The sequence below is a fragment of the Homo sapiens genome, chromosome 7 (genome assembly GCF_000001405.40).
Source record: "Homo sapiens chromosome 7, GRCh38.p14 Primary Assembly".
NCBI lineage: Eukaryota > Metazoa > Chordata > Mammalia > Primates > Hominidae > Homo > Homo sapiens.
In genome coordinates, this window is record NC_000007.14 from 150496050 (window position 1) to 150640228 (window position 144179).

The 144179-nt window shown below is 40.5% G+C and overlaps 4 protein-coding genes and 4 pseudogenes across 7 annotated transcripts, besides 9 other annotated features; 2 read left to right on the top strand and 6 right to left on the bottom strand.

Annotated features, from left to right (window-relative positions):
- STRADBP1 (STE20-related kinase adaptor beta pseudogene 1) lies at positions 15927 to 17998 on the bottom strand (annotated as a pseudogene).
- Positions 18545 to 18704: an enhancer, noted in NCBI's record as "active region_26833". NCBI's record gives its function as "activates an Ori minimal core promoter by ATAC-STARR-seq in GM12878 lymphoblastoid cells {active_cell/tissue: GM12878}" and the evidence as "EXISTENCE:reporter gene assay evidence [ECO:0000049][PMID:35858748]".
- Positions 18715 to 18974: an enhancer, noted in NCBI's record as "active region_26834". NCBI's record gives its function as "activates an Ori minimal core promoter by ATAC-STARR-seq in GM12878 lymphoblastoid cells {active_cell/tissue: GM12878}" and the evidence as "EXISTENCE:reporter gene assay evidence [ECO:0000049][PMID:35858748]".
- GIMAP7 (GTPase, IMAP family member 7) lies at positions 18823 to 25024 on the top strand. Its single transcript, NM_153236.4, has 2 exons — positions 18823 to 18896; positions 23885 to 25024. The coding sequence occupies exon 2, from the start codon at positions 23926 to 23928 to the stop codon at positions 24826 to 24828; it is 903 nt and encodes a 300-aa protein (NP_694968.1). The 5' UTR covers positions 18823 to 18896; positions 23885 to 23925; the 3' UTR covers positions 24829 to 25024.
- Positions 45515 to 46077, bottom strand: ALDH7A1P3 (aldehyde dehydrogenase 7 family member A1 pseudogene 3; annotated as a pseudogene).
- Positions 53026 to 68053, bottom strand: LOC107986860 (endogenous retrovirus group K member 19 Env polyprotein-like). Its single transcript, XM_017012936.2, has 2 exons — positions 67164 to 68053; positions 53026 to 53528 (listed from the first exon to the last, which is right to left on the bottom strand). The coding sequence occupies exons 1-2, from the start codon at positions 67732 to 67734 to the stop codon at positions 53491 to 53493; spliced, it is 609 nt and encodes a 202-aa protein (XP_016868425.1). The 5' UTR covers positions 67735 to 68053; the 3' UTR covers positions 53026 to 53490.
- Positions 68054 to 71340: 3287 nt separating this feature from the next.
- GIMAP4 (GTPase, IMAP family member 4) lies at positions 71341 to 77904 on the top strand. Of its 2 annotated transcripts, none has more exons than NM_001363532.2 (3): positions 71341 to 71388; positions 73839 to 73952; positions 76080 to 77904. In NM_001363532.2, the coding sequence occupies exons 2-3, from the start codon at positions 73853 to 73855 to the stop codon at positions 77009 to 77011; spliced, it is 1032 nt and encodes a 343-aa protein (NP_001350461.1). In that variant the 5' UTR covers positions 71341 to 71388; positions 73839 to 73852; the 3' UTR covers positions 77012 to 77904. The 2 variants fall into 2 exon arrangements, with proteins under 2 accessions (NP_001350461.1, NP_060796.1); NM_018326.3 differs by having other exon boundaries at positions 73839 to 73910.
- Positions 90477 to 90656: an enhancer, noted in NCBI's record as "active region_26835". NCBI's record gives its function as "activates an Ori minimal core promoter by ATAC-STARR-seq in GM12878 lymphoblastoid cells {active_cell/tissue: GM12878}" and the evidence as "EXISTENCE:reporter gene assay evidence [ECO:0000049][PMID:35858748]".
- On the bottom strand, positions 107530 to 108599 carry EIF2AP2 (eukaryotic translation initiation factor 2A pseudogene 2; annotated as a pseudogene).
- Positions 117979 to 118771, bottom strand: TRPC6P3 (TRPC6 pseudogene 3; annotated as a pseudogene).
- Positions 125498 to 125577: a silencer, noted in NCBI's record as "silent region_18781". NCBI's record gives its function as "represses an Ori minimal core promoter by ATAC-STARR-seq in GM12878 lymphoblastoid cells {active_cell/tissue: GM12878}" and the evidence as "EXISTENCE:reporter gene assay evidence [ECO:0000049][PMID:35858748]".
- On the bottom strand, positions 129326 to 136336 carry GIMAP6 (GTPase, IMAP family member 6). 3 transcript variants are annotated; one of them, NM_001244071.2, is made up of 3 exons: positions 136120 to 136336; positions 134009 to 134093; positions 129326 to 132239 (listed from the first exon to the last, which is right to left on the bottom strand). In NM_001244071.2, the coding sequence occupies exons 2-3, from the start codon at positions 134091 to 134093 to the stop codon at positions 132136 to 132138; spliced, it is 189 nt and encodes a 62-aa protein (NP_001231000.1). In that variant the 5' UTR covers positions 136120 to 136336; the 3' UTR covers positions 129326 to 132135. The 3 variants fall into 3 exon arrangements, with proteins under 3 accessions (NP_001231000.1, NP_078987.3, NP_001231001.1); NM_024711.6 differs by having other exon boundaries at positions 129326 to 132463; NM_001244072.2 differs by having other exon boundaries at positions 129326 to 132673.
- Positions 133278 to 133478: a silencer, noted in NCBI's record as "peak6843 fragment used in MPRA reporter construct". NCBI's record gives its function as "represses an SCP1 promoter by STARR-seq MPRAs in K562 erythroleukemia cells {active_cell/tissue: K562}" and the evidence as "EXISTENCE:reporter gene assay evidence [ECO:0000049][PMID:32103011]".
- Positions 133498 to 133698: a silencer, noted in NCBI's record as "peak6844 fragment used in MPRA reporter construct". NCBI's record gives its function as "represses an SCP1 promoter by STARR-seq MPRAs in K562 erythroleukemia cells {active_cell/tissue: K562}" and the evidence as "EXISTENCE:reporter gene assay evidence [ECO:0000049][PMID:32103011]".
- Positions 135747 to 135826: an enhancer, noted in NCBI's record as "active region_26836". NCBI's record gives its function as "activates an Ori minimal core promoter by ATAC-STARR-seq in GM12878 lymphoblastoid cells {active_cell/tissue: GM12878}" and the evidence as "EXISTENCE:reporter gene assay evidence [ECO:0000049][PMID:35858748]".
- Positions 136097 to 136186: an enhancer, noted in NCBI's record as "active region_26837". NCBI's record gives its function as "activates an Ori minimal core promoter by ATAC-STARR-seq in GM12878 lymphoblastoid cells {active_cell/tissue: GM12878}" and the evidence as "EXISTENCE:reporter gene assay evidence [ECO:0000049][PMID:35858748]".
- Positions 136197 to 136286: an enhancer, noted in NCBI's record as "active region_26838". NCBI's record gives its function as "activates an Ori minimal core promoter by ATAC-STARR-seq in GM12878 lymphoblastoid cells {active_cell/tissue: GM12878}" and the evidence as "EXISTENCE:reporter gene assay evidence [ECO:0000049][PMID:35858748]".

The window sequence follows — 144179 nt, forward strand, 5'->3', positions numbered from 1 at the left end:
AATATAATTTATTTATATTATAAATATATATAAATATTTATATATATTTATATATAAAATAATATAAATATATTATATTAATATTATAATATACATAAATTATATTTATATTATATTTAGTGGAAGTCCTTGGTCTTCCACTAAATGCAAATGTGTTATGCTTGTAAAGGATAAGAGAACTGCTGAAGATCAGTTCCAAGATGGCCGAATAGGAACAGCTCCGGTCTGCAGCTCCCAGCGTGATCGATGCAGAAGATGGGTGATTTCTGCATTTCCAACTGAGGTACATGGTTCATCTCACTGGGACTGGTTGGACAGTGGGTGTAGCCCACAGAGAATGAGCTGAAGCAGGGCAGGGCCTTGCCTCACCCAGGAAGCATAGGGGTTGGGGGATTTCCCTTTCCTAGCCAAGGGACACCTTGAAAGACTGTACTGGGAAAATCAGGACACAGCCACCCCAATACTGCACTTTTTGAATGGTCTTAGCAAACGGCACACCAGAAGATTATATCCCATGCCTGGCTCAGTGGGTCCCAAGCCCATGGAGCCTTGCTCACTGCTAGCACAGCAGTCTGAGATCAAACTGCAAGGTGGCAGCCTCCTGAACAAAAGGCAGCAGAAACTCCTTTTCTGCAGGGACTTAAACGTCCCTGTCTGACAGCTCTGAAGAGAGCAGTGGTTCTCCCAGCATGGTGTTTGAGCTCTGAGAATGGACAGACTGCCTTCTCAACTGGGGCCCTGACCCTGTGTAGCCTAACTGGGAGACACCTCCCAGTAGAGGCTGACTGACACCTCATAGAGCTGGGTGCCCCTCTGAGATGAAGCTTCCAGAGGAAGGATCAGGCAGCAATATTTGGTGTTCTGCAATATTTGCTGTTCTGCTGCCTCTGTTGGTGATACCCAGGCAAACAGGGTCTGGAGTGGACATCCAGCAAACTCCAACAGACCTGCAGCTGAGGGACTTGACTGTTAGAAGGAAAACTAACAAACAGAAAGGAATAGCATCAACATCAATAAAAAGGACATCCACACCAAAACCCCATCTGTAGGTCACCATCATCAAAGACCAAAGGTAGATAAAACCACAAAGATGGGGAGAAACCAGAGGAGAAAAGCCGAAAATTCTAAAAACCAGAGGGCCTCTTCTCCTCCAAAGAATCACAGCTCCTCGCCAGCAATGGAACAAAGCTGGACGGAGAATGACTTTAACGAGTTTACAGAAGTAGGCTTCAGAAGGTTGGTAATAACACACTTCTCCGAGCTAAAGGAGGATGTTCGAACCCATCACAAGGAAGCTAAAAACCTTGAAAAAAGAGTAGATGAATGGCCAACTAGAATCAACAGTGTAGAGAAGACCTTCAGTTACCTGACAGAGCTGAAAACCATGGCATGAGAACTACGTGATAAATGCACAAGCCTCAGTGGCTGATTCAATCAAGTGGAAGAAAGGCTATCAGTGATTGAAGATCAAATTGATGAAATGAAGTGAGAAGACAAGTTTAGACAAAAAAGAGTAAAAAGAAATAAAGCCTCCAAGAAATATGGGACTATGTGAAAAGACCAAATCTACGTTTGATTGGTGTACCTGAAAGTGACGGGGAGAATGGAACAAAGCTAGAAAACACTCTCCAGGATATTATCCAGGAGAACTTCCCCAACCTAGCAAGGCAGGCCAACATCCAAATTCAGGAAATACAGAGAACATCACAAAGATATTCCTTGAGAAGAGCAACCACAAGACACATAAATGTCAGATTCACTAAGGTTGAAATGAAGGAAAAAATGTTAAGGGCAGCCAGAGAGAAAGGTCGGGTTACCCACAAAGGGAAGCCCATCAGACTAACAGTGGATCTCTCAGCAGAAACCCTATGAGCCAGAAGAGAGTGGGGACCAATATTCAACATTCTTAAAGTAAAGAATTTTCAACCCAGAATTTGATATCCAGCCAAACTAAGCTTCATAAATGAAGGAGAAATAAAATGCTTTACAGACAAGCAAACATTGAGAGATTTTGTCACCACCAGGCCTGCCCTAAAAGAGCTCCTGAAGGAAGCATGAAACATGGAAAGGAACAACCGGTACCAGCCACTGCAAAAACATGCCAAATTGTAAAGACGATCTATGCTAGGAAGAAACTGCATCAACTAACTGGCAAAATAACCAGCTAACATCATAATGTCAGGATCAAATGCACACATAACAATATTAACCTTAAATGTAGATGGGCTAAATGCCCCAATTAAAAGACACAGACTGGCAAATTGGATAACGAGTCAAGACCCATCAGTGTGCTGTCTTCAGGAGACCCATCTCACATGCAGAGACACACATAGGCTCAAAATAAAGGGATGGAGGAAGTAATACCAAGCAAATGGAAAGCAAAAAAAGCAGGAGTTGCAATCTTAGTCTCTGATAAAAACAACTTTAAAACAACAAAGATCAAAAGAGACAAAGAAGGCCATTACATAATGGTAAAGGGATCAATTCAACAAGAAGAGCTAACTATCCTAAATATATATGCACCCAATACAGGAGCAACCAGATTCATAAAGCAAGTCCTTAGAGACTTACAAAAAGATTTAGACTCCCACACAATAATAATGGGAGACTTTAACATCCCACTGTCAATATTAGACAGATCAATGAGACAGAAAGTTAAGAAGAATATCCAGGACTTGAACTCAGCTCTGCACCAAGCAGACCTAATAGACATCTACAGAACTCTCCAACCCAAATCAACAGAATATACATTCTTCTCAGCACCACATCACACTTATTCCAAAATTGACCACGTAGTTGGAAGTAAAGCACTCATCAGCAAATGTAAAAGAACAGAAATTATAACAAACTGTCTCTCAGACCACAGTGCAATCAAATTAGAACTCAGGATTAAGAAGCTCACTCAAAACCACACAACTACATGGAAACTGAACAACCTGCTCCTTAATAACTGCTGGGTACATAACGAAATGAAGGCAGAAATAAAGATGTTCTTTGAAACCAATGAGAACAAAGACACAACGTACCAGAATCTCTGGGACACGTTTAAAGCAGTGTGTAGAGGGAAATTCATAGCACTAAATGCCCACAAGAGAAAGCAGGAAACACCTAAAATTGACACCCTAACATCACAATTGAAAGAACTAGAGAAGCAAGAGCAAACACATTCAAAAGCTAGCAGAAGGCAAGAAATAACTAAGATCGGAGCAGAAATGAAGGAGACAGAGACACAAAAAACCTTCAAAAAATCAATGAATGCAGGAGCTCGTTTTTTGAAAAGATCAACAAAATTGATAGACCACTAGCAAGACTAATAAAGAAGAAAAGAGAGAAGAATCAAATAGATGCAATAAAAAATGATAAAAGGGATATCACCACCCATCCCTCAGAAATACAAACTACCATCAGAGAATACTATAAACACCTCTATGCAAAACTAGAAAATCTGGAAGAAATGGATAAATTCCTCGACACATACACCCTCCCAAGACTAAACCAGGAAGAAGTTGAATCTCTGAATAGGCCAATAATAGGCTCTGAAATTGAGGAAATAATTAAGAGCCTACCAACCAAAAAATGTCCAGGACCAGATGGATTCCCAGCCAAATTCTACCAGAGGTAGAAAGAGGAGCTGGTACCATTCCTTCTGAAACTATTCCAATCAATAGAAATGGAGGAAATCCTCCCTAACTCATTTTATGAGGCCAGCATCATCCTGATACCAAAGCCTGGCAGAAACACAACAAAAAAAGAAAATTTTAGACCAATATCCCTGATGAACGTCGAGGCAAAAATCCTCAATAAAATACTGGCAAAATGAATCCAGCAGCACATGAAAAAGCTTATCCACCAAGATCAAGTCTGCTTCATCCCTGGGATGCAAGGCTGGTTCAACATACGCAAATCAATACATGTAATCCATCACATAAACAGAACCAAGGTAAAAAAACCACGATTATCTCAATAGATGCAGAAAAGGACTTTGACAAAATTCAACAGCCTTCATGCTAAAAGCTCTCAATAAACTAGGTATTGATGGAACATATCTCAAAATAATAAGAGCTATTTATATCAAACTCACAGCCAATATCATACTGAATGGGCAAAAACTGGAAGCATTCCCTTTGAAAATCAGCACAAGACAGGGATGCCCTCTCTCACCACTCCTATTCAACATAGTGTTGGAAGTTCTGGCCAGGGCAGTGAGGCAAGAGAAAGAAATAAAGGGTATTCAGTTAGGAGAAGAGGAAGTCAAAGTGTCCCTGTTTGCAGATGACATGATTGTATACTTAGAAAACCCCATCGTCTCAGCCCAAAATCTCCTCAAGCTGATAAGCAACTTCAGTGAAGTCTCAGGATACAAAATCAATGTGCAAAAATCGCAAGCATTCCTATACCCCAATAACAGACAGAAAGCCAAATCATGAGTGAACTCCCATTCACAATTGCTTCAAAGAGAATAAAATACCTGGGAATCCAACTTACAATGGATGTGAAGCACCCCTTCAAGGAGAACTACAAACCACTGCTCAATGAAATAAAAGAAGACACAAACAAATGGAAGAACATTCCATGCTTATGTGTAGGAAGAATTCATATCGTGAAAATGGCCATACTGCCCAAGGTAATTTATAGATTCAATGCCATCCCCATCAAGCTAGCAATGACTTTCTTCACAGAATTGAAAAAAACTATTTTAAAGTCCATATGGAACCAACAAAGAGCCTGCCTTGCCAAGACAATCCTAAGCCAAAAGAACAAAGCTGGAGACATCACGCTACCTGACTTCAAACTATACTACAAAGCTTCAGTAACTGAAACAGCATGGTAGTGGTACCAAAACAGAGTTATAGACCAATGGAACAGAACAGAGCCCTCGGAAATAACACCACACATCTACAACTATCTGATCTTTGACAAACCTGGCAAAAAGAAGAAATGGGGAAAGGATTCCCTATTTAATAAATGGTGCTGGGAAAACTGGCAAGACATATGTAGAAAGCTGAAACTGGATCCCTTCCTTATACCTTATACAAAAATTAATTCAAAATGGATTAAAGACTTAAATGTTAGATCTAAAACCATAAAAACCCTAGAAGAAAACCTAGGCAATACCATTCAGGACATAGGCATGGGCAAGGACTTCATGACTAAAACACCAAAAACAATGGCAACAAAAGCCAAAATTGACAAATGGGATCTAATTAAACTAAAGAACTTCTGCACAGCAAAAGAAACTACCATCAGAGTGAACAGGCAACCTATAGAATGGGAGAAAATTTTTGCAATCTACCCATCTGACAAAGGGCTAATATCCAGAATCTACAAAGAACTGAAACAAACTTACAAGAAAAAAATCAAACAGCCCCATACAAAAGTGGGCAAAGATATGAACAGACACTTCTCAAAAGAAGACATCTATGCAGCCAACAGACACATGAAAACAATGCTCATCATCACCGGTCATCAGAGAAATGAAAATCAAAACCACAATGAGATACCATCTCACACCATTTAGAATGGTGATCATTAAAATATGAGGAAACAACAGGTGTTGGAGAGGATGTGGAGAAATAGGAATGCTTTTACCCTGTTGGTGGGAGTATAAATTTGTTCAACCATTGTGGAAGACAGTGTGGTGATTCCTCAAGGATCTAGAACAAGAAATACCATTTGACCCAGCCATCCCATTACTGGGTATATACCCAAAGGATTATAAATCATGCTACTACAAAGACACATGCACATGTATGTTTATTGTGGCACTATTCACAATAGTAAATACTTGGAACCAACCCAAGTGTCCATCAATGATAGACTGGATTAAGAAAATGTGGCACATATATACCACAGAATACTATGCAGCCATAAAAAAGGATGAGTTCATGTCCTTTGTAGGGACATGGATGAAGCTGGAAACCATCATTCTGAGGAAACTATTTCAAGGACAGAAAACCAAATGCCACATGTTCTCACTCATAGGTGGAAATTGAATAATGAGAACACTTGGATACAGGGCGGTGAACATCACACACTGGGGCCTGTCGTGCAGTGGGGGATATGGGAGGGATAGCTTTAGGAGAAATACATAATGTAAATGACGAGTTGTTGGGTGCAGCATACCAACATGGCACATGTATACATACGTAACAAACCTGCACGTTGTGGGCATGTACCCTAGAACTTAAAGTATATTTAAAAAATAAGAATATATAACAATAAAAAAAGAGAACTGCTGATGCCTCTTTATATTTCCAGATAGTCATTTATAATATTTCACAGCTTAGAAATGTGTCATTTAAATACTATTTTCAAATTATCTTTCTTCATAACAAACAATTAAAAAACATTGAGCCTGCTCCACTGTTTATTAGCTATGTAAGTTTTCAGAACTTCATTGTTAGGACTTAGAAAAGTAGCAACACACATAAGCACCTGTTCCAATTGACAGCAATTTTTATTTTGTTTAGCTCACATCAGAGTCCAAAATGATAATGATTGCACCTCTGAGTAAGGCACTGGTGTGGGTTTGGAGACTCAGAGGAAAACTCTTCTGCCTCATCTCTGGGCCAGCACCAACTGGAAGAGGGACCAAAGGAGGAGACAGAGCACAGTTGAAAGCAATCTCCATGGTGATATTTCTTCTTGGCCCTGTCTGTCTCTTTCAAATTTCTTCTGAATACTTTAGCAGATGCAAAGATGGAGACATGGGCCTTGTAGCATAACCTTTCTAGCCTGTGATATGACCACAGCTTTAAGTGATGGGTAAAACAGAATGGGGAGGAGGTAAGGCAGGAAATGGCTGTGGCTGAGGCAGGATGCATTTGTTTCTTAAATGAATGAGTGAATTTACAATAAATCAACTTATAGCTCATTTCTTGAGGATGTAAGTGATTATGGGAAACAGAAAAAGAAAGGGAGTTAAATTGAAAACAAAATGAGGAAATTAAGATAATAGTGGAAATTGCACAAACCTAATTATAAATTCTAGAGAGAGGGTAAGATACTGAATGCTATCTGGTGGCTATGGCAACCTCTTAATTATTTTCCCAATTTCTGTTCTGCTAAGCATCTTTTGCTTCCACCATTAGTATTATGGAATGGTGAAGAATTCAGGAGCGTATAAGCAAATCCTGGGTTTTAGAGGGGTGGGGCTATAAAGACTGTGTAGGCAAGTATGGAAGGAATCTAGGATGTGGTGAGAGTAGCAGAAACCTATGGAAGACAAATACCTGCTTCCTTGCTTCATGCTTCCTTGGCTGTTCTGTGCCAAGTAACAAATAAAGCTGGTATCTGTAACTGTCTGCACATTACTCATATGACCACAGGGACTCGATAGCACTGGGAGAAGAGGGCTTGTGCTAATATTGCTCCCTCGTGTCGGACTCTTCAAGAGAAGTCCCAGGACTGTTCTGTCCCTTGTGGTCTCCCTTTGAGGATTATTGTTCTCTGCACCACTTTGTAGGTTTATAACTATATTCTGACCAACATACCACCTTATAGGTTTGTAACTACGTTCTGACCAACATCCGAGAAGTACTGTGGGTAGGTGGGCCAGGGCTCATGATTTGAGAGAGTCTGGGAATTTGTACTAATTTGGTAAGGCCTAAAGATACTGGGGCTTAGTAACATTATGTTTTCCCTTCAAAGCCGTAGATATTACTAGTGGCAGAATCAGACGCACACACTTTTCCGCTGACACTGCATTTTGTATAGTAATGGGAGACATCCAGTACTGATATGCTAACATGAGAATCTACTACTGAAGGTCATGGAACAAAACAGGTGTCATGGGGCTGACAGAAAGATACTGTTTACTCTTAAACAACTCAGATAAAGTTAGTAATCTTGTGCTGACAGTGTGCCCCAGGGAGAAGGCCCCTGTATATTCAATTGCATTAAAGCTTGTTTTGTTTTACTTTAAGGGATAAAACCCTCCTCTTTAGTGATAAAACAGTTGTTTTGATATAAATTGGGAATTCTGTAAGAGTAGGCAATTGGCTCCTGCTGGTGAGACTGGGACATGCTTTTAGGCAGAGGTGGCCTTATAACCTGCTCAGCTCTTCCTGTTTCAATTGTCTGCCTGCTCCTCATAGGATTCAAAGGTCTGTTTGCACACCTTAATTTCCTATGTCTGTCTTTAAAGGTAACACTTTTTTTGGTCTTGGTGTATATAAATTGATGACAAAAGTTAAATACTTCTGCAAAAGGATCTGAGTTTGGAAAGGGTAAAGTAAAAGGGAGTGGGTTGAAGGCACCTGCAGAGTCAGAGAGACCTGGCAAATGAAAAGTCCCCGAGGAACAGTCTCAGGTAGTGTCTAAAATGACCTTCGGAGAAAGCCACAGCTGCTTCTCTCATCAGTGAGACTTTCATGTTCCATCTGGGCCAGATGTGTGGGATGAGGAATGAGGAAGGATGTACAGGTGCACTTCACTTTATTGTACCTCATTTCATTGCACTTTGTGGATGATGCGCTTTTTACAAATTGAAGATTTGTGGCAACCCTGCATCAAACAAGTCTGTTGGTGCCATTTTCCCAACAGCAAGTGTTCACTTTTTTGTGTCTGTGTCACTTTTTGACAATTCTCACAGTATTTCAAACGTTTTCACTATTATCTGTCCTGATGATTTGGGATCAGTGATCTATGATGTCCCTATTGTAATTGTTTTGGGGTGCCACAATCTGCGCCTTACAAGATGATGAACTAGTTGATCATTGTGTGTTCTGACTGCTCCACCATGCAGCTGTTCCCTTGTCTCTCACCCTTGCCTCAGGCTTCCCTATTCCCTGACACAACAATATTGAAATCAAGTCAGTTAATAACATTACAGTGGCCTCTAAGTGTTCAAATGCAAGGCAGAGTTGCACATTTCTCACCTTCAACCAAAAGCTAGAAATGATGAAGCTTAGTGGGGCAGGTATGTGAAAAGCTGAGACAGGCCAAAAGCTAGACCTCTTGCACCAAACAATTAGCCAAGTTTGAATGCAAAGGAAAAGTAATTGAAGGAAATTAAAAGTGCTACTCCAGTGAATATATGAATGATAAGAAAGCTAAACAGCCTTACTGCTGATATGAAGAAAGTTTTATTGGTCTGGATAGAAGATTAAGCCAGCCGCAACATTCCCTTAAGCCACAGTCTAATTCAGAGCAAGGACCCCACAATTTTATAAAGTCTGACAGAGGTGAGGAAGCTGCAGGAAATAAGTTTGAAGCTAGCAGATGTTGGTTCATGAGGTTTAAGGAAATGACCTGTCCCCATTACATAAAAGTGGAAGGCGAAGCAGCAAGTGCTGATGGAGAAGCTGCAGCAAGTTATCCAGGGGATCTAATTTAGATCACTGATGAAGGTGGCTACAATAAACAACAGATTTTCAATGGAGACAAAGCAGACTTTTGTAGGAAGATTATACATCCAGGACTTTCATTGCTTGAGTGGAGAAGTCAATGCCTGGCTCCAAGGCTTCAAAGGGCAGGCTGACTCTCTCATTAGGGGCTGATGCAGCTGATGACTTTAAGTTGAAGTCAATGCTCACTTACCATTCCAAAAAACCTTAGAGCTTTTAAGAATTATGTTCAATCTATTCTTCCTGTGCTCTATAAATGGAACAACAAAGCCTGATGACAGCATATCTGTTTATAGCACGGCTTACTGAATTTTTTTTTTTTTTTTCTTTTTTTATTGATCATTCTTGGGTGTTTCTCGCAGAGGGGGATTTGGCAGGGTCATAGGACAATAGTGGAGGGAAGGTCAGCAGATAAACAAGTGAACAAAGGTCTCTGGTTTTCCTAAGCAGAGGACCCTGCGGCCTTCCGCAGTGTTTGTGTCCCTGGGTACTTGAGATTAGGGAGTGGTGATGACTCTTAAGGAGCCTGCTGCCTTCAAGCATCTGTTTAACAAACCACATCTGGCACCGCCCTTAATCCATTTAACCCTGAGTGGACACAGCACATGTTTCAGAGAGCACAGGGTTGGGGGTAAGGTCATAGATCAACAGGATCCCAAGGCAGAAGAATTTTTCTTAGTACAGAACAAAATGAAAAGTCTCCCATGTCTACCTCTTTCTACACAGACACAGCAACCATCCGATTTCTCAATCTTTTCCCCACCTTTCCCCCTTTTCTATTCCACAAAACCGCCATTGTTATCATGGCCTGTTCTCAATGAGCTGTTGGGTACACCCCAGACGGGGTGGTGGCCGGGCAGAAGGGCTCCTCACTTCCCAGTAGGGGTGGCCGGGCAGAGGTGCCCCTCACCTCCCGGACGGGGCGGCTGGCCGGGCGGGGGGCTGACCCCCCCACCTCCCTCCCGGACGGGGCGGCGGGCCGGGCGGGGGGCTGACCCCCCCACCGCTTACTGAATATTTTAAGCCCACTGTTGATACTTCTGTTTAGAAAAAAAGATTCAAAATATTACTGCTCATTGACAAAGCATTTGGTCACCCAAGATCTCTTATGGAGATATACAAGGAGATTTCATGCCTGCTAATACAACATCCCTTCTGCAGCTCATGGATCAAGGATAATTTTGACTTTTGAGCCTTATTATTTAAGAAATATATTTTATAAGGCTATAGTTGCCATAAATAGTGATTCTTCTGATAAACCTGGGCAAAGTAAATTGAAAACTTTCTGGGAAGGATTCACCATTCTAGATACCATTAACAACATTCATGATTCATGAGAGGAGATAAAAATATTAATGTTAACAACAGTTTGGAAGAAGTTGATTCCAACCCTCATAGATGACTTGGAGGGGTTCGAGACTTCATTGGAGGGAATCACTACAGATGTGGTGGAGGTAGCAAGAGAAGTAGAATTAGAAGTGGAGGCCAGGTGTGTTGGTTCATGCCTGTAATCCTAGCACTTTGGGAGGCCAAGGCAGGAGGATCACTTGAAACTAGGAGTTTGAGACCACACTGGGCAACACAGTGAGATCCTGTCTCAACAAAAAAAAAAATAATTAGTAAGACATGGTGGTGTGTGCCTGTAGTCCCAGCTGCTTGGGAGGCTGAGGTGTGAGCATCACTTGAGCCCAGGAGCTCAAGGCTGCAGTGAGCTATGATCACACTACTGTACTCAAGCCTGGGTGACAGAGTGAGACCCTGTCTCTAACAACAACAAAAGAAGAATGTAGGCTGAAGATGTGACTGAATTGCTGCAATCTCATGATAAAACTTGAATGGATGAGGAGCTGCTTCTTATGGATGAGAAAAGAAACTGATTTCTTGAGATGGAAATGACACTATGAGAATGAAAAGGCATAAGAATGATACAATGGACTTTGGGGACTTGGGGAAAGGGTGGGAGGGAGGTGAAGAATAAAAGCCTACACACTGGGCACAGTGTACACTGCTCAGGTGATGGCACCAAAATCTCAGAAATCACCACTACAGAACCTATCCCTGTAACCAAACACTACCCAACCCCCCAAAACCTATTGAAATAAAAAATAAATAAAATCTCCTTCTTCATCTCAAAAAAAAAAAAACTACTTTTGGCGAAGATGCTGTGAACATTATGAAATGACAACAAAGGATTTAGAATATTAAATAAACTTGATAAACAGCAGCAGGGTTTGAGAAGATTGACTTCAATTTTGAAACAAGTTCTACTATGCTTAAAATGCGATCAAACAGCATCACACATGCTACAGAGAAACATTTTGTGAGAGGAAGAGTCATTCTATGTGACAAACCTCATTGTTATCTTAGTTTAGGAAATTGCTACAGCCACCCCAGCCTTCAGCAATCACCATCTTGATCAATCAGCAGCTATCAATACTGAGGCAAGACCCTCCACCAGCAGAAAGATTATGACTCACTGAAGGCTCGGAGGATTGTTAGCATCTTTTAGCAATAAAGTATTTTTAAATTAAAGCGCATATATTGTTTTCTAGACATAATGCTATTGCACATGTAATAGATTACGGTGTAGTATAAACATAACTTTTATATGCCCTGAGAAACCAAAAAATTCATGTGGCTCTTTTTATAGTTACATTTGCTTTATTGCAGTTGCTGGCATTGAACTTGCAATATCTCTGAGGTGTGCCTGTAGTATCTATAAAGGGGTGAGAAGGGTACTCAGCATACAGTAAGTGATCAGCAAGTGTCAGCTAGTAGCAGTGGTGTCAGCAATAGTAATGGTAATGGTAATACTCTTGATGTCAGTCCCAGGATCGTGGTTTGGTCTCCTTAAGCTCACGTATTATACAATTTCACATCATAGGTGTCCAGATACATAAATAGAACTGAAGGCCCTAAAGGGAGAGACAGAGTTGGCGGGCTTGGAAAGCACTTACCTCATGTTACCTATGCACTGCAGACAGCCTCAGCCTCCAATTCCAAGAAAGGACTGTGCCTTATTAGCAGATATGAAAGTTCTCAGATGCTGTTGATTCATGGTTCAGCAGCTCCTCCTCTGCCTGTGTATCTGAAAACACTTCCCTCCTAAGTCTTCAAAAAAGGCAAAATCATAAGCCTTTGCTACAAAACATACCTTCCTTCAGGCAGGGATCAATGTGGGTACAGACATTGGGCCTGACCCAGTTTGTCTTCTATCTGGACCGTCGGATAGATGATGGGTGATGAAGGCACCCAGGGACACCGGCACTAGGGCCATATCTAGAGTGTGATGTCTGAGAGTGGTTTTCACTTAATCAGGTACAATAAGGCCACTACTGAGGAATAGTGATTAACATTCTATGTGAGGCTAATGCCTCCAAAACCCTTCAAAACCCTCCCAAGAAAATTAACATGGTAGCTGTCATCTAGGCTCCTCGTCTCACAGGCAGTAAGTCAGTCCACTACCTGTCACGCTGGGAACCTCTGCAAATTTTGGAGACCTCACAAAAAAGGAAAATTCACCTACATTTATAAGAACTGCATGAAAAATCTATTGGAAAAAGTGTCTTTGTCTTGGTTTTCTACATTTGTGATAGAAAAACAAATAATAGAACTTTTCAAGATTCATTTTGAAAATTTCCAAATAGAAGTTCATTCTTTGGCATTGGTAGTTATTTAATGCTGTTAGGCTCTGGATTTCCTGAGCAAGCTTAGGAAGGCCTATCTGGCTAATTAAAACTCTTGCTGTATATATGTAAATAACCAAGCTGTACATAATAATGGCATTGAGGGATCAAGAATAATTGTTGGAGATTATGTATGATCACAAGGTAGAAAATGACATTAAAATGATCCAACATGTGGAAATAAGCAAAAGGCATTATTGGGTATTCTTTCTGTGTGATGCGAGGCTTGACTACTGTCTAAGATACTCAACTCTGTTGAGAGGTAACTTGCAATTTTGCTTATAGACAAGTAAATAATTTTTTTGTCTGGCAGAACGTATACCCCAAAATTACATTTTATGGCTGATATGGTTTAGGTCTGTGTCCCCGCCCAAATCTCATGCCAGATTGTAATCCCCAATATTGGAGGTGGGGCCTGGTAGGAGGTGATTGGGTCATGGGGGTGGTCCTTCAGGAACAGTTTGGCACCATCCCTTGATGCTGTTCTTGCGATAGTGGGTAAGTTCTCATGAGATCTGGTTGTTTAAAAGTGTGTAGCACTGCCGCCTTCCACTCTTGCTCCTGCTCCAGCCTTGTAAGATGTGCATGCTTCCCCTTTTCCTTCCAACATATTGAAAGTTTCCTGAGGTCTCCCAAGAAGCCATCATGCTTCCTGCACAGCCTGTGGAACTGTGAGCCAATTACACCTCATTTCTTTATAAATTACCCAGTTGCAGGAATTTCTTTATAGGAGTGCAAGAACGGGCTAATACAATGACTATCTTAGGAACAGTCATTAAATGGGCACAAGGGAAATCTTATCCCCCTACAAATTACCCAAGATTCTCAAATGTCCTTTGAACTAATTATAATGTCTTACTGGTTTTCTCGTTAATCAATAAGTTAAGTAAAATCTTTTACATGCATGTATTTTAAATTTGCATGAAAGTCATGACCTTGCTTTTTTTTTTTTTTTCCTAATTTTACTTTAACAGGAAACACAGAGAAATACCACAAGCAAAGCCTCAGTAGTGGGACTATGAGACACAGAGAAGATTAAATGACTTGAGGAGGGATCTGCTGGGGTCTGAATGTTTGTGTATCCTCTTCCAAATTCATGTATTGAAACCTAATCCTGAAGTGATGGTATTAAGAGGTAGGGCCTTTGGGAGGTACTTAGGTCATCATGGTGGAGCCCTCGTGAATGGAGTTAGTGCCCTTATAACAGGTTAGAGAGAGGCTCCCCGCCCCTTCCACCATGTGGGGACACAGCAAGAAGGCACCATCTATGAATCAGGAAACACACCATCACCAGATAACAAACCTGTCAATACTTTGATCTTGGATTTCTCAGCCTCCAGAACTGTGAGAAACAAATTTCTGTTGCTTATAAATTACTCATTCTACAGTATTTTGTTATAGCAGTCCACACAGACTAAGACAGGATCATTAAAAGCATTTGCTGAGCACCTGTGCTATTTCAGAAACTGCCTTTATACCTCTGTCTCCTTCAGCTATGTAAAATAGGTATTAACAGGAACTGTGATTGGAATTTTAGGTAAGCAGAGCTGCACTGAAACATTAAGTTGCCTCTCAAGGAGAGGAATAGAGGAAGATTTGGCCCAGAAAGAAAGATTGAAACACTGTAACAATAGCTGAATTCCAGGCTAAGCAATAAGGATGCTAAACCTTATGCAGTAAGAACTTCCCAACTACCATGACATGGACTGTCCGCATGGGCTTCACCAATTCATTGCAACTGGGACTGCAAAGGAAGAGATCTAGGGTGTTTCACTCTCAAAATGCATACACTGTCCTTTCTTATTTAACCACCAATTTTCTATCACAATTTAGAATTGTATCCACTAAAAGAAATGTTCAAGATCTAACCCCTAGGACTTGAGAATGTGACCTTATTTGGGAATAGTCTTTGTGATGTAATCAAATTAAGATGAGGCTGTGGGGCAAGCTCTTCTAATCCAATGACTTTTTTCCTTAGAAAATGAGTGAAATTTGAATAAGCACACAGGGGAGAAAACCGTGTAACTCTGGAGGCAGAGATTGGAAGGATGCATCTACAAGTCAAAGAGTAGCAAGGATTGCCAGAAACCACTAGAAGCCAGAAAGAGGCAAGGAAGGATCCTCCCCTAGAGTCTTCAGAGAGAGTGTGGCCCTGTTGACACCTTGTGGCCTCAAGAACTGTGAGATGATAATTTTTTCTTGTTTTAAGCTACCCAGTTTGTGGTAATTTGTTACAGCAGCCCCGGAAACTAATACAGACTTGATATTGGGAGGAACAAGTGACTGTTGCTTTATATAGCAGAGCAGTCTTTGCAGATGTGATTAAATTAAGGCTTTCACAGTGAGGAGATTATCCTGGATTATCTAGGTGGGTTTAAATGTAAACACAAAGATCTTTCTAAGGGGGAAACAAGAAAGTCAAAGAAGGAAGACAATGTGAAGATGGCAGGAGAGATTGGTGCGACGTGGCCACAAGCCAAAGAACACTAGTAGCATAGAGATGCTGGAAGAGGCCAGGAACAGATTCTCTCGTGGAGCCTCTAGAAGGTACCCTGCTAATTAGCCTGATTTTATCCCCATAACACTCATTTTGGACTTCTGACTTCCAGAACTGTAAGAGGAAAATTTTATGTTGTTTTAGGCCACTACATTTTTGGTAATTTGTCATGATAGCAATAGGAAGCTGATACTCCAAGGTTACATAATCTGTGTAAGAGCTAGGACAGTACTATACCTTTCATCTCCTGTTATTATTTGTGCACTATCTTAATAAGTTAAGCTTTGCATTGATTTAGCATCATGGCGGCAGAAGAAAAGCCCCGAGTTTTGTGCACACACACACATACACATACACACAAAATCAAAAACATAATGTTCTTTTTTTATTTTTATTTTTAAACACAGTATTCTTTTTTAATACATTTCAAGCGAATCACTTAATGTGAGTGAGGCTGAGTTAGATGTTACCATAAGTATTAACAGAAGAAAAAGGGAAAGTAAAGACATTTTCCCTCTACCATAAAAGGGTCTGATGCAAGATAAACTAGCCTGTTGGTTTAACAATAGCTCATTAAAAAGGCCAGACAATCTGGGAGAAGAAGATGTACTTAGAAGCACTATCCTTTGAAGGACCATTCCCAAGAGGACAGCAAAATATTGAAAAAATTAACTGGCTCAAAAATTATATTGAGAGATCAAGACAGTTAGCCACAGCTTAGAAAAATTTCCTGAATAAATAACACTAACTAGCTAGGTTAGTAGTTCTGATGTTTCCTTGGAGTTGTCATAGCACTCTGTGTGAACCAAAGGGACTACAAACTGATGCCCCTTTGAACAGAGTGATTTGAATAGATTCTCCAGTGCACCAACTGTATTTTCAAGTATAATTCTGGTATTTGTACCTAGCAATACAGAAGAAAAAGCAGCAAGGAGAAAGTGTCAAGTATATAGGACATAAGATGATTTGCCAGCCCTAGCTAGAATTCCCAATATGAATCTTTTTCATCAGGAAAACCACATTCTGGCTCAGTCCAAGGTAACACCGGAGGCAGTGATATTGATGGCTTGTTATAAGCAGGAGGCAACAGTGAAAGTACCGAATCCTGGCTTTCTTCTTTCATCTGTTTGAAGAAAACATGGGACAATAAACTGCTTGCTGATGGCCTTTTCTCCGGATCTTGTTGCAAACACAGCTGTACCCAGCTAAAGAAGGCAGGAGAGAAGGTTTTTGAGGATGGTGTGTGTAATCGGTCACTATTTACTGTGTGAGTTCCACTGGAGACAAGCACACTTGCTCCAATCCCAGAGTCTACACCTGACCGGGAATTTTTCATTTTGGATTCTGATTGAGGGAAAATACTGATATCCAATGGGCTATAAGGGGGACCTTTCAGTTTCTGTTAACAGCATCTGAGTTCTATGCACGTCCTGGAAAGGCACCTGCCCACTGGCTAATTCACATGTTGTAATCCCAACACTGTAAATATCTGACTTCACATTATACCCATGTAAATCCTGTCTCAGTAGTTCTGGACTCAGCCATGGCTGCACTAATGTGCTGAACTGTGGGAAATCATACACAGCCCTATGCCTCTGTCCATGCTTAACCAAACTATGCAGATGGGACAGGCCAGAGAGGGTCACTAGGCCATCACCAGAAATGAGGATATGGCTGGCTTTAATTCTCCTGTGAATACAGCCATATTGGTAGAGATAGTTCAATCCTCTCACTGCTCCAAAGAGAATGTTTCTTATTAAAGTTTTACTCATTCCTTCAGGAAAATAGGTCCTCAAGAGTTGTCTTGCTGAACCATAGGCCATAAATGGAGAAATAACCCAAAGCCAGCTGCCAACAGTGAAAACTGTCCAATAAGTTGTAATATTGGGATGCCGGAAAAAGTGGGATAGAATCATGGCTTTCTGTAAAACTTTCAGGCGTTCTTTATTGCCGTTTTCCAGATTTGTAATTTTTGTAGTTACCAGCGTTCCCGTAGGAGTATGCCGTGCTAGATGGACAGAAGTCAACTTGTCAAATCCTCTTCCTATTTCTACTTGGAGCTCGTAGTGAGAAACGTTGGCGGAACATACTACTTCACTGGCTCTAGTGGATGGAGGCGACCAGGAAAGGGTTGGCTCTTCGACCAAGTATTGATGGATACTGGTTTCAGACTTGTTTTTCATGTTTGAGTGATTCAACTTGTGTTCTTGAACTAAAGCTCACAGAAAGTGACAAAAATCCAAATATTCCAAAGAAGGCTTTTGTTTTATCTTCCTTTGAAGATGCAGATATATCCTACTTAGCGGCGACGACGGCCAGCGACTCCCTACAGGCTGCCAGTGGTGCGGACCTGGGCGGGTGCCGGAGCCCGGATCACAGAGGGGCAAGGCGAGCGCTCTAGGCCCACTCCTGGCGTGGGGCGCTGGAGGGTGGCAAGGCCGCGACAGGGGCTGTGGGCTTGGAACTCTAAACATAGTATTCTTACGTAGCCAACTGGAATATCTGGTCAACCGTGAGAGCTTTGGGAACCTGCCTCTCACCTCAAGAAACCTCCAGAGCAGATTGGAACCATCCACTGGGTAAATTCTGGAAAATCTGTCTCTGCCTGAGACTGGGGTAGGAAGATGTGGGGTAGAGAGGAAGGTGGGGAAGGGATGTAGGATCTATTCCTTGGGTGCATCTTTACTTGTTAGGTCATGCATATTTTCAAACTTGGAAGAATTATACGAAAAGCAACTAGAGAAACTATGTGTTCATGGGCAGATTATTTTTCCAGGCGTCACCTTCCTTTTTTTCCCTTGGTTCCTAATGATTTAGACTCTGCCTTTGAGCCTCAGTGCTGTTAACTTTTGAATGAGTAACTTGAGGCCTTCCTGAAAGACTATAATAAAAAACCCATATTATACAATCACTAAGAACCCCCAGCTCTACGCTTGGAAATGGCAAGGTATATGCCTGTCTCTCTTCTTCCCCAAATCACCCCTCAGCCTCCCACTCCACCCTGGGAAGACAATCAGGTCCTGTGCCTTGTTTTCTAGGCAATATTTGGGTCATTTAATAAGGCTCTTTTGCATCCATCACTATAACCTGAAGCGAAAAATGTAGCTTTGGAAATGGTGTTTATAGCAGGCCCATGGGCAAAACGTTTCAACCGGGCAAAACTGAAGCAATCACCAGATTATGGAGCCGTATTTCTGTTTCTTTAAAGACAAACATTTTTGTGTGTGTGGCTCCACCCAGCCTGAGCTTCCTGACTGAGAGGTTTTGGTGGCGGTACAGACACTTTTAACTCACAGTAAAAGCAAAAGCAACAGCTCAAGCAGCCTCCTTGGAGAAAACCTGAAAATTCAACTTGTTCAAGAGAAGGTGAGCCTGGCTGAGAAGAGGGTCTGGTGCTATTGGGCTGCGAAGGGCAGTGGGGACAGGGTGTGTGGCTGGAGTGGACTCTGCCCTTAGGAGGGACAAGGCACTGTGCTAAGCAGCACTGCATAGAAGGTGCTGTGGGAGGGGTGAGTAGAAGGGGAGTGAGGAGATTTGTTTGCATGGAGCCCATGCATCTCATATGTAACAGGACACACATGGCTGCATAGTGCACCCTCCACTCACTGGCTGTTGTGATAGACACAGAGTGTTGCCTGATAACCTTCATAAGAAATTAAGGGCTCCTAAGACAGATTTGTAAAGGTGACAGGCAATTTAGAGTCCACCTGTCTAAGTCCCTCTTCTTACAGAAAAAGAATCAGAATCCCAATCCCAGAGATTTTGATGATTCTCCAAGGGGTACCCAGATCACTCATGGCGGAGGAACACTAGAATTCAGTCTGCTGACTTTTTCCAGCATTAAGCAGAGACAAGCTGTGTCCCTAACAGTGTAACATGTGGGGCTGCTGCGCCATTCAGTACAAAAAGAGTTGCCATAAAAGACCTTTATAGAAATCACTCTATGAAAGCCTAAGGACAACCCTGCAAGATTGGTTTTATTTTCCTTTTTTATAGCAGAGGGAACTGGATCTCAAGGAGCTACGAAATTTTCTAGAACCGGTGGGTCTGGCCACAGTTTAGAACTGTTCACCTCTGTTGTAAATGCTTTTGTCATTTCTCAGCCTTTCTCTTAGCTGGAGGTCCTCTGGATCTTCCAGGAACCACTTGAGAAAGTTTTAAAACTTGAGAAAGTTTTAAAGTGATATTTCTGACCATCTCTCTCACGTTTGGCTTCTCAATATGAGAGAGATGGAAAAGTCCACGAGAAATGCGGAGCCCTCCTCACGGTTCCCTTATAACAGGCTGGCTCCCAGCTCACCTTTTTGCAGAAAGCGTGGATCATCTCCTTTGCCCTCCACTGGTCTATCTCTGTGCCATGTCAATGAAAATTTAGAATCATGGCCTGAGAGTAGCCAAGAACAGGCAGTAGAGTGCACGGTTAAGAGTGAGCATGGTAGATTCAGACAGACTTTGAATCGAATGTCTTCTCTGCCCAATACCTCTTAGCACAGTGACCAGGGGCATGTTTCCCAGAATTTTTGAGCCACACCAGCTTCCTCATTTAAAAAATTAGAATAATAAAATTAGTTTCACTGTAGAGTATTTTTGAAGAATAAACGAGATATACAAAACATGTTTTATCAGGGTGTTCTGATATGCAGTCTCTGCTCGATAGTGGTTACACTATACATGGGTTAATTTTTTTATTTGTGAAAAATTTATACTTATTCAAAGGTAAAAACAATATAAGGAACTTCCATGTACCTATATTAAAATCTCACAGTTATCAATTTATGCCAGTCTTGTTCAAATATCTGCTCCTATTCTCAACTCTATCACAGATTATTTTGAAGCAAATGTCAGACATTACATCATTTTATCAGTAAATATTTGAGTATGTGTCTCTGAAAGATAAAGACCATTTAAAAACATTTCCACAATTTCATAAACAGCCTTCAAAAGGCAACTATAAATTTTAATACTACCAGTTGTATTCAGATTTCCCTGAAGATCTCATAATTTTTAAAATTGTTTGAGGTAGGATCTAAGTAAAATTCATACATTACAATTGTTTGACATCTCTTATGTTTCACTTAATGTGTAGGTTTTCACCTTCCTTGTTTCTTTGTGTTAAATTTCTTTGTTTAAGGAAGGGAAGGTCTTTTGTCCAACAGAACTGGGCAGTATTCATACTGCTGATTGCATCCTAACAATGTCATTTAACATTCGCTTCTAGCTCCAGTGTTTTGTGTGAATTTATATGAATGGGGAGGTTGGATCAGATTAAAGTTTGACTTTGTTTTTTTAGTGGGAATACTTCATAGATGCTATCCTAAACTTCTATTAGAAGGCACATATGTTTGAATGCCTCTCTTTTTGTGATGTTAGCAGATGTTAATGATTGTCTAGAATGAATTTGTTTCATTAAAAGTTACCAAAAGATGATATTCTATCATTCTTTATTTATTTATTAGATGGAATAGTCATACACAAAGGAACTTTCATTCAGTGATTCTTTCATTTTTGTGAGATATAGTTAAAAGATGAGATGTATGAAAGACAAAATAAATGCTTCTTTCCCTTTAGTTGTCAATGTTCAGAATGATGAGTCACTTTCTTAGCATACTCCAAAGGGAGCAATTAACTTCTTTCAGGAAGATGGTGTTGTTATCAACTACTGGATTTCAATATATTTGGTATATTTTAATCCATTGGAATAATCTTTATTAATGATGCTCAAATTATTCCATCTTTGTCCAGTTGGAACCTCTTTAAGGTAGCTTCCAAGCCCTTCTGATAAAACTAAGTAATTTTTTATAGCATCCCTACTTTCTAGTATGAAAGATGTTGTAGGCTAAACTTGTATGTTTACTGGCCCAGACCTGGAATCAGTACTTTTTCCTAGTAGTCCTAATTTCTTTTGTGGGAAATACCATTTGAAGATCACAATCTGGGCATTAAGTGCACTCACTGCTACTTGGCTGACCATGGTTTATGCCTTTTAGATGGACTTCAAAACAGTACACACACACACACATACACACACACACACAGTGAAATTATTAATACTACATTTTCAAGCCTTTCAGGACAAATCTTTGTGTGGTTCATCCTTGACACAAGATACAGTTAGGTTTATTTGTTCCGTTTCTTTTAACTTTTACTGGTGTTTTAAAATATAATTTTTATTGTATAATTATGTAAACTATTTAAATGTTCTCAAGATCAAATTTGCAAAAACAAAGGATATTCAAAGAAGTCTAATGACCATTTTCTGTTCCTGTCCCTTGTACCTTGTTTCTCTCATCTTCATATAAATAATTCTTTTGTTTAGTTTTCAAATGGTTCTGCCATTGCTTTTTCACATGCACATAAAAATTATTTATATATATAAAACTAATATTCCTTCTTCTTATATAAATGATAGTAAACTATACATTATTTTCTTCACTTGGCTTTTTTTCACTTAGCAGTATATCACAGAGATCTCTTCATACTGGTATATAGATATATTTCTCATTCCTTTTTGCAGTTGGATTGTACTTTTCTGTATGAATATTCCTTAGTTTATTCAACTGGTCCCCACTGATGGGCATCATTCCTTTCTGTATTTTTGTCAGTGCAGCTCTGGGATAAATCCTAAAATCGGGATTGATAATCAAAGAGTAAATGCATGTGTAATTTTTCAAGGTATTGCCACCTTCTCCTCTATAGGTGTTAGGTTGTTTTCCCCTTCACACTAGTCATGCAAGAAATTATCTGTTTTCCCCATACCTTTACCACCAGATTATGCTGGGAAATGGATTTTTGCCATACCTATAGTAGAGAAATAGTGATCTCTGAGAATTTTTTATTTTTTCTATGTTTTTAATTATTTTTCTCTATTGTGAATGAACTTGGATATCTTTTTATGTATTCAAGGATAATTTATATATTTTTTTCTTTGGCCGTGGGTTCATATCTTGCCCGATTTTCTATCAAGTCATTGGTCTTTTGTTTCTTTACTTTTAGCTATTCTTCATACAGTAGGAAAAGTAGCCCTCTTTGAGATAAATCGGAAAAAATGTTTTCCTAGTTTGATATTTGTGTTTTAATTTGCCTATGGTGTTGTATGCCTTACATAATTTTTTGGATTTTTGTGTAATCAAACTTATCAGTCTTTTCCTTATACTATTTTAAATCTTAGTTATTAACATCCTCCCCACTCCCAGGTTACAAAAAATTTACCCGTGTTTCTCTTATTATTTATATGGGATAGTTTTTGCATTCAAATTTCTGATCTATTTGGAATTTGTATGATATGAGGAATTGGAGGCAATTTTATCTTTAAAATTGCATCCAATTATATGGTGGTATAGTTATTTCAGTGTTGCTAATAAAAGTGTCCATCATCTTTCCCATTGGTATGAGGTGTTGCTTCACAGAATGTAAGTTAATGTAATTGAATGGAATATAAATGAACATAAAATGAGCAATGGCCTATTTGTGAATTCTCTGTTTCTGTTTCATGGCCTGTCTCTATTCACTCACCAATATCACACTGCTTTAATTATAGAGATTATAATATTTAATTGTCTGGTAGAGCTAGTCTTCCCCTGTTCTTCTTTTCCTTGATTGTCTAGGCTAACTTGCATTTTCCTTCATCTGAATGAACTTTATAATCAACTATTTTAGTTCCAGAAAAAAAGATGACAAAATTGAAAAAATTATATTTGTATAAAATCATGTTAAAGAAATAGATATTTTTTCTGTTCTACAAACTACCGTAAACATGAATCAGTGTTAAATTTGGCCAAATATCTTTCCTGCATCTAGCTAATTTTCTTCTTAACCTATTAACGGGATGTGTTGTAACAATCAACATTCTCATATTGACCCACCATAGTATTTCTGAAATAAATCACACTTAATCACAGTCTATTATTTATTAGTGTCTAATAATTTATTTAGGATTTGTATATTAGTATTCACAAATGAGACACATCTTTAGTTTTCTTTATTGATGAAATATTTGTCAGCCTTTGGAATCAATATACTTGCTTCATAGAAAAAAAAAGTAACTTTTTCCTTCTTTTTATATGGCCAGGAGCAGTTTTAGGTAGCTTTGAGATCATCAGATCTTAAAAGGTTTAATAGAATTCACCTGTGAAACCATCTATACCTGGTACTACTTTGTGGGGAAACTCTTTAACTGCTTTCTCTATTATTTCTTCCATATTAATCGGACTATTTCATTTCTGTCTTTACTGTGATTAATATGGATAATAGGATATTACAAATTTTCAGGAAGAAAGAGAAAGCAGAAAAGAAGGTTGGGAATGGATCTCACTTACTAAAACTGGCTTTTTTTCCCCTATCTTCCCCTCCTTAAGGTCTTGTACGTGCCTAAGTTCTAGAGCCTCCTGACGTGAGCATGGCTGAGAGTGAGGACCGCTCCCTGAGGATCGTTCTGGTAGGGAAAACTGGAAGTGGGAAAAGTGCAACAGCGAACACCATCCTTGGAGAGGAAATCTTTGATTCTAGAATTGCTGCCCAAGCTGTTACCAAGAACTGTCAAAAAGCATCCCGGGAATGGCAGGGGAGAGACCTTCTTGTTGTAGACACTCCAGGGCTCTTTGACACCAAGGAGAGCCTGGACACCACCTGCAAGGAAATCAGCCGCTGCATCATCTCCTCCTGCCCAGGGCCCCATGCTATTGTCCTAGTTCTGCTGCTGGGCCGCTACACAGAGGAGGAGCAGAAAACCGTTGCATTGATCAAGGCTGTCTTTGGGAAGTCAGCCATGAAGCACATGGTCATCTTGTTCACTCGCAAAGAAGAGTTGGAGGGCCAGAGCTTCCATGACTTCATAGCAGATGCGGATGTGGGCCTAAAAAGCATCGTCAAGGAGTGCGGGAACCGCTGCTGTGCCTTTAGCAACAGCAAGAAAACCAGTAAGGCAGAGAAGGAAAGTCAAGTGCAGGAGTTGGTGGAGCTGATAGAGAAAATGGTGCAGTGCAACGAAGGGGCTTACTTTTCTGATGACATATACAAGGACACAGAGGAAAGGCTGAAACAACGGGAAGAGGTTTTGAGGAAAATCTACACTGACCAATTAAATGAAGAAATTAAACTAGTAGAAGAGGATAAGCATAAATCAGAGGAAGAAAAGGAGAAAGAAATTAAATTACTAAAATTAAAATATGATGAAAAAATAAAAAATATAAGGGAAGAAGCTGAGAGAAATATATTTAAAGATGTTTTTAATAGGATTTGGAAGATGCTTTCAGAAATATGGCATAGGTTTTTGTCGAAATGTAAGTTTTATTCTTCCTAATTTACTGTGATTTGTTAATGGATGAATTGTATTTTGCAAAGATAGTTAGAGAAATACCTCCTTCCCCTTAGCTTTATTAAGGTATCATTGATAAATAAAAATAAAATATGTTTAATGTATATAATGTGATTTTTAAATATATATATATATATACACACATTGTGAAATAATGAAATAAAGGTAATTAACACATCTAGCACCTCTCGGTTACTATTTTCTTTGGTGTGGTGAGAACATTTAAGGTCTACTCTCTTAGCAAATTGCAAAAATGCAATACAGTATTATTAAGTATAGTCATCATGCTGTATGTTAGATCTCCAGAGGAGGTTATTCATCCTGCATAACTAAAGTTTTGTACCCTTTGACCAACATTTCCCCATTTCCCCCAACACCCAGTCCCTGGCAATCAACATTCTATTCTTTGCTTCTGTGCATTCTACTTTATCAAATTCCACATGTAAGTGAGATCAAGCAGTGCCTGTCTTTCTGTGCTTAGCTTACTTTACTTAGCATACTGTCCTCTGGGTTCATCGATATTGTTGCAAACGACAAGATTTACTTCTTTTTCAAGGTTGAATAATGTTCCTTTATTAATGGAATGTTAATAATGCACTGCATTTTCTTTATTCATTCATCTGTCCATGGACGCACTTGGGTTATTTCCATATCTTGGCTATTGTGAATAATGTTGCAGTGAGCCTGGGAGTGCAGATATTTCTATAATAATGCTCATTGCAGCATTATTCACAATGGATAAAAATATATTTCAGTGGAATATATATGTAGTCGTTTATAAGCCACCTAGTTTATGGTATTTTTATAGCAGCCCAAATGGACTAATACCTAAAGGAAATGAAATATATCTTTATCCACTGGAATATATATATATATATATTCAGTGGAATGTGTATATTCAGGGGTCTCTCTTCAGCCTCTTTTATGAGGGCATTAATTTCATTTCTGGAGCTTCTGCCCCCATGACCTAATCACTTCCCTAGGGCCTACCTCCTTATACCATCACATTGGGGGTGAGGATTTCAACATATGAATTTTGGGGGGACATAATCATTTAGACCATAACATTCTGTTCCTGGCTCCCCAAAATGTATGCCCTTATCACATGCAAAATACATTACTTTCATCCCAGTAGCCTCAAAAATCTTGTTCCAACATCAATTTTAAAATGTAACTCCAAAGTCTCATCTAATTATCATCTAAATCAGATATGGGTGAGACTTAAGGTACAATTCATTCTGAGGCAAATTGCTTACCAGTTGTGAATCAGTGAAATCAAGTATATTATGAGCGTCAAACATACAATGGTGGGACAAGAATCAAATAGATGCAATAAAAAATGATAAAGGGGATATCACCACCGATCCCACAGAAATACAAACTACCATCAGAGAATACTATAAACACCTCTATGCAAATAAACTGGAAAATCTAGAAGAAATGGATAAATTCCTCGACACACACACCCTCCCAAGATCAAGATTTCTTTTTTTTTTTTTTTTTTTTTTTTTGAGACGGAGTCTTGCTCTTTTGCCCAGGTCAGAGTGCAGTGGCGCGATCTCGGCTCACTGCAAGCTCTGCCTCCCGGGTTCACGCCATTCTCCTGCCTCAGCCTCCCGAGTAGCTGGGACTACAGGCGCCCGCCACTGCGCCCTGCTAATTTTTTGTATTTTTAGTAGAGACGGGGTTTCACCGTGTTGGCCAGGATGGTCTGGATCTCCTGACCTCGTAATCCGCCCACCTCGGCCTCCCAAAGTGCCGGGATTACAGGCGTGAGCCACTGTGCCTGGCAAGATTTCTTACCCATGTATGATTTTTATAATACTATGTATCGGGGAACCTGCCCCGATAATCACGTAGGTTCTTTTCTATATTTCCTAAGCGTCGGCTGGCTTGAGAAATAAAGGGACAGAGTACAAAAGAGAGAAATTTTAAAGCTGGACATCCGGGGGAGACATCACACGTTGGTAGGATCCGTGATTCCCCACAAGCCACAAAAACCAGCAAGTTTTTATTAGGGATTTTCAAAAGGGGAGGGAGTGTGCAAATAGGTGGGGGTGACAGACATCAAGTACTTAACAGAGTAATAGAATATCACAAGGCAAGCGGAGGCAGGGTGAGATCACAGGACCACAGGACTGAGGCAAAATTAAAATTGCTAATGAAGTTTTGGGTTCCATTGTCATTGATAACATCTTATCAGGAGACAGGGTTTTGAGATCAACTGGTCTGACTAAAATTTATTAGGCGGGAATTTCCTCTTCCTAGTAAGCCTGGCAGCGCTATGGGAGACTGGAGTTTATTTCATCTCTGCAGCCTTGACCATAAGAGACGACCACGCCCCCTGGGGAGCCAGTTCAGAGACCCACTCCCAGGTGCGCATTCTCTTTCTCAGGGATGTTCCATGCTGAGGAAAAGAATTCAGTGATATTTCTCCCATTTGCTTTTGAAAGAAGAGAAATATGGCTCTGTTCCACCTGGCTCACCGGCGGTCAGAGTTTAAGGTTATCTCTCTTATTCCCTGAACAATTGCTGTTATCCTGTTCTTTTTTCAAGGTGCTCAGATTTCATATTGCTCAAACACTCCTGCTGTACAATTTGTGTAGTTAATGCAATTATTACAGGGTCCTGAGGCAACATACATCCTCCTCGGCTGACAGGATTAAGAGATTGCAGTAAAGACAGGCATAGGAAATCACAAGGGTATTGATTGGGGTAGTGATAAGTGTCCATGAAATCTTCACAACTTACATTTAGAGATGGCAGTAAAGACAGGCATAAGAAATTATAAAAGTATTAATTTGGGGAAGTAATAAGTGTCCATAAAATCTTCACAATCCATGTTCTTCAGCCATGGCTTCAGCCGGTCCCTCCGTTTGGGGTCCCTGACTTCCCGCAACAACTATGCATTGATCATTTGGAAATACTGACTCAGTTATGCAGATAATCAAATAATGACAGATTTCATTATATACTTACAGCAGCTGATACAAGCTGTCTAAAATTTTTGCTTAAAATCTAGGAACTTTATCATTGACCATAAATACTACCACTATTTTCCCTAAAGCAAAGGCTCACTGTTTTCAAGAAAATGTCTGAAAGGGAAAAATAGAAATGAAGAAAGGAGTGACAGTTACCAAGCAAGTCCAAAACCCTATGGCTCAAGAATAATCTTTTTTGGCTTGATGCTCTCAAGGCCCACTGATCTGGAGGTCCGGCCTTTTGGACCCTTTTTGATGGTTGTCCAGCCTCCAAAGTTTTGCCTGTCCCCACAGCTTTGCTGAGCTCAGCACACACCACACCAGAGCCTGCTAGAGCTGCACCTAGGGGAGCCGAGCAGCATGGCAACAGAGTGTGGGGAGCAGAGTCCACAATGTGAGGTAATGCTGAGCAGCAGTGGCCCCTCCTTTGAAATTGTTCTGATCCCCTGGGCCCTAGCATTCTGTGATGGCAGTCAGCCCTACTGATTTCTGAAATGCCTTTGGGGTCATTTTTCCATTGTCCTGGACAATAGGTCCTTGCTTCTGTTTAGATGGCTCACTGCCTTGATCAATAGCACATGACTTCCATTGAGACGGCTGATCCATACTAATTTTCTTTATCAAATGATCAATAGGCCACATCATTTTCTCTTCTGAAAAAGCTTTCTTATCTTTTTCCAATATGGATAGACTAAGAATTTTCTAAATGTTTAAGTTCTACTTCCCTTTAATTAACAAATCCATTTTTATTTCTCTCTTCTCACATTTTACTATAGGCAGTGAAGAGAAGCCACACTGTACCTTCAACACTTTGCTTATAAATTTCCTCTTCCAGATATCCAATTCATTACTCACAAATTCTACCTTCCACAAAACACTGGAACAAGAACACAACACAGCCAAGTTCTTTGCCACTTTATAATAAGGATTTCTGTTCTTTCATTGTCCAACAACACATTCTTCATTTCTCACTGGTGAGACCTCATCAGAATGGTCTTTACTAGCCATATTTCTACCAATAACCTAAGTTATTGGTATATCTACTTAGGTATTCACTAAGAAAATTGAGGATTTCTGAACTTCAGCAGAATCATCTTTAATGGTCCATTCACAGCAATGCAGGATTTTTCTAGCACAAAGCTCTCACTTCCAGCCTATACTTATTACCCAGTTCCAAAACTGCTTGCACATGTTAGGTATTTACTACAGCAGCACCTTCAGTTCTTGATACCAATATTCTTTCTTAGTTTGGAGTGCTATTACAAAATTCTATAAGTTGCATGGCCTATAAGCAACAGAAATTTATTTCCTACAGTTCTGGAGGCTGAGAAGTCCAAAGCACTGGCAGATTCAGCGTCTAGTAAAGGCCCATTTCCTCATAGACATCTATCTTTTCACTATAACCTCACATGGTGAAAGGGACAAGGGTCTTCTCTTGAGCCTCTTTTATTTTTGTTTTTGTTTTTGTTATTTGTTATCTGTTTTTTGTTATTTTGTTTTTTGTTATTTGTATTTGTTTTGTTTTGTTATTTTATTTTTTTAAACTTCCTATTGAGCCTCTTATATAAGGGCATTAATCACATTTATGAGGTCACTACCCCCATGAGCTAGTTACATTCCAAGTGCCCCATCTCCTGTTATCATCACACTAAGCATGAAAATTTATCATCACATTAAACATATCAATTTTGTGGGAACATAAACAATCAGAATATAACAGATATATACCCAGAAGCTTGCTGGATTATATGGTAGTTCTTATTTTTAATTTTTGGGGGAGCTTCCATCCTGTTTTCCATAATGGCTGTACCAATTTACATTCCCACCAACAGTGTACAAGTGTTACTTTTTCTCCACATTCTTGCCAACACTTGATATCTTTTGTCTTTTTGGTAATATACAGGTATGAGATAATATCTCATTGTGGTTTTGATTTGCCTTTCATTGATGATTACTGATGTTGGGCATTTTTTTCATATTCTTGTCATAAAGATATTTGTATGTCTTATTTTGAGAAATGTCTGTTCAGGTCCTTTGCCTATTTTTTAATTGGGTTATTTGTTTAATTGCTGTTGAATTGTTTAAGTTCCTTGTGTATTTTGGATATTAACCCCTTGTGAGATGTATGATTTACAAATATTTTCTCCTATTCCATAGGTTGTCTCTTCACACTGTTGATTGTATCTTTTGCTATGCAGGATATGTTTTGTTTGAGATAACCCCGTTTGTCTATTTTTGCTTTTGTGGCCTATGCTTTTGGTGTCATAAAAAATCATCACCCAGATCAAGATTTTCCCCATGTTTCTTCTAGCAGTTTACAGTTTTAGGCCTACCATGTAACTATTTAATCCATTTCGAGTTGATTTTTTTAAGATAATGGCCCAATTTCATTCTTCTGCATGTGGATATCCAGTTTTCCCAACACCATTATTGAAGAAACTATCCTTTTGTCTTTGTACATTCTATGTTCAACTGACCATAAATGTGTAGGCTTATTTCTGGGTTTATTATTCTGTTCATTGGTCTTTATGTCCGTTTTTATGCTAGTAGCATAATTTTTGATTACTATAGCTTTGTTTTAATTATAATAGTATGTTTTGATTGCTATAGCTTTGTTTTGATTACCATATTTTGAAATTAAGTAGTGCGAGGGCCCCAGCTTTGTTCTTTTAGTTGAAGATTGCTTTGGCTACTTAGGGTCTTTTGTGGTTCCATATAGATTTTAGATTCTTTTTCACTCTTGTGAAAAATGGAATTAGAATTTTGACAGAATTTCATCGACTATATAGATTGCTTTGGGTAGTAAAGACATTTAACAATATTACTTTAATCCATAAACATTACACACACAAACACACACACACACACATATAGTGTATATATATATATATATATATATATATATATTTGTGTTTATTTGTGTCATCTTCAATTTCTTTTATCAACATTTTATAGTTTTCAGCATATAGGTCTTTCACCTCCTTGGTTAAATTTATTCCTGAGTATTTTGGGGGTAGCTAATGTAAATGGGATTGTTTCTTTAATTTCTTTTTTGTAGAGTGAATTGTTAGTAGATAGAAACACAACTGATTTCTGTATTTTTTTTTCAAGTGGAGTCTTTGGTTTTCTATGTATAACATCATGTCATCTGTAAACAGAGGTTATTTTATGTCTTTCTTTCCAATTTGGTTATCGTTTATCTCTATTTCTTGCCTAATTGCCCTGGCTAGAACTTCAAGCACCATGGTAAAAGTGGCAAGACTGAGCATTCTTGTCTTGTTCCTGATCATACAGGAAATGCTTTCAGCTTTTCAACATTGAGTATGGTGTTACCTGTGGGCTTGTCACATATGGCCTTTATTGTGTTGAGGTACATTCTTTCTTTTTTTTTTCAACTTTTATTTTAGGTTCAGGGATACATACAAAAGTTTGTTATATAGGTAAACTAGCATTTCTAGGTAAATTAAACTAGATTACTTCATCACCCAGGTATTAAGCCCACTACCCAATAGTGATCTTTTCTGCACCTCTCCCTACTCCCACTATCCACCCTAAAGTAGAACCCAGTGTCTGCTGTTTCCTTCTTTGCATTCATAAGTTCGTATCATTTAGCTTCCCCTTATAAGTGAGAACATGCGGTTTTTGGTTTTCTGTTCCTGCATTAGTTTGCTAAGGATTAACAACCTCCAGCTCCATCCATGTTCCCGGAAAAGACAAAACCTTATTCTTTTTGTGGCTGCATAGTATTCCATGTTGTATATGTATCAGATTTTCTTTATCAAATCTGTCATTGATGGGCATTTACGTTGATTCCATGTCTTTGCTATTGTAAATAGAGCTGCAGTGAACATTCATGTGCATGTGTCTTTATGGTAGAATGATTTATATGCCTCTGGGCATATAAGTAATGAGATTGCTGGGTTGAATGGTAGTTCTGCTTTTAGCTCTATGAGAAATTGCCATACTGCTTTCCACAATGATTGAACAAATTTACACTCCCACCAACAGTGTATAAGCATTCCCTTTTCTCAGCAACCTCACCAGCATGTTATTTTTCTGACTTTTTAATAGTAGCCATCTTGACCAGTGTGAGATAATATCTTATTGTGGTTTTGATTTGCATTTCTCTAATGATCAGTGATGTTGAGCTTTTTTTCATATGCTTGTTGGCTGCATATATGTCTTCTTTTGAAAAGTGTCTGTTCATGTCCTTTACCCACTTTTTAATGGGGTAGTTTATTTTTCTTGTACATTTGTTTAAGTTCTTTATACATGCTGGATATTAAACCTTTGTCAGATGCATAGTTTGCAAAAATGTCTCTGATTCTGTAGGTTGTCTGTGACTCTGTCGATATCTCTTTTGCTGTGCAGAAACTCTTATTTAGATAACTGTTTGTCAATTTTGCTTTTGTTGCGATAGCTTTTGGTGTCTTGGCCATGAAATCTTTGCCCAGTCCTATGTCGAGAATGGTATTGCCTAGTTGTCTTCCAGGGTGTTCATACTTTTGGGTTTTCCATTTAAGTCTTTAATCCATCTTGAGTTGATTTTTGTATATTGTGTAAGCAAGAGGTCCAGTTTCAACAGTTTCAATCTTCTGCACATGGCTAACCAGTTATCCCAGCACCATTTGTTAAATAGGGAGTGTTTTCTCCATTTCTTGTTTTTGTCATCTTTGTTGAAGATCAGATGGTTGTAGATGTGTGACCTTATTTCTGGGCTCTCTAATCTGTTCCATTTATCTATGTACCTGTTTTTGTACCAGTACTATGCTGTTTTGGAGATTGTACCTCTGTAGTATAGTTTGAAGTGAGTAATGTGATGCCTCCAGCTTTGTTCTTTTTGCTTAGGATTGCTTTTGCTATTCGGGCTCCTTTATGGCTGTACATCAATTTTAAAATAGCTTTATTTCTAGTTCTGTGGAGAATGTTGTTGGTAGTCTGATAGCAATAGCATTTAATCTGTAAATTGCTTTGGGCAGTATGGCCATTTAAACAATATTAATTCTTCATGAGCATGGAATGTTTTTTCATTTGTTTGTGTCTTTTCTGATATATTTGAGCAGTGTTTTGTAATTCTCGTTGTAGAGATCTTTTATCTCCCTGGTTAGCTGTATTCCTAGGTATTTTATTCTTTTAGTGGCAATTGTGAATGGGATTACCTTTCTGACTTGACTCTCTGTTTGGATCTTGTTGGTGTATAGGAATGCTAGTGACTTTTGTACATTGATTTTTGTATGCTGCAGCTTTGCTGAAGTTGTTTATCAGCTCAAAGAGATTTTGGCCCAAGACTATGGGGTTTTCTAGACATAGAATCATGTTGTCTGCAAACAGACATAGTTTGACTTCCTCTCTTCCTATTTAAATGTTCTTTATTTCTTTCTCTTGTCTTATTGCTCTGGCCAGGACTTCATCCTATGTTGAATAGAAGTGGCAAGAGAGGGCGTTCTTGTCTTGTGCTTGTTTTTAAGAGGAATGTTTCCAACTTTTGCCAATTCAGCAATGTTAACTGTGGGTTTGTCATAGACGGCTCTTATTATTTTGATGTGTGTTCCTTTAATACCTAGTTGACTGAAAGTTTTTAACATGAAGGAATGTTGCATTTTGTCAAAAGCATTTTCTGTGTCTATTAATCATGTGGTTTTTGTCTTTAGTTCAGTTTTTGTGATAAATCACATTTATTGATTTGTGTATGTTGAACCAACCTTGCGTCCCAGGAATAAAGCTGAATTGACCATGGTGGATTAGCTTTTTGATGTCCTGCTGGATTCAGCTTACAGGTATTTTGTTGAGGATTTTTGCATCAAAGTTCATAAAGTATATTGGCCTGAAGTTTTCCTTTTTTGTTGTGTCTCTGGCAGGTTTTGGTATCAAGATGATGCTGACCTCATACAATGAGTTGGGGAGGTGTCCCTCCTCCTTAATTTTTTGGAATAGTTTCTGTAGGAGTGGTACCAGCTATTCTTTGTACATCTGGTAGAATTTGGCTATGAATCCATCATGTACTGGGCTTTTTTTTTTTTTTTTTTTGGTTGGTAGGCTATTTATTACTGATTCAACTTCAAAGCTCATTATTGGTCTGTTCAGGGAATCAACTTCTTCCTGGCTCAGTCTTGGGCTGGTGTATGTGTCCAAGAGTTTATCCATCTCTTCTAGGCTTTCTAGTTTGTGTGCACAGAGGTGTTTATCGTAGTCTCTGATGGTTGTTTGAATTTCTGTGGAATCAGTAGTAACATTCCCTTCATCATTTCTGATTGTGTTTATTTGGGTCTTCTCCATTTTTTTCCTTATTAGTGTAACTAGAGGCTTGTCTATCTTATTACTTTTTTCAAAAAGCCAACTCCTAGATCTGTTTGTCTTTTGAATTTTGTGTGTGTGTGTGTGTGTGTGTGTGTGTGTGTGTGTCTCGATTTCTTTCACTTCAGCTCTGATTTTGGTTATTTATTGTATTCTGCTAGCTTTGGGGTTGATTTCTTCTTGCTTCTCTAGTTCTTTCAGTTGTGATGTTAGGTTTTTAATTTGAGATCTAACTTTTTTTTTTTTGAGACAGAGTCTCACTCCGTCACCTAGGCTGGAGTGCAGCAGCATGATATTGGCTCACTGCAACCTCCGGCTCCTGGGTTCTAGTGATTCTCCTGCCTAAACTTTCTGAGCAGCTGGGACTACAGGTGTGTGCCACCATGCCTGGCTAATTTTTGTATTTTTAGTAGAGACAGTGTTTCACCGTGTTAGCCAGGATGGTCTTGATCTCCTGACCTTGTAATCTGCCCATCTTGGCCTCCCAAAGTGCTGAAATTACAGGCATGAGGCACAGTGCCCAGCTGAGATCTAACTTTTTAATGTGGGCATTTAGTGCTATAAATTTCCCCCTTAACATTGCCTTAGCTGTGCCCCAGAGATTCTGGTATTTTGTATCTTTGTTCCCATTATTTTCAAAAAACTTGTTGATTTCTGCCTTAATTTCATTATTTACCCAAAAGTCATCCAAGAGCATGTTGTTTAACTGCATGGATTTAAGCAATTTTCTTGGTCTTGACATCTATTCCTATTGTGCTGTGGTCCATGAGTGTGTTTGGTATGATTTAAGCTCCTTTGCATTTGTTGATTGTTTTATGTCCAATTACGTGGTTCATTTTAGAGTATGCGCCATGTGGTGATGAGAAGAGTGTATATATATTCTGTCGTCTTTGGGTGGAGACTTCTGTAAATGTCTATTAGATCCATTTGGTCCAATGTTGAGTTGAGGTCCTGAATATCTTTGTTAATTTTCTGCCTTGATGATCTGTCTAATACTGTTAGTGGAGTGTTGAATTCTCCTACTATTATTGTGTGAGAGTCTATATCTCTTTGTAGGTCTCTAAGAATTTTCTTTATGAATCTGGGTCCTCCTGTGCTGGGTGCATATATATTTCAGATAGTTAGGTATTCTTATTGAATTGAACCCTTTACCTTTATGTAATTCCCTTCTTTGTGTTTTTTGATCTTTGTTGGTTTGAAATCTGTTTTGTCTTAAAGCAAAAAAAAAAAAAAATACATATTTGGTTAGTTTGTACCTTGCTAAACTAATTGATGCTAGAGAGGCAAAATAAAAAAAACAAACCTGGACTCAAATAAAAATTTAGTTATTATAATTTAAATGAGATTATTTACATATGCAATTCTACAAAATATTTTTTCTTAGGTAGACCAGGCTTAACATTACTTAATAAAAACTCAGGTATAAAAGATTCCATATTTTTTCCTTATTTTTCATCTTCTTTTCTTCTAAATTGAGGTCAATAACATTTTCTTCTCACTAAAAAAAAAGAAATCTGTTTTGCCTGAAAATAGGATTGCAGCTCCTGCTTTTTTCTCTTTTCAATTTGCTTGGTAGATTTCCCTCTATCCCTTTATTTTGAGCCTATGAGTGTCATTACATGTGAGATGGGTCTCTTGAATCAGCATATCATTGGGTCTTGCTTCTTTATCCAGCTTGTCACTCTATGCCTTTTAAGTGGGGGCATTTAGTCCATTTACATTAAGGTTAGTATTGATATATGTGTATTTAATCCTGTCATTGTGCTGTTAGCTGGTTATTATGTTCGCTTGTTTTTATGGTTGCTTTATAGTGGTCTGTGTGTTTAAGTGTGTTTTTGTATTACCTGGTAGCAGTCTTTCTTTTCTATATTTAGTGCTCATCTCAAGATCTCTTGTAAGGCAGGAATGGTGGTAATGAGATCCCTCAACATTTGCTTATCTGAAAAGGATCTTATTTCTCCTTCACTTAGGAAGCTTAGTTTGGCTGGATATGCAATTCTTGGTTGAAGATTTTGTCTTTAAGGGTGTTGAATATTGGCACCAAATCTCTTCTGGCTTGGAGGGTTTCAGCTGAGAGACCCACTGTTAGCCTGAAGGGTTTCCCTTTGTAGGTGGCTTCCCTTTCTCTCTAGCTGCCTTTAACATTCTTTCATTTCAACCTTGGAAAATCTGACAGTTATGTGTATTGGGGATGATCCTCTTATGTAGATTCTTGCAGGAGTTCTCTGTATTTCCTGAATTTGACTGTTGGACTCTCTAGCAAGGTTGGGGAAGTTTTCATAAACAGTATCCTGAAATATATTTTCCAAGTTGTTTGCTTTCTCCCCTTCCCTTTCAAGCAATGCCAATCGGATTTGCCCTCTTTACATAATCTCATAATTCTCAGACACTTTATTCATTCATTTTTAGCCTTTTTTCTTTATTTTTTGTCTTATTTCAGAGAACCAGTATTCAAGTTCTGAGATTCTTTCCTCAGCTTGATTTCTTCTGCTTTTAATATTTATGATATTATTGTATTATGTTATTCAGCTCTGTCAGATGCATTAGGTTCTTTTTTATACTGGTTATTTTGTCCTTCAGCTCCTGTATTGCTTTATTGTGATTCTTATTTTCCTTGGATTGGGTTTTGCCATCCTTCTGAATCTCAAAGATTTTTGTTTCTATCCATATTTTGTCTTCTATTTCTGTCATTCCAGCCATTTCAGCCTGGTTAAGAACCCTTGTTGGAGAACTGGTGTGCCATTTGGAGGACATATGACAATCTGGCCACTTGAGTTACTGGAGTTCTTGCGTTGGTTCTTTCTCATCTCTGCATGTCGGTGTTCCTTTAACTGCAGTGTAGATTGAATACAATCAATAAACTTCTTTTTATGGATGTTTTCACAGGGCCAAGTCTTTGTGCAGGGTCTCTATTTGAAGCTGACTTCTTGTCTCTGGTTTCAGAGGAGGGTATGTTAGTGAGGTATTTTTGGTGTTGAAGCTTTGGGGTGTGATCCAGCAGGTGGCACTTATGTTTGTTGGTCAGTTCGTAGACTCTTGCTTGGTTGTGTGGCTCCCCTATGTTTCCTCATAGTTGCAGCCATGTTCCCTCTCAATGCTCTGAAAGTGTTGGTTTCTCTCTCTCTTGACTGCTGGCTGTAGATCATGGTTTGGTGCTCCTGGGCTGCCCACTGCAGCTCTGGGGTGATCTCAGTGTTTACATTCCTTCCTCAAATTGGAGTCAGTAAAGGAAGAACTTTAGTAGTGGTTGTGGACAATGGTCTTTTGCTTGTCTCCCAGGGGCCCCACCCCAGAAAGATGCAGGTCAGCAGTTGCTCAGTGCAATTAGCCCAAGATGGAGGGTCTGTGCTGGAGGGCCCAAGCCAGGGATTCCCTGTCTGGTGATGAGCAATGGGGGTGTGGGGGACCCATGGAAATTGGACTGGCTTCCTCTTCTTGGATGAAATGTAGCTTGTTGGAGGTGTGTATAAGGCACTTAGGGTCTTTGCTCCTATGTTAGTCCACGGGTGGCAAAGGCAGTTCCACTGCAGAGGCAGTGGCAGAGAGATTTTCAGTTGCCCTGGAAGGCTCTGTCCAGGGAGTTGCTGAGTTGCTATTGGCTTGATAGCTCTGGTGGTGGGTGTCTGGAGGCCAAGCCTGGAGGACCTGTCTGGTAAGGAGATATGGGAATGGCCACCCACATAACAGTCTGGCCAATTTTCCATAGGGCTTCTGCGGTATGCTAGGGGCCCACTCCAGTCCCTAGTTACCTCGGATTTTACCTGGAGGTAACACCAGAGAAGCCTGTCAAATAGCAAAGATGGCAAACTGCCCTTCCCTCTGGGAGCTTCATCCTGTTGCTAGCCTGTTGCTAGCTTGTTCAAGCCTGTTGCTAGCCTGAACACACCTGTAGGAGGTGGCTGGAGACCCCGATAGAAAGGTCCCACCCAGTAAGGAGAAATGTGATTGGGGACCCACTTTAAAAAGCAGTCTGGCCATGATTTCATAGAGCAGCTAAGCTGTGCTGGGGATCCACTTCAGCTCCTGGTTGCCTTGGACACTTCAAAGCCTGAACGCTGGAATAGCTAAGTTGCCCAGACAGCAAGGATGGTGGTCCACCCTTCATGCTGAGAGCTTCATCCCAGAGAATTAAAATCTCTGTTGGCTGGAGAACACTAATGGGGGTGGCTAGAGGCCCTGGTTGGGAGATCCTACTCAGGGAAGAGGAATGGGATTGGGCACCCACTTAAAGAAGCAGTTTAGCCACATTTTGTTAGAGCAGCTGTGCTGTTCTGGGTGGGTCCCTTCTGCCTGTGGTCAGCTAAGACTCTCCAAATTCTGAAGACTTGGTTGGGGGCTAAGTAGCTCAAACAGCAAAGATGAAAGATGGCAGCCTGCCCCTTCTCCTGGGAGCTCCATCACAGGGAAGTGCAATGCTGCTACCAGTGGCTGGCTGGAACTCCAAGCTAATGGGTCTTATCCTGTGAGGTGCCATGGAAGTGGGGCCTGCAGGCTGTCACTGCTCAGTCCCTTGGATTCAGCCTCTTACCTAGGGGTATGTACAGGGATCTAACCTCGCACTTTGCTGGAGTTGCAGCTACTTTTGCCGGAAAGCCTGAGTATCTAAGCTTCCCAGGACTCCATGCATGCCTGAGCAGCTGCTCCGCTGAGACTCCATAGCTCTGTTTGTCCACCAAAGACCCCAGTGGAATGGGTTCACAAGAAGATCTCCTGGCCCATGGGTTGCAAAAATTTGTGGGAGAAGTGTGGGTTCCTGGGGTCGCACATGCACTAACTGCTTCCCTGGGTGGGGGAGATTCCCCTGCCTCTGTGTTGCTCCTGTGTGGGCCGTCATGCTGTCTTGCTTTTCTTCATTCTCCAGGGTCAAGTTATTTCCTTGATTAGAGGCAATGCAAGTACCTGATGTTCCACGTTGAGATGATGTATTTACTTGCTCTTTTTGTTCCTCTCCGTGAGAGCCATGCATATTAATTGCTTCTAGTTGGCCATCTTGGCCACCATAAAGGTACATTCTTTCTGTACTTAACTTGTTGAGCATTTTTGTCATGAAAGGATACTGAATTTTGTCCAGTGCTTTCTTTGCGTCTATTGAGGTGATCATATGATTTTTATCCTTTATTTTGTTAGTGTAGTGTGTCACATTTATTTATTTGCATATGTTGAGCCGTTTTTGCATTCTAGGGATAAATCCCACTTACTCAAAGTGTATAATGTTTTTAATGTGCTGTTGAAATCAGTATGCTTGTATTTTATTAAAGAGTTTAACATCTATGTTCATCAGAGATATTGGCCTGTAATTTTCTTTGCTTGTAGTGTCCTCTGGTTTTGGTATTAGGGTAATCGTGGCCTCATAAAATGAGTTTGAAAGTGTTCCTTTTCCTTCAATTTTTCAGAAAAGTTTGAGTGGAATTGGCATTACATTCATTTTGCTATAAGTGTTTGTTAAAATTCACCAGTGGAGCCTTCATGTCTAGAGCTTTTGTTAGGAGTGTTGCAATTACGGATTTAATCTCCTTACTTGTCATTGATCTATTAAGATTTTCTATTTCTTGGTGATTCAGTCTTGATAGGTTGTATATGCCTATGAATTTACTAACTTTCTCTAGGCTATCAAATTTATTGGTCTATAATTATTTATAATAATTTCTTGTGGTCCTGCAGTGTATACCTGCAGTATCAGTTGTAATGTTTCTGCTTTTATTAATAATATTATATATTTGAGTCTTTTTTCTTTTTTCTTAGTTAGTATAACTAAAGGTGTTTCTATGGCCCCAAACTCCAGGCCTTTCCCATTGTCAGGTGGCCCTTTGCAGCCCCAGGCTCCAGGGCCACCTTGCAGACACAGGTCCTAGGCCAACTCCAGCAATAGGTCTGCCCTCATAACCTCAGGCTCCAGGTCTGTTCCAGCACCAGGCCAGCCCCACAAAGCGCCAGGCTTCAGGCTTGTCCCACAGCCTCAGGCTTCAGGTCAGCCTCTGCAGTCTCATTCTGTAGACTAGCACTCATGGGATGAGGGTTCATGTTGGATCTGAAGATGAACTTTAAGGCCTGCTCCAGGGCCAAGCTGGCTCCCATTGACCCAGGCTTTGGGCTGACCCACATGGACCCAAGTTCAGGTTCATCCCAGCACCAGGCTGGCCCCATGGCTCCAGGATGCAGGCCTGCTCTGAAGACTAAACCTTCAGACCAGACATCACAGCCCCAGGATCTAGAATGTACCCGTGGCCCCTGCCTTCAGGCTTCTGTCCACAAGCCCAGAACCCAGTGAACTCTGGTGCCAAGCTAGCCACTATAGACCTGAGATTCAGGCATAAACCCAAAGACCCAATTTCTAGTCTCACCATAGCACCAGGATGGCCCCTGTAGACTCTGGGCCCACAGACTCAGAACCAGGCCCATCTCCATGGTTCCAGATGTGAGGCCCTTCTTAGTGACAGGCCTGCCCACAGGGACCTAAGCTCCAGTGCCACCCTAGTGGATCCAGGCTCCAAGCTGGTCATTGTAGATCCAAGCACCAGGCCTGCCCACCTACTTGCTGAGGGACCAGGGTAGCATGTTCAAGGACTCCAATACCAAGCTGTGTTAGGCCATTCTTGCACTGCTATAAAGAAATACCTGTGGCTCAGTAATTTGTAAAGAAAAGAGTTATAATTGCCTCATCAACCTGTAGGCTGTACCAACATGGCTACAGCATCTGCTTCTGGTGAGGGTCTCAGGAACCTTACAATTATGGAGGAAGGTGAAGTGGGAATAGGCAGGTCACATGATAAGAATGGGAGTAAGAGCGGGAGGTAGAGGCCACGCACTTTTAAACAACCAGTTCTCACATGAACTCAGAGCAAGAACTCATTATTACCAAGGAGATGGTTCTAAACCCTTCATGAGGGAACTGCCCCCATGATCCAATGACCTCCCACCAGGCCCCACTTCCAACACTGGGAATCAAATGTCAACATGGGATTTGGAGGGGACAAACATCTAAACTATATCACAAGCCCACTGATAAACCCCATTAGCTGGCTTACCTAGAATCTTAGGGCTGACTGGTGGAGGGCTTTCCCTGCTGAATCCAGTTTGTAAAGACCGAAAAAGCTGCCTACTTCTTTAAATATGCAAACACCAATTTAAAGCCCCAAGGATTACAGATAATCAGAAAAACATGACACCAAAAGAACAAACTAAAACACCATTAACAGACCTTACAGAAATGCAGATCTATGAACTGCCTAAGAGTTCAAAATAATTATCTGAAAAAAGTTTAGTGAGCCACAAGAAAACACAAACTGAACAATAATCAGAATACATAAACAAAGAGTTGTTCAACAAATAGAAACCATTAAAATGAACGAAATTCAGAAGCTGAAGAACACAATAACTGAACTGAAAATTTCAGAGAGCTTCAATAGCAGATTTGAATTATAAGAACTAGTGAGTTCAAAGGCACATCGTTTGAAATTACCCAGTACGAGGAACAAAAAGAAGAATGAAAAAGCACGAAGAAATCCTACAGACTTATGGGACATCATCAAGTGAACCAACACACATTATGGAAATTTCAGAAGCAGAGAAAGATAAAAAAGCAGAACATTTATTTAAAGAAATAATATAAAATTCCCCAAATCTGGAGAGGGAAATGAACATCTAGGTCTATAAAGCCTAAAGGACTCTAGACATCATAGCCCCAGGATCTAAGTTATAACCGTGGCCCCTGCCTTCAGGCTTCTGCCCACAAGCCCAGGCTCCAGTGGACCCTGGTGCTGATCTAGCCCCTATAAACTAAGTAGATTAAATGTAAAGGGATCTTCACTGAGATGCATTATACTCAGTTCTCAAAAGTCAGTAACAAATATAATTTTCAAATCAGTAAGATAAATACAGCTTAACAGGAAGAAATCTTTTTTTTTTCTTTGAGACAGAGTTGCTCTGTCATCCAGGCTGGAGTGCAGTGGCACAATCTTGGCTCACTGCAAACTCCTCCTCGGTTCAAGTGATTTTCCTGCCTCAGCCTTCCAAGTAGCTGGGATTACAGGTGCCCACCACAATGCTTGGTTAATTTTTAAATTTTTAATAGAGATGGGGTTTCACCATGTTGTCCAGGCTGTTCTCAAACTCCTGACTTCAGGTGTTCTGCCTGCCTTGGCCTCCCAAAGTGCTGGGATGACAGGCGTGAGCCACCGCACCTGGCCAAGGAATCTTCATAAGACTGTTAGCAGATCTCACCAGAAACTTTACAGGCTGAGAGAGTGAAATGATATATTCAAAGTGCTAAAAGGAAAAAATTGCCAACCAAGAATCTTATACCCAGCAAAGATGTTCTTTACCAATGGAGGAGAGATAAAAGGTTTTCCCAGACAAATAAAAGCTGAAGGAATTCATCATCATCTGCCTTACCATGCATGCAAAAGGGAGTATTTTAGGTTGAAATTAAAGGATGCTAACAAATATCATGAGAATATATAAACTGTTATTGAGCAATGGGCTTGCCAATCAATGTGCATAGAAGCCAACACTATGGCACTGGCTTTTGAGAATAAAAGTTTCATTTTGAGTTTACTGGCAAGGAGACAGGAGGAAATGCTGAAATGTGTCTCTTCAATTTGGAGTTGGGCCAAGCTTTTATGGCATTTCTAACTAGGCCTAGGTGATGCCACTGCAGCTGGTCTGCCAGATTGGTTGTGTTAAAAATCAGGAGGTTAACATTGTTCATGGCTGGGGTCAATGACTTGCAATTTTGCCTCTGCAACATCTGTAACAACTTAAGCAGTGGTTAATTGGTTTGAGCTGGTCCCACGGTTATAAGCCCCCTGTATTATGTCATTCTTGCATTGCTATAAAGAAATACCTGAGACTGGATAATTTATAAAGAAAAGAGGTTTAACTGGCACAGTTTTGAAGGCTGCTCAAGCATAGCTCTGGCATCAGCTCAGTTACTAGAGAGATGAAAAAAGGGAGCTTTCATTCATGGCAGAAGGTGAAGTGGGAGCAGACACATCACATGGCCAGAGCAGTAGCAAGAGAGAGAGTGGGGAAGTTGGGGGAGGTACAACACACTTAAACAACCGTATCTCAAGAAAGCTCACTCACTACTGCAAGGACAGAACCAAGCCACAAGGGATTCACTCCCATGACCCAAACACTTCTCACCAGACCCCACTTCCAACATTGGGGATTATAATTCAACATGAGATTTGGGAGGGACATATATTTAAACTATATCATTCCACCCCTGGCCTTCCAAATTTCATATCCTTCTCACATTGTAAAATAAAATCATGCCTTCCCAACAGCCCCCTGCCCCACACACAAATCTTAACTAATTTCAGCATCAACTCAAGGAAAAGTTCCAAGTCCAAAGTCCAAAGTCTCATCTGGTAATGAGTACCTTCCACCTATGAGCTTGTAAAATCAAAACAAGTTATTTACTTCCAAGATACAATGGGGTATAGGCATTGGGTAAACCACTTCAAAACAAAGAAATCAGCCACAAGAAAGAGACTACAGGCCTCATACAAGTTTGGAACCCAGACTTGTATGGGAAGTCATTAAATCTGTTTGTTTTTTTCAAGATGGGGATCTCATTTTGTTGCCCAGGTTGGTCTCAAACTCCTGGCCTCAAGCAATCCTCCTACCTCGGCCTCCCAAATGCTGGGATTACACGCATGAACCACCATGCTCAACCCTGAAGTAATTAAATTTTAAAGTGCCAAAATAATCTCCTTTGACTCCATGTCCCATATCTAGGGCACACTGATGTAAGGGGTGGGCTCCTAAAGCCTTGACCAGCTCCACCGATGTCTTTCCCACACTGAGGTTGCAAGTTGTTGGTGGATCTACCATTCTTGGGCATGGAGAACAGTGGTTTCCTTCTCACAGCTCCACTAGCCAGTAAGGAATCTGTGTGGGCCCTCTAATCCCCACTGCCCTATTAGAGTTTCTCCATGAGGGCTCTGCCCCTGCAGCAGCCACTCAGGCTTTCTCATACATCTTCTAAAATCTTGGTAGAAGATGCCAAACCTCTTTCAGTCTTGCATTCTGTGTGCCTGTAGGCTTAACACCTCGTGGAAGCCACAAGACTTATGGCTCACACCCTCCAAAGTAGTAGCTTGAGCTGTACCTGGGCTCCTTTGAGCCGCAGCTGGAGTTGGAGTAGCCAGGAGGAACAGTGTCCCAAGGCTGTGCATGGCAGTGGGTCCCCAGAACAGGCCCATGGAATTGTTCTCTCCTGGGCCTCTAGGCCTGCGATGGGAAGGGCTGCCTCAAAAATCTCTGAAATGTCTTTAAGGCCCTTTTCCCATTATGTTAGCTATTAGTACCTGGTTCCTTTTTAGTTATGCAAATATCTCTAGCAAACGGTTTCTCCAAAGCCTGCTTGAATTCCTTTCCCAAAAAAGTTTTATTTCTCTGCCACTTGGCCAGTCTGCAAATTTTCCAAACTCTTGTGCTCTACTTCCTATTTAAATATTCCAACTTTAAGTCATTTATTTGCTCCTGCATCTGATGGTAAGCTGTTAGAAGCAGCTGGGTAACATCATGAATGCTTTGCTGCTTAGAAATTTCTTCTGCCAGATATCCTAAATCACTCTTTAGTTGAAACTTCCACCAACTCTCATGGCATAAACACAATGCAGCCAAGTTCTTTGCTAAGGCATAACAAGGGTGACTTTTGCTCCAGTTCCCAGTATGTTTCTCATTTCCATCTGATACCTTGGCAACCTGGACTTAATTGTCCATATCACTATCATTGTTTTGCTCAAAACAATTTAACCAGTCCCTAAGAAGTTTCAAACTTTCCCTCATTTTCCCATCTTCTTCTGATCTCTACAAAGTCTTCTAACCTCTGCTACCCAGTTCCAAAGCTGCTTCCACATTTTCAGGTATCTTTATAGCAATGCCCCATTCCTCAGTACCAATTTTCTATATTAGGCAGTTCTTACATTGTGATAAAGAATTACCTGAGACTGGGTAATTTGTAAAGAAAATAGGTTTAATCAGATCATGGTTCTGCAGGCTGTACAAGCATAGTGCTGGCATCAGCTCAGCTTCTAGGGAGGCCTCAGGGAGCTTTAACTCCACTAGGCAGTGCCCCAGTAGGGATTCTGTGTGGGGCTTCTAACTCATTTCCCCTCCAAACCCTGCTATTAAAGGTTCTCTGTGAGGGCTCTGCCCCTGCAACAGGCTTCTTTCTGGGCACCCAGGCTTTCTCATACATCCTCTGAAATCTTGGTGGAGGCTGCCAAGCTTCCTTCACTCTTGCATTCTGTATGCCTGTGGGCTTAATACCACATGGAGGCCTCCACAAACTCTTCCAACCTCTGCCTGTTACCCAGTTCCAAAGCTGCTTCCACATTTTCAAGTATTTTTATAGCAGGGCTCTATTCATCAATACCATTTTTTAATGTGACAATTTTGTTTTGATTTTTTAAAAAATGAGTCTGTTGATTTAATCAGGGCTTTGGGGTCATAAGACATTAGTCACTGTCATAGTCATAATGATGCATTTATTCAGGGAAAATTTTAATTTTTTTTTTCTTCTTCAGAAACAGCTGCAGGAACACCTAAAATTAAGCAATGTTCGTCCATAAAACTTTACTGAAACTTGATTCCTTTCACCAGAGGAAGATCCTTACCATAGTTGATGATACAAGTAAACCTTCTCATGCACTATTTCCAGGAGTCATCACCAGATGCCCTGCCACCACAAATGTGCTTTTCTCCTCCAAATGCACCTGCAATCTCAGCTCCGCTCATTGGAATATTGACATTTACAATGCCACAGTTAGATCTTTTAGGTCCAAGCCAGTGGAAGATTCTGCCCAAATCTTTGGTAAAGATGCTACTTGAAATACCCTGTTTTACTTCATTATTTCACACAAAGAGCTCTTCTTCATTCTTAAATTTAAAAACATAGAGAATTGGAGCAAAAGTCTCTGTGTATAGAAGCAGGAACAGACACATCACATGGCAGAGCAGGAACAAGAGAGAGAGAATGGGTAGGGAAGGTTCCACACATTTAAACAACTGGATCTCAAAAGAATGCACTATGACATGAGAGTCTGCCCTTATGACCCAAACACCTCCCCCAAGACCCCACCTCCAACACTGGGGATCACAATTCAACATGAAATTTGGCAGCAACACATATTCAAACTATATCAACTCCCTTTCTGTTGTGCATTCCTCAATCTTGAGGGATATGGGGCAATGGCAATTCTAGCTACTGTTTGCTGACAAGGGGAATTGGTCTAGGTTTGAGGAATAAAACTGTTTTACATTTAATTGTAAATACACATGGGTCCCAGAATGTGGCCAAGCCTTTGGGTTTGGGCTCTTATATTAAAGTAGAAATTTTTTTTCATGATTGAGAAAGATGGAAAGGGGGCATATAATGGCTCAGGAGACAAAGTCCATCAATTTACCCCCTGTATAAGCATGTGTGTGTGCCTGCCCTTGATTTTGGGGATCTGAACCCCTTAAAACTGGCCCTTACAATCTCATGCATCCACCTCTTCCCTGGTAGTCCCTGGGCCTAGAGGAAGGGTATATTGCTAACAGAACAGTGCTTTGCCCCAATGGGATTTTAGAGGAAGGAGATTTGCAGGCTTTGTTGAGTTATTTCTAGTTTTCAGGATACCATTATTCTGGTTTTCTTAGAAAAAGTAAACAATGAGAGATGAATAACATTGTTAATTTTGAGTAGTACAATCAAAAGAAAATGTCTCTGACAGAATGAAAAAAAATCTTATTGAATTAGGAAGCAAAATAAAAACATCATGAAGAAAATTATGGGTCCACCATTACTGAGGCTTGAGAGGGCAGTTTTCCCCTCACAATATGAACAAAGCCACTGGGAAGTTTGGACTGGGCAGAGCCCACTGCAGTGCCTCAAAGCTGCTGTAGCCAGACTGCCTCTCTAGATTCGTCTTCTCTAGGCAGAGCATCTCTGAAAGAAAAGCAGCAGCCCCAGTCAGGGGCTTATAGATAAATCTCCCATCTCCCTGGGACAGAGCACTTGCGGGGAGGGGTGGCTGTGTGTACAGCTTCAGCAGACTTAAATATTCCTGCCTGCCAGCTCTAAAGAGAGCAGCAGATCTCCCAGCACAGTGCTCGAGCTCTGCTAAGGGACAGACTACCTTCTCAAGTGGGTCCCTGAACCCCGTGCCTCCTGATGGGGAGACATCTCTCATCAGGGGTTGACAGACACCTCATACAGGAGGGCTCTGGCTGGCATCTGTTGGGTGCCCCTCTGGGATGAAGCTTCCAGAGGAAGGAGCAGGCAGCAATCTTTGCTGTTCTGCAACCCTCAGTGGTAATACTCAGGCAAACAGGGTCTGGAGTGGACCTCCAACAAACTCCTGCAGACCTGCAGCAGAGGAGCCTCACTGTTAGAAGGAAAACTAACAAACAGTAAGCAATAGCATCAACATCAACAACAAGAAAACAACCATGCAAAAACCCCATCCAAAGGTTACCAACAGCAAAGACCAAAGGTAGATAAATCCACCAAGATGAGGAAAAACTAGTGCAAAAAAGCTGAAAACTCCAAAAACCAGAATGCCTTTTCTCCTCCAAAGGAGCACAACTCCTCACCAGCAAGGGAACAAACCAAGACTGAGAATGAATTTGACAAATTGACAGAAGTAGGCTTCAGAATGTGGGCAATAACAAACTCCATCAAGCTAAAGGAGCATGTTCTAACCCAATGCAAGGAAGCTAAGGACCTTGATAAAAGGTTACAGGAATTGCTAACTAGAACAACCAGTTTAGAGAAGAACATAAATGATTTGATGAAGCTGAAAAACACAGCGCAAGAACCTCGTGAAGCATACACAAGTATCAGTAGCTGAATCGATCAAATGGAAGAGAGGATATCAGAGACTGAAGATGAACTTAATGAAATAAAGCATGAAGACAAGAGTAGAGAAAAAAGAACGAAAAGGAAGGAACAAAGCCTCCAAAAAATATGCGACTATGTGACAAGACCAAACCTATGTTTGATTGGTGTACCTGAAAGTGATGGGGAGAATGGAACCAAGCTGGAAAACACTCTTCAGGATATTATCCAGGAGAATTTCCCCAACCTAGCAAGGCAGGCCAACATTCAAATTCAGGAGCTACAGAGAACACCACAAAGACACTCCTCAAGAAGAGCAACCCCAAGACACATAATCATCAGATTCTCCAAGTTTTAAACAGAGCAAAAAATGTTAAGGGCAGTGAGAGAGAAAGCTCAGGTTACCCAGAAAGAGAAGCCCATCAGACAAACAGCTGATCTCTCTGCAGAAACCCTACAAACCAGAAGAGAGTGGGGGCCAATATTCAACATTCTTAAAGGAAAGAATTTTCAACCCAGAATTTTATATCCAGCCAAACTAACCTTCATAAGTGAATGAGAAATAAAATCCACTAGAGAAAAGCAAATGGTGAGGGATTTTGTCATGCCCAGGCCTGTCTTACAAGAGCTCCTGAAGGAAGTACTAAATATGGAAAGGAAAAACCAGTACCAGCCACTGCAAAGACATATCAAACTGTAAAGACCATTAACACTATGAAGAAACTGCATCAACTAATGGGGAAAATAACCAGCTAGCATCATGATGACAGGATCAAATTCACACATAACAATGTTAACCTTAAATGTAAACAGGCTAATCCCCCAATTAAAAGACACAGACAGGAAAATTGGATAAAGAGTCAAGATCCATTGGTGTGTTGTATTCAGGAGACCCATCTCACATGCAAAGACACACATAGGCTCAAAATAAAGGGATTGAGGAAGATCTACCAAGCAAATGAAAAGCAAAAAACAAAACAAAACAAAACAAAAAGCAGGGGTTGCAATACTAGTCTCTGATAAAACAGACTTTAAACCAACAAAGATCAAAAAAGACAAAGAAGGGCATTACATAATGATAAAGGGATCAATGCAAGAAGAAAAGCTAAGTATCTTACATTGATATGCACCCAATACAGGAGCATCCAGATTCTTAAAGCAAGTTCTTAGAAACATACAAAGAGACTTAGACACCCACATAATAATAATGGGATTCTTTAACACCCCACTGTCAATATTAGATAGATCAATGAGACAGAAAATGAAAAAGAATACTCAGGACGTGAACTCAGTACTGGACTAAGTGGACCTAATAGACATCCACAGAACTCTCCACCTCAAATCAACAGAATATACATTCTTCTCAGCACCACATAGCACTTATTCTAAAATCAACCACATAATTGGAAGTAAAACACTTCTCAGCAAAGGCAAAAGAATGGAAATAATAACAAACAGTCTCTCAGACCACAGTGCCATCAAATTAGAACTCTGGATTAAGAAACTCACTCAAAACTGCACAACTACCTGGAAACTGAACAACCTACTCCTGAATGACTATGGGGTAAATAACGAAATGAAGGCAGAAATAAATAAGTTCTTTGAAACCAATGAGAACAAAGACACAATGTACTAGAATCTCTGGGACACAGCTAAAGCAGTGCTTAGGGGGAAATTTATAGCACTAAATCCCACAGGAGAAAGTGGGGAAGATCTAAAATTGACACAATTAAAAGAACTAGAGGAGGAAGAGCAAACAAATTCAAAAGCTAGCAGAAGATGAGAAATAACTAAAAGCAGAGTAGAACTGAAGGAGGTAGAGACACGAAAAACTCTTCAAAAAATCAATGAATTCAGGAGCTGGTTTCTTGAAAAGATTAACAAAATACATCGACTGCTAGCTGGACTAATAAAGAAGAAAAGAGGGAAGAATCAAACAGAGAAAATAAAAAATGATAAAAAGGATATCACCACTGATCCCACAGAAATACAAACTATCATCAGAGAATACTATAAACACCTCTATGCAAATAAACTAGAAAATCTAGAAGAAATGGATAAATTCATGGACACTTACACACTCCCAAGACAAAACCAGGAAGAAGTCAAATCCCTGAATAAACCAATAACAAGTTCTGAAGTTGAGGCAGTAATTAATAGCCTACAAATCAAGAAAAGCCCAGGACCAGATGGATTCAGGGCCAAATTCTACCAGAGGTACAAAGATGAGCTGGTGTCATTCCTTCTCAAACTATTCCAAACAATAGAAGAAGAGGGATTCCTCCCTAACTCATTTTATGAGGCCAGCATCATCCTGATACTAAAACCTGACAGAGACACAACAAAAAAAGAAAATTTCAGGCCAATATCATTGATGAACATCGATGCAAAAATCCTCAATAAAATACTGGCATATCAAATTTAGCAGCACATTAAAAAGCTTATCCACCACGATCACATCAGCTTTATCCCTGGGATGCAAGGCTGGTTCAACATATGCAAAGCAATAAATGTAATCCATCACATAAACAAAACCAATGACAAAAACCACGTGATTATCTCAATAGATGCAGAAAAAGCCTTCGACAAAATTCAACACACTTTATGCTAAAAACTCTCAATAAACTAGATATTGATGGAACATATCTCAAAATAATGGGAGCTATTTATGACAAACGCACATCCAAAATCATACTGAATGGGCAAAAGATGGAAGCATTCCCTTCGAAAAGGTGCACAAGACAAGGATGCCCTCTCTCACAACTCCCATTCGACATAGTATTGGAAGTTCTGGTCAGGGCAATCAGGTAAGAGAAGGATATAAAGGATATTCAAATAGGAAGAGAGGAAGTCAAATTATCTCTGTTTGCAGATGACATGATTGTTTATTTAGAAAACCCTATCATCTCAGCCCCAAAACTTTTTAAGATGATAAGCAACTTCAGCAATGTCTCAGGATAGAAAATCAATGTGCAAAAATTACAAGTATTCCTATACACCAATAATAGACAGCCAAATCATGAGCAAACTCCCATTCACAATTACTACAAAGAGAATAAAATACCTAGGAATACAACTTACAGAGATGTGAAGGACCTTTTCAAGGAGAACTACAAACCATTGCTGGAGGAAATAAGAGAGCACACAAACAAATGGAAAAACATTCCATGCTCATGGATAGGAAGAATCAATGTCTTATAAGTGGCCATACTGCCCAAAGTAATTTATAGATTCAATGCTATTCCCATGAAGCTACCATTGACTTTCTTCACAGAATTAGAAAAAAACTACTTTAAATTTCATATGGAACCAAAAAAGAGCCCTTATAGACAAAGCAATCCTAAGCGAAAAGAACAAAGCTTAAGGCATCATGCTACCTGACTTCAAACTATACTACAGGGCTACAGTAACCAAAACAGCATGGTACTGGTACCAACACAGATATATAGACCAATGGAACAGAACAGAGGCCTCAGAAATGACACTGCACATCTACAACCATCTGATCTTCAACAAACCTGACAAAAACAAGCAATGGGGAAAGGATTCTCTATTTAATAAACGGTGTTGGGAAAACTGGTTAGCCATATGCAGAAAACAGAAACTGGACCCCTTCCTTATACCTTATACAAAAATTGACTCAAGATGGAGTAAAGATTTAAATGTAAGACCTAAAACCATAAAAATCCTAGAAGATAACCTAAGCAATACCATTCAGGACATAGGCATGGGAAAAGACTTCATGTCTAAAACACCAAAAGCAATTGCAACAAAAGCCAAAATTGACAAATGAGATCTAAGTAAACTAAAAAGCTTCTGCACAGCAAAAAAAAAAAAAAAAAAAAAAAAAAAAACTATTGTCAGTGTGAACATGCAACCTACAGAATGGGAGAAAATTTTTGCAATCTCTCCATCTGACAAAGGTCTAATATCCAGAATTTACAAGGGAGTTAAACAAATTTACAAGAAAAAAAAACCTCATCAAAAAGTGGGCAAAAGATATGCACAGACATTTTTCAAAAGAAGACATTTATGCAGCGAACAAACATAAAAAATTAGAGAAATGCAAATCAAAACCACAATTAGATACCATCTCATGCCAGTTAGAATGGTGATCATTAAAAAGTCAGGTAACAATAGATGCTGGACAGGATGTGGGGAAACAGAAATGCTCTTACACTGTTGGTGGGAGTGTAAATTGGTTCACCCATTGTGAAAGACAGTGTGGCAATTCCTCAAGGATCTAGAACTAGAAATCCCATTTAACCCAACGATCCCATTACTGGGTATATACCCAAAGGATTATAAATCATTCTACTATGAAGACACATGCACACGTATGTTTATTGCAGCGTTATTCACAACAGCAAAGACTTGGAACAAACCCAAGGGCCCATCAATGATAGACTGGATAAAGAAAATGAGGCACATATATGCTTGGAATAGTATGCAGCCATAAAAAAGAATGAATTCATGTCTTTTCAGGGACATGGATGAAAGTGGAAACTATCATTCTCAGCAAACTAACAGAGAAATAGAAAACCAAACACCACATATTCTCACTCATAAGTGGGAGTTGCACAATGAGAACATATGGGCACAGGGAGGGGAACATCACACACTGGGGCCTGTCAGGAGGTTGGGGGCAAGGGGAGGGATAGCATTAGGAGAAATACCTAATGTAGGCAACAGGTTGATAGGTGCAGCAAACCACCATGGCGTATGGATACCTATGTAACAAACCTGCACGTTCTGCACATGTATCCCAGAACTTAAAGTATAATAAAAATAAATAAATAATTAAATACTTTAAAGAAAAAAGAAAATTATGAGTTTTTTCTTCTTTAATGAGTTGTCAAATAATAAAAACCAAAAACAGTGTTCAAGGCTAGAATCTAATGACAGGTATGTTATAGGTTTCTTTTGAAATACAATTTCTTTCTTTCTTTCTTTCTTTCTTTCTTTCTTTCTTTCTTTCTTTCTTTCTTTCTTTCCTTCTTCTTTCTTTCTTTCTTTCTTTCCTTCTTTCTTCTTTCTTTCTTTCTTTCTTTCCTTCTTTCTCTCTCTCTCTCTTTCTCTCTCTCTCTCTCTGGATCCCTTTTTGTACCAGATACAAATTATAATAAAACTAATTTGTGTGCAAAGTAGATTTTAGTCTGGTTAAATGTGGTCTAATTATTTGCATAAAGTGCAGCAAGAATAACGTTTTGCTTTTTTGATTGGCTTTGTTTGAACTTTTCATAAGGAATCTCTGATTTGAAAGGCCTCTCAAAGCTATTCAAGTCAGGGATTTATCAGATTGCCTGTGATACCCATACGAATTGTGTGAAGTTGTTTCTTCTCAAAGTCCCAAAATAACTTGAGATTTCTGGGCCTGTCATAAAGTGACATTCTTTACTGACCACAGGTCAGGAACCTTGTAAAGCAACTGCATAGAAAAAGTGCCAGGCCAGTCTTTCCAAGAGGCTTCCTTTCGGGTCTAAAAAGTCAACCTTAATTCCTCAAAGTAATCTGGACATATCTGAAAATATGCCATTTCTCTCACAGCCTCGGTAAAATAACAAGTCTCCAATTGATTCCTGTTATAAAAGAAAACAGATTATTATTAAACTTATATAAATAATTATATTGCCATAAATTAAGAATGTTCACAAATAGTTTCTAAATTCTGAAGAAATCAGGTAGAGAGAAAGATAAATCCTTCACATTTTTGCTTATAATAGTATACTTCACTCAATTTGTTGTAAGCTATAAATAGCTCAAAAGAAAAAAGTTTTCTTGACTCTGGAAAACAGAACACAAAAAGAATTAGCAATGTTACAACCAAGGAAGTCATAAAATTATTTCAGTCCTCTATTTGTTCAGTTTTGTGTAAGTAATTATTGTTCTGCCTGATGTTGGGTTAGCAATCCTCATAAATGCACTAGCTTTTAACTGCAGTCCTGAAAGTTTTTACCTAGTCCAATGATATGATCTCCAAAGTTATCTGAAACTTGTATTCAAGAGTACTTGTCAGAGGCCTTTCCATGAATATTCTTAAGGAAGCAAATTTTGAACTAAAATAATTAAAAGCCACTTTGTGAGAAGAATCAAAGTAAAACAATAATTATATGTGAATGACAAAGGTCTTAGAATAGCCATGGTTAAAGACTCAACTGACAAGAAAATTTGGCTATTTCTGTGGTATACAACAATTTGACATAATAATTACTAGAACATATTAAGACATCAGAATTTTAGAAATCTCATAAATTTTGGAACATATATTAATAATGCATGTCTAAAACTATAACCCAAAGAAAATTAAACACCATTTCATATTTGACAATCATTTCCATGTGATTTTAACATATCAAATAAGCCTAATGTGTCTGTGATTTCCAGGGGCTCTAATATCCAAAAAGTTAGTTTGAGGTCAAAAAGGCTGAGTTAGAATTTGAAAATTTCAATTTTGGAAAGTTTGTCAAATATCAAAGTTTTAAAACATTTGCTCAAGGTTGCCTGCTTCAAGATGGCCAACTAGATGCAGCCAGGAGGAATATCTGCCACCAAGGGATGAAAACATCAGGAAAACTGGCTTACTCCTAGCAGATCTTCAGAGGGAAAGCATTGAAAGCAGATGGAGGGAAGACACAGGTGCTGAGATGAAGGGGGAGTAAGCTCAGAACCTTGCATGGGACTATCACATACTAGGATTTGTTCCTGGCCCCCCACTAGGATTTGTTCCTGGCCCCCCACGACTCCTGTAGTGGAGTGAGTTGAACAGGCAAAGAGCAACCTGCTCTCACCATAGACCTCTCGAATCCCAGCAGGAGGAAACCCCTTGACCACTAGACATTTGAGTTGGCGGGGAGAGCTGTTCACTGAAGTGGTAGAGGCAGAACTCCAGCCAGTGTGGAGCCCAGAGGGTTTGGTGTGGAAGCGTCTGTAGTGGAGTGTGGCCAGGGACACCCATTCCCCAACGCTCCACTTGCCCCCATACAAGACTTTAACCCTAGGGAAACTGTCAGACCTGAAATCTGACAGGATGGTCTTGCCTATGAGACAGGGCCCATCTGACCTGAGCACCCCTTGGTCTGCTGCCCATTCCCAGGGCTCCAGCCTGGCTGTGTCTGCTTGCAGTGCAGCCCTCAGGTACCTCCTGGGGGCCTGCATCATAACTTCTATGCTGGCAGACTCTGCCTGACAGGCAGAGTGCTCCAGTAGAGTGGCCCCTATAGACACGCACCAGCCTGCCTGCACCCTCCTTCCACTGCAGCCTCCCATGTGCCACTTTGCCAGCATGTACTCACCCACAGCTATTCCTCACGTTGTTTTGCCAGTGCCACTGTGCACAGGAGGACCTTGCCTTCCCATCCCTGTCAGCACATGTGTGCACATGCATTCTGCTATTCTATGGCTGCTGGTGTGCTTGCATCCTGCCATCCCTCCCCTGATCTGCACTGCCATCATCATTGGATCATTGTCGGACACAGAGCTTGCCAGCCCTGTCTCCACTGGCACCTAGACCCTGCTCTGACATTGCCATCAGTGTAAAACTAGGCGTGGAGAACAGTAGACCTGTCCCTGCCCTGAGTGACCACCACCACCACCTGTGCAAATGTGTATGAAGGGCACACACAGTCCTGGGCCCCCAGTGCCCCACTCCTGTGCTAACACTACCACCAGTGTGAACCCTTATACAGTGGCTTTCAGAGGCCTCCTGGATCCCCAAACTATGATGCCACTGCCACTGCTGCAAGCACCTGCAAAGAAGCTGGCACCCTGACACTGCTAGGAACCTGCCACAGCCAAAGAGTGTGCACACCACTGTTCTGCTGCTGCTGCTAATATATGTGAAATAGAACGGATCCTGCTGCCACTGCCCTAAAAAGTGCTTTGGCTGGCACCACTCATTGGAGTGTTGTTACCAGCAGTTCAGGAGGAACTAGGCCCCTCCTGCACAACAGGTTTCTAACCTCGAGGAGCCAGAGAACAAAACTAGGGCTTGATACCAGTCTCCCAGAGTTAGAGCATGCAGTCCAGAAGTCCTGGGCTGAGCCTTGGCCACCTAAAATCTTCCAGAAATGAAGCCAGTTGACTGATCTCACTTTATACCACAAACAAATCCCAAAGATCATCAAATAGGATAAAAGAAAAAAACCATCCAAAGGAAAGCAACTTCAAAAATCTAAGGAATATGAGCCCACAAAGATGAGAAAGAACTAGCATAAGAACTCTGACAACTCAAAAATCCAGAGTGTTTTATTTTCTCCAAATAATTGCACCAGTTCTCTAGCAAGGGTTCTTAACTGGCATGAGGTGACTGAAATGACAGGAATAGAATTCAGAATACGGATAGGAATGAAGATTTTGGAGATTTAGGAGAGTGTTTAAACAAAATCTAAGGAAGCTAAGAATCATGATAAAACGATACAGGAGCTGACAGAAAAAATAACCACTATAGAAGAGAATGTAACCGACCTGATAGAGCTGAAAAACCCACTACAAGAATTTCAGAATGTAATTGCAAGTTTAAACAGCAGAATAGACCTAATTGAGGAAAGAATCTCAGAGTCTGAAGACTGACTTTCTGAAAGGAGGCAGTCAGACAAAAATAAAGACAAAAGAATGAAAAGGAACAAATAAAATCTCCAAGACATGTGGAATTATGTAAAGAGGCTAAATCTATGACTTGTTGGCATTCCTGAAAGATGAGGAAAGTATAAGCAACTTGGAAAACATATTTCAGGATATCATTTATGACAATGCTCCCAACCTAGCTAGAGAGGCCAATATTCAAATTAAGGAAATGCAGAGAACCCTGAAAAATACTTCACAAGAAGATCATCTCTCAGACACATAATCATCAGATTCTCTGAGGTTGAAATGAAAGAACAAATGTTAAAGGCAGCTAGAGAGAAAGGGCAGGTCACCTAAAAAGGAAGCCCTTCAGACTACCTACAGAGTTCTCAGCAAAACCCTACAAACTAGAAGAGTCTGGGGGCCTATGTTCAACATTGTTAAAGAATAGAAATTCCAACCAAGATTTTCATATCCAGTCAAACTAAGCTTCATAAACAAAGGAGAAATAAGATCTTTTTCAGAGAAGCAAATGCTGAGGGCATTCTTTACCACCAGAGCTGCCTTACAAGAGCTCCTGAATGAAGCACTAAATGTGGAAAGGAAAGATTACCAGCCTCTACAAGAAAACACACTTAAATACACAGACTAGTGACACTATAAAGCAACTACACAAACAAGTTAGCATAACAACCAGCTAATGACACAATAACAGGATCAAATCCACATGTGTCCACATTAACCTTGAATGTAAATGGGCTAAATGCCCCACCTAAAAGGCACAGAATGGAAAGCTTGATAAAGATGCAAGACCCAATGGTATGCTGTCATCAAGAGAGTCATCTCACATGCAATGACACACATAGGCTTAAAATAAAGAAGTGGAGAAAAATCTACTAAAAGCAAATAGAAAACAGAAAAAAGGAGGGGTTGCAACCCTAATTTCAGAAAAAAAGAACATTAAACTAACAAAGATTAAAAAAAGACAAAGAAGGGAATTACATAATGGTAAAGACTTCAATTCAAAAAGAAAATCTAGCTATCCTAAATATATATGCACTCAACACAGGAGCACAGAGATTCATAAAGCAAGTTCATAGAGACCTTCAAAGAGACTTCAACTCCCACACAATAATAGTGGGAAACTTCAGTACCCCACAAACAATATTAGACAGATCACTGAGGGAGAAAATTAGCAAACATATTTAGGAACTGTACCCAACATTGGACCAAATGAGCCTGATAAACATCTACAGAACTCTCCACAAAAACACAATTGAATATACATTCTTCTCATTACCTCATGGCACATACTCTAAAATCAATTGGACATAAAACAATCCTCAACAAATGTAAAATAACTGAAATTATACCAACCACTCTCTTAAATTGTAGAGCAATAAAAATAGAATTCAAGACTAAGAAAATTGCTCAGAAGCATGCAACTACATGGAAATTAAACAACCTGCTCCTGAATGGCTTTTAGATAAACAATGAAATTAAGGCAGAAATCAAGAAGTTCTTTGAAACTAATGAAAACAAAGATATAGCATGGTGGAATCTCTGGGACACAGCTAAGGTAATGTTAAAAGGGAAATTTATAGCACTAAATGCGCATATCAAAAGATAGAAAGATCTCAAATTAACAACCTAACACCACAACTAAAAGAACTAGAGAAGCAAGAGCAAACCAACCACAGTGCTAGTAGAATACAAGAAATAATCAGTGCTGAACTGAAGGAGAATGAGACATGAAAAACCATTCAAAATGTTAATGAACCCAAGAGCTGATGTTTTGATACAATTAATAAGATAGATAGACCACTAGCTACACTAATGAAGAAAAGAGAGAAGATTCAAATAAACACAATTAGAAACAAAAAAAGGGGATATTACTACTAAATCCTCAGAAATGCAAACAACCATCAGAAACTACTATGAACACCTCTAGGCACATAAACTAGAAAATCTAGAAGAATTGAATAAATTCCTGCACACATACACCCTCCCAAGACAGAACCGGGAAGAAACAGGATCCCTGAACAGACCAGTAATGAGCTCCAAAATGAAATCAGTAACAAATAGCCTGCCAACCAAGAAAAGCCCAGGACAAAATGGATTCACAACCAAATTCTGCCACATATATAAAGAGCTGGTACCATTCCCACTGAAACTATTCCAAAAAAATTAAGGAAGAGGGATTCCTCCCCAGTTCTTTCTATGAGACCAGAATCATCCTGATACCAAAAACTGGCAGAGACACTACAAAAAAAGGAAACTTCAGGCCAGTATCTCTGAGGGACACTGATGCAAAAATCCTTAACAAAATACTGGTAAGCTAAATCCAACAGCACATCAAAAAGCTAATCCACCATGGTCAAGTAGGCTTTATCCCTGGGAAGCAAGGTTGGTTCTACATACACAAATCAATAAATGTAATTAATCGCATAAACAGAACTAAAGACAAAAACCACATGATTATCTCAATAGACACAGAAAATGCTTTTGATAAAATGCAACATTCCTTCATGTCAAAAACTGTGAATAAACTGGGTATTGAAGGAACATTCATCAAAATAATAAGAACCATCTATGACAAACCCACAGCCAACAGTATACTAAAAGGGCCAAAGCTGAAATCATTCCCCTTAAAAACCCACACAAGACAAAGATGCCATCTTTCACCAGTCTTATTCAATATGGTCCTGGAAGTCCTAGCCAGAGATCAGGCAAGAGAAAGAAATAAGATTGGATAAAGAAAATGTGTTACATATACATCATGGAATACTATGCAGCCATAAAAAAGAATGAGATCATGTCCTTTGCAACAACGTGAATGGAATTGGAGGCCATTATCCTTAGCAAACTAATGCAGGAACAGTAAAGCAAACACTGCATGTTCTCACTTATAAGTGGAAGCTATATGATGAGAACACACGGACAGAGGGGAACAGTAGACATTGGGGCCTACCTTAGGGTGGAGGATGGGAGGAGGGAGAGGAGCACAAAAGATAACCAATGGGTACTAGGCTTAATACCTGGGTGATGAAATAATCTGTACAACAAACCCTCGTAACACGAATTTACCTATATAAAAAACCTGCACATGTATGCCTTAACCTAAAATAAGAGTGTTTTTAAAACCTACTTGCTAAAAATAGGATCCCACTTGTTCTTCCCCATCTTCACTCTCCATCCTCCATCAAGCCCCTCAAATCAATAAATATTCCACTTTAAAGTATCATAAGGCTATTCCAGTCATGGCATGGTACTGCTGAATCATATGGTGACTTGCATTCAAAATGTCTGATCTGGAATCCTTATGAGGATAGAGTTACTTTAATATCATAGGTCACTGTGATATAATAGTCATTTATTTAGCCAAAGTGATAACCAAAATATTTCAAAAAGCAAAAACCTTTACTCTTTGATAGGGAGGAGACTCAGTTTCCTAAACAATCATAAGACCTAATAAAGGCACTGAGTATCAGAAGTAGTATGGCAGCTAGAGTTTTATGATCTTAAAACATCCAGCAGAAAGATTATAAACCTTCCTGACCAAGACAAATGTGTCTAAATTAAATTTTGAAGACATTTCTATTTTAACAACAATTTAAAAACTATATTTATCAAAGACTGCTAAAATCACATAAACTTGAAAAAAACTGGACTTATTTATTTCATTTATGAGTACTCCTTTGTTTATAAGCCAATTTGATATCACAGTAAATACATAAAAACATACTCACATGTGCACATAAAAATACAGAGAGAAGCAAAGATACCCAGCCTTGATTTTAAAACTCTAGCCATGAAACTGGCAGAACTCACTCATCCTAAAAGACATCTGGATTAAGCTTATGTCCCTGCAAATTGAATAAGTCAATGCCCACTTGTCCCTGACAACTCAAGCCCTCACCTAACCCCAGAGGAAACAGGGTAGCAATCCACATCTCAAAGGGGTCAGGGGAGAGAGAGAAAGTCCACGCTCCTTTAAGAAGGAATTTGTGTGTGTGTGTGGTAGAGAAAGATCAAAAAAGGATGCCAAAACAATGCAAAATTATAGGAATTCACCATAGGATTTCACAAGGAGATCAACTTCATTTAAGATAGGTAACTTTTACTGCAGTCTGTTTCTTCAACTTGACTACTGAGCCCAGGGTGGAGCCCATCAAGGAACAGGGCCAAAAAATTACTTGTAATTTGTAAACCCTAACAATTTACACAGTTGAAAAGCAGAACACCCAGACTTTTAAAATCGAGGACTTCTACACTGAATCTCAGGTCCTCAAAAAGAGAGAAATGCCATAGGACCAGGCCATGCAATGTCTCTATATGCTTCCTGTTATAAAGATAAGCCTCTAAGTGCTCAGACTACGCCATTCCTATTCAGATGTGCAAAGAAACAGGCATGCCCTTGCAGCAACATTTACCACAAACAACTTTTGTCAGCAACCTCTGCTGCACAAAAGCTTCTGCACAGCGAAAGAAACTACCATCAGAGTGAACAGGCAACCTACAAAATGGGAGAAAATTTTCACAACCTACTCATCTGACAAAGGGCTAATATCCAGAATCTACAATGAACTCAAACAAATTTACAAGAAAAAAACAAACAACCCCATCAAAAAGTGGGCAAAGGACAGGAAAAGACACTTCTCAAAAGAAGACATTTATGCAGCCAAAAAACACATGAAAAAATGCTCCCCATCACTGGCCATCAGAGAAATGCAAATCAAAACCACAATGAGATACCATCTCACACCAGTTAGAATGACGATCATTAAAAAGTCAGGAAACAACAGGTGCTGGAGAGGATGTGGAGAAATAGGAACACTTTTACACTGTTGGTGGGACTGTAAACTAGTTCAACCATTGTGGAAGTCAGTGTGGCGATTCCTCAGGGATCTAGAACTAGAAATACCATTTGACCCAGCCATCCCATTACTGGGTATATACCCAAAGGACTATAAATCATGCTGCTATAAAGACACATGCACACGTATGTTTATTGCGGCACTATTCACAATAGCAAAGACTTGGAACCAACCCAAATGTCCAACAATGATAGACTGGATTAAGAAAATGTGGCACATATACACCATGGAATATATGCAGCCATAAAAAATGATGAGTTCATGTCCTTTGTAGGGACATGGATGAAATTGGAAATCATCATTCTCAGTAAACTATTGCAAGAACAAAAAACCAAACACCGCATAGTCTCACTCGTAGGTGGGAATTGAACAATGAGAACACATGGACACAGGAAAGGGAACATCACACTCTGGGGACTGTTGTGGGGTGGGGGAGGGGGAGGGATAGCATTAGGAGATATGCTTAATGTTAAATGACGAGTTAATGGGTGCAGCACACCAGCATGGCACATGAATACATATGTAACTAACCTGCACATTGTGCACATGTACCCTAAAACTTAAAGTATAATAATAATAAAATAAAATAAATGAAATCATAAACATATTCAATCCCCAAAGAAGGCAGAAATATAGGAAAAAGGAAACAAAGAACAGGTGGGACAAAACAAATAGCAAGATGATAGATTTAAACCCAACTATGTCAGTAATCACACAGCATGCAAAGGATCTAAATACTCCCATTAGAAGCAGATTTTCAGGTTGGATTAAAAAAGCAAGACACCAACTGTATCTTGCCTAAAAGAAACCCACTCTTAATATAAAAACACAAATAAGTTAAAAGTAAAAGAATGGAAATAGATACGTCATCATAACACTAATAAGAAACAGCCGAAGTGACTATATTACTGCCAAAGTTGATTTCAGAGCAAATATTACTAAAGAACATAACTTCATAATGAGAAAGAAGTTAGTCAAAAGGACATAACAATACTCAACTATTATGCCTCTAATAACAGAGGTTCAAAATACATGTAGCAAAATTTGATAGACCTGTGGGAAGAAATAAGCAAATCCAAAATAATAGAGATTTCAACACTCCTCTCTCAAAAAAGTAGACAGAAAATTAGTTTATAGGAGACTTGATCACACTATCAACCAAATTAATCTGATTGATATTGATAGAATATTCCACTGAACAATAGCAGAATACCCATTATTTTTAAGTGCACATGAGATATTTACTAAGATAGAACATATTCCAGGCAACAAAAAAGTCTCAATGAATGTAGAAGCATCAAAATAATACAAAGCCTATCCCAGACAATAACAAAATTAAATTAGAAATCAGTAACAGAAATATATCTGGAAAATCCCCAAATATTTGGAAACTAAGTTACATTTTCTAAATAATCTGTGGGCCAAAAACTAGGTCAAAAGGAAAATTAGAAAGCATTTTAAATGAGTGAAGAACACAGCATATGAAAATTTGTGGGATTCAGCTAATGCAATATTAGAAAGAGATTTATAGCTCTAAATGCTTGTAATAGAAAAAAAAGAAAAAATTTATATCAATGACATCAGTTTCCACATTAAGAAATAAGAAAAAAGAGCAAATTAAACTCAAAGTAAGCACAAGAAATAAAGATCAACATGGGAATCAGTAAAATAGAACACAGAAAAATATTTTAAAAAATGAAAAAATCCAAAGCTGTTTTGTTAAAAAGATCAATAAAATTGGCAAACTTCTATCCAGGTGTATAAGAAAAAATATGGAGAAAGTATAAAATATCAATTATTACATCACTAAAGATTCTATATAAATTAAGATCATAATAAGGGAATATCATGGAAAACTTTAGGCCAATAAATTCAACAACTTTGAGGAAATAGAGAAGTTTCTTGAAACTACCAAAGTTCACTTAAGAAGAAATACATAATCTGAACATTCCTATATTATTAGGTGTTGCAGGAAGTCAGGGACCCCGAATGGAGGGACCGGCTGGAGCTGCAGCAGAGGAACATAAATTTTGAAGATTTCATTTTAATATGGACATTTATCAGTTCTCAAATAATACCTTCATAATATCTTATGCCTGTCTTTAATCTCTTAATCCTGTTATCTTCGTAAGCTGAGGATGTATGTCACCTCAGGATCACGGTGATAATGGTGTTAACTGTACATATTGATTGTAAAACGTGTTTGAACAATATGAAATCAGTCCACCTTGAAAAAGAACAGAATAATGGCAATTTTTAGGAACAAGGGAAGACAACCATAAGGTCTGACTGCCTGTGGGGTCAGGCAAAAAAAGCCATATTTTTCTTTTTGCAGAGAGCCTATAAATGGACATGCAAGTAGGAGACATATCACTGAATTCTTTTCCTGGCAAGGAATATTAATATTAATATTAATACCCTGGGAAAGGAATGCATTCCTGGGGGGAGGTCTATAAATGGCCGCTCTGGGAATGTCTGTCTTATGCAGTAGAGATAAGGACTAAGATACTCCCTGGTCTCCTGCAGTACCCTCAGGCTTACTAGGATGGGGAAAACTCTGCCCTGGTAAATCTGTGGTCAGACCAGTTCTCTGCTCTTGTACCCTGATTTCTGTTGTTTAAGATGTTTATCAAGACAATACGTGCACCGCTGAACATAGACCCTTATTAGTAGTTCTGCTTTTGCCCTTTGCCCTGTGATCTTTGTTGGACCCTTATCAGTAGTTCTGCTTTTGCCCTTTGTCCTGTTCCCTCAGAAGCATGTGATCTTTGTTAGACCCTTATTAGTAGTTCTGCTTTTTGCCCTTTGAAGCATGTGATCTTTGTACCTACTCCCTATTCTTGCACCCCCTCCCCTTTTTAAAACCCTTAATAAAAACTTGCTGGTTTGAGGCTCAGGGGGGCATCATTGTCCTACCAATATGTGATGTCACCCACGGCGACCCAGCTGTAAAATTCCTCTCTTTGTACTGTCTCTCTTTATTTCTCAGCCAGCTGACACTTAAGGAAAATAGAAAGAACCTACATTGAAATATTGGGGGTGGTTTCCCCCAATAGTTAGGGAAACATTGTGTTCATGAGAGAAGCATTCTTTCCTTGGGAACTGAGGCCAACATAACCCAAAGCTGTGGGAAAGGGAAGCCACAATTTCACATGGCTCATTAGGATCAATAGTGGGAAGATCCATTCTGATATCAAACATTGGTTCTGCTCTTTCTATCATAGAAGTGGATACATGCCCCCCGGTGGCCAACTGATCTCCCTGGGATATGGTGTTGGATCAAAGGCTCAGTGTTGGTCTTAGCTCTTATTAGTTTGGTCACTTAACAGTGGCTGTAGCCAGCTTGGCCTCAGAGACTGGGAGTCAAAATTGCTGCATTCATGCATAACCCCCATCCCTACCACCATGTGATGAGCCTATTAAGCAAGGACAGGTGTGGCTGGGAGAAGAGGCTGGCTGATGTGCACAGAATTGGGTATATTAATTAATATCCTTTTCTGAATTCTCTTTAATCAGTGTTAATATGAGGTACACATGTCTGTACATTTCATGCTCTTCAGAGATGTCCATCTGTATCTCTCTCCTCTGACCTCAGTCCTCAAAACTGCATTACTACAGTCCATTATCATCCCTTTTGTTGGGGTCCAGCCTCAACACTACCTGCGGGTACCCAAAGTCTGGTGGCAACAAAGGAATGAGAAAAGACAAGTTAAGATTTAAAGTAGGTCCAGGGGGCCAGTTGCTGGAGGGAAGGCTGCAAAAGGCCCAGAGCTCTGGCTGCCTGACAATTTATTGAGTACAATTTTTTGATCTAAGAAGGGGATGGTACAGGGTGAAATGGTGAAGGAGGGGTACGTGTGTCATTCGGTTGTGAAAGATCTATAGCAGTGACGGTTAAGTGAATTTCCTTTAAGCTAAAAGCATATGTCTAACTACTGAGATAATCTTTAACTTATTGGGCTGCAGCTGGTAGGAGTTGGTTTTACAAAAAGTCAGGATGTCTGGTCACATTCCAGTGCTCAAGGGAGTGTTTCAGCCATGCTCACTGGCATGGGGACACAATGGCAATAAGGAGATGTTTCTCCTCAGGGGCCCCCTATGGTATTCCATAGGTGTCCTACACAGGGGTGACTGGCTAAACTGGCACCCCATAATCCCTTCCACCAGCACTTGCCCCCCGCTTTTTTTAATTAATAACTGCCATTTCTATCATGGCTTGCTTGTGGTGTCTGGCTTCTCTCCCAAGGCATCTTTTGCACCTGTAGACTAAAAATAAGCAGCATAGACAAACAGAAATTAAAGCAAAGTTTGTAGCAGTTGATTCTCCAATGGTTTTAATCCATTTCAGAGGATTCAGGTCAGAGAGCCCATCAACAGCTCCATTAAGGGCATCAGCACCAGGTAAGAGAGTTAAGTGGGCTTGAGATGCCTCAAAAACTTGTTCCTTTAATTTTCTTATGTCCAGTGTTAGATTTTCCTCTCTTCCTTCTAGATAGTGTTTAACCTTTTCCCAATGATGCACAGAGGCATTATAAGATTGAGGAGTAATACAAAAATCAGAAGTATTCCAATCACACTGTATTTGTATTCTATGTTCCAGGTTTATAATTCAATCCCCCATTCATGGTACTGTTTGATGGAGATCATTAATCTGATTAGCTAATTTTTGATCAATTTGTTTCTGGGTATTCCAAAGCTTAGAAGAATTCTTTTGCCACTGGTTAACATAATCAGCAGTTTGAACAGAAGAATGTAAGCAACACCTGTGGCTGCTGTCGTGGCTGTTACAGCTATGGTACCCATAATAACTGCAATAAGAGTGAAAATAAACCTTTTTGTTCAATTAAGCATTCCCTTTAGTATTTCAGTGACAATATGAATGGAAAGGGAAGCTTTCCAAGGTCTATTAAGGGAAACAGGTATCCAAACTCCCTCTCAGGCTCTGACAAGCAAGATACTATTATTCTTATCAAATGTAGAGTCAATGCAAGTGAAAAGATGACAGCCAAGACATGATATAGTTTGAAAATCAGGTAAAATATTGATTTGTCCTACTGCCAACATAAGAGGAGGTTTAACACAACCCTGTAATGGGACATCTGATTAGAGGACTAAGCTACAACAAATTGAAGTTTTTTACTATGGGTTTCTGTTTTATATTCTCCTTTTCAAATCCATATTGGGGTTTGAACCATCATTAATTTCTACAGTTCTGGGTGTTCTGAACCTACTATTGGATCAATCATTTTAGGGCATGGAGGAACCATATCACTGCCTTCCCAGAAGACAGGAAAGTCGGCTTCTATTCTATACTTTTGGGTAGGTGCCTTTTCGGAATAGTCAATTGGCAAGCTGCGCTCTTGACATCCCTTGTGCTGTCCAGTACAATTTACTGCAAATTGCCCCTTAGAGGTCCAGTCAATAACGATTCCATAGGAGTTATTTTGCAGTACCACAGCACTATTTGCAATGCAATCTTCCCAAGTCAGCACCTCAGCTTCCTTAGACCATAATGTCAATTGTTCTGGGCATTTTTTCTTTCTTGGCCTAAATTGATTAGTAAGAATATTAGCTATACGATAGGAATTTCCTGAGGATATGACTTTTGTTTTAGATTGAAAGCTCCTTCCACTAACTATATGAATAGAGGCCTCTGATCCATTATGTGCAGGGACATAAACCATCCAGCTTTGTTTGTCATAATCTAAACATCCTGCTGCAGGCCCCAGACATATAGAAGGAAAGCAATACCAATGGACACATTTATTAACATACCTTCCTCCTCTGGATGAGTAGGGCCTTGGTTATCAGTTGGTCCGGGCATCCAAACACTATTATTAACATAAACCTCAACTGGGGAGTTCAGCCAAGTAAGAGGTCTAATCAGTGGAGGGAATGGAATGTAATCCCAATAGGTATAATTTTGATCAGCCTCAGCTACAGGGAGACTCACTGCCAGGGTAATTACCACCATCATAGCTACCAGCAGATTGCAGGAGGTCCACGGTTTGTCCTGAGACTTCAGGTCCTCTTCTGCAAGCTGGGTCAATCTCTTAATCTGCCCCCAGGTCGGTGGAGTTGACTGGTGAGTCTTGCTGGTCACCTTCTGCTCAGCAGAAATCTTCATTTGAGCCATCAGGCAAGTTGGGAGTGCAAAGTTCCGAGGTCTTCTCCTCTTCCTTGGATTCTGACTCACGGCACAGCTTAAGATGTCTTGTAGGCACCCAGAGAGGAAGCTGATTTTCTCCTGGTGAAATACAAGAAAACCCTCTACCCCATGTAATGATTCTCCCCTCTTCCCAGGTCTTTGTTCTGACATCTTTCCACCACACAAGGTTTCCTTCATGGGGATTTATTTTTTGCCCTGTTAGATGCTGCTCTGCTGCAGTTGTAAACTGATCTCTGGACAAGTTCAAAAAATTTAAAATAATAAGAGCCAGTTGTAGCTGCATATAGGGAGTGGAGTATTCCCCCCTCTTTGCCTTTTGTTTTTGTAATTGAGTTTTTAAAGTTCTGTTTGCAAGTTCAACAATGGCCTGTGCTTGAGAATTATAGGGTATGCCAGTACTATGTCGAACACCCCATTGTTGTAAGAATGTTTCTAAAGATTTAGTGCAGTAGCCTGGCCCGTTGTCTGTTTTAAGTTCCTGTGGAATGCCCATAACAGCAAAACAAGAAAGCAAATGTCTTTTTATACGTGCTGTAGCTTCACCAGTTTGGCAGGTAGCCCACATGAATTTTGAAAATGTATCAACACTTACAGGAACGTAAGAAAGTTTACCAAATTTAGGAATGTGGGTAACGTCAGTTTGTCAGATTTTGTTAGGTGCCAACCCTCTAGGGTTAACACCAGTTCCTTGATGTGGTAATTGTAATACTTGGCACTGAGGACAATGTTGTACAATGTCCTTTGCTTGTCTCCAGGTGATTTGATATTTCTGTTTAAGTCCTGCTGCATTAACATGTGTTAAGGAGTGAAAGTCTTGGGCATCTGTGAGTACAGGAGAAACTAATAAATCAGCTTGATTATTAGCCCTTACAAGGGGCCCAGGGTGATTAGTATGTGTTTGGATGTGTGTAATATGAAAAGGAAAACCTTGATGATGCACCACCTTCTGTAAGGAAGAAAACAGTTGATAAAGTTGTTCATCAACAATGTACTTAATTAATGCAGTTTTTATGTTTAGAGTGGCTTGAACAACGTAAGCCGAACCAGAGACAATATTTACAGGCTGATTAAAATCTTTCAACACAGTTATAACTGCCTGTAATTCAGCCCTCTGAGCTGAATGGAAATTAGTATGAATAATTCAATTTTTAGGTCCTACACAGGCTGCCTTTCCAGAACTAAAGCCGTCTGTAAATACAGTCACTGCTCCTTCTAAGGGAGCATTATGGGTAATTTTTGGCAGAACTCATGTAGTTAATTTTAAAAACTGAAAAATCCTATTTTTTGGATAATGATTGTTAAGGTTTCCTATGAATTCAGCTTGCCAATTAACTTGCCAATAAATTTACTTGCCAATTAAAGGAGTTAATAAAAACCTGTCGAATCTGGTTTTTGTTCATTGGAACTATAAAAAGACCATTCAACCAAGTCCTCACTCTGAGCAATAACCCCTGTAGGTGAATGGAGCTTGTTGTATTTTTTCCTCAATCATTAGTGCTGGTTGTAAGCCACAGATTGTAATAGGGAATGAACATAAGGAGAATTTGGCCCACATTGTCCAATTGCTTGCCTTAAGTCTTTCAATATTTTAAAAGGGAATGGCTCCCAGTGTGACTGAGCATGTCCAGGCTGCTCCTCTGGTATGACAGTCACCAGAAACTGCCAAGCATCCAAGTCCCCACTTTCTCGTGCCTGATGAATGGAAGCCTGAATTGTCCCATATTTAACGTTGGGAGGAGCCTGAAGCATCTCTTTGGAATAATTAACAGGTGGACAAGTCTGAATTTTTAACCGTAATTAACTGGTGGCTGAGTCTGATTTTTACCATAGTTAACGGCAGGTTGTGCAATAACAGGTGCCGCAAACGGCATCTCAGGCTCCCATGCCTGCAGTTCACAAGGCTTAGGTGGGGGTGGCCATTCCGGAGCTTCCCCTGAGGGTGCAGTAGGTTGAACTGTCTCTTTCATATGTTTTTGGAGGTTAGCATACATAACCTCCTGATTCTCCCCCTTTTTTAACTGGAGCTAGATGTTGAGGTGATCAGGCCCAACCCCTTTAATGCCTGCATGATCTCGTTCCCATTCCTGATATTAATAACTTGTATACTGTATGTTTTGCCCCTTTTCTTGATTTATGTAGATAGAGGCTTATCAATTTTATTAATTATTTCCAAAGAATTCATGTTTGATTTTATTGGTTTTCTCTATTTTTTTTTTCTGTTTCAAGATTTCTTCCCTTTAGTATTTCCTTCATCCTCCTTACTTTAGGTTCAATTTGCTGTTCCTTTTCTAAATTTTTAATGTGGTATCACAAATTATTGTTTTCATTTCTGGATCTTTAATGTAGACATTTTTGTCTACACATTGCTTTATTGTTAAAGCATTAGATGAAACGTGGTGCTCACTGCAAATGTAGTCCCTAACAGAGAACTTTCCTACTGCAGTGATCCCTGTAACCTGAATAAAGATTCCCTAAGTAATGATCCAGTGCTTTAATAGTACTAAAAATAAATACTATATTTTGCATCAATTTCTGTAATTAAATAGAATAATATATACCTTCTAGCCAGGTTTAGGCTTCAGAAACAAAATATAATCCTAGTCTTTTAAGGTATCTCAGTTCAGAATCGCGGAGATGCTTTCTCATGCTGCCTGTTCTTTTGGACTTGCCTTCGTTTGCCTGTCAAACCAAGGGACCAAGTGGTCTTTGTTATTTAAGTCATGTTGCTCTGGAATGTAAATTATCCTTACTGTTGGTGCAAGATGTATTCCATTGCCTTGTTCTGCTTTTTAGTGTAGCCATCCTGTGCTTGTATACCCAGGGCCAATCACATTCTATCCTCAAAGAAATGTATGTCTTTCTCTTACAGTTCTCTTTAGAATTATTAGCAATTTTATAATTACTAAAGTGCTATGTAATTCTAAATAAGGTCTCAGCTGTGGGGTATAATGGTAAATTGAGACCCCTTTTACAATGGAAAAATAACTGGTTATAACGGTGAGCTGGGACCCCATTACAATACTCTCAAAGTTTCCATTTTAGTGGTAAGTAGTGTCAGATGTCAGTGTTTAGAATATTTCAGTGGTTCCAGGACCATCTCAGGAGGTGAATTTTGGGCCCATCCTAGTCAGTCCAGTGAAAGTCATTTACTCTCTTTTGCTTCTAGCAGATGACTCATGGACATACCCTGGAAATAAGGACACACTGTGGACTCAGAGGACATACCTGAGGTACTGGGAGAAAGGGGTATGGGGGCTTAGCTGGGAGGCCTGTTGTGCTGAGCAGGGGTTCAGGGGCTCAAGGGTCTTTCAGAATAACTGATAACTCTCTAGTTTTGGCCCAGAAGTTTCTTCCAGAATGTCACAGCATGACCCATGTTTTTTGTCTCACTGCAGAGCCTTTGCAAGGTTCAGTATGGTAGCCACCAGGCATACCAAGCTGAATATTCCTTCTTTCCTTCTGGGGAAAATGCCTGGTGCAAGTTGTTCTGCCTGACTTTGCCTTTTAGAATTCTGACAATGGAGTAGCTATTTAACTTTAAATAAATTGAAACAAAATAAAATTTAAAATTCAGAACTGCAATCACACTCGTCACATTTCAAGCGCTCAGTAGTCACGTGTGGCTAAGGGTCACCATCTTGGACAGCACAGAACAACCCCATCCCTGCAGAAAGTTCTATTAGAGCTGCTGGATGATCAGGTGGGCAGGTCCCTTGCACAAGTAAATCTGGACAGCTCCTCCCCTCACTTCCTCTCTTCTCCTGTTTCTCAACATCCTGGCTTAGTATTGTGTGCAAAATCAGAGAGGGGTGCAAGATCCTGATTTTTCAGGTAAGGGAATAGGGGTGTGTGTGGTGGGGGTCGGGACGAATGTGCGATTTTGGTGAGGAGGGACCTGTATCTTAAATCGTCTGGTAAACATGTTTTCAGACTATATTCTCGCTGGTTCCCGTTTCCTGGCTTTGCTAATTTTAGGCTGTGATCTGTTTTCAAGGCTGAGCCCTACAAATCAATGCCTCTTCCAGAGATTGCTGCTCAGAGGATACTTGTTTTACAAATAAATGTTTCCTCTCGCTGGTTGTGGAATTTATATAGAAACTTTGATTCTTCCAGGGATAAAGTTGGGTGAGCGGACAGAATTAGCTCTGGGGGAGCTGGTGGGAAGAGGAACATTGGGATGTGTAAGGGGCACAGCTCCATATGTGGCCCCACAAAGACTGCACCCAGGTCAGGATTGGAGGCTCTGCAGTCTGAGGTCTTGTTACAGGGTTAACTGTCTGCTCGGAGCTGCCCGTTAGGGAAACTGTCTCCTCAGGGACAGTCCTGGGTTTACTGGGCATTGAGCTCCCCTTTAGCGGGTAGGAGGAGGGAGATGCCACCTGGTGTGACTCTCTACAGTTCAGGAGAAGCTGGATGCTGATGGGTGCTTGTTCCTTAGGCAGAGAGAGGAGAATTCAGCCACCTGAAGTCAGCACCTACAGAAGCACAGTCTCCTGGCTTTGCCTCTGAATTATTAACAGCAGAGCAGCATTAAAGAGCCCACACACTAGAAGGAGGATATGAAGAAACACCCAGAGAATGTCACAAAAACCCAGAATGTCACAGTATTGTTTTCTTCTTGCTGGTGTCCTATCCTCTCTCCTAACACCAGCCACCAAAGCTGATTTTTAAAAAATGCCATGATTTCTCTTGTTTACAAGAAGCTGTTTCCTATACCCTATTCTTGAAGGATAAAGAAATAGTCATTCAAAAGAAATATCTGGCTTTTCACAGTGTTTCATATTTGTTGGCTTCCTATGAGGTGACTCTGTCTTTAACAACTACCATTTTCTGCCTGTTTTGTTCAAAGTCTGCTCCAATAAGAGTTCTTCAAATATCTTTCTCCATTGCAAAATGTTTGTAGGTAGCAATGAAATAAAACATTTAAAATTAATACCATGTTTCTATAACACTACATATTAATTAATAAAGGAATGGATTGTCATTTTCACAGATCAGATGTGGGCTGGACATAATGATCAATCAAAGGCAAGAAGCAGGGAGATTATCCATTTATTTATTTAACAATGATCGATAACCATTCTTTGCCCAGTATTGTGCTTGTCCCCAGGGAATAATGAGAAATACAAGACATATGTGGTCTTCTCATCACAAAGCTTGTAGTATAAGAGGAGACAGTAAAAAAATCAAGCAATTAACTTCCTAAAGTAATACATATTCTGTAAGAAGCCTCTGGGGTGCAGTGGATCATAACAGAGGGTGTTGCTGGTAGACAGTGGTGTTGGGGAAGACTCTCTGGAGAGCCGAGGCCTGCGGGTTGAGCAGGAACAAGCTGGGCACTAGGTTGGAGGGTGAGTGCTCCAAAGAGAAGGAATGATAACTGCAAAGGCCTTGAAGGTGGAAGGAGCCTAGATTTCCAGAACATTGAGGGTAGTGTGGCTCACACATAGGAGAGAGGAGAGAGCTGATCACACAGGGCCTATGGGCCATTCTGAGGACTTCAGTTATTTTGAAACCAATAGTAAGCCACTAGGAAATTTAAACAAGAAAAAATATCAAATTTTAGTTTTAAAAGAACATCTGATTGTAGAGTAGAAAAGGGATTGAAGGGGAGATGATCAATTAGAAGCCTGTTAAGTTGTATACAATTGACAGTGGGTTGTATTAGCACAAAGATGGAGAGAAATGGGTAATTTCGAGTTTTTTGGAAGTGGAATCAATAGGATTTGGTGATGGGCTGATGAGAGAGAGAGGATAAAAGAGTTGTAGATGACCCCAAAGTTCTGCAGGAGCCACGGGGCTAGATGTTGGTGCCATCTGCTGAGCGGGGAGCCAGGAAGGCAGACAGGATGTGGAGGTCAGGGCTTAATTTCGGCCAGGTTCTGTTTGAGATGCCCATGAAATAGCCAAATGGAGTGAGATACAAAAGTTTGGAACTTTTATAAGCTGAGGGAGATATAAAAGTTTGGAACTCTGAGGAGGGTGTAGGCTACAGACCTCATATAAACACATCCAAGCCACGAATCTCTAGATAGAGGGGGGAAGGGGCCAGAACCCCTGTGAGGAAGCACTGGAAGCATTTATGTTTGTGTAAAGAAAAAGGAACAATCTGAAAATGAAACTGAAAATGGAGGGTTGAGGAGACTTTTGGGAAATGGAGCAGGAGAAATCAATGTAGCAAGCTCATGGCAAAAAGAAAGTTGTTGTTGACTACAGGCAGTCAGGGATTCTAGTTGCTTCCATTTCCCTAAAATGACATGGTTATGTTTCTTGATCTACAGGAGTTCAAGCGACAATGGCAGCCCAATACGGCAGTATGAGCTTCAACCCCAGCACACCAGGGGCCAGTTATGGTGAGAGGGCATTCAGTGCTCCCCAGACCAGGCTGCAGGGAGGTTAGCAGGTGGGGGTGGGGGATTTGGGGGGGAATAGGGGTGGGGTTCTCCTGCCTTGCCACCCAGTCCCCATTTGAGCAGGAGAAAAATATTTCCAACCTCTTTTCTCATTTTCTCCTCATTTGACCTGCTCTTTCATCTTTCTTGACCCTCTGCACTTTCTGCCCATGGTGTGGCTAAGCAGCTAAGCAGAAGAGAGATTAAATATCCTCTGATTGACCCAGGGCTCGGCACAGTTTCTTACCTCCTGCTTCCTACAACATGGACACACCAGAACAGCTGGTTGTAGCCTATCTGATTGTTTTTCTGCCCCTTTCTTCAGCCTGGAGGAGAACTGGGAATGAGGAATGTGGGAGTAATTGTCCCTCACCCTGGTATCTAATTTCCCAGCTCCTGGTGGTCTCACTATAACCAACAAATTAAACTGGCTGGCTCATTCAGTGTATCACATGACCCTCCATTTTCTTCCTTACCCATAGAAATTGACTATATCAGTTGAGATTTTGCTGGTTTAATAAACTATCCCAAAGTTTCATAGCTTAAAACATCAGCCATTTAGTTGGTTCTTAATTCTGTGGGTTCACTGGGCTGTTCTTGGGTCTGGACCAGCTTGGCTCATCTCAGGCACTCACTCATGCATCTGGGGTAAGCTAGTGCCTGGTATGCAACTGAATGGTCTTGGATAGCCTTATGGACATGTCTGGTAGTTAGCAAGCTCTCAGACAGCAAGGGTAATAGAGATAACTGGGCCTTGTTGTTATCATCAAGAAGGCTAGTCCAGGCTTCCTTTTAAGGCAGTTGCAGGAGGAGCAGAAAGAAAAGGCAAGCCACAGTGCATAAGCACTTTTGGAGTCTCTGCTTGCACCAGGCTTTCTACTGTCCTACTGTCCAGAGCAAGTCATAAGGCCCACCCAGATTCAACAGTTGAAGAGACAGATAGCATCTTGATGGGAGGAACTGCAAATCTACATCCCAGAGGCATGCATCCAGGGATGGGAATAGATTGTGGCTACATTTACAATCTCCTCCATGGATTGTCACCATATGCTCTCAACACTGACTAACTGTTGCAGTGTTGGAGCTGGCCTTTGGTGCTTTGTCATTTTGCCTCCCATGATTCTCCTACTTCCTTCCCTATGGCCAAAAAATGCCCTCAGGATATCCTTAGGACAGAGCCTTCTGCTGTGATGCTAACTAAAAATGTGAACGCCAGCCCACGTTTTTCCTTAGATAATCTTAGCCTTCCTGTATCCAGTGTTCTCAGTCACATCACTTTCGGAAATACGCTTCTTTCATCCCAGAATTCTGGTTATCAAACGTGGGAAGGTGTATTTTAAGAATAATGATAAGTTGCATAACCCACTTCCCTGGCTTCTTAATGGGAAGAAGAAATGCTTCATTTTGAATATAAATTGGGAAAATAAATCTCCACTACAGATATGCTAAAGTCAAATCTTGGGTTACTCCCTGCACGACCTTATTTAGAAAGAAACAGCTGGCCGGGTGCAGTGGCTCATGCCCGTAATCCCAGCGCTTTGGGAGGCCGAGGCGGGTGGATCATCTGAGGTCAGCAGTTTGAGACCGGCCTGATCAACATGGCGAAACCCCGTCTCTACTAAAAATACAAAAATTATCCGGGCATGGTGGTGCATGCCTGTAATCTCAGCTACTTGGGAGGCTGAGGCAGGAGAATCGCTTGAACCCAGGAGGCAGAGGTTGTAGTGAGCCGAGATCATGCCACTGCACTTCAGCCTGGGCAACAAGAGTGAAACTCCGTCTCAAAAAGAAAAAATAAAGGTACAAACAGCTATTATTGGCAGCTCATAGTTCTCTTCTGAAACCATTTTATTTCTTCCTCTGGGCTACATAGCTACAAAAGGTCAGACTGAGAAGCTCAAAGGAATCCTAAAAAGCAAGATTGAAGATAGGAGATTAAGGGAAAGGCCAGTTGCCCAAGTACTGAAAAATGAGCATCAGGCCTACAGGAATCTCTGAGTGCAGCAGTAACATCAGGAGAAGCCCCCACAGCCAGTAACGGAGGAGGGCACTGGGGGTGAGGACTCTGCAGGGGAATCTATTAGAGGTAGATTCTAACAGCATGGCTTTTTTTTTTTCTTGATGTCCCAGGGCCTGGAAGGCAAGAGCCCAGAAATTCCCAATTGAGAATTGTGTTAGTGGGTAAAACCGGAGCAGGAAAAAGTGCAACAGGAAACAGCATCCTTGGCCGGAAAGTGTTTCATTCTGGCACTGCAGCAAAATCCATTACCAAGAAGTGTGAGAAACGCAGCAGCTCATGGAAGGAAACAGAACTTGTCGTAGTTGACACACCAGGCATTTTCGACACAGAGGTGCCCAATGCTGAAACGTCCAAGGAGATTATTCGCTGCATTCTTCTGACCTCCCCAGGGCCTCATGCTCTGCTTCTGGTGGTTCCACTGGGCCGTTACACTGAGGAAGAGCACAAAGCCACAGAGAAGATCCTGAAAATGTTTGGAGAGAGGGCTAGAAGTTTCATGATTCTCATATTCACCCGGAAAGATGACTTAGGTGACACCAATTTGCATGACTACTTAAGGGAAGCTCCAGAAGACATTCAAGACTTGATGGACATTTTCGGTGACCGCTACTGTGCGTTAAACAACAAGGCAACAGGCGCTGAGCAGGAGGCCCAGAGGGCACAGTTGCTGGGCCTGATCCAGCGCGTGGTGAGGGAGAACAAGGAAGGCTGCTACACTAATAGGATGTACCAAAGGGCGGAGGAGGAGATCCAGAAGCAAACACAAGCAATGCAAGAACTCCACAGAGTGGAGCTGGAGAGAGAGAAAGCGCGGATAAGAGAGGAGTATGAAGAGAAAATCAGAAAGCTGGAAGATAAAGTGGAGCAGGAAAAGAGAAAGAAGCAAATGGAGAAGAAACTAGCAGAACAGGAGGCTCACTATGCTGTAAGGCAGCAAAGGGCAAGAACGGAAGTGGAGAGTAAGGATGGGATACTTGAATTAATCATGACAGCGTTACAGATTGCTTCCTTTATTTTGTTACGTCTGTTCGCGGAAGATTAAACTTAATGAAAATCTGTTTGTATTTTCTGCATATTCTCTGGCAACCTTGCCCCATACTTACTTATTTAGCATAGTCGAGTGCTCTAGTTTCTGTCTCTCAGGCACTCGTAACTAAGGACCACCATTGGCCATTGGTAGATGTTTGATTGACTTAACAAGAGAGGGACAAATTTTCAATTTGTGAAACTCCAAAGCAGAAAGTATTGGTGCTTGCTACCTTGTGAATTCTTCCTTAGACATGCAGAGAAAATGTATGCAAGAGACCAAAAAGATGGCTCCAAGCTATGTCATGTTACCTGTAATAAAATCTTTTCTTCTAGATTCTTTCTATGTTGGCAGATAATCTCCCCTTGTAGCTTCCACTCACTTATTCTTGCATTCAGAGTCACAATGATCATCTTACCCATGTGGTTTTTGAGAAAGAAAGATCAATTCTTTGTTTGCAGTAGGTAATCTTAGAGATGGAGATGATTGTAGAATTATTCCTAGATGAGTGTCAATTTATTTAATTCCATTGTCATATAAGGAGTCAAATTGTTTCTTATCATTTGTTCATTGAAGAACAGAGACCTGTCTGGAAAATCGATCTCTACAAATTCAATTAAATAATGATCCCCAAATGCTGAAAAAGTGAAATACAGCAATTCAACAGATAATAGAGCAATGTTTAGTATATTCAGCTGTATCTGTAGAAACTCTTTGACGAACCTCAATTTAACCAATTTGATGAATACCCAGTTCTCTTCTTTTCTAGAGAAAGATAGTTGCAACCTCACCTCCCTCACTCAACACTTTGAATACTTATTGTTTGGCAGGTCATCCACACACTTCTGCCCCCACTGCATTGAATTTTTTGCTTATGTTGTTTATAATAAAACTTTTCAATTATCTCATATTTGTGCAGAATTGGAACCTGTTTTGTCTTGGAAAATACTACTGCTACTTCTAATAATACAGGGATGAATTTCACTTTATGGTAAGAGTTCAAGATGATTTTGGAGCTAGACTTTGTCTACCCTCATGACATCTCCCCTTCCCCCTTTCCCTAGAAGATTTGAGCCACAATCTCAACCCATTTATCAGCCAAAGACCACAACTTCCTTGGATCTTCATTATGTGCTGATGGAAATTATGAGTAACCAAGGTTTCTGAGACCTGTGTAGTTTTGTTGGTGCAAAAATTCCCTTTACTATAGAGATAGCGATAGTTGAAGTTCCTATCCCTTTTCTACTTTTCTACTGGGCTCTCCTCACCTAATAATTTCTAGAAATCCTGAAAGCGTGTTTTCATGTTCTACCAGTATGTCCTAGAGGTCACATGTGATTATGCCAACATTCCATGTTCTGCCATCTTGAAATTGGCTTCTCCATGCCCTAAATCATTTTGCCCAAAATAGGATATACATTTCCTTTTTTTTAAATTTTATTATTATTATACTTTAAGTTTTAGGGTACATGTGCACAATGTGCAGGTTTGTTACATATGTATGCATGTGCCATGCTGGTGTGCTGCACCCATTAACTTGTCATTTAGCATTAGGTATATCGCCTAATGCTATCCCTCACCCCTCCCCCCACCCCACAACAAGCCCCGGTGTGTGATGTTCCCCACCCTGTGTCCATGTGTTCTCATTGTTCAATTCCCACCTATGAGTGAGAATATGGGGTGTTTGGTTTTTTGTCCTTGCAATAGTTTGCTGAGAATGATGGTTTCCAGTTTCATCCATGTCCCTACAAAGGACATGAACTCATCATTTTTATGGCTGCATAGTATTCCATGGTGTATATGTGCCACATTTTCTTAATCCAGTCTATCGTTGTTGGACATTTGGGTTGGTTCCAAGTCTTTGCTATTGTGAACAGTGCTGCAATAAACATACGTGTGCATGTGTCTTTATAGCAGCATGATTTATAATCCTTTGGGTATATACCTAGTAATGGGCTGGCTGGGTCAAATAGTATTTCTAGTTCAAGATCCCTGAGGAATCGCCACATTGACTTCCACGATGGTTGAACTAGTTTACAGTCCCACCAACAGTGTAAAAGTGTTCCTATTTCTCCACATCCTCTCCAGCACCTGTTGTTTCCTGACTTTTTAATGATCGCCATTCTAACTGGTGTGAGATGGTATCTCATTGTGGTTTTGATTTGCATTTCTCTGATGGCCACTGATGATGAGCATTTTTTCACGTGTTTTTTGGCTGCATAAACGTCTTCCTTTGAGAATTGTCTGTTCATATCCTTTGCCCACTTTTTGATGGGTTTGTTTTTTTCTTGTAAATTTGTTTGAGTTCATTGTAGATTTTGGATATTAGCCCTTTGTCAGATGAGTAGGTTGCAAAGATTTTCCCCCATTTTGTAGGTTGCCTGCTCACTCTGATGGTAGTTTCTTTTGCTGTGCAGAAGTTCTTTAGTTTAATTAGATCCCATTTGTAAATTTTGACTTTTGTTGCCATTGCTTTTGGTATTTTAAACATGAAGTCCTTGACCATGACTATGTCCTGAATGGTATTGCCTAAGTTTTCTTCTAGGGTTTTTATGGTTTTAGGTCTAACATGTAAGTCTTTAATCCATCTTGAATTAATTTTTGTATCAGGTGTAAGGAAAGGATCCAGTTTCAGCTTTCTATTTATGGCTAGCCAGTATTCCCAGCACCATTTATTAAATAGGGAATCATTTCCCCATTGCTTGTTTTTGTCAGGTTTGTCAAAGATCAGATGGTTGTAGATATGCAGCATTATTTCTGAGGGCTCTGTTCTGTTCCATCGATCTATATCTCTGTTTTGGTACCACTACCATGCTGTTTTGGTTACTGTAGCCTTGTAGTATAGTTTGAAGTCAGGTAACATTATGCCTCCAGCTTTGTTCTTTTGGCTGAGGATTGACTTGGTGATGCAGACTCTTTTTTGGTTCCGTATGAAGTTTAAAGTAGTTTTTTCCAATTCTGTGAAGAAAGTCATTGGTAGCTTGATGGGGATGGCATTAAATCTATAAATTACCTTGGGCAGTATGGCCATTTTCACGATATTGATTCTTCCTACCCATGAGCATGGAATGTTCTTCCATATCTTTGTGTCATCTTTTATTTCATTGAGCAGTGATTTGTAGTTCTCCTTCAAGAGGTCCTTCACATCCCTTGTAAGTCGTATTCCTAGGTATTTTATTCTCTTTGAAGCAATTGTGAATGGGAGTTCACTCATGATTTGGCTCTCTGTCTGTTATTGGTGTATAAGAATGCTTGTGATTTTTGCTCATTGATTTGGTATCCTGAGACTTTGCTGAAGTTGCCTATCAGCTTAAGGAGATTTTGGGCTGAGACGATGGGGTTTTCCAGATATACAATCATGTCATCTGCAAACAGGGACAATTTGACTTCCTCTTTTCCTAACTGAATACCCTTTATTTCCGTCTCCTGCCTGATTGCCCTGGCCAGAACTTCTAACACTATGTTGAATAGGAGTGGTGAGAGAGGGCATCCCTGCCTTGTGCCAGTTTTCAAAGGGAATGCTTCCAGTTTTTGTCCATTCAGTATGATATTGGCTGTGGGTTTGTCATAGATAGCTCTTATTACTTTGAGATACGTCCCATCAATATGTAATTTATTGAGAGTTTTTAGCATGAAGGTTGTTGAATTTTGTCAAAGGCCTTTTCTGCATCTATTGAGATAATCATGTGGTTTTTGTCTTTGGTTCTGTTTATATGCTGGATTATGTTTATTGATTTTCGTATGTTGAACCAGCCTTGCATCCCAGGGATGAAGCCCACTTGATCACGGTGGATAAGCTTTTTGATGTGCTGCTGGATTCGGTTTGCCAGTATTTTATTGAGGATTTTTGCTTCAATGTTCATCAAGGATATTGGTCTAAAATTCCCTTTTTTTTGTTGTGTCTCTGCCAGGCTTTGGTATCAGGATGATGCTGGCCTCAAAAAATGAGTTAGGGAGGATTCCCTCTTTTTCTATTGATTGGAATAGTTTCAGAAGGAATGGTACCAGCTCCTCCTTGTACCTATGGTAGAATTCGGCTGTGAATCCATCTGGTCCTGGAATTTTTTTGGTTGGTATGCTATTAATTATTGCCTCAATTTTTCAGAGCCTGTTGTTGGTCTATTGAGAAATTCAACTTCTTCCTGGTTTAGTCTTGGGAGTGTATGTGTCGAGGAATTTATCCATTTCTTCTAGATTTTATAGTTTATTTGCATAGAGGTGTTTATAGTATTCTCTGATGGTAGTTTGTATTTCTGTGGGATCGGTGGTGATATCCCCTTTATCATTTTTTATTGCATCTATTTGATTCTTCTCTCTTTTCTTCTTTATTAGACTTGCTAGCGGTCTATCAATTTTGTTGATCTTTTCAAAAAAACCAGCTCCTGGATTCATTGATTTTTTTGAAGGGTGTTTTCTGTCTCTATTTCCTTCACTTCTCCTCTGATCTCAGTTATTTCTTGCCTTTTGCTAGCTTTTGAATGTGTTTGCTCTTGCTTCTCTAGTTCTTTTAATTGTGATGTTAGGGTGTCAATTTTAGATCTTTCCTCCTTTCTCTTGTGGGCATTTAGTGCTATAAATGTCCCCCTACACACTGCTTTGAATGTGTCCCAGAGATTCTGGTATGTTGTGTCTTTGTTCTCATTGGTTTCAAAGAACATCTTTATTTCTGCCTTCATTTTGTTATGTACCCAGTGGTCATTCAGGAGCAGGTTGTTCAGTTTCCATGTATTTGAGCAGTTTTGAGTGAGTTTCTTAATCCTGAGTTCTAGTTTGATTGTACTGTGGTCTGAGAGACAGTTTGTTATAATTTCTGTTCTTTTACATTTGCTGAGGAGAGCTTTACTTCCAACTATGTGGTCAATTTTGGAATAGGTGTGGTGTGGTGCTGAAAAGAATGTATAGTCTGTTGATTTGGGGTGGAGAGTTCTGTAGATGTCTATTATGTCCACTTAGTGCAGAGTTGAGTTCAATTCCTGGATATCCTTGTTAACTTTCTGTCTCGTTGATCTGTCTAATGTTGACAGTGGGGTGTTAAAGTCTCCCATTATTATTGTGTGGGAGTCTAAGTCTCTTTGTCGGTCACTAAGGACTTGCTTTATGAATCTGGGTGCTCCTGTATTGGGTGCATATATATTTAGGATAATTAGCTCTTCTTGTTGAATTGATCCCTTTACCATTATGTAATGACCTTCTTTGTCTCTTTTGATCTTTGTTGGTTTAAAGTCTGTTTTATCAGAGACTAGGATTGCAAACCCTGCCTTTTTTTGTTTTCCATTTGCTTGGTAGATCTTCCTCCATCCCTTTATTTGGAGCCTATGTGTGTCTCTGCACGTGAGATGGGTTTCCTGAATACAGCACACTGATGGGTCTTGACCCTATATCCAATTTGCCAGTCTGTGTCCTTTAATTGGAGCATTTAGCCCATTTACATTTAAGGTTAATATTGTTATGTGTGAATTTGGTCCCGTCATTATGATGTTAGCTGGTTATTTTGCTCATTAGTTGATGCAGTTTCTTCCTAGCCTTGATGGTCTTTACATTTTGGCATGTTTTTGCAGTGGCTTGTACTGGTTGTTCCTTTCCGTGTTTAGTGCTTCCTTCAGGAGCTCTTTTAGGGCAGGCCTGGTGGTGACAACATCTCTCAGCATTTGCTTGTCTGTAAAGGATTTTATTTCTCCTTCACTTATGAAGCTTAGTTTGGCTGGATATGAACTTCTGGGTTGAAAATTCTTTTCTTTAAGAATGTTGAATATTGGCCCCCACTCTCTTCTGGCTTGTAGAATTTCTGCCGAGAGATCAACTGTTAGTCTGATGGGCTTCCCTTTGAGGGTAACCCGACGTTTCTTTCTGGCTGCCCTTAACATTTTTTCCTTCCTTTCAACTTTGTTGAATCTGACAATTATGTGTCTTGGAGTTGCTCTTCTTGAGGAGTATCTTTGTGGCATTCTCTGTATTTCCTGAATCTGAATGTTGGCCTGCCTTGCTAGATTGGGGAAGTTCTCCTGGATAATATCCTGCAGAGTGTTTTCCAACTTGGTTCCCTTCTCCCCGTCACTTTCAGGTATACCAATCAGACGTAGATTTGGTCTTTTCACACAGTCCCATATTTCTTGGAGGCTTTGTTCATTTCTTTTTATTCTTTTTTCTCTAAACATCCCTTCCTGCTTCATTTCATTCATTTTGTCTTCCATCACTGATACCCTTTCTTCCAGTTGATTGCATCAGCTCCTGAGGCTTCTGCATTCTTCACTTAGTTCTGGAGCCTTGGCTTTCAGCTCCATCAGGTCCTTTAAGGACTTCTCTGCACTGGTTATTCTAGTTATCCATTCATCTAATTTTTTTTCAAAGTTTTTAACTTCTTTGCCATTGGTTTGAATTTCCTCCTGTAGCTCAGAGTAGTTCGATCATCTGAAGCCTTCTTCTCTCAACTCGTCAAAGTCATTCTCTGTCCAGCTTTGTTCCATTGCTGGTGAGGGCTGCATTCCTTTGGAGGAGGAGAGGTGCTCTGCTTTTTAGAGTTTCCAGTTTTTCTGCTCTGTTTTTTCCTCATCTTTGTGGTTTTATCTACTTTTGGTCTTTGATGATGGTGACGTACAGATGGGTTTTTGGTGTGGATGTCCTTTCTGTTTGTTAGTTTTCCTTCTAACAGACAGGACCCTCAGCTGCAGGTCTGTTGGAGTTTGCTAGGTCCACTCCAGACCCTGTTTGCCTGGGTATCAGCAGCGGTGGCTGCAGAACAGTGGATATTGGTGAACCGCAAATGCTGCTGCCTGATCGTTCCTCTGGAAGTTTTGTCTCAGAGGAGTACCCAGCCGTGTGAGGTGTCAGACTGCGCCTACTGTTGGGTGCCTCCCAGTTAGGCTGCTCGGGGGTCATGGACCCACTTGAGGAGGCAGTCTGCCCATTCTCAGATCTCAAGCTGCGTGCTGGGAGAACCACTACTCTCTTCAAAGCTGTCAGACAGGGACATTTAAGTCTGCAGAGGTTACTGCTGTCTTTTTATTTGTCTGTGCCCTGCCCCCAGAGGTGGAGCCTACAGAGGCAGGCAGGCCTCCTAGAGCTGTGGTGGGCTCCACCCAGTTTGAGCTTCCTGGCTGTTTTGTTTACCTACTGAAGCCTTGGCAATGGCAGGCACCCCTCCCCCAGCCTTGCTGCCACCTTGCAGTTTGATCTCAGACAGCTGTGCTAGCAATCAGAAAGACTCCGTGGGCATAGGACCCTCCAAGCCAGGTGCAGGGTATAATCTCCTGATGTGCCGTTTTTTAAGCCCGTTGGAAAAGCACAGTATTAAGGTTGAAGTGACCCGGTTTTCCAGGTGCTGTCTGTCACCCCTTTCTTTGACTAGGAAAGGGAACTCCCTGACCCCTTGCACTTCCTGAGTGAGGCAATGCCTTGCCCTACTTTGGCTCACACACAGTGCGCTGCACCCACTGTCCTGCACCCACTGTCTGGCACTCCCTAGTGAGATGAACCTGGTACCTCAGATGGAAATGCAGAAATCACCCATTTTCTGTGTCGCTCACGCTGGGAGCTGTAGACCCAAGCTGTTCCTATTTGGCCATCTTGGCTCCACCCCAGGATATACATATCTTCCTTATTTCCCCAAAGCACAAATAAGTTTAGACTGTACATTTAACAAAAGTTAGCAAAGGCTTAAATATAAGAGAAGCACTACACAATGAAATGTGCGATTCCTTTAGAAATAATCACTCAGAGTAAGACAGCTTCTGCTCTCACCTATTGTATTACTACTGTCTGTGAGCAAATATTTGAACAAAAAGCCACACATACCTCCCAAGAGGAAGTACATTCAGGTTTAATAGGAAAAAATCTCTAACTGCAGTGGTTGTTATCAGTGTAACACACACTCAATTATTCTTCCCCTTGCATTCAGGTTAATGCTGCAGATGAGGGAAAGAAAAAGGTTCTGACTTAAGAAGCAGCAAGCAGATGAGAAGCCCAAGTGAAAAACTCTAAGAAGAGTGTTGCCTGTTTGCCTCCCAGGAGAGAAGGCAGACAGAAGGTCCTTGGCAAATACTATGCATTGTGATTAATACAAGAGGAGAGGGAGACATGTTTCCTTCTCTCAAGAGTTTTGAGGCTTCATACCTACTCACGCACTCATTACCACTCATTGATTCCTTGTATCTCATGGTTGGTTCTAGAGCAGACACTGAGAATCTAGAGATGAGTAAAAGAAGTCCCTTTTGAGATTGGGTTTGTTTGTCTCAGCATAATGCTTTCGAGAGTCATCTGAGTTGCCTGTTCTTTTTTTTCTGAGTAGTATTTTACCATATGGATGTTCCACAGTTTGCCTTTCTTTACTTATTCTTGTGCACCTAATTGATTTATCTTGTTTGATTGCATTGGCCAATACCTCCATTATAATGTTGAGCAGTAGTGGAGATGACAAGCATGCTTGCCTTATTCTTGGCAATGCCTCCAATGTTTCCCAGTTAAACAAGTAAGGTTCTGGGTTACAGTAGTATCACTGCTCTGCTTTTCCTCTTCTTAAGATGGAAAGCTCAGATATTTGATTTTAGAACTCTCTTCTTTACTAGCGTAAGTCTGTAAAGCTATAAAATTTCTCTCTGTTTATGTTTGTCCACATTTTTATTTGGAGAGGTGGTAAAAGAAAATATTATTTCAATTATGAAAGCTTTTGTGGGAAAATTGGGGAAAAGACTGGATATTTAAATGTTTGCCAACATGAAAGGTCTTCCACTGAGGCACCCATTTTGAATGAAACACTTTGAGTCCACTATCAACTCAGCTGGTAGCTACTTGCCTTGTCCCCAGCCACTGAGAGGACAAGGCAAAAGAGAACAGCAAGGAATTCCCCTGCATGGGTCCTTTCTGGCTGCCTCACTGTCAGGGCTCTGAAGAGATGGATTGTGAGCACAGCTTCAACAACAAAACCACATTGTGAAAGGTTAAGAGTTTTTAGTACTTATATACCCTGGGGAATGTTTTGTTTTAAAATATTTCCAAATTTATGAGAGGCGTTGTAAATTCAGGACAAAATATGAATTCATGGTATAGATGTTTTAAAATCATTTACACTTGTCAAGTAAGAATTCTAGCTAGATATTTGACACAAATCCCTTGTAAGCAGTCTCATTTTCATGTTTCATGACCCAGGATTACTGGACCATGCTCTGTTCCATTTTTGGAACCCAACATGATTTTGCCCTGATTGCCCCCCAAAAGGATTTCATCTTCCTCCACTTATACAGCCACTTATACAGAATATTTGATCAGGAAAATTGAAGCATATGTAGGTATAGGTAGGATATATTTTCAAATCCAGGAAATTAGAGGCTGGCCCACCCCTTGGAGGGCTGGGAATGCAGAGGTCTTGGAAGCTTGCTGATGCACAGAGCTGGGTGGTTTTGAGGCGCTCATTTGCTGTGACATGCAGGTAGGTCTGCTCATTGTCTCTCTGCTGTTGCTGCCAGAGAATGGTCCTTCTTCCTTGTCCACCATCCAAATCTCATGTGAATGTCTCATCTTGATTTATTCTCACTTGGACCATACAGTGTAAGAGGTGATGAGAAATATCATTCTAGGCTCCTCCGTGATTCAGAAACAACAGATGATGTTGGAGGTCGAAAGACTGAGGGTCGTGATCAATTCCGTATACCACTGGGGCTATATGAGTAGGCAGCAAACTGTTTCTCATAAATGCAGAATTTTGGCAGACTGACAAACTGCATCTTCCACCCAGAAGGGATATTGAGGGCAGTTACACCCCAAGCACGATGTTTCTTGTGATTAGGTACATCTGAAGCTTGTTAGTAATCATATGAACCTGTGATCAATTAAGAAGCGGACCAGTAGTTACCTCCTGCTCTCTGGCCATTCTACCCAATAAATACGAAGTGCAGTAGAAGCTCAGGGGCTGCTTTTGCTCACTAGAAGGAGGAGTGCTATTCTTCTTCCCCAGTTCCCCTTCCTATAAAAGTTTCTTTTGTCTTAAGCTTTCATTTCTACGTTTGTCCCTTCATTCCGTCTTGTGATGATGGTTTCAAGTAGTAACAGTAGTAACTGTCATAGTGACAGTCTCAAGTAATAACCATGGCAGTCAGCCAAAAGTGGCACCTGAACAGGGACAAACAGGGACTATCAGAGACAAAAAGAGACCTGAAGGGACCTGAAGAGGCCTGCAGGGACAAATAGAGATAAGGAGGGATAAATGGAGATAAATAGACAAATAGGGACAAATAGAGATAGGTAGGGAAAGACAGGGACTTGCAAGAACTTGCAGGAACTAACAGGGGCTATAGGGACTGAGAGGGACAGATAGGGATAGATAAAGACTAGCAAAACTTGCTGGGACAGATAGGGAGAGTTGGGTCCTAAAGGGACTTGAATGAGGAAGGTCTGCTGGAACAGAAAAAACCAAAGCCCAGAAAAAATTAAAACCAACCAGACGAATGAGAAACCCTGTTACAAGTCTGCCTGCAGCAACATAAGGTCAGGGCCCTAGAGGTACAAAGAATGGGAAGTTTTTGAATCAGGGTAACATGGGGAAGAATTTGGCTATTTCTTCGCTCTTTTGTTTGGAGTTCGGTACGTACTATCTTTTTGTTATTTCAGGGTTTTAGGGAATTTTTTGCCCCACCTACAGCACCTATCAAAAGTAGTGAACAGGAGAGGGAGAATGGAAATTGGCTTGTACCATCTTCCTTTGTGGCTACAGAAAGGCTAACTTTAGCTTTGGCTTTCTGGGATTGTAAACCTGCATTGGCACCTGTGAGATGTGCAGAGAACTTGGGAGGTTTTCTCGGAGCTTGTCGGGATGTGGGAACTGAGCTTCATTGCTCTGCAGTATTGACTCAGACAATGGCTAATTTGGTAGCTGACAGATCTAAAAGAAGCCAAGGGTCAAGCCCTAATGTGGGAAAGTGTTATAAGTGTAGAAAAATTGGACATTTCAAAAAAGAACACTGCCAGACCTCTGGGCAAAAGGGATCTTGTAACACAGTTCCCCTCTTAACAGAAAAAATGCCAGGACTTGGCCCTCATTGCAATAAAGGGAATCATTGAGTTAATCAATGCCACTCAAAGTTTCATCAAAATGGCAGCCCCCTCTTGGGAAGTGAGAAGGGGGCCTGGACCCTGGCACCTCAAAAAATGAGGGCATTCCCTGTCCAGAGAACAGCTTCATTTCAGGGATTGGTTTCCAGAGGCATATTGATTCCCTCTCCCCAGGAACACCTGGAAGCGCAGGATTAGATGGCCCAGTTAGAGAGCAGGTTACGTTAATTGGAAGAAACAAACTCACTAAGATTCCCATTGGCATTTGTGGACCTTTGCCAACAGGATACATGGGATTAATTTTGGGCAAAAGCTGTCTTAACTTACAGGCCCAGGAGTTGGTAATTGGGATTGTGAAGGAGAAATTCAAGCAGTGGTAACGTCACAAGATCTTTGGGTTTTTGAACCAGGAGAATATATTGCTCAACTGTTGCTTATTCCCTATAAATTGTACCCCTCTCTACATAAGAAGAAGTGAGGAGGTCAGGGATTTGGAAGTGCAACTGGGAGAGAGACTTACCTATCACAACCCGTGGCATCTAATAGACCCACCTATACAGTGCAAATCAAAGGAAAGAAGTTTTATGGGCTTATGGATATAGGAGCTGATGTGTCAGTGTGTCAGTAATATCTAAAAACAATTGGCCCCTATCTCGGTCCCTAAAACTATCTTCTACATCCCTAGTGGGAGTAGGAACAGCTCAAAGTGTTCAACAGAGTGCTGAGATTCTGTCATGTCTCAGACTGGATGGGCGGTTCGTGTTTTGTGTCTCAAGGTTTAAAGGAGTCTTTTGCCCTGCACGTTGAACCCACCGGGGGTGGAGGGCAGGAGAGGGAGGATGAGAATTGGCCTGTACTGCCCTTTTCAGTAGTAGAGACACCTGTACTATCTTCTGAAGCAGAAACAGAGACCCTAATAGTTAGGCAGGAATATCATCACCCCTATTCAGCCTGAAGAAGTTACAGAAGACAGATCTTCATCCCTCTGCAACCCTTAGGATTAAGGGTCCTCTTGTAAAGGGGGAGATATGTCAGAGGCATTCAAACCAGGGCCGTTTCACTTGTTTCTGGGACTTCAACAAGCTGTTCACTCTCATGCTGCTCCTTTTCATGTTTCTAATGTTCACCCTCACACACTGCTCCCTGGGCTGCTCTCTTTGGGTGGTGATGGAATGAGAGACTGGAGAAGGATAAGCCTCGATTTGCTCTCTGTGTGCCTTCTGTTAATCAGAAAGAGCCAGCCTCTCATTATCAATGGAAAGTTTTACCCTGCGGTAATTAACCAAAGAGACAGAAGCTGAGTTACAGGTTGCAGAGCAGACGCTTCAGCAACGGCATGCCTCCCGGCTACAGCCACAAAAACTTTTTGCTTCTGCTTTGCTAGATTTACTAACGTGGGGGCGAGGGTATGCTTGTGTTTTCACAGCAAATGAACAAACCATGTGGGTGCCCTCAAGGTGTGTACAACCATGGAACAGGAGATTGGAGGGAACCATGGATCCCAGCCACAGGCCTGGTTCCCCCAGTGTGAGCCATGAGCCAGTTGAATCTGAATGTGAAGACGAACGAACCACCAACCAGCAATTGAAGGCTGCACATTTTGCAATTGCCTTATTCAATTAATTCAAAAACAAAAAGGGAGAAATGTTGGAGGACAAAAGATTGAGGGTCGTGGTCAATTCAGCATACCACTGGAGGCTATATGAGTAGGCAGCAAACTGTTTCTCAAATGCAGAATGTTGGCAGACCGACAAACTGTGTCTTCCACCCAGAAGGGATACTGAGGGCAGTGACGGCCAAGTGCAATGTTTGTTGTGATTAGGTACATCTGAAGCCTGTTAGTAATAATGTGAACCTGTGTTCAATTAAGCAGCTGACCAATCATTACCTTCTGCTCCCTGGTCATTCTACCCAATAAATACGAAGCGTGGTAGAAGCTCAGGGGCGGCCTTTGCTCACTAGAAGCAGGGAGCCCTTTTCTTCTTCCCCAGTTCCCTTTCCTTTAAAATGGTTTCTTTTGTCTTAAGTTTTCATTTCTATGTTCGTCCCTTCATTCAGTCTTGTAATGACGGTCTCAAGTAGTAACAGTAGTAACTGTCATAGTGACAGTCTCAAGTAATAACCATGGCAGTCAGCCACAAGATGATTTGGCACTGCTGAAGCATTCATAGAGCAGCATTCATCATCTATCTGACCTTTTTGTGGGAAATGTTTCCTAGCCCATTCAAGACACTTATGCTCATTGATGCTGGGTATACCCAGGACAAAGTAGTTTTGATCTTGTATTTTGACTACTTGCTATCTGTCTCCTACAGTTATGGCTGATGAAGAACACTTCCTTATTCACCATTGGATTCCAATATCCTGGAGTGTGTGAAGCACTCGTTAAATATTTTTCACCCATTTGGCAGTGGTACATCCCCCTTGCCCTTGGAGAATGGTAAAACTTGGCTCAAGCTGCATTTCCACAGCACACAGAATCCAAACTCCCTCCTGCAGGGAGCTTTCTGCACTCACTTCCTCATCCTTCCCCTACTTCCTCCTGCGTGTGCCACTGTCCTCTGTCTTACCCCATTTCATGCACTTGCAGTTCATTCACTTGAAGTTCAGTTTTCTGCCTAGTTTCCACCATCATAATAGTGATCAGCATTATGTAAGCTTCAGCAGCTTTCCTAGAGATTTTGAGTTACAGGGGAAGGTACCAAAGACAGCACTGGGCATTTCTATACCAAGCTCACTCTCCTCCCTCTGGCTTGGAAAGAGAAACTGTTTATCCCTCTACACCCAGGAGGAAACAACTCTGGAGTTGCTTAATAAATTGTCATCTTCTCAGGAATGCAGATGACTGATCAATTCCAGGATGTTAGAGAGCCTGACACCCACTGGAGCACTTCCTACTATTGTTTTAACTTTCCAAAAACAAGAAACAGACTGTCCTTTCCCCTTTGCCCTGTGGTGACCAGACATGACCTTCATTTTTGCTTTCTCTTTCCACTCTACAGTCACCAATGAAGGTCTCCTTCTGGCAGCTCTGCCTGGGTCAGATTCTGTTGGTTTTCTCTCCTGGGGCTGTCACTCTGTGGTTGTCAGGTGGCCCAGGATGGGGAATAACTCCCTTCTGTTCCAGTAGGAGGATTAAGACACTTACTTTGAGCTCTGGTCCCAGCTCTGGTCTCTACTCCATCTTTATTAGAAAGTCATATCCTTCTGGTAAAAAGACGGTATTTTGCCTGATTTGATTGAGTTCTTTGTGTGTTCTATGTCCTTCGGAATCCTGCAGGGGAGAAGGGTCTTTGGCACCCTGTCATTTACTAGGAATGTTGGAAATAGGGGAAATGCCTTGAACATTAGGTGTTAGGAATGCCAATTCCCAGGTTCCACTCTACACCTACTTCCTCAGAAAGTTTGTATTTTAACAAGCTTAAATGCATGCTAATGCTAGAGGTTCTTTGAGAATGCAATATTTGCTTCATAGACATATAGAAAAATCAGCTGCCAACATTCAAAAACATTAATAGAATTTTTTCAGCCATGTTAGCCTGAGTACTTTCTTCAGAATGGATTGTCTGCATTTTATCATTTCTCCAATTTCCATGTCAAGGCCCAGGTTTCCAGGTTACTAGACACTAGCGTTTTATACAGAAGTCTAGGTAATAAGATATGGAAACCCACATCCTCTTCTAGGGGAAAAGAGCCAGAGGGGAATGCAGAAAAATAAAGCAGTCAGATGTGTATCCTGAGTTTTGTCTCTCCAGATGTTGGCTCAGGAAATAGATATATTAGATATCAGAGTTCTACCCATCCCTTGAACCTTGGTCTGGGGAGTACTTTCAGAGTAACAGTCTTTCTAATGTGGCTGTGGCCACGTGTAGTTCCTCATTTTGAGGATCTAAACACCTTTACTTTTTGTCTGGTTTTCATCACTCTATGTTGCTTTCCAATATTTTATTCTTTTTAAAAAAATTATACTCTAAGTTCTGGATACGTGTGCAGAACGTACAGGTTTGTTACATAGGTATACACGTGCCATGGTGGTTTGCTACACCCATCAACCCGTCATCTATATTAGGTATTTCTCCTAATGCTGTCCCTCCCTCAGCCCCCCACCCCACAACAGGCCCCGGTGTGTGATGTTCCTCTTCCTGTGTCTATGTGTTCTCATTGTTCAACTCTCACTTATGAGTGAGAACATGCAGTGTTTGGTTTTCTGTTCCTGTGTTAGTTTGCTGAGAATGATGGTTTCCAGCTTCATCCTTGTCCCTGCAAAGGACATGAGCTCATCTTTTTTAATGGCTGCATAGTATTCCATGGTATGTATGTGCCACATTTTCTTTATCCAGTCTACCATTGATGGGCATTTGGGTTGGTTCCAAGTCATTGCTATTGTGAATAGTGCTGCAATAAACATATGTGTGCATGTGTCTTTATAGTAGAATGATATATAACCCTTTGGGTTTATACCCAGTAATGGGATTGCTGGGTCAAATGGTATTTCTGGTTCTAGATCCTTGAGGAATTGCCACACTATCTTCCACAATGGTTGAACTAATTTACACTCCCACTCTTGGGTATACACCCAAGGGATTATATATCATTCTACTATAAAAATGAAAAAGCGTTACTATTTCTACACTTTTACACTGTTGGTGGGCGTATAAATTAGTTTGACCATTGTGGAAGACAGTGTGGCAATTCCTCAAGGATCTAGAACTAGAATTACCATTCGACCCAGCCATCCCATTACTGGGTATATATACCCAAAGGATTATAAATTATTCTACTATAAATGCACATGCACACATATGTTTATTGTGGCACTATTCACAATAGCAAAGACTTGGAACCAACCCAAATGTCCATCAGTGATAGACTGGATTAAGAAAATGTGGCCCCTATACACCATGGAATACTATGCAGCCATAAAAAAGGATGAGTTCATGTCCTTTGTAGGGACATGGATGAAGCTGGAAACCATCATTCTCAGCAAACTATCACCAGGACAGAAAACCAAACACCACATGTTCTCACTCATAGGTGGGAATTGAACAATGAGAACACATGGACACAGGGTGGGGAACATCACACACTGGGGCCTGTTGTGGGGTGGGGGGAAGGGGGAGGGATAGCATTAGGAGAAATACCTAATGTAAATGAGGAGTTGATGGGTGCAGCAAAACAACATGGCACATGTGTACCTATGTATCAAACCTGCATGTTGTGCACATGTACTCTAGATCTTAAAGTATACTAATAAAAAATACATATATTTTTAAAAAGTGTTCCTATTTCTCCACATCCTCTCCAGCATCTGTTGTTTGCTGACTTTTTAATGATGGCCATTCTAAGTATTATGAGATGGTATCTCATTGTGGATTTGATTTGCATTTTTCTAATGAGCAATGATGATGAGTTTTTTCATGTTTTTTGGCGCATAAATGTCTTCTTTTGATAAGTGTCTGTGGATGTTGTTTACCCACTTTTTGATGGGGTTGTTTGTTTTTTTCTTGTAAATTTGTTTATGTTCCTTGTAGATTTGGATATTAGCCGTTTGTCAGATGGATAGATTGCAAAAATTTTCTCCCATTTTGTAGGTTTCCTCTTCACTCTGATGATAGTTTCTTTTGCTGTATAGAAGCTCTTTAGTTTAATTAGACCCCATTTGTCAATTTTAGCTTTTGTTGCCATTGCTTTTGGTGTTTTAGTCATGAAGTCTTTGCCCATGCCTACGTCTTGAATGGTATTGCCTAGGTTTTCTTCTAGGGTTTTTATGGTTTTAGGTTTTATGTTTAAGTCTTTAATCCATCTTGAGTTAATTTTTATATAAGGTGTAAGGAAGGCATCCAGTTTCTGTTTTCTGCATATGGCTAGCCAGTTTTCCCAACACCATTTATTAAATAGGGAATCCTTTTCCCATTGCTTGTTTTTGTCAGGTTTGTCAAAGACCAGATGGTTGTAGTTGGATGGCATTATCTTTGAGGCCTCTGTTCTATTCCATTGGTCTATATATCGGTTTCAGTATCAGTATCATGCTGTTATATTTACTGTAGCCTTGTAGTATAGTTTGAAGTCAGGTAGCATGATGCTCCAGCTTTGTTCTTTTTGCTTAGGATTGTCTTGGCTATATGGGCTCTTTTTTGGTTCCATATGAAATTTAAAGTAGTTTTTTCTAATTCTGTGAATAAAGACAATGGTAGCTTAATGGAGATAGCATTGAATCTATAAATTACTTTAGGCAGTATGGCCATTTTCATGATATTGATTCTTTCTATCCATGAGTGTGGAAAGTTTTTCCATTTGTTTGTGTCCTCTCTTATTTCCTTGAGCAGTGGTTTGTAGTTCTCCTTGAAGAGGTCCTTCACATCCCTTGTAAGTTGTACTCCTAGGTATTTTTTTCTCTCTGTAGCAATTGTGAATAGGAGTTCACTCATTATTTGGCTCTCTGTTTGTCTATTATTGGTGTATAGGAATGCTTGTGATTTTTGCACATTGATTTTGTAACCTGAGACTTTGCTAAAGTTGCTTATCAGCTTAAGGAGATTTTGGGCTGAGAATGGGGTTTTTTAAATATACAATCATGTCATCTGCAAACAGAGACAATTTGACTTCCTCTCTTCCTGTTTTTGAATACTCTTTATTTCTTTCTCTAGCCTGATTGCCCTGGCCAGAACTTCCAATACTATGTTGAATAGGAGTGGTGAGAGAGGGCAGGTTTGTCTTGTGCTGGTTTTCAAAGGGAATGCTTCCAACTTCTGCCTATTCAGTATGATATTGGCAGTGGGTTTGTCATAAGTAGCTCTTATTATTTTGAGATACATTCCATCAGTACCAAGTTTATTGACAGTTTTTAGCATGAAGGGGTATTGAATTCTATCTAAGGCCTTTTCTGCATCTATTGAGATAATCATGTGGTTTTTGTCATTGGTTCTGTTTATGTGATGGATTATGTTTATTGATTTGCACATGTTGAACCAGCCTTGAGTCCCAGGGATGAAGCCGACTTGATGGCGGTGGATAAGCTTTTTGATGTGCTGCTGGATTTGGTTTGCCAGTATTTTATTGAGGATTTTCACATTGATGTTCATCAGGGATATTGGCCTGAAAGTTTCTTTTTTTGTTGTTGTGTCTCTGCCAGGTTTTGGTATTAGGATGATACTGGTCTTATAAAATGAGTTAGGAAGGAGTCCCTCTTTTTCTATTGTTTGGAATAGTTTGAGAAGTAATGGTATCTGCTCTTCTTTTTACCTCTGGTGGAATTCAGCTGTGAATCTGCCTGGTCCTGTGCTATTTTTGGTTGGTAGGCTATTAGTTACTGCCTCAATTTCAGAACTTGTTATTGGTCTATTCAGGGATTCGACTTCTTCCTAGTTTAGTCTTGGAGGGTGTATGTCTCCAGGAATTTATCCATTTCTTCTAGATTTTCTAGTTATTTGCATAGAGATGTTTATAGCATTCTCTGCTGGTAGCTTGTATTTCTGTGGGATCAGTGGGTAATATCCAGTTTATCATTTTTTATTGTGTCTATTTCATTCTTCTCTCTTTTCTCCTTTATTAATTTGGCTAGTGGTATATCTATTTTGTTAATCTTTTTTAAAGAAAAAAAACAGCTCCTGGATTCATTGATTTTTTGAAGGTTTTTTCATGTCTCTACGTCCTTCAGTTCTGGTCTGATCTTATTTCTTGTCTTGTAGCTAGCTTTTGAATTTGCTTGCTTTTGCTTCTCTAGTCCTTTTAATTGTGATATCATGGTGTCAATTTTAGATATTTCCCTTTTTTTCCTGTAGGCATTTAGTGCTATAATTTTTCCTCTAAACACTGCTTTAGCTGTGTCCCAGAGATTCTGATACATTGTGTCTTTGTTCTCATTAGTTTCAAAGAACTTCATTATTTCTACCTTAATTTCGTTATTTACCCAGTAGTCATTCAGGAGCATGTTGTTCACTTTCCACGTTCTCGTGCAATTTTGAGTGAGTTTCTGAATCTTGAGTTCTAATTTGATTGCACTGTGGTCTGAGAAACTGTTACTATTTCCCTTCTTTTGCATTTGCTGAGGAGTGTTTTACTTCCAATTATGTGGTCAGTTTTAGACTAAGTGCAATGTGGTGCTGAGAAGAATGTATATTCTGTTGATTTGGGGTGGAGAGTTCTTTAGATGTCTACTGGGTCTGCTTTGTTCAGAGCTAAGTTCAAGTCCTGAATATTGTTGTTAATTATCTGTCACGTTGATCTGTCTAATATTGACAGTGAGGTGTTAATGCCTACCACTACTATTGTGTGGGAGTCTAAGTCTCTTCATAGGTCTCTAAGAACTTTATGAATTTGGGTGCTCCTGTATTGGGTGCATATATATTTAGGATAGTTAGCTCTTCTTGTTGCATTGATCTCTTTACCATTATATAATGCCCCTCTTTGTCTTTTTTGATCTTTGTTGGTTTAAAGTCTGTTTTTATCAGAGACTAGGATTACAACCCCTGCTTTTTTTCTCTCTCTATTTGCTTGGTAAATATTCCTCCATCCATTTATTTTGAGCCTATGTCTGTCTTTGCACCTAAGATGGGTCTCCTGAATACAGCAGCACACGTTGGGTCTTGACTCTACATCCAATTTGCCAGTCTGTGTCTTTTAATTGGGGGCATTTAGCCCATTTACATTTAAAGTTAATATTGTTATGTGAATTTGATCCTGTCATTATGATGCTAGCTGGCTATTTTGCCCATTAGTTGATGCTGTTTCTTCATAGTGTCAATGGTCTTTACAATTTGTTATGTTTTTGCAGCAGCTGGTACTGGTTGTTTCTTTCCATGTTTCATGCTTCCTTCAGGTGTTCTTGTAAGGCAGGCCTGATGGTGACAAAATCTCTCAGTATTTGCTTGTCTGTAAAGGATTTTATTTCTGTTTCACTTATGAAGCTTAGTTTGGCTGGATATAAAATTCTGGGTTGAAATTTCTTTTATTTCAGAATGTTGAATATTGACAACCCCCAACTCTCTTCTGCCTCGTATGGTTTCTGCAGAGAGATACACTGTTAATCTGATGAGCTTCCCTTTGTGGGTAACCTGATCTTTCTCTCTGGCTGCCCTTAACGTTTTTTTCCTTCATTTCAACTTTGTTGAATCTGACAATTATATGTCTTGGGGTTGCTCTTCTCGAGGAGTATCTTTGTGGTGGTTTCTGAATTTCTTGAATTAGAATGTTGGCCTGTCTTGCTAGGTTGGGGAAGTTCTCCTGGATAATATCCTGGAGAGTGTTTTTCAACTTGGGTCCATTTTCCCCATAACTTTCAGGTACACCAATCAAATGTCTTTTCACATAGTTCCATATTTCTTGGAGGCTTTGTTCCTTCCTTTTCATACTTTTTTTCTCTAATCTTTCCTTCATGCTTTATTTCATTAAGTTGATCTTCAGTCTCTGAAATCCTTTCTTCAGCTTGATCCATTTGGCTATTGATACTTGTGTATACTTCACAAAGTTCTCGTACTGTGTTTTTCAGCTTCATCAGGTCATTTATGTTCTTCTCTAAACTGATTATTCTGGTTAGCAATTTCTCTAACCTTTTTCAAGGTTCTTAGCTTTCTTGCATTGGGTTAGAACATGCTTCTTTAGCTCAGAGGTGTTTGTTATTACCCACCTTCTGAAGCCTACCTCTGTCGATTCTTCAAATTCATTCTCTGTCCAGTTTTGTTCCCTTGCTGGTGAAGAGTTGTGATCCTTTGGAGGAGAAGAGGCATTCTGGTTTTTGGAATTTTCAGCCTTCTTGCACTGGCTTTTCCTCATCTTCGTCAATTTATCTGCCTTTGGTCTTTCATGTTGGTGACCTTCAAATGGGGTACCTGTGTGGACGTCCTTTTTGTTGATGTTGATGCTATTCTTTTCTGTTTGTTAGTTTTCTTTCTAACAGTTAGGTCCCTTTTCTGCAGGTCTGCAGGAGTTTTTTGGAGATCCACCCCAGACCCTGTTTGCTTGGATATCACCAGCCGAGGCTGCAGAATAGCAAAGATTGCTGCCTGTTCCTTCCTCTGGAAGCTTTGTCTTAGAGGGACACCTGCCATGTGCCAGCTGGAGCTCTCCTGTATGAGGTGTTTGTTGACCCCTGCTGGGAGGTTTCTTCCAGTCAGGAGGCACCAGGATCAGGGACCTACTTGAGGAGGCAGTCTGTCCCTTAGCAGAGCTCAAGTGCTGTACTGGGAGATCCACTGCTCTCTTCAAAGCCAGCAGGCAGGAAAGTTTAAGTCTGCTGAAGCTGTGCCCACTGCTGCCCCTTTTCCCAGGTGCTCTGTCCCAGGAAGATGGGAGTTTTATCTATAAGCCCCTGACTGCGGCTGCTGCCTTTCTTTCAGAGATGCCCTGCCCAGAGAGGAGGAATCTAGAGAGGCAGTCTGGGTACAGGGGCTTTGCTGAGCTGCAGTGGGCTTTGCTCAGTTCAAACCTCTTGGGGACTTTGTGTACACCATGAGGAGAAAACCACCTACTCAACCCTCAGCAATGCTGGATACCACCCCTCCCCGCCCACCCCCCAAGCTCAAGCATCTCAGGTTGACTTCAGACTGCTGTGCTGGCAGTGAGAACTTCAAGCCAATGGGTCTTAGCTTGCTGGACTCCATGGGGGTGGGATCTGCTGAGCTAGACCACTTGGCTCCCTGGCTTCAGCCCCCTTTCTAGGGGAGTGAACAGTTCTGTCTTGCTGGCATTCCAGGCACCACGGGCGTATGAAAAAAAATCTCCTGCAGCTAGCTCGGTGTCTGCCCAAGTGGCTGCCCAGTTTTGTGATTGAAACCCAGGGCCCTGGTGATGTAGGCACCCAAGGAAATCTCCTGGTCTGTGGGTTGTGAAGATGGTGGGAAAAGCACAGTATCTGGGCTGGAATGCACCATCCCTCATGGCACAGTCTCTCACGGCTACCCTTGGTTAGGGGAGGGAGTTCCCTGACCCCTTGTGTTTCCTGGGTTAGGCAACACCTCACCCTGCTTCTGCTCATCCTCTGTGGGCTGCACCCACTGTCTAACCAATCCCAATGAGATCAGCCATGTACCTCAGTTGGAAATGCAGAAATCACCTGCCTTCTGTGTTGATCTTGCTGGGAGCTGCAGACTGGATCTGTTTTTATTTGGCCATCTTGAGAAGTTTGAGCAATATTTTATTCTTAATACTTTCTCCAAAACTTATCTCTAGGACATTTAGCCAGTTTCAAGCCTCTGTGTTATTTTGGAACCAGAGTCAGACTCTGAGTTTTGATTTTCTTGACCTATCCTTGGGATATGTTTAGAATGTACAAGATTTGGTTGTGAGATTGTCAAAAGACATCACCTTAGTAGGTGAGATTGAGGGAGTTCCCAGCAAAGTGCAGAGAAATTTCACCCAAGCTCTACATGGCCCACGCTACTAGTTATGTGCTTACCATCCATTTTCCCTTTCCTCCTTACTAACAAAACTACAAAATAGACATCTTTAAGAAGCAGGAAATATGAAACAATACCCATATCAAAGACAATTATCAGAAAGGAAACAGACCTGCACAAATGTCCATCATGTCAGAGAAGCATCTAAAGTAACAGTGATAAATATGAAAAAGAACCCTCATGAAAAGATAATCATAATGCGTTTAAGAATGGAGAGTTTCTGAACAGATTAAAACTGTAAATTTTAAATATATGAAATAAAACTTTATTGGATGAGGTTAACAGCAGATTAGATACAACATTTTAAAAAGAACAGTGTGCCTGAAAACAGATCAAGAGAGATTATCCTAATTTTATCACAGAAATGAAAAGCTTTAGAAAAAAAGGCACAAAACCTTAATAACTTGTGGGATAGTAGGTAACAGCCCCCCAGCCTGCCACACACACACACAGGAGAGAGAGAGAAAGGGAGGGAGAGAGAGTCTGAATGTCTGGGTCCTTCCAGAATTGTTATTGAAATTTAATCCCCATTCAATTGTATTAAAAGGTGGGAATTTAAGGAGATTAGGATCATGAGACTCTGCCCCGTGAATGGGATTAATGCCCTTATAAAAGAGTAAGCATCGGTCCCTTCTGACCTTTTTCTCCTTCTGTCGTATGAGCACATAGCGTTAGCCCCCTCTGGAAGACACAGCAAGGCACTATCTTAGAAGCAAGGAGTAAGCCTTTACCAGGCACAGAATCTGCTGATGCCTTGAGCTTGGATTTCCTAGCCTACAGAATTATGAGAAATAGATTTATATTATTTATAAATTAACCAGTCTGTGGTATTTTGTTATAGCACTACAAACACACACATATCACACACACACATATACACATATACATACACACATGAATGCACACACACATAATTGAAGATCCAGAGGGGAAAAGAGAGAAAATGGGCAGAAAAATATTTTAGAAAATATTAACTGAAAATATCTCATATTTGGTAAAAATTTTCAACCTACTTATTCAAGATTTCAGTAACTTAGGCAGAATAACCTGAGTCACCTAGTTTCACAAGAGTCAAACTATTGTAAGTGAAAGATAGAAAAAGGTAATATCTTAAAAGCCACTGGAAGAAAAAGACACATACATGGGCAAAGAACGATAAAAATGAAGGCTGATTTCTCATTAGAAGCAATGAAGTCAAGAGCAAGTAAACATTTTAAATGCATTCATGTTTGTGTTTGTAGGATACTATTGGTAGAATAATATATCCAGTGAAAATATACTTCAAAATGAAGGTAAGATAAAGACATTAAGATTGAAAAAGAAGGAATTGCTGTGAATACAGTCACACTTCAAGATAAGAATATTTTCCTTCCTTCCTTCCTTCTTTCCTTCCTTCCTTCTTTCTTCTTTCTTTATTTATCTTCTTTCTCTTCTTTCTTCTTTCTTTTTTTCACATTTATTCCCCTTTTGTTAACTGATTTAAAAGGTAACTTTATAAAACAATATGCATATAATTGTATTGTAGAATCTATAACAGAGAAATATAATGTTTACTAATAAAAGTACAGAGAAGGTGATGGCAATAAAGCTATATTGGAGTAAGAAAATGACAAGAGGGGGGAGGAGCTAAGATGGCCAAATAGGAACACTTCCAGTCTACAGCTCCCAGTGTGAGCGATGCAGAAAACGGGTGATTTCTGAATTTCCAACTGAGGTACCGGGTTTATCTCACTGAGGAATGCTGGACAGTGGATGCAGTGCACCATGTGTGAGCCAAAGCAGGGTGAGGCATTGCCTCACCAGGGAAGTGCAAGGGGTGAGGGAATTCCCCTTTCTAGTCAAAGAAAGTGGTGACAGACGGAACCTGGAAAATCGGGTCACTCCCAACCTAATACTGCACTTTTACAACAGGCTTAAAAAACGGCACACCAGGAGATTATATCCCATGCATGGCTCAGAGGATCCTATGCCCGGCTCAGAGGATCCTATGCCCACGGAGTCTCTCTCATTGCTAGACAGCAGTCTGAGATCAAACTGCAAGGCGGCAGCGAGGCTTGGGGAGGGGAGCCTGCCATTGCCAAGGCTTGAGTAGGTAAACAAAGCAGCTGGGAAGCTCGAACTGGGTGGAGCCCACCACAGCTCAGGGAGGCCTGCCTGCCTCTGTAGGCTCCACCTCTGGGGGCAGGGCAAAGAAAAACAAAAGGCGGCAGTAAAGTCTGCAGACTTAAATGTCAGTGTCTGACAGCTTTGAAGAGAGTAGTGGTTCTCCCAGCATGCAGCTTGAGATCTGAGAACGGACAGATTGCCTCCTCAAGTGGGTCCCTGACCATGAGTAGCCTAACTGGGAGGCACCCCCCAGTAGAGGTGGACTGATAACTCACATGGCCGGGTACTCCTCTGAGACAAAACTTCCAGAGGAACGATCAGGCAGCAGCATTTGCGGGTCACCAATATCTGCTGTTTTGCAGCCACCACTGCTGATACCCAGGAAAACAAGGTCTGGTGTGGACCTCCAGCAAACTCCAATAGACCTGCAGCTGAGGGTCCTGACTGTTAGAAGGAAAACTAACAAACAGAAAGGACATCCGCACCAAAAACCCATCTGTATGTCACCATCATCAAAGATAAAAGGTAGATAAAACCATAAAGATGGGGAAAAAGCAGAACAGAAAAACTGGAAACTCTAAAAATCAGAGCACCTCTCCTCCTCCAAAGAAACACAGCTCCTCACCAGCAATGGAACAAAGCTGGATGGAGAATGACTTTGATGAGTTGAGAGAAGGCTTCAGATGATAAAACTACTCCAAGCTAAAGGAGGAAGTTTGAACCCACGGGAAAGAAGCTAAAAACCTTGAAAAAAATTAGACACATGGCTAACTAGAATAACCAATGCAGAGAAGTCCTTAAAAGACCTGATGGAGCTGCAAACCAAGGCACCAGAACTACATGATGAATGCACAAGCCTCAGCAGCCGTTTCAATCAACTGAAAGAAAGGGTATCAGTGATGGAAGATGAAATGAATGAAATGAAGTGAGAACAGAAGTTTAGAGAAAAAAGCATAAAAAGAAATGAACAAAGCCTCCAAGAATTATGGGACTATGTGAAAAGACCAAATCTACGTCTGATTGGTGTACCTGAAAGTGATGGGGAGAATGGAACCAAGTTGGAAAACACTCCACAGGATATTATGCAGGAGAACTTCCCCAAACTAGCAAGGCAGGCCAATACTCAGATTCAGGAAATACAGAGAACGCCACAAAGATATTCCTCGAGAAGAGCAACTCCAAGACACATAATTGTCAGATTCATCAAAGTTGAAATGAAGGAAAAAATGTTAAGGACAGCCAGACAGAAAGGTCGGGTTACCCACAAAGGGAAGCCCATCAGACTAACAGCTGATCTTTCGGCAGAAACTCTACAAGCCAGAAGAGAGTGGGGGACAATATTCAACATTCTTAAAGAAAAGAATTTTCAACCCAGAATTCCATATCCAGCCAAAATAAGCTTCAAAAGTGAAGGAGAAATAAAATACAGACAAGCAAATGCTGAGAGATTTTGTCAACACCAGGCCTGCCCTAAAAGAACTCCTGAAGGAAGCACTAACATGGAAATGAACAACCAGTACCAACCACTGCAAAAACGTGCCAAACTGTAAAGACCATCAAGGCTAGGAAGAAACTGCATCAAGTAACAAGCAAAATAATCAGCTAACATCATAATGATAGGATCAAATTCACACGTAATAATATTAACCTTAAATGTAAATGGGCTAAATGCTCCAATTAAAAGTCACAGACTGGCAAATTGGATATAGAGTCAAGACCCATCAGTGTGCTGTATTCAGGAAACCCATCTCACGTGCAGAGACACACATAGGCTGCAAATAAAGGGATGGAGGAAGATCTACCAAGCAAATGCAAAACAAAAACAGGCAGGGTTTGCAATCCTAGTATCTGATAAAACAGGCTTTAAACCAACAAAGATCAAAAGAATCAAAGAAAGCCATTACATAATGGTAAAGGGATCAATTCAACAAGAAGAACTAATTATCCTAAATATATATGCACCCAATACAGGAGCACCCAGATTCATAAAGCAAGTCCTTAGTGACCTACAAAGAGACTTAGACTCCCACACATTAATAATGGGAGACTTCAACACCCCACTGTCAACATTAGACAGATCAACGAGACAGAAAGTTAACAAGGATATCCACAAATTGAACTCAGCTCTGCACCAAGAGAACCTAATAGACATCTACAGAAATCACCCCAAATCAACAGAATATACATTTTTTTCAGCACCACACCACACCTATTCCAAAATTGACCACATAATTGGAAGTAAAGCACTCCTCAGCAAATGTAAAAGAACAGAAATTATAACAAACTGTCTCTCAGACCACAGTGCAATCAAACTAGAACTCAGGATTAAGAAACTCACTCAAAACTGCTCAAATACATGGAAACTGAACAACCTGCTCCTGAATGACTACTGGGTACATAACGAAATCAAGGCAGAAATAAAGATATTCTTTGAAACCAATGAGAACAAAGACACAACATACCAGAATCTCTGGGACACATTCATAGCAGTGTGTAGGGGGAAATTTATAGCACTAAATGCCCACAAGAGAAAGCAGGAAAGATCTAAAAGTGACACCCTAACATCACAATTAAAAGATCTAGAGAAGCAAGAGCAAACACATTCAAAAGCTAGCAGAAGGCAAGAAATAACTAAGATCAGAGCAGAACTGAAGGAAATAAAGACACAAAAAACCTTCAAAAAATCAATGAATCCAGTGGCTGGTTTTTTGAAAAGATCAACAAAATTGATAGACCGCTAGCAAGACTGATAAAGAAGAAAAGAGACAAGAATCAAATAGATGCAATAAAAAAAGATAAAGGGGATATCACCACCGATCCCACAGAAATACAAACTACCATCAGAGAATACTATAAATACCTCTACGCAAATAAACTAGAAAATATAGAAGAAATAGACAACTTCCTCAACACATACACCCTCCCAAGACTAAACCAGGAAGAAGTTGAATCTCTCAATAGACCAATAACAGGCTCTGAAATTGAGGCAATAATTAATAACTAACCAACGAAAAAACGTCCAGGACCAGATGGATTCATAGCGGAATTCTACCAGAGGTACAAGGAGGAGCTGGTACCATTCCTTCTGAAACTATTCCAATCAATAGAAAAAGAGGGAATCCTCCCTAACTCGTTTTATGAGGCCAGCATCATCCTGATACCAAAGCCTGGCAGAGACACAACAAAAAAAAGAGAATTTTAGACCAATATCCTTGATGAACATTGATGCAAAAATCCTCAATAAAATACTGGCAAACTGAATCCAGCAGCACATCAAAAACCTTCTCCACCATGATCAAGTGGGTTTCATCACTGGGATGCAAGGCTGGTTCAACCTATGAAAATCAGTAAACGTAATCCAGCATATAAACAGAACCAAAGACAAAGCCACATGATTATCTCAATAGATAAAGAAAAGGCCTTTGACAAAATTCAACAACTCTTCATGCTAAAAGCTCTCAATAAATTAGGTATTGATAGGACGTATCTCAAAATAATAAGAGCTATCTATGACAAATCCACAGCCAATATCATACTGAATGGACAAAAACTGGAAGCATTCCCTCTGATAACTTGCTCAAGACAGGGATGCCCTCTCTCACCACTCCTATTCAACATAGTGTTGGAAGTTCTGGCCAGGGCAATCAGGCAGAAGAAGGAAATAAAGGACATTCAGTTAGGAAAAGAGGAAGTCAAATTGTCCCTGCTTGCAGATGACATGATTGTATATCTAGAAAACCCCATCGTCTCAGCCCAAAATCTCCTTAAGCTGATAAGCAACTTCAGGAAACTCTCAGGATATAAAATCAATTTGCAAAAATCACAAGTATTCTTACACACCAATAACAGACAAACAGAGGGTGAAATCATGAGTGAACTCCCATTCACAATTGCCTCAAAGAGAATAAAATACCTAGGAATCCAACATACAAGGGATGTGAAGGACCTCTTCAAGGAGAACAACAAACCACTGCTCAATGAAATAAAAGAGGATACAAACAAATGGAAGAACATTCCATGCTCATGGGTAGGAACAATCAATATAGTGAAAATGGCCATACTGCCCAAGGTAATTTATAGATTCAATGCCATCTCCACCAAGCTACCAATGACTTTCTTCACAGAATTGGAAAAAACTACTTTAAACTTCATATGGAACCAAAAAAGAGCCCGCATTGCCAAAACAATCCTAAGCTGAAAGAACAAAGCTGAGGGCATCATGCTACCTGACTTCAAACTATACTACAAGGCTACAGTAAACAAAACAGCATGGTACTGGAACCAAAATGGAGATATAGACCTATGGAAGAGAACAGAGCCTTCAGAAATAATGCTGCATATCCACAACTATCTGATCTTTGACAAACCTGACAAAAACAATCAATGGGGAAATGATTCCCTATTTAATAAATGGTGCTGGGAATACTGGCTAGCCATATGTAGAAAGCTGAAACTGGATCCCTTCCTTACACCTTATAAAAAATTAATTCAAGATGGATTAAAGACTTACATGTTAGACCTACAACTATAAAAACCCTAGAAGAAAACCTAGGCAATACCATTCAGGACATAGGCATGGGCAAGGACTTCATGTCTAAAACACAAAAGCAATGGCAATGACAGCCAAAATTGACAAATGGGATCTAATTAAACTAAAGGGCTTCTGCACAGCAAAAGAAACCACCATCAGAGTGAACAGGCAACCTATGGAATGGGAGAAAATTTTTGCAACCTACTCATCAGACAAAGGGCTAATATCCAGAATCTACAATGAACTCAAACAAATTTACAAGAAAAAAACAAACAACCCTGTCAAAAAGTGGGCAAAGGATATGAACACACACTTCTCAAAAGAAGGCATTTATGCAGCCAAAAAACACATGAAAAAATGCTCATCATCACTGGCCATCAGAGAAATGCAAATCAAAACCACAATGAGATACCATCTCACACCAGTTAGAAGGGCTATCATTAAAAAGTCAGGAAACAACAGGTGCTGGAGAGGATGTGGAGAAATATGAACACTTTTTTTTTCTTTTTTTTCTTTATTTATTATCACTATACTTTAAGTTTTAGGGTACATGTGCACAATGTGCAGGTTATTTACATATGTATACATGTGTCATGCTGGTGCGCTGCACCCACTAACTCGTCATCTAGCATTAGGTATATCTCCCAATACTATCCCTCCCCCCCTCCCCCTCCCCCCACCCCACAACACTCCCCAGAGTGTGATGGTCCCCTAACAGGAGCACTTTTACACTGTTCGTGGGACTGTAAACTAGTTCAACCATTGTGGAAGTCAGTGTGGTGATTCCTCAGGGATCTAGAACTAGAAATACCATTTGACCCAGCCATTCCATTACTGGGTATATACCTAAAGGATTATAAATCATGCTGCTATAAAGACACATGCACACGTATGTTTATTGTGGCACTATTCACAATAGCAAAGACTTGGAAACAACCAAAATGTCCAACAACGATAGACTGGATTAAGAAAATGTGGCACATATACACCATGGAATACTATGCAGCCATAAAAAATGATGAGTTCATGTCCTTTGTAGGGATGTGGATGAAGCTGGAAACCATCATTCTCAGCAAACTATCGCAAGGACAAAAAACCAAACACCACATGTTCTCACTTATCGGTGAGAATTGGACAATGAGAACACATGGACACAGTAAGGGGAACATCACACACCGGGGACTGTTGTACATTGGGGGAAGGGGGGAGGAATAGCATTAAGAGATATACCTAATTAAAAAGGTTATTCCTACCCCCTTCCACATTATATTGAAAGGTAGAAAAAGTCAATTTAATAAACATTTTAAAACCCCACATATTCAGAATATTGGATACGTTATAAATGATCAAATATGGGCATAAGGATATTTAGAGTACCCCATCAGTTTTAAAAAATACATTTATACTGATTTCTGGCATTCAATTTATGTTCTTTAAATATCTAAAAGACTCATTTCTAAATCTTCTAGCTCCTGGAGAAGGGCTATCTCTTTTTGAATTTTCCCCAGCTGCTTTTTTTTCCTAGCTGTTTGCCAGTTGCTGCTTGTTATTTCAGTTGTTTGATTGTTTTCAGTTTCTTAGGTTCTCATGTTTTCCCCGCTATCTTAAAATCTCTTCATGTTGGCTGAGAGAAGATATTTTGGGGTGTGTTACCTGTTTTGCAGCGACTGGCCTTATGCTTCCTTTGTTCTTAGGGGATGTTTTGGGAAATGGCTTATTATTTGCCCTTGTAGTTTCATATTCTCTGAGGCCCCTCCTCATGCAGCTTAAGAACAATGACTTGTTCATTTCTTCTAACTGGAGTTCTAAAAGTCATTGCAATATTGGCTCCTCACAGGGTACTTAGAACTGCTTGATAAGTTATTGATTTTATTGGAAATACTATGTCCAGAATTTTTTGCTAAGGATTTCTGCATTTGATGGCATGATATTCTTGTGCAGGATAGAGCTAGTATAATTGAAAATCTCACACACATTATTAACACATAACCTGGGGGCACATGTAGTAGTTGTTGCAAGACAGGTTCAGTAGGCAAGTATCAGTCATGTATTACACCATATTAATAGAATGAAGGACAAAAATTGCATGATCATCTCACTGGATGCAGAAAAAACATTGTACAGCTCTTTATCTGGGCACTAAGCAAAGTATGTAAAATTTGAAGCCATAGGTTTGGAAATAAGTTTGTGGTTTTTAACACCCCACAATTTGTCCCCTTGATTTCCAAACCCCTACAGTAGTAATATGTATGAATACAGTGGTAATATGTATGAAGGCTATAGCAGACTGTATTACAAGAGCCAGTTCCAAAGTCAAGTTTACAATCACACAGCTAGTAGAGAATTGCTGCTTTGACAAGAGTTTTCCTAGAAGGCCCAACTCATTATAAACAGGATCACTCTTCAGTATTTACATTATAGCATTTTATTTGTTTGCCATATAGAAACATGTTTGTTATTGACAGTAGGAAACTATGGTTTTGTTGACATCTGCACTACCTATTACCAACTCACCAGTAGCTTTTAGATTGTATTTTAGTTCTCACTGCTAATGTTACTTTGCCTCAAACCAGGAAACAGGCACCATCTTGGAAGCAAGGAGTAAGCCTTTACCAGGCACAGAATCTGCTGATGCCTTGAGCTTGGATTTCCTAGCCTACAGAATTATGAGAAATAGATTTATATTATTTATAAATTAACCAGTCTATGGTATTTTGTTATAGCACTACAAACACACACATATCACACACACACATATACACATATACATACACACATGAATACACACACACATAATTGAAGATCCAGAGGGGAAAAGAGAGAAAATGGGCAGAAAAATATTTTAGAAAATATTAACTGAAAATATCTCATATTTGGTAAAAATTTTCAACCTACTTATTCAAGATTTCAGTAACTCAGGCAGAATAACCTGAGTCACCTAGGTTGACAAGAGTCAAACTATTGTAAATGAAAGATAGAAAAAGGTAATATCTTAAAAGCCACTGGAAGAGAAAGACACATACATGGGTGCAGAACGATAAAAATGAAGGCTGACTTCTCATTAGAAGCAATGAAGTCAAGAGCAAGTAAACATTTTAAATGCATTCATGTTTGTGTTTGTAGGATACTATTTGTAGAATAATATGTCCAGTGAAAATATATTTCAAAATGAAGGTAAGATAAAGACATTAAGATTGAAAAAGAAGGAATTGCTGTGAATACAGTCACACTTAAAGATAAGAAAATTTTCCTTCCTTCCTTCCTTCCTTCCTTCATTCCTTCTTTCTTTCTTTCTCTTCTTTCTTGTTTTTTTTTTTCACATTTATTCCCCTTTTATTAACTGATTTAAAAGGCAACTTTACAAAACAATATGTATATAATTATACTGTAGAATCTATAACAGAGAAATATAATGTTTACTAATAAAAGCACCTAGAAAATGGTGGGAATAAAGCTATATTGGAGTAAGAAAATGACAAGAGGGGGGAGGAGCCAAGATGGCCGAATAGGAACAGCTCCAGTCTACAGCTCCCACTGTGAGTGACACAGAAGATGGGTGATTTCTGCATTTCCAACTGAGGCACCAGGTTCATCTCACTAGGGAGTGCCAGACTGTCGGTGCAGGACAGTGGGTGCACTGCACCCTGTGTGAGCTGAAGCAGGGTGAGGCATCGCCTCACCTGGGAAGTGCAAGGGGTCAGGGAATTCCCTTTCCTAGTCAAAGAAAGGGGTGACAGACGGCACCTGGAAAATCGGGTCACTCCCACCCTAATACTGCACTTTTCCAACGAGCTTAACAAATGGCAAACCAGGAGATTATATCCCGTGCATGGCTCAGAGGGTCCTATGCTCATGGAGTCTCGTTCATTACTAGCACAGCAGTCTGACATCAAACTGCAAGGCGGCAGTGAGGCTGGGGGAGGGGCTCCAGACATTGCCAAGGCTTGAGTAGGTAAACAAGGCAGCTGGGAAGCTCAAACTGTGTGGAGCCCACCACAGCTCCAGGAGTCCTGCCTGCCTCTGTAGGCTCCACCTCTGGGGGCAGGGCACAGACAAACAAAGGGCAGCAGTAACCTCTGCAGACCTAAATGTCCCTGTCTGACAGCTTTGAAGAGAGTAGTGTTTCTCCCAGCATGCAGCTTGAGATCTAAGAATGGGCAGACAGCCTCCTCAAGTGGGTCCCTGACCACCGAGTAGGCCAACTGGGAGGCACCCCCCAGTAGGGGTGAACTGATGCCTCACACGGCCGGGTACTCCTCTGAAACAAAACTTCCAGAGGAATGATCAGGAAGCAGCATTTGGGGTTCACCAATATCTGCTGTTTTGCAGCCACCACTGCTGATACCCAGGCAAACAGGGTCTGGAGTGGACCTCCAGCAAACTCCAATAGACCTGCAGCTGAGGGTCCTGACTGTTAGAAGGAAAACTAACAAACAGAAAGGACATCCACACCAAAAACCCATCTGTACGTCACCATCATCAAAGACAAAAGGTAGATAAAACCATAAAGATGGGGAAAAAACAGAGCAGAAAAACTGGAAACTCTAAAAATCAGAGCACCTCTTCTCCTCCATAGGAACGTAGCTCCTCACCAGCAACAGAACAAAGCTGGATGGAGAATGACTTTGACAAGTTGAGAGAAGAGGACTTCAGATGATCAAACTACACCGAGCTAAAGGAGGAAGTTCCAACACATGGCAAAAAAGTTAAAAACCTTGAAAAAAAATTAGGTGAATGGCTAACTAGAATAACCAATGCAGAGAAGTCCTTAAAGGACCTGTTGGAGCTGAAAACCAAGGCATGAGAACTACGTGATGAATGCACAAGCCTCAGTAGCTGATTCAATCAATTGGAAGAAAGGGTATCGGTGATGGAAGATGAAATGAATGAAATGAAGTGAGAAGGGAAGTTTAGAGAAAAAAGCATTAAAAAAAATGAACAAAGCCCCCAAGAAGTATGGGACTATGTGAAAAGACCAAATCTACGTCTGATTGGTATACCTGAAAGTGACGGGGAGAATGGAACCAAGTTGGAAAACACTCTGCAGGATAATATCCAGGAGAACTTCCCCAATCCAGCAAGGCAGGCCAACATTCAAATTCAGGAAATACAGAGAATGCCACAAAGACACTCCTCGAGAAGAGCAACTCCAAGACACATAATTGTCAGATTCATCAAAGTTGAAATGAAGGAAAAAATGTTAAGGACAGCCAGACAGAAAGGTCGGGATACCCACAAAGGGAAGCTCATCAGACTAACAGCTGATCTCTCGGCAGAAACTCTACAAGCCAGAAGAGAGTGGGGGACAATATTCAACACTCTTAAAGAAAAGAATTTTCAACCCAGAATTCCATATCCAGCCAAAATAAGCTTCATAAGTGAAGGAGAAATAAAATACTTTACAGACAAGCAAATGCTGAGAGATTTTGTCACCACCAGGCCTGCCCTAAAAGAACTCCTGAAGGGAGCACGAAACATGGAAAGGAACAACCAGTACCAGCCACTGCAAAAACATGCCAAATTGTAAAGACCATCAAGGCTAGGAAAAAACTGCATCAACTAACGTGCAAAATAACCAGCTAACATCACAATGACAGGATCAAATTCACACATAACAATATTAACCTTAAATGTAAATGGGCTAAATGCTCCAATTGAAAGTCACAGACTGGCAAATTGGATATAGAGTCAAGACCCATCAGTGTGCTGTATTCAGGAAACCCATCTCACATGCAGAGACACACATAGGCTCCAAATAAAGGGATGGAGGAAGATCTACCAAGCAAATGGAAAACAAAAAAAGGCAGGATTGGCAATCCTAGTCTCTGATAAAACAGACTTTAAACCAACACAGATCAAAAGTGACAAAGAAGATCATTACATAAGGGTAAAGGGATCAATTCAACAAGAAGAGCTAATTATCCTAAATATATATGCACCCAATACAGGAGCACCCAGAATCATAAAGCAAGTCCTTAGTGACCTACAAAGAGACTTAGACTCCCACACAATAATAATTGGAGACTTCAACACCCCACTGTCAACACTAGACAGATCAATGAGACAGAAAGTTAACAAGGATATCCAGGAATTGAACTCAGTTCTGCACCAAGTGGACCTAATAGACATCTACAGAACTCTCCATCCCAAATCAACAGAATATACATTCTTTTCAGCACCACACCACACCTATTCCAAAATTGACCACATAGTTGGAAGTAAAGCCCTCCTCAGCAAATGTAAAAGAACAGAAATTATAACAAACTGTCTCTCAGACCACAGTACAATCAAACTAGAACTCAGGATTAAGAATCTCACTCAAAACTGCTCAAATACATGGAAACTGAACAACCTGCTCCTGAATGACTACTGGGTAAATAACGAAATGAGGGCAGAAATAAAGTTGTTCTTTGAAACCAATGAGAACAAAGACACAATATACCAGAATCTCTGGGACACATTCAAAGCACTGTGTAGAGGGAAATTTATAGCACTAAATGCCCACAAGAGAAAGCAGGAAAGATCTAAAATTGACACCTTAACACCACAATTAAAAGAACTAGAGAAGCAAGAGCAAACACATTCAAAAGCTAGCAGAAGGCAAGAAATAACTAAGATCAGGGCAGAAATGAAGGAAATAGAGACACAAAAAACCTTTCAGCAAAATCAAGGAATCCAGGAGCTGGTTTTTTGAAAAGATCAAGAAAATTGATAGACCGCTAGCAAGACTAATAAAGAAGAAAAGAGAGAAGAATCAAATAGATGCAATAAAAAATGATAAAGGGGATATCACCACCGATCCCACAGAAATACAAACTACCATCAGAGAATACTATAAACACCTCTACGCAAATAAACTAGAAAATCTAGAAGAAATGGATAAATTCCTCGACACATACACCCTCCCAAGACTAAACCAGGAAGAAGTTGAATCTCTCAATAGACCAATAACAGGCTCTGAAATTGAGGCAATAATTAATAATTTACCAACCAAAAAAAGTCCAGGACCGGATGGATTCACAGCGGAATTCTACCAGAGGTAAAAGAAGGAGCTGGTACCATTCCTTCTGAAACTATTCCAATCAATAGAAAAAGAGGGAATCCTCCCTAACTCATTTTATGAGGCCAGCATCATCCTGATACCAAAGCCTGGCAGAGACACAACAAAAAAAGGGAATTTTAGGCCAATATCCTTGATGAACATTGATGCAAAAATCCTCAATAAAATACTGGCAAACCGAATCCAGCAGCACATCAAAAAGCTTATCCACCATGATCAATTGGGCTTCATCCCTGGGATGCAAGGCTGGTTCAGCATATGAAAATCTATAAACATAATCCAGCATATAAACAGAACCAAAGACAAAAACCACATGATTATCTCAATAGATGCAGAAAAGGCCTTTGACAAAATTCAACAATGCTTCATCCTAAAAACTCTCAATAAATTAGGTATTGATAGGATGTATCTCAAAATAATAAGAGCTATCTATGACAAACCCACAGCCAACATCATACTGAGTGGGCAAACTGGAAGCATTCCCTTTGAAAACTGGCACAAGACAGGGATGCCCTCTCTCACCACTCCTATTCAACATAATGTTGGAAGTTCTGGCCAGGGCAATCAGGCAGGAGAAGAAAATAAAGGGTATTCAATTAGGAAAAGAGGAAGTCAAATTGTCCCTGTTTGCAGATGACATGATTGTATATCTAGAAAACCCCATCGTCTCAGCCCAAAATCTCCTTAAGCTGATAGGCAACTTCAGCAAAGTCTCAGGATACAAAATCAAAATCAGCTACTAAATGGGTGAGAAGCATTTAGTGAGTGCTTAACGCACTCCAGGACGTTGGAATCCAATGATGAACAAGGAAGTGTTCTTCATCAGCCACAACTGTAGGAGACAGACAGCAAGTAGTTAAAATACAAGATCTAAACTACTTTGTCCTGGGTATACCTGGCACCAATTAGGTATCTTTTTTGAGAAGGAAATGTTTCCACAAAGAGGTCAGATAGATTATTTAAAATGGTAAACTGAGGCACAATCAGATATATAGTGTTTATTTGAGTAACAAGCAATTCATGAATTGGGAAACACAAAACCAAAAGAGGGTTAGTGTTTCAATGACAAAGAATCAGAGGCAAAGATTTGTAGGATGAATGTGGATGCAAAATAAATACAGTATTTGATTGTTTGCAGCTATAATATCATCTTTTTTGGTTTATGTTGTTGGAAATCCCTAAACTCATGAACATATATTAGTCAGCTGCTTATGATTGGCTGAGACTAAGTTTCATTTCTGTTCAACATAAGCATTTACCAGAAATGACCCAAGTTAAAATTTTGCTTCTGTTTGCAGTTTAAGCAATGTTAAGGCTATTTTTAATTTTCCATTGGTTTTGTTTGCTCAGCAATGTTTAGGCCCGGTCTCCATTTTAATTGTGCTTTAAGAATTTTCCCTTTTTAGTTATTTCTTCAGCAAGCTGACAGTGTGACCAAATGGCATAGCATTACTCTCAGTTACCAATGTTGATGTAGTCCTTGGAAAGAAAAGTCAGGAAGATGTTGTTGTCATCATTAATCGTTATGCTGGGGTTCAGAGTTACAAAGCTACTGTGAACAATTACTTGGTCCATATTCGTTTCCTTGAGTTGGCTGATCCTAAGGGCAATCTTTTGACATGTGAGTGGCCACTGGAAAGAATAAAAACCCTTGATAGAATGTAATGCACCAGGAGGTAAACACAATAACTATAAGGAGAATAATAGCCAAGAATTGAAAAATTCCTCTGAGCAAAGATTCCCAGGAGTCAAATTTAATCCACTAAAGAAATCAATGCCCATTCAGTATGATATTGGCTGTGGGTTTGTCATAGATAGCTCTTATTATTTTGAGATATGTCCCATCAATACTTAATTTATTGAGAGTTTTTAGCAAGAAGGGTTTTTGAATTTTATCAAAGGCCTTTTCTGCATCTATTGAGGTAATCATGTGGTTTAGGTCGTTGGTTCTGTTTATATGCTGGATTACATTTTATGATTTGTGTATGTTGAACCAGCCTTGCATCCCAGGGATGAAGCCCACTTGATCATGGTGGATAAGCTTTTTGATGTGCTGCTGGATTCGGTTTGCCAGTATTTTATTGAGGATTTTTGCATCGATGTTCATCAGGGATATTGGATAATCCTGCTGCTATAAAGACATCATGCTGCTATAAAGACACATGCACACATATGTTTATTGTGGCACTATTCACAATAGCAAAGACTTTGGAACCAACTCAAATGTCCAACAATGATAGACTGATTAAGAAAATGTGGCACATATACTCCATGGAATACTATGCAGCCATAAAAAATGATGAGTTCATGCCCTTTGTAGGGACATGGATGAAACTGGAAACCATCATTCTCAGCAAACTATCACAAGGACAAAAAACCAAACACCGCATGTTCTCACTCATAGATGGGAATTGAACAATGAGAACACATGGACACAGGAAGGGGAACATCACACACTGGGGCCTGTTGTGGGGTGGGGGGAGAGGGGAGGGATAGCATTAGGAGATATACCTAATGCTAAATGACGAGTTAATGGGTGCAGCACACCAACGTGACACATGTATACATATGTAACAAACCTGCACGTTGTGCACATGTACCCTAAAACTTAAAGTATAATAAAAAACATTAATGGAGAAGGTGGGACTTGTCTGATGAAAGATTTATATTTGTTTCTTAAGATCCTTTAAATTGGAGGCAATAATTTCTAATTTGTTAACATAGAAACATCTTTATCACTATAAGCAGAATCTTCTTTCACAGTTTTTTATTTGTACAAATTTATAGGGAACATGTGAATTTTTGTTACATGTACATAATGCACAGTGAAGGGTATTTAGGGTGTCCATCACACAAATACAGTATATTTTTGTTTAACTATAGTCACCCTACTCTGCCATCAAACACTGAACTTATTACTTCTATCTAATTTTATGTTTGTCCCCTTTAACACAATTCTCTTCATCCACCCTCTACTTTCTCAGTCTCTGCTATCTTTTCACTCTTTTCTACTTCCATGTGATCGAATCTTTCAACTCCCACATATGATATTTCAACTCCCACATATGATATTTTAACTCCCACATGTGATATTGTTCTTCTTGTGCTTGGCTTATTTCACTTAAGATAAAGACCTCCAGGGAGATCTGACAAGATGGCCGAATAGGAACAGCTCTGGTCTGCAGCTCCCAGCAAGACCAATGCAGAAGACCAGTGATTTCTGCATTTCCAACTGAGGTATCCTATTCATCTAGGAAGTGGGAGCAGCTCATGTGTTGGGGTGATTGGACCCAACACCAGGTCATGGGGGTGACGAAGTCTGGCAGAGTCAAAGGAATGAGAAAAGACGTTTGAGAGAGAAAGTGGGCCCAGGGGTCCAACGTGAGTATGGAGGCTGCGAAGGTCCCAAGCTCTGGAAGCCCAGACTATTTATTGGTGATCAAACAAAGAAACAGGTGGTGAGAATGTGGGGTTGAAAGGGAGTATTGCATTAAGCACATGATTTACAGCTGTGATGGTTTAGCATATGCTCTGCTACTTGAGATAATGGAGAGAAGGTTCTTCTAACTCAAGATACAATCGATCCTGGGAGAGCAAGAAGCAAGGAGCCAGCATCTAGACACATTCCAGAGGCCATGAGGGGTTTTATGCCCTGAGCCCTGGATTCTATCCAAGCCATGAGGGGTTTTATCCCCTGGGCTTAGATTATGGTGCATCAGGGTAGCCTTCCACCCTTTAGCACAGAGCTTGGTGTTCCAAAGGCCAAGAGAGGTTTCAGACCCCGGACCCTGGACAGGTTCCAAGACTTTTTTACATTATGTCAGACATGCAAGCCCTGCCTCAGTTTTTCCCAACACTCAGCTTTTCCCAACATACCCCCCTTTTCTTTTTCATAAAACCACCACAGCTATCATTGCTTGTTCTTGATGGCAGCTTTCTCTTCAGAGGCGGTTTCCTCTTCAGAGGCAGCTTCTGCATCTGCAGACTAAAAGGAGACAGCACAAGCACACAACAACCAGAAAGAAACCCACAATGTAGAGCCTCCAATGGCCTTCAACTATAAATCTTTTGGAACGGGATAAGAGTTTTTTAAGGATCTCAGTTACAATATAAATACTTGGTGATGTTTCCCATAGTCTATTTAGAGACAGAGGGATCAAACTCCTTCCCTGGCTTTAATTATCAAGATAGTTATATTTTCATCAAAGGTTGAATTAATGCAGGTAAACAAGCAACAATCAGGGCATGTAATAAAGTGTGTATTATATCAAGAGTAACATTTCCTATTGCTAGCACGACTTTGAATCCAAAAGGTCCTGCTGGAGAGAAAAGAAAGAGCATTTTCATCCTTACCTCCTTCCCCTCTATTCCTTTTATATTTGCCCTCTCAGATTTTGATTGGACTTTGAGCCATAGCTAATTTCCATAATTCAGAATGTTCTTGTCTGTCCCTGCAAATCTCTGCTTGTCTTTGCTAGTCTCTACCTTTGTACCTCTTTAGGGCACTGACCAGTACCTCTTTAAGGCACTAACCTTATATTGCTAGTCTTTGCTTTTGTACCTCACTGACCAGTACCTCTTTAGGGCACTGACCAATACCTCTTTAGGGTACTGACCTTATATTGCTGGTCTTCATCTATCCGTATCTGTCCCTGTCTGTCCCTATGGTACCTGTTATTTCCTGTGAGTTCCTGCAAGTCCCTGTATTTTCCTACCTATCTCTACTTATCTCTATCTCTACTTACTTATCTCTATCTCTATTTACCTCTATCTCTATCTCTAGTTATGTCTATCTCTGTCTCTATTTATCTCTATCTCTATTTATGTATATCTCTATTTATGTCTATCTCTACTTACTTATCTCTACATCTTCCTGGAAACCTTTTTTATGACCCACATCAGCATCATCCTCAATTTCCTGGAACGAATTGTTGATCATGGCAATTAACATATTTAGCAAAACAATGACCATTGTAACATTACAGACTCCATAAAGAACATAACCAATGTTTTCAATGAATTTGTGGTTATAGTTGATGATCACTGATTTCACTTCAGAAAGTCCAAATATAGCCCAGAACATTGTCTTAAAACTCTCTTCAACGTTGTGAAGGCTTCATTTTGTTTTGCACCAATGTAGTAGGAGTAGAGGTTGAACATTCCAATCATAAAGGCCACAAACACCATAATGAATATGACCATGAACCTGAAGATGTCTTTGACTGCTCCTCCAAGTGACGTCTGCAGAGGTCCAAAGCTTTCATTTGCTGGCAAAATACAAGCTATCCCAGAGAAACTCAAAACCACAGCAACTGCACAAAGACCTTCAGACACCACCCAAGGATCAGAGGGGACCCACTCCCTCCTGGCCAAATTGTAGTATTTCACATTATCTCCCAGTGTTACTTCTGTCAAGTCCTTCAAAGTATCATTTGCATCAATGATGCTTTGGGCTTTGGAAGCATGCCAGAACGCCCTGAATCTTGCAATGAACAATGCTGTGAAAATCACTAACATACCAAAATCAAGCATATTCCACAACTCAAACAAATATTCCTTGGGGCCTTGAGTCCAAATTTCTTTACATTCAGTCCCATATCATGCCTCTGTGCTCATTAAATCTGTTTTTCTCCAGCAGAAGCAGGTTAACTGTGAAACTGAAGCTTCAAGATGACTTTACTTTCCCAGGCTCCTTCTAAGTCCTCACTTTGTCTTCTTTTTCTCTAAATGGGGCCTTCTGAATAAACAAGCCTCAGATTCCACTGGGTCTTACCCCATGTCTCACCCTCTTCATAATAAGTGCCTTAAGAAATTCAAGTAAGCAGAATGTTTGCTTTCACTTTGTCCCATTGTTACCCTGTTTCTTCCAAGTGCTCAGCTTTCCTGACGAGCTTCTTTCAGTGGTCCTCAGGTGTCCTTTGACGATGCATCCTCCACTTTCACATGCTCTAGCATTCCTTCACTGGGGTATTTGTCACCCCAAGTTGGGCAGCCAGGAATGTTGGGGTGATTGGACCCAACACCAGGTGGTGGGGGTGACAAAATCTGGTGGAGTCAAAGGAATGAGTAAAGACAGTTTGAGAGAGAAAGTGGGCCCAGGGCGCCAATGTGAGTAATGGAGGCTGTGAAGGCCCTGAGCTCTGGAAGCCCAGACTATTTATTGGTGATCAAACAAAGAAACAGGTGGTGAGAATGTGGGGTTGAAAGGGAACATTGCATTAAGCACATGATTTACAGCTATGACAGTTTAGCATATGCTCTGCTACTTGAGATAATGGAGAGAAGGTTCTTTTAACTCAAGATACAATCGATCCTGGCAGAGCAAGGAGCAAGGAGCCAGCAAGTCTAGACACATTCCAGAGGCCATGAGGGGTTTTATGTCCTGCGCTTACATTATGGTGCATCAGGGTAGGCTTCCACCCTTTAGCACAGAGCTTGGTGTTCCAAAGGCCAAGAGAGGTTTTAGACCCCGGACCCTGGACAGGTTCCAAGACTCTTTTACATTGTGTCAGACATGTAAGCCCTGCCTCAGCTTCTCCCAACACTCAGCTTTTCCCAACACCATGGAGGGTGAGCGTCACCTCACCTAGGACGTCCAAGCAGCCAGGGGCCTCCCTCCCACAGCCAAGGGAAGTTGTGAGGGACTGTGCTATTTGGCCCAGATAGAACTACACATTTCCCATGGTTTTTGCAATCCACAGACCAGGAGATTCCCTCGTGTGCCTACACCACCAGGGCCCTGGGTTTCCAGCACAAAACTGGGTGACTATTTGGGCAGACACAGAGCTAGCTGCAGGAGTGTTTTTTCACACCCCAGTGGCACCTGGAACCCCAGTGAGACAGAATGGTTCACTCCCCTTTAGAGAGGGCTGAAGCCAGGGAGCCAAGTGGTCTCGCTCAGCAGGTCCCAATCCCTTGGAGAACAGCAGGCTAAAAGCCACTGGCTTGAAATTCTCACTGCCAGCCCAGCAATCTGAAGTTGACCTGGGATGATGGAACTTGCTGGGGGGAGGGGCGTCCGCCATTACTGAGGCTTGAGTAGGCAGTTTTCCTCTGACAGTGAAAATACAGTCATGTATCCCTTAACAGGGATACCTTCTGAGAAATGCATTATTAAGTGGTTTCATTGTTGTGTGAAATCATAAAGCATACATACACAAATGTACATGGTACTGCCTACTACACACCGAGGCTACATAGCCTACTGTTGGGTATAGCCTATTGCTCCTAGGCCACAAATCTGTACAGAATGTTGCTGTACTGAATACTGCAGACAATTGTAACACAGTGGTAAGTATTTGTATATCTAAACACACATAAACACAGAAAATGCACAGTATAAAATATGGTATAAAAGATAAAAAATTGTATACCTGTATAGGGCACTTACCATAAATGGAGCTTGAAGGACTGAAAGTTCCTCTGGATGAGTCAGTGAGTGACAGGTGAGTGAATGTGAGGGCCTAGGACATTAGTGTACCCTACTGTAGACTTTATAAACACTGTACATGTAGACTATATTAAATTTATAAAAGATATTTTCTTTTTTCAATTTATTTTATTTTGTTTTTTATTATAGTTTAAGTTCTGGGATACATGTGCAGAACGTGCAGGTTTGTTACATAGGTATACATGTGCCATGGTGCACCTATCAACCCGTCATCTATGTTTTAATAATATTCATTGTGCTATAAATTTCCCTCAACACTGCTTTAGCTGTGTCCCAGAGATTCTGGTACATTGTCTCTTTGTTCTTATTGGATTCAAAGAACTTCTTTACTTCTACCTTAATTTTGTTATTTACCCAGTAGTCATTCAGGAGCAGGTTGTTCGGTTTCCATGTTGTTGTGCAGTTTTGAGTGAGTTTCTTAATCCTGAGTTCTATTTTGATTGCACTGTGGTCTGAAAGATTGTTTGTTATGATTTCTGTTCTCTTGCATTTGCTGAGGAGTGTTTTACTTCCAACTATGTGGTCGATTTTAGAATAAGTGCTATGTGGTGCTGAGAAGAATGTATATTCTATAGATTTGGGGTGGAGAGTCCTTTAGATGTCTATTAGGCCTGCTTGTCCAGAGCTGAGTTCAAGTCCTGGATATCCTTGTTAATTTTCTGTCTCATTGATCTGTCCAACCTGTATTGGGTGCATATATATTTAGGATAATTAGCTCTTTTTGTTGCATTGATCCATCTACCATTATGTAATGCCCTTCTTTGTCTTTATTTATCTTTGTTGGTTTAAAGTCTGTTTCATCAGAGAATAGAATCGCAACCCCTGCTTTTCTTTTTTTTTTTTTTTTTTTTTTTGCTTTTCATTGGCTTGGGAAATATTCCTCCATCCCTTTATTTTGAGTCTATGTGTGTCTTTGCACTTAAGATGGGTCTCCTGAATACAGCACATTGATAGGTCTTGACTCGTTATTCAGTTTGCCAGTCTGTGTCTTTTAATTGGGGCATTTAGCCCATTTACATTTAAGATTTTAAGCCCCGCATGCTTTAGGTATTTCTTCTAATGCTATCCCTCCCCTTGCCCTGCACCCCCTTACAGGCCCCAGTGTGTGATGTTCCCCTCCCTGTGTCCATGTGTTCTCATTGCTCAACTCTCATTTATGAGTGAGAACATGCAGTGTTTGGTTTTCTGTTCTTGCATTAGTTTGCTGAAAATGATGGTTTCCAGCTTCATCCATGTCCCTGCAAAGGACATGAACTCATCCATTTTTATGGCTGCATAGTATTCCATAGTGTATATGGGCCATGTTTTCTTTATCCTGTCTATCACTGATGGGCATTTGGGTTGGTTTCAAGTCTTTGGTATTGTAAATAGTGCTGCAATAAACATACATGTGCATGTGTCTTTATAGTAGAATGATTTATAATCCTTTGGATATATACCCAGTAATGGGATTGCTGGGTCAAATGGTATTTCTGGTTCTAGATCCTTGAGGAATCACCACACTGTCTTCCACAACGGTTGAACTAATTTATACTCCCACCAACAGTGTAAAAGCATTCTTATTTCTTCACATCCTCACCAGCATCTGTTGTTTCCTGACTTTTTAATGATCACCATTCTAACTGGTGTAAGATGGTATCTCATTGTGATTTTGATTTGCATTTCTCTAATGACCAGTGATGATGAGCTTTTTTTCATATGTTTGTTGGCTGCATAAATGTCTCGTTTTGAAATGTATCTGTTCATATCCTTCACCCACTTTTTGATGGGGTTGTTTGTTTTTTTCCTGTAAATTTGTTTAAGTCTCTTGTAGATTCTGCATATTAGCCCTTTGTCAGATGGATAGATTGCAAAAATTTTCTCCCATTCTGTAGGTTGCCTGTTCACTCTGATGATAGTTTCTTTTGTTGAGTAGAAGCTCTTTAGTTTAATTAGATCCAATTTGTCAATTTTGGCTTTTGTTGCCATTGCTTTTGGTGTTTTAGTCATGAAGTCTTTGCCCATGCCTATGTCCTGAATGGTATTAATAGCCTAGGTTTTCTTCTAGTGTTTTTATGGTTTTAGGTCTTATGTTTAAGTCTAATTCATCTTGAGTTAATTTTTGTATAAGGTGTAAGGAAGGGGTCCATTTTCAATTAAATTAAACTTAGGTTACTGTAACCTTTTTATTTTCTAAACTTTTTATTTAAATTTTTAGCTCTTGTAATAACACAATTTAAAACACAAACACATTGAACAACTGCACAAAAAATTTTAAAATATTCTTATTCTATAAGCTTTTGTCTTTTTCTACTTTTCAAACTTTTTGTTAAAAACTAAGGCACAAACACACACATTAGCTTAGGCCTACACATGGTCAGGATCATGAATTTCATTGTCTTCCACCTCCATACCTTTTCCCGCTGGAAGTTCTTCAGGGGCAATGGCACACATTGAACTGCCATCGTCTGTGATAACAATGACTTATTCTGGAATAGCTCCTGAAGAACCTGCCTGAGGGGCTATTTACAATTAACTTTTTTTATAAGTAGAAGGAGTATACTCTAAAACAATGATTTAAAATATAGTAAATACATAAACCAGTAACATAGTCATTTATTATTACAATCAAGTATTATGTACTGTAAATAATTGTATGTTCTATATGACTGGCAGCTTTTCACACCAATGTCACCACAAACATGTGAATAATGTGTTGCACTATGACATTCAATAGCTACTAGGTGATAGGAATTTTTTAGTCTCATGATAACCTTATGAAGCCACTGTAGTATATGCAGCCCTTAATTGATCAAAATGACACGATGCAGTGCATGACTATACCCAATTAAATGTAGTAATTTTAATATTATTTCTAATAATATTAACCATAGGTAGAATAAAATTACATACAAATAACATACACATATGTAGACGTATATAAATATACGAACAGATGCAAATAGAGTCGTGGCATCTGTTCTAAAGGTTTAGTCATGTATCAGGCACAATAATGTAAAACTCATTAGTTGGGTTCAAACTATGTTCTTGACAGTTAAAGTTACCTGTTCAGATGGCTCAAGACTTTAATTAATATTTGTGGAAAGGGCATAAAATGTTTTCTATTTGTCTGTTTATTTCTAAAAGTTTCCTCTTTTTTTCCCTACTTGTGAATGATTTCTCTGATGCTTGCATTTAGAAGATTTAGACATCTCAAAGGCACAGAGGAAGGATGTTATGTTTTCTCCAGGAGTTTTGGGACATATTTGCCTATTATCAGAAGTCAATCTTATTGAGACTGCAGATTACATTTTACGTGAGTGACTGAGGAGACATCCAGTGTATTTCCAATTAGTCTTTCTTCTTTTTATTCTTAGGTGGATGCTTTTACCATAGCTTGGGAGTGTGTATGAGACCAAAAGTTAAATTTAGTTGTTCTACATACCCCTGACTCATTTGAAGATCTAATTTTTTAAGGAAGTTGGTATTGATGAGGTTCAGATGGAAAAGACAAGAGATCAAAGAGGTTAGTAGGTTCAGAATAGTTTTCTATTAGCACACTGCAAAGATTTCCTTAAAGGGCAATTTTCTGAGTCATTCTGTCTTTTGGAATCCTTTGTACACAAATCAAAAAATGTATCTCATTGTATTTGAGCCATTTGGGATTTCCCCGCCCCGCCCTTTTTTTCCTAATGTACTCATAGATAAAAAATTTCATCTACATTAAAACTTTCTCATTGTGGCCACTGTAACTCTAAGTTATCTTCCTGAGATGCACTCATTTCTCTAGAAATGCACAGGTTCTGGGTCCGTAATTTTTAAACCTAAAATGCATTGGAGTTACAGACAGAGGAGTCCCAGACTCCTTAGATTTTGATGAACACATAATTCTCTGTTCTAAAACTCTACTTACCAGAGGCCCTTAACTGGAACCGGTCCAGTTCCTGTTGAAAACACAGTTCAACCTTTGAAATCCAACCCAGATTTTGGTTAGACCTAGTCTGGAAGCTAGTGTACACTACACTGGACCTGGTCCAGTTCCTGTCAATCACTCAGCTCAACCCTGGATCCATTCAGAAACAAAACTTCTCGAATAAACTTAGAGAGCTCAGGATGCAAAATGCAGAGAGCTCAGGATGCAAACGCAGGATGCAAAATACAAAATCTGAGAGGGACTTACCCATAACCTCTAGATGCAGCAAGAAATTAGCACAATGGACTCAGCAAGTACCTATGCCTGGTTACTGACTGCATCTGGGGATTACAAGGGGATCCTTCAGATCTGATTTCTGACACCAAACTGGTAAAAACCAAGGCACAACAAAATTTTCAAGTTTATTTGAGTAACAAGCAATTCATGAATTGGTAAACACACAAACCAAAAGAGGTTCAGCACGCTGATGACAAAGCATCAGAGGCAAGTATCTATAGGATGAATGCAGAAGCAGAATTTAAAAATTATTTGATTGGTTGCTGTTATGAATTTACCTTTTCTCTTTACCTTGCTGGAAAGTTCATAGTCACATAATCATATGTTGATTGGCTGCTTATGAATGACTGAGATTAGGTTTTGTTTCTGTCTAAGAAAGACAGAAATGACTCAAGTTAAATTAGTTTACCAGAAATAACCCAAGTTAAGTTTTGCTTATGTTTTGAATTTAAGCAACATTAAAGCTATTTTTAATGCCTAGTTGGTTGGTTTTGTTTGCTCAGAACATTTTCAGGCCCACTCTCCACTTTAATTTTGCTTTAACAAGATGAATGTTGATGTTGAATTATTTAGCTGTGCCAAAGTGTCTGTTATAAATGCAGTATCACTAATTCTCTTAAGTTCTCTGAGTCACAGATAAAGAGCCTGGGATGACATTTCTTGTCATCCCTTTCCCCATATGGACCATATGACAGTCAGCCAACAAGAGGCACTCAGGTGAGATTTGGGAGGTGGATGAGAAAGAAGGAGAATCATTCTCTGGCAGTGACAGCAAAGACACAATGGGTGAACCACAGATGCATGTTACAGCAAAGGAGCATCTGAAAGCCACCAGCTCCGTGCACCAATGAGCTTCCCCAGGCCTGTGCATCCCCAGCTCTCCAAAGCATGTGACAGTCTCTAGTTCCCTGGATGGAAAGTACATCCTACTTTTAATACCTAAATGTGCTTCAGTTTTCCTAATTGACTCCTCTGTATCAGCAGAGGAACATGAAATGCTCTTTGGAAAACATGGAGGCAACATAATTTTCAGAAATAACAGACCCCAGTAGTCCTGGGTTATAAAATATGAAAATGAGACTACTTATATCACAAGGGATTTGTGCCAAATATCTAGCTAAAATTCTTATTTGACAAGTGTAAAATACTTTAAGATAATCTATACCACTAATTCATATTTTTGTCTTGAATTTACATACCTCACAAATTTTGAATATTTTGAGACTAAACATTGCCAAAGTCTTTGTAAGACAGTGTCTTACATCACACTTCTCATCTAGTGCTCAAGAAAAATACTTGTGAATTTTCCAATGTTAGCTCAATTAGTCTTTGTTATTATTTAAAAAGTCTTGCCTCTGTGGGCATTTTTTGGTGCCTTAATGGAAGACTTTTCATGTTTCCTATACATTTAATTTTTTAAGTTTTTTTCTGCCACGTTTTCCAACAAAATTTTCTGTAACTGAAGTAATAATTTATTGTACCTTCTCTCCAACTAAAAATGTTGTTTTGTGTGTGTGCAATAATCCAAGTTTTATTGCTGTCAGTCATAAGCTCAGATCCTGTTAAAACATCTTTAGTTTTTCGTTGTTGGATGTTTAATTCTGGCTCCAGGTGACTAACTTTGTCAATTCTGTTTTTGATTGTTGAGAGAAAGCTTTTTATCAAGCACCCTATGTATCTGCTGAAAATGTCTCTTCATAATAGTACACTCCATTATCTTTCCATTTTTTTAACACAACAAAAAAGGTGTGTGTTTTCTTTTGCTGTACTGTGGCGTATTATAATTACTATTAATCATGAAATTTGCAACATGTCTTCTGCTAATCTATAGTTCTCTTTCCTGTTCTAATTGTAGCACTAGCTTAATCATCTCCATTCAATTCTGCATCAGCATTATACCTTCACTTCAAAATTAAAACTTGGCTATACTTATTTTAAGCTAAAAAGTAATTTAATTGTATTATAAATAAAATAATAATTAGCATTTAATTTTAATTATCATTAACAATATAGATAGGTGTAACTATAACTCATGCTATCTACATAAAATATTCAAATAAAGATATTGTGTCCTGATAAAAAATTATTCAAATTGAATCAATCCATTGACACTGACTAGATCAGGGATATATTTATACATGGTGCTGAAAACAATCCATGTGGCAACACATTTGCAGTCCAATACAGATACATCTCTATTTTCAGATTTTTTCTTTTACTTCTTTTTTTTTTTTTTTAAGAGATGGGGTTCCACCATGTTGCCCAGGCTGGTCTTGAAATCCTGGGCCAATTATCCTCCAGTGTTAGCCTCCCAAAGTGCTGGAATTACAAGCGTGAGCCACCATGCCTGGCTCAGATGCTTCTCAACTTACAACAGAGTTACGTCCTGATAAACCCATTGTAAGGTGAAATATTGAAAGTCTAAAATGCACTCAATAAACCTAACCTGCTGGTCATTATAGCTTGGCAACAGTACACTGTAGGGTAGCAGTTGTTTACCAGAGTAATCGCGTGCTGACTGGGAGTTGCAGCTCACTGCCACAGCTGAGCTTCGTGAGAGGGTGTCACATGGCTTTCTACTGCATGCACAGAACTTTCATATCATCATCAAGTCAAGAAATCCTAAGTCAAACCCTCATAAGTCAGGGATGATCTGTAATATCTTAAGTGAGGCAACAGTTAGAGGTAAAGGTATTTCCACCAAAATAGTAAAGTTGTGTTTCATGGTAAAATATTTTACACTGTTTCAAAATTTAAAAGTAATGACAACTGAATAAAATTTAAAATTTAGTTTCTCAGGTGTACCCCTATATATTAAGTGCTCAGTAGCCACATGTGGATAATACCTACCTTATTGGATACTGTCGTTTCTAGAAAATATTCAAACGTGGAATTTTAATACACACTTCTACATAATCCATGAGTGAAAAAAGACAGCACAAGAAATATAGAAAGTATTTTAAAAGAACGATAGTGAAAATAGAATATTTTAAAATGTGGGCCAGGCGTGGTGGCTCATGCCTGTAATTTCACCACTTTGGTAGGCTGAAGCAGGAGGATTGCTTGAGCTCAGGAGTTTGAGACCAGCCTGGACAACAAAGTGAGACCCCATCTCTACAAAAACTAAAAAATTAAGCTGGGTGTGGTGATGCATGCCTGTGGTCCCAGGTACACAGGAAACTCAGGTGGGGGAATTGCTTGAGCCTAGGAGGTTGAGGCTTCAGTGAGCCATGATCATGCCACTGCACACCAGCCTGGGCAACAGAGCAAGATCCTGTCTCAAAAAAAAAAAAGATAAAAATGTGTGAGATACAGATAAACATGCACAGAAGGACATTTTATATCTCTATATTTATATGTTCGAAAAGAAGAATTTTTAGTAAGGTAAAGGATATTGTAGGTAACATGTTGTAGAGGCTTTGGATATTATATCTTCTGCAGAATATTGAGTTTGTTCCAACGGGCACTTAAATTACTGGTGGATCGCTTTTGCCTTGGGAAGGCTTGATTTTAGACATCATTAGCAAGGGTTTGCTTTAATTTGCTCTTCCTTCTAGGGCAAGTCTCTCAGTGCTGAGATGCAGTACTTACTCCTAAAATATGATCCTTTTGGTATTTCAGTGGAAATATACAAGTTTACCAAGGTCTTCTAACTTGATGGACTGGAACTTGCAATTCTCTTTGCTACTGTGGGCAACTGCTGACATCTCTGATCAGCTCTTTCAACCTCCACAGAAGTTTTCCTGGGATCCTCTGGAGAGTGCCCTGTGCTTGTACAGTTCAGGGTCAGCCAAGGATTTGAAGGGAGAAATGCAGAGCTTTTGGTACCCAGCCCGCAAATCCCCACCACTCCATCTCCCCGCTCTGCAGCTCTTTTATTTTGGGGAGCTCCCATGTAAATTTTTACCTGCTCTGGTTGTCCCAGGCTCCACCCTCCCACCCTCCAGGCCACTGTGAACATCTGGTGTGTGCCATGTCTGCATCCACACGACTGAATACTGCCTTAATGTGAAAAGTCACACCAAGATGAGACTAGTGTGGTCCCCTCATCTTAGGGGTCAGGTTCTCTGCATGAGTGTCTACCTGCATTTAGCCATTTCCCATGCCTTCAAAGTTATTTTCTTAGTATTATAATTTTGAATTTTCTATGCACTTTATAAATGTTATCACAAAAAGGTTAGAGGCTGGAATCTTTCTGTAACACTCCACACCTGCTTTGATCCACCAAGGAGGAAAAACCCTGTACTGACTTAGCTCAAATTCTCCAAATCCCTGTTTTTCATCCTTCACTTTAGTGTAGAGATATTTTTAACAAACTCTAAAAGCTGCTATTATCACAGCTTTGGCCAAGACAACCCTCTCTCATCACCATCACCCCCCACCACTAATTTCTTACTGGTTGATAGACTAGAGTTTCTAGAACATACCCACACATGCTTTCCCCATTCTCCTCTGAAGCTGAAAGAGTGAGAGCTATGCAGAGACATCTATCCCTATTCCTGAAATGTCATGGGAGATATCTTTCCTGGTGCTTAGCAATAAAAGAGAGAAAACACCATATTTGAGGTAAATAAAAACAACATTTAATGAATGACATGTTTTGAGTGCCTTGCCAGTTAGTCGCTGAATGGATCTCATTTGGTCAAATGCTTGTGTTTTCTATTATGACATTACTTAAGCTAATAGAGTTAAAATAATAGCATCAAAATTTACAAAATTATCTCCTATCTGAATGAAAATGCAAATGATTCTAACTTTTACTTCAGTAGCTCTGGAGTTTCAAGTCTGTTCACTTAGAAATAAAATGGCCTTAATTAACTTATACTTGAACTACCAATTCCCTCAAACTTAACATAAATGTAAGACATTGCCAACTAGAATACCAATATGATTTTGGGGGGAAATTACAGAATGATTTTAACTCTCACATAGAAGAAAAAAATGCCTGAGAATAACAAGGTAAATATAAAAATGAAGACTGAGGCAAAAATTGGCTCCCACATTATAGTCAAAGCCACTGTAATCAAATCAATATTTTATTCATACAGGAGTAGAAAAGTAGAAGACATGAACAGAAATAAAAATTCTGACCAAATCTTAAGGAGTGTGAATGAGAACTGAATGTATGATAAATGTTGCATGTTCAGTTCAATGGGAAATTGATCGCTTATTTAATAAGTGATTGTGGCACAAAGGCTGTCTTCAGCAAACACCAAATAACTCTGTGCTCTGCTTTGAGACACTTTTCTGAATCTGTTAGCAAGAGAAATGCTGAAGCTTTCTCAGATGTCTGCTGTGTCTAGGGAAGATGGGGGATGGCTTCAGAGCAAGAGGCCACAGGTCGGCTGTGAGCATCTGTGTCTAGCTGTTGAGCATCTCCAACAGTGGATGAGTGTCCAGGTAGACCTGAGGCTGTGCCCTGAGATTTCTGATCATCTCCCAGCACTGTCTCCACCAGCTGTACTTCCCGCCCCTCTCGGGAGAAACTAGCTAAAGGCCCCCTGCTACGCAGCTTGAAGAAAGGAAAAGAGGAATATATTGGGGAGCAGTTTCCCCAATGCCTCCTATTATCTTCCCAAATGTCGGTCAACTCCCCAGGAGCATCTTGGACCTCAAAGGAGGTGGGGTGCACCCGGGGCACATCAGTCTCCTCTTGCTGGCAGGCAGCTTCCTATCCGAGGCCTGAGACAGGATGACATCCTACTCCCTTCTCATCCTGTCCAGTATCAGTACTTATAAACCCCGTCTGTAGGAACAGCCTTCCAGGAAAACATCATGGGCTTCAGAGTTCTCCCATAAACCAGGCAGGCTGCCTCGCAAGATGTTTAAGTCACTCTACTGCTTCCTTTGCAGGCCCCCTTTCTTCCCTGCCTCCTTGCATTGGACCCCCACAAATACTTTGCTAGGGAACCCGTTTGCACACGCAGACACCCCATCCACATGCTCCCATTATCAAGGGAGAAGGGAGGGGTGGCAGTGAAGGGCGAGGCAGGTTGAAAGTAGTCTGTGCCTTCTAGGAGCAGAAGGCAAATATCATGAGGGGCCATGAAACCCATGGAAAAAGGGGAAGTAACAGATGCAAGTCATCTCTAATCTAAGTCTACCTTGGTGGGGTGGTGTGACCTCCTCTGCCCAAGTCCACTTGCATCCCTAGGGGCTTCCATGTTCTGTAGCCAGGGCAAGGGACCACCTACTTGACCACAGTCTGACTTCTTGGATACCCTGCCCCAAACTTCTCCCATCATTCCCACTAGGAAGTTCCAACGGGGCTTGTTTGTTACAGCTCAAGAGTGAATAAAAGGGCTGCTCCTCCTGCCTCCATCCCTGTTCCTGCTTGCTCTCCTCCCAGCCCAGTCTCCAACCCTCCCCACCCAGTCTCCAACCCTCCCCATGTCTCAGCACCACTGCCATGTTCCAGCCACCAGACACAACAGGCACCTTAAACCATCATGGTGTGGGGAGAGATGAGAAGTCATCTGGTCAACAGCTTGCATGGAGTTGCCGCACCAAACGTGACTGCATGACTCCAATGCAGTCAAAAGCTGTGGAAGTTACACAGAAGTAAAAGATACAGGCCTGCCCTCAAGAAACTTTGGTTCTATCAGAGTATAGACAAGTAACTCATGAAAGGCAATGCAATGAGATAGAAGGTCCAATAGGAAGACAGCGTGCTGTTGGGGCACAGAGGAGGGAGGACCCAGATGTTCTGGAAGAAGGAATGAAGGAACTGGAATGTGATCTGGGCATGCTGGACCCTGTCCTCAAGCCCCATGCCCCTCTTCCTACACCAGACGTCATGACCTGGAGACTGGGAAGCACTCCATGGGATGGAAAGAGAAACAGAGGGCTGGACACAGGGGGGTGCAAAGGCTGATGGTGTCCTTGGCTCAAGTCCAGCACAGGCTCAAAGGTCAGCCTTCCCCAGCAGGCATCTGTGGGCTTCCTCAGATTCCTTCTGGATCTGGGACAGTCCTTCCAGCCAAGACTCCTCACCAGGCACGTCCTCAGAGCCTTGGCCCTGGCTTACTTGCCTTTCCTGTAGTTCTTTCAGCCGAAAGTTTTGCTGGGTATATTGGTAAGCCTTGTTGCTGTAATAATCTCCTTCGTTTTCCCACATAATGGCTTCAACTTTCTCCATGAGCTCTCGCAGTTGGGCCTCCTGCTCCTCCCCCTGTGCCCTGTTGTTGAAGCCGCAATGGCGCCGTGCAAGGGTCACATCCAGCCAGGCAAGGGCCTGGTTGTTGGTCTCTCGCACATAGTCTTCCAGGGAGCCGCCAGCCAGGTCTTCCTTCCGGGTGAACACCAGGATGGTGTGACCCAGAACCCCCACTCCAAAGACCTCCTGCAGGCGCCTGACCACCTGCTGATCCTCATCCGTGAACCGGCCCAGTTGTGTCACCAGGAGCACGGCGTGGGGCCCTGGGGCGGATAAGACGATGGCTTGGCAGATAGCGTCTGCCACCTCTGGCGAGACCTGGGGGGACAGAATGTTGGGTGTGTCAATCACCTCAAGCTCCTTCCCAGCCCACTCTCGGCTCCGTCTCTGGGAGGTCTTGGTCACGGGTCTGGTGCTGAGTTTAGACTCGAAGACGTCCCTGCCGAGGATGCTGTTTCCTGTTGCACTCTTCCCACTCCCTGTTTTCCCCATGAGAATGAGCCTCAGTCTCCTTGGGGTCTTCTGTTCTTTCTCCCTTAGACCTAGAAATATCCAAAGAAAGCAGAGGGAACTGGGGTAAGGGCCCATGTACCCCATCTTGTCATCACCAGGAGCCTCTGGGTGTACCCCCAGACTGCAGGGGCAGATTGTAAAAGACCAACATCTGCCCTGAAACCAGCGCTGGGCCACCATTCTGGGCCCACATCCTTGAAGGTGGGGCTGAACGTTCTCTCCCAGTGCAAGAGCAGAGCCTAGAAAGAAGAGCGAGACTTGGCCAATAGAACACCAAGAAACCCAATACCAAGGTTTTTAGATATGACTGGGGAAGAAGGCAGGAAGGGAATTCCCTTCTCCTGGCCTTGCGGGTCCCAAGACCCAGAGCACATAAAGAAGTGACAAGTAATAGCTGGTTTCCCAGTCTTGTCCCCACTGAAGACATTGATGTATCTCAGATGACAAAGCATGAAGCTGGCATGTGGCAGCATGGGCGTGGCCATCTCCTGAATCTCCTGGGCACCAACAGGCCTTGCTGTGGCCTGACAGCCACCCTTGGCTCTGACCCACGTGCCAATTCTAACTGAGTGACATTGGGCCCCCTCCAGCTTCCCCAAGGTGGCTGGAAGGAATTTGAATGAATGGGCAGAAGTCTGGGCAGTAGATCTTCATCCCCACCCACCTAGCCCAGTGCAGAGCCAGAGGAGACAGGAACCCCCATCTGAGCAGCCTGGAGCTAGCACACACCACTGGACTTTACTAAAGCCAAATGCATCACTTGAGCTCTGGAGAGGATTCTTAAAAGAATAGCTAACCTTGATTGCTATAACAAAAGGTCAAACAGGTGTTACACAGGTATTGGTAATGTCCCTATTGTAGTAGGTTAACGTGGCTTTTTCCAGATGGCTCAGGCCATTTAAGTTCATAAAGTAAAAGGTCATTCATATTAAAATACATAATGAATCACAAATCATTTCTTCTGGCCAGGAAAGGGCTGGGTTTCCAGCATTTGTAAATCCTGCCTCCCCAGGATGAATGACGAAGTTGAGCCCATGAAAGTTAAGCGCCTGACCCTGTGCAATGGCTTTTGGGAAAGGGACGCCCTCGATAAGGCAGAGCCCAGATCTGAGGCAGCAGCCAAGTACATTCTGCTTGTGCACAAGGCGCTTTCAAACTTACAACTGTGACAGCTCCACTTCGGAGTCAGCCAAACACCCATACAGGGTCTGTTGGCATCCAAGCCTCAGTCCAAGGCCACTTATTTTCGTCACACGCACTGTCAGCACATCCATCCTGAGGAAGAACATCTACCATGTGAAAGCATTTCCTTTGGGACTGGCATGGTGATTTAGTCATTGGTGCTATTTCTCGCCTCCTTTTATCTACCATACCTATCCAGGGGTCTTTTTTCTTATTTTTGGCTAGTGATAAGAAGGGCCCTACCCCAAAGGCCTCTGATGGTGGCTGAGGCGGGTAAATTTCTGTGACTGGGGGACGTCAGCTTCCTCTCCAAGCACACTATGGTGGTGGAGCTGTGTCCCACCTGCACCCCAAATGTTTCCCACTTGCTCCCCTCTCCTCATTCATTTTACCTCCTGACAGCTCCAGCACAGGATCCTGGGACAGCTCTTCTGGGGGATTCTCCTGGGGAATTTGTTCATATTCTTCTTCCTCCATCTACAAAAAAAAAAAAAAAAAAAAAATCATATGTTCTACTGACTTTCCAAATGAGTTTCAACAGCCACCTGCCTTTCGCCTTTCTCTTGCCAGAGGAAAGTTTTTTGCATTAGTTTAGGGTTGGGGTGGGACTGAGTGAGGCAATGGAAGAAGGGGTCTAAGACACTCTCTGCTGGCTTTAGGGACCCTATTTCTTTAGGGATGCTATCCCTCGCCCCCTTCATTGTGGTCTCCATCATAAGTTTAAGAGATTTTACAGATAAAGGTGCAACTGGCCTGGGAGCTGAGGAATGGATGAAATTTGGATAGACAAAGGGTCTGGAACTGTTCTGGGAGGTGGGGGGAGGTGGAGGAAGGGAAGAAGGAGGAGGTGGAGGAAGGGAAGCACAGAAGCAGGTGTGATTCTGATCCTGTGTTCCCTGGGAGCAGCAGGAAGGCCTGGTGTGCCTGGAGGACGTGAATGAGTAGGATGTTGTTGGGAGGGGCCACTTGGTGGGCCTTGGGGCCAGACTTTGGAGAAGACTGTGCAGTGAGGGTTACAGAGGACTGGGATTGCAGGGGCTGAGCTGGGAAGGAAGCCAGAGACCTCAGGGGAGAAGCAGCCACCAGTTAGCTCTGTCTGGGCCTCAGCATCCCATCAGTAAGAATGTTGGGCCTGAACTAGATGCCTGTGAATGTCTCTTCCCCTATTAAGGTCTCAACATACTTCATAACATTTTTTAGAGCAATTCTTAGTCCTTTTTGCAAATTAGGGCCACATCATTCCCAACCAGGAACTCCTGTCCCCTTTCCCATGACAGCAATGTGTCCTGGCTTCATAGACTAACACAGTTCTCTGTGCCAAGATCCCATAAGGTTCTCTCTGCTGGATTTTCTCTGTGGGACTGAGGAGGAAGTTGCATGGTCCATGACTGTTTTTCCAGATCATGTAGGACATTCACAACCAGATGAAACAGATCCAGATGAAGGGTCTGGGGTGTGGGGAAACCTAAGTCCAGGGGAACCTGATAGACATGTTTTTCTCATTGCCACATTGTTAGATGTTTGTTCTATTCTGTTCACCTGGCAAACACTCCAGTCCTCCCCAGATCCCAGAAGTATATATGCGGATATTGCTTTATGATTGGTAAAGATCAATTTTGCAGTGCTGGGCTGGGCATGGAGGGAGTCCAGGAAGGTCTGTTGACTTTCTAGGAAGAAAGAAGAAGCAGGCCAGGCGGACAGCCTTACTCAGACCTGAACAGCCAGATTCTGGAAGGAGTACAATATTTCACCTACCAAAGGGAGTTAGTTCTTCCTAACTGGTGGCCTCTCAATCTCTTTGTCCCTGGCTTCCTTACATCCCTGGTGGAAATTGAGGCAGCACTTTACCAATGTAATCTCATTCCTCCTTTAGAGAGAACGGGCAGGCAGCTTAACAGGAAACAACAGCCGGGTGGGACTAGGCTGTGGCATGCAGGAACCTGCACTGTGCCTTCGCAGGGTTCGGGGAATGGGTCTGCACGCAAGGCACCTCCCTGCCTCCTCCTAGACCCTCCCCGGAATGGCACCTCCCATGTTGGCCACAGTGTGCATTGTCTCCAACACAGAAGATGGAACAGATAGTACCATCCTTGTCATATTGCTCTGGAAGAAAGCAAAACTCAGAGAAGCATCTTGCCAAATATTAAACAGTGACTTTGTCACAAGGCAAAAAGTTCTCCAGACGTGTTGGTCACAGCTCTTTTTATCACATTACAAACCTGCACACACCACAGCACACACAAATACACAACACACACACATACACAAAACACATGTACCACTCACACACATGCAGGTGAACACACAAACACATACACAAACACAAATATACATACACAACACACACACAACACTCACATACACACACAACACAAACATCACACACACAAACATCACTCACACACATTCATGTTAACACATACAAACATGTAAACACACATGTACAACACAAACACCCACACATACACATCCAAATATGACACGCACAAATACTCAGACTTACCTCTGCACCAGCTCACAGGCAAGAGAAAGGACCACGTTTCTGGTCTCCCGGCCACGCACTCTCACGGAGGAGGCAGAGAAAAGCTTCCACAGTGTATGAACACAAGGAGGACAAGGCCGATGTTTGCTTATATTTTCAGCAAAATGTTTTCAGAGAGCTGGGCTGGAGACCTGCCCTTGAAAGAGCAGTGTCCGCTGGAGATGGAGGAACAGGAAGTGGGTAGGAGCACCGGCCTTCCTGAGTCAGAAGAGTCTGCTGTTGCACTTTGCAGCCTCGGAAGTAGAAAAAGGGAGGATACCAGTGGTGGGATTATTTTTATCCTGAGCCAGGATAACTAGAACTCAGAGCTTAAAAAGAGGCAGATGCCTCAGAAAGATTTGTGTCAGGAGGAGTGACTTTCCCTGATCTCTCTTTTCTGAACCCCACCTCTTCCCCAGGGAACTTCTATGCCTCAGTATTGGGGCAAACAGTCATTGTCTCCTTTCTTCCCCAACCTCTCCTTCCTTTAATAGTTTCTCTCAGGACAAGGTCTGACACTCATTACCTCTAAGGCATGAATCATTGGTAATTACAATTGTTACAGCTTCTAGAAGATCTGCACTATAAGAAAAGGGAAAATACAAAAGAATGTCTAAAATGTAGGATTAAAGAGAGCACTTGTTATGGGGGAAGAACAATATTTTAAACACAGGCCAAGGGAGAAAACACCTCAGCATCCTCAAAAACATGTTTTCTAGGACTTTACTGACAGATCTGATAACTGTGGCTAAAGGGAAGCCATTGAAGGAAGAAATTCAGAACATAGGAGCATAGGTGATGATATTGTTACCACATGATTTTAAAATGTTAAGATTCCCTAAAAAAATTCCACTCAATCTACTATAATAGTTCTAATTTTCTTTGGTTCTGTTCTGGTTGATAATCATGGTGTATTTATTAAAATTGTTACATAGTATGTGTGTGTGTACATATATATATCTTTTAATGTTCTACTTAAATTATTCTGTAAATACCCTGACACAATTAATTTTTTTTTTTTGAGACAGAATGTCATCCTGTCACCCAGGCTGGAGTGCAGTGGTGTGATCTCAGTTCACTGCAACCTCATCCTCCCAGGTTCAAGCGATTCTCATGCCTCAGCCTCCCAAATAGCTGGAATTACAGGCGTCCGCACACCCGGCTAATATTTTGTATTTTTAATACAGACGGGGTTTTACCATGTTGGCCAGGTTGGTCTCAAACTCCTGACCTCAAGTTATCTGCCCACCTCGGCCTCCCAGAGTGTTGGGATTATGGGCGTGAGCCACCGCGCCTGGTGTAACATGATTAATTCTTTTTTTTTTTTTTTTCTCGAGACGGAGTCTCGCTCTGTCGCCCAGGTTGGAGTGCAGTGGTGCGGTCTTGGCTCACTGCAAGTTCCACCTCCTGGGTTCACGCCATTCTCCTGCCTCAGCCTCCTGAGTAGCTGGGACTCCAGGTGCCCACCACCACGCCCAGCTAATTTTTTGTATTTTTAGTAGAGATGGGGTTTCACTGTGTTAGCCAGGATGGTCTCGATCACCTGACCTCATGATCTGCCCACCTCGGCCTCCCAAAGTTCTGGGATTACAGGTGTGAGCCACCACGCCCAGCCACTTAATTAATTCTTAAAAGTCATGTGTTGATCTTTACCATTCCATTGCCTAAGTGTTTAGAAAGTATTTAGAATGTTATTACTCCACCCATAATTGAAATTAACCATCTATTTTGAATTTTAATCATTTCCATCTTCTGCAAGCTGACTCTGGAGAGTTGCCCAGACCTGCAGTTGACTGAGCCAGGGATCAATCAGCTCAGCGTTTAGCCATGAGAATTGGGAAGTGTTTGTTACTGCAAGGTAATCTGGCCTAATCTAATTGATACAGCATATAAATCTGATGTTGGTTCTTTTGGTTTGTTTTTTATTTTTTGCTGACTCTCACTTTTGGTGATTTCTTTTCTGGAATTACATTCACAGTCTTTGATTGTGAACTTAAGTATGGAAATCCTTGGGATTGAAATCAAGGTGGCTTTACTCCAGAGAAGATTTGTGTACATTTTTATCAGGAACTGACAAGGGGGTGCTGGTACTACTAAACTGAGACCACTTCAACCCCATTTTCAGATTTCTGGCTTAATCCAGAAATTCCTCAATCTACAACTCACTTTACAACTGATTCCAAATTTAGGCTCCAGAGAGTATGGCTGAGAGCTTCATTTGCTCTTGGGGCAACCAATCTTCCCTTTGAGTTTATGGCTCTACTCCTGTTTCAGTTTATTTATTTATTTACTTATGTATTTATTTGGTTATTTAAAAAAATTTTGCCCACATGGTGTTATCCCTCACTTCCTGCAAGCCAAATAATGTAGTCCATTGTTTTGTTGAGGGAGGACTTCTCTATGCTAACACAGCATATTTACAAAGAATGTAATTCACAATCTCTGTTATGATCTTGTTTCTTTTTTTATTATTATTATACTTTAAGTTCTGGGGTACATGTGCAGAACGTGCAGATTTGTTACATAGGTATACACGTGCCATTGTGGTTTGCTGCACCCATCAACCCATCCTCTACATTAGGTATTTCTCCTAATGCTATCCCTCCCCCAGTCCCCCATTCCACAACAGGCCCCGGTGTGTGATGTTCCCCTCCCTGTTCCATGTGTTCTCATTGTTTGATTCCCACCTGAGTGAGAACAGGCAGTGTTTGGTTTTCTGTTCTTTTGTTAATTTGCTGAGAATGATGGTTTCCAGCGTCATCCATGTCCCGGCAAAGGACATGAGCTCATTCTTTTTTATGGCTGCATAGTATTCCATGGTGTATATGCACCACATTTTCTTTATCCCGTCTATCATTGATGGGCATTTGGGTTCATTCCAAGTCTTTTCTATTGTGAACAGTGCCACAATAAACATAGGTGTGCATGTGTCTTTATAGTAGAATGATTTATAATCCTTTGGGTATATACCCAGTAATGGGATTGCTGGGTCAAATGGTATTTCTAGCTCTAGATCCTTGAGGAATCGCCACACTGTCTTCCACAATGGTTGAACTAATTTACACTCCCACCAACAGTGTAAAAGCGTTCCTATTTCTCTACATCCTCTCCAGCATCTGTTGTTTCCTGACCTTTTAATGATCACCATTCTAACTGGCGTAAGATGGTATCTCATTGTGGTTTTCATTTGCATTTCTCTAATGATCAGTGATGATGACCTTGTTTTCATATGTTTTTTGGCTGCATAAATGTCTTGTTTTGAGAAGTGTCTGTTCATATCCTTCACTCACTTTTTGATGGGGTTGTTTGTTTTTTCTTGTAAATTTGTTTAAGTTCTTTGTAGATTCTGGATATTAGCCCTTTGTCAGATGGATAGATTGCAAAAATTTTTTCCCATTCTGTAGGTTGCCTGTTCACTCTGATCATAGTTTCTTTTGCTGTGCAGAAGCTCTTTAGTTTAATCAGATCCCATTTGTCAATTTTGTCTTTTGTTGCCATTGCTTTTGGTGTTTTAGTCATGAAGTCTTTTTTCATGCCTATGTCCTGAATGATAATGCCTAGGTTTTCTTCTAGGGTTTTTATGATTTTAGGTTTTAGGTTTAAGTCTTTAATACATCTTGAGTTAATTTTTGTATAAGGTGTAAGGAAGGAGTCCAGTTTCAGTTTTCTGCATATGGCTAGCCAGTTTTCCCACTACCATTTATTAAATAGGGAATCCTTTCCCCATTGCTTGTTTTGGTCAGGTTTGTTGAAGATCAGATGGTTGTAGATGTGTGGTGTTATTTCTGAGGCTTCTGTTCTGTTCCATTGGTCTATATATCTGTGTTGGTATCAGTACCATGCTGTTTTAGTTACTGTAGACTTGTAGTATACTTTGAAGTCAGGTAGCGTGATGCTGTACTACAAGTCTACAGAACTTTGTTCTTTTTGCTTAGGATTCTCTTGGCTATGCAGGCTCTTTTTTTGGTTCCACATGAAATTTAAAGTAGTTTTTTCTAGGTCGGTGAAGAAAGTCAATGGTAGCTTAATGGAAATAGCATTGAATCTACAAATTACTTTAGGCAGTATGGCCATTTTCACAATATCGATTCTTCCTATCCATGAGCATGGAATGTTTTTCCATTTGTTTGTGTCCTCTCTTATTTCCTTGAGCAGTGGTTTGTAGTTGTTCTCCCTGAAAAGGTCATTCACATCCCTTGTAACTTGTTTCCTAGGTATTTAATTTTCTTCATAGCAATTGTGAATGGGAGTTCACTCACGATTTGGCTTTCTGCTTGTCTATTATTAGTGTATAGGAATGTTTGTAATTTTTGTACATTGATTTTGTATCCTGAGATTTTGCTGAAGTTTTTTTATTAGCTTAAGGAGTTTTGGGGCTGAGATGAGGGGTTTTCTAAATATACAATCATTTCATCTGCAGAGACAATTTGACTTCCTCTCTCCCTATGTGAATACCATTTATTTCTTTCTCTTGCCTGATTGCTCTGGTCAGAACTTCCAATACTATGTGAATAGGTATGGCGAGAGAGGGTATCCTTGTCTTGTGCCAGTTTTCAAAGAGAATGCTTCCAGCTTTCGCCCATTCAGTATGATATTGGCTATGGGTTTGTCATAAATAGCTCTCATTATTTTGAGATATGTTCCATTAATACCTAGTTTATTGAGTGTTTCTAATATGAAAGGGTGTTGAATTTTATCGAATGCCTTTTCTGCATCTATTGATATAATCATGTGGTTTTTGTCATTGGCTTTGTTTATGTGATGGATTACATGTATTGATTTGTGTATGTTGAACCAGCCTTGCATCCCAGGGATGAAGCCAACTTGATCGTGGTGGATAAGATTTTTGATGTGCTGCTGGATTTGGTTTGGCAGTATCTTATTGAGGATTTTCACAATGATGTTCATCAGGGATATTGGCCTGAAATTTGTGTGTGTGTGTGTGTGTGTCTGTTTCTGCCAGGTTTCAGAATCAGGATGACTCTGACTCATAAAATGAGTTAGGAAGGGGTCCCTCTTTTTCTATTGTTTGGAATAGTTTCAGAAGGAATGGTACCAGCTCCTCTTTGTATCTCTGGTAGAATTTAGCTGTGAATCCTTTTGGTCCTGGGCTTTTTTGGTTGGCAAGCTATTAATTACTGCCTCAATTTCAGAACTTCTTGTTGGTCTATTCAGGGATTCGACTTCTTCCTGGTTTAGTCTTATCCATTTCTTCTAGATTTTCTATTTTATTTGCATAGAGCTTTTTATAGTATTCTCTGGTGGTAGTTTGTATTTCTGTGGGATCAGTGATGATATCCCCTTTATCATTTTTTATTGTGTCTATTCGATTATTCTCTCTTTTCCTCTTTATTATTCTGGCTACTGTTCTATTTTGTTAATGTCTTCAAAAAAAAAAAAAAAACCAGCTCCTGGATTCATTGATTTTTTTAAGGGTTTTTCGTGTTTCTATCTCCTTCAGCTCTGGTCTGATCTTAGTTATTTCTTGTCTTGTGCCAGCTTTTGAATTTGTTTGCTCTTGTTTCTCTAGTTCTTTTAATTGTGATGTTAGCGTGTTGACTTTAGATCTTTCCCACTTTCCGATGTGTGCATTTAGTGCTATAAATTTCCCTCTGAACGCTGCTTTAGCTATGTCCCAGAGATTATGGTACATTGTGTCTTTGTTCTCATTGGTTTCAGAGAACTTTGTTATTTCTGCCTTAATTTCGTTATTTACCCAGTAGTCATTCAGGAGCAGGTTGTTCAATTTCCATGAACTTGTGCAGTTGGGTGAGTTTCTTAATCCGGAGTTCTAATTAGATTTCAGTGTGGTCCAAGAGACTGTTTGTTATGATTTCCATTCTTTTGCATTTGCTGAGGAGTGTTTTAGTTCTAATTAGGTGGTCAATTTTAGAATAAGTGCTATGTGGTGCTGAGAAGAATGTATATTCTGTAGATTTGGGGTGGGGAGTTCTTTAGATGTCTATTAAGTCCTCTTTGTCCAGAGCTGAGTTTAAGTCTTGGATATTCTTATTAATTTTCTGTCTTGTTGATTTGTTTAATATTGACAGTGGGGTGTTAAAGTCTCCCACTATTATTGTGTGGGAGTCTTAAGTGTCTTTGTAGGTGTCTAAGAACTTGTTTTATGAATCTGGGTGCTCCTGTATTGGGTGCATATACATTTAGGATAATTAGCTCTTCTTGTTGCATTGACCCCTTTACCATTACGTAATGCCCTTCTTTGTCTTTTTTGATCTTTGTTGGTTTAAAGTCTGTTTTATCAAAGACTAGGATTGCAACCCCTGCTTTTTTTTTGCTTTTCGTTTGCTTGGTAAATCTTTCTCCATCCCTTTACTTTGAGCCTATGTGTGTCTTTGCACATAAGAATACAGCACACTGATAGGTCTTGACTCGTCATTCAATTTTCCACTCTGTGTCTTTTAATTGGGGCATTTGGCCCATTTACATTTAAGGTTAATATTGTTATGTGTGAGTTTGATACTATCATCATGATACTAGCTGGTTATTTTGCACATTAGTTGATGCAGTCTCTTCATAGTCTCACTGGTCTTTATATTTTGGTGTGTTTTTGCAGTGCTCATACCAGTTTCTCCTTTCCATATTTAGTGCATCCTTAAATAGCTCTTGTAAGTCAGACCTGGTGGGAACAAAATCCCTCAACATTTGCTTCTCTGTAAAGGATTTTATTTCTCCTTCACTTATGAAGGTTAGTTTGGCTGGATATGAAATTCTGGGTTGAAAATTCTTTTATTTCAGAATGTTGAATATTGGTCCCCACTCTGTTCTGGCTTGTAGGGTTTCTGCAGAGATCCACTTTTAGTCCAATGGGCTTCCCTTTGTAGGTAATCTGACCTTCCTCTCTGGCTGCCCTTAACATTTTTTCCTTCATTTTAACCTTGGAGAATCTGATGACTATGTGTCTTGGGGTTGCTCTTGTCAAGGAGTGTCTTAGTGGTGTTCTTTCTATTTTTTGAATTTGAACGTTGGCCTGTCTTGCTAGGTTGGGGATGTTCTGGATAATATCCTGAAGCGTGTTTTCAACTTGGTTGCATTCTCCCTGTTACTTTCAGGGACCCCAGTCAATCCTATATTTGGTCTTTTCAGATAGTCCCATATTTCTTGGAGGCTTTGTTTCTTTTCAAATCTTGTCTTCACACCTCACTTCAGTAAGTTGATCTTCCATGTCTAATATCCTTTCCTCTGCTTGATTGATTCAGCTAATCAATCCCTTTTTAATTGAGTGTTTTTATATGAACAGTGCCTTATCAGCATCTGTGAAGATGATCAGATGATTTTGCTCCTTACTTTTATTAATATGATTAATTATATTGTTAGATCCCCTAATATTAATTCATATTTCCATTACCAGAATGATCTTACTTCATCATGGTATATGAGTTTTTAATACATTGTTGAATTTTATTTCAAATATTTTTTAATTTTTTCATTGATACTTATAAGTTAAATTAACTACATTTTATTTAATGTGCATTGTTTATCTGGTTTGCATATCAAAGCTGTGACCACTAGTGAAGGCAATAAGCTGTATCTCGAAAATCAGAAGTAACATATACGCACTTGGGGGAATAGCTATACATTCAAGCACACAGCTATATTTTATCAGTCACACCTCAAATAGATAGAAACCTGTAATGAAAAAAAAAACATAGGTTTTAATTTCATACATGCCTCTTCTACCTGTAGGGTCTCAGCCAGTACTTCAAGTTGTCTTGAAGGCTTACAAGATCTTTGATTTACTGGCAAGGGATCTCAAGTAACATTGCATCAGACCAAAGAACTATCAAAAACTGTAAAGGTCCTCAGATTTTACCCTGTATGCAAGCTAACAAGTTAGTCTGCTGACAGTTTCCTGGGTACTAGCAGAAGACATGAGACTTCTGGGTCAGAGCCAAAGATAATTTATTACCCACAGAAATATCAGTGATCATGTATGCCAAGGTGGGTTTATATAGGAGTAGACTTCCCCAATAACCTCAAAATTCATCAGAAGGTCTGATGAAGGTCTGAGTTATTCATGCCCA

Bases quoted from the DNA above. Each gene is read 5' to 3' on its own strand.
- GIMAP7 (NM_153236.4), top strand. From the start codon at position 23,926: ATGGCTGAGAGTGAGGACCGCTCCCTGAGGATCGTTCTGGTAGGGAAA.
- LOC107986860 (XM_017012936.2), bottom strand. From the start codon at position 67,734: ATGAAGGAAACCTTGTGTGGTGGAAAGATGTCAGAACAAAGACCTGGG. The intron at 53,529-67,163 runs GTATGTTAATAA...CTTTTATAACAG, and splicing joins TACTCATCCAGAGGAGGAAG to GAATCAATTGGAGACTTGTT.
- GIMAP4 (NM_001363532.2), top strand. From the start codon at position 73,853: ATGGCAGCCCAATACGGCAGTATGAGCTTCAACCCCAGCACACCAGGG. The intron at 73,953-76,079 runs GTTAGCAGGTGG...TTGATGTCCCAG, and splicing joins CCAGACCAGGCTGCAGGGAG to GGCCTGGAAGGCAAGAGCCC.
- GIMAP6 (NM_001244072.2), bottom strand. From the start codon at position 134,093: ATGGAGGAAGAAGAATATGAACAAATTCCCCAGGAGAATCCCCCAGAA. The intron at 132,674-134,008 runs GTAAAATGAATG...TCTTCTTTCTAG, and splicing joins TGTGCTGGAGCTGTCAGGAG to GCTCTGCTCTTGCACTGGGA.